This window comes from Dendrobates tinctorius, unplaced genomic scaffold, assembly GCF_039654945.1.
Source record: "Dendrobates tinctorius isolate UK_male_01 unplaced genomic scaffold, ASM3965494v1 ptg000309l, whole genome shotgun sequence".
Classification (NCBI taxonomy): Eukaryota; Metazoa; Chordata; class Amphibia; order Anura; family Dendrobatidae; genus Dendrobates; species Dendrobates tinctorius.
Genome location: NW_027361976.1, coordinates 1,950,062 through 2,082,020, shown reverse-complemented (window position 1 = coordinate 2,082,020; position 131,959 = coordinate 1,950,062). Strand labels below are relative to the sequence as shown.

At 46.6% G+C, this 131,959-nt stretch overlaps 2 protein-coding genes and 1 long non-coding RNA gene across 3 annotated transcripts; 2 read left to right on the top strand and 1 right to left on the bottom strand.

Moving 5' to 3' along the window:
• The first annotated feature begins 23,549 nt into the window (after positions 1-23,549).
• Positions 23,550-45,059, top strand: AKAP14 (A-kinase anchoring protein 14). The gene is made up of 6 exons (XM_073560945.1): positions 23,550-23,745; positions 25,849-25,987; positions 26,066-26,157; positions 30,696-30,875; positions 34,512-34,564; positions 35,715-45,059. The coding sequence occupies exons 2-6, from the start codon at positions 25,858-25,860 to the stop codon at positions 35,797-35,799; spliced, it is 540 nt and encodes a 179-aa protein (XP_073417046.1). The 5' UTR covers positions 23,550-23,745; positions 25,849-25,857; the 3' UTR covers positions 35,800-45,059.
• On the bottom strand, positions 44,721-98,384 carry NKAP (NFKB activating protein). Its single transcript, XM_073560943.1, has 9 exons — positions 98,016-98,384; positions 91,926-92,006; positions 90,128-90,201; positions 89,940-90,050; positions 80,121-80,169; positions 77,956-78,071; positions 55,408-55,486; positions 53,529-53,678; positions 44,721-45,961 (listed from the first exon to the last, which is right to left on the bottom strand). The coding sequence occupies exons 1-9, from the start codon at positions 98,276-98,278 to the stop codon at positions 45,787-45,789; spliced, it is 1,098 nt and encodes a 365-aa protein (XP_073417044.1). The 5' UTR covers positions 98,279-98,384; the 3' UTR covers positions 44,721-45,786.
• A 68-nt stretch (positions 98,385-98,452) lies between these two features.
• LOC141073632 (uncharacterized) lies at positions 98,453-105,052 on the top strand. Its single transcript, XR_012227024.1, has 2 exons — positions 98,453-98,624; positions 103,920-105,052. It is a non-coding gene; the product is annotated as an uncharacterized lncRNA (long non-coding RNA).
• The last annotated feature ends 26,907 nt before the right edge of the window (positions 105,053-131,959 follow it).

The window sequence follows — 131,959 nt, the reverse complement described above, 5'->3', positions numbered from 1 at the left end:
CAAAGGCACTCAAATCACCTTTCTTCCCCATACTGATGCTCGGTTTGAACTGCAGGAGATTGTCTTGACCATGTCTACATGCCTAAATGCACTGAGTTGCCGCCATGTGATTGGCTGATTAGAAATTAAGTCTTAACACACAGTTGGACAGGTGTACCTAATAAAGTGGCCAGTGAGTGTATATCTACCTATTCTATATGCATTTACTGTATGTAATCCATCTCTCCTATCCTGTCGGCTCCTGCAGTGATTTTATAGAAGCCGGCAAATGAATTACCAGCTTTTCTTCTAACTATCTCTCTATGCAATATACCGTATATATATATGTGTGTGTGTGTGGCGCTGCTATCTATATATATTGTAAGGTAGCGCTGTCATTCAAGGTTGAGGACACTCGCTTGGCAGCCAAATAATCACGTCCGGCACGGGTTTTCCATAAAACAATAACAATCCATGCGGTTTATTCAGGCCTCATAAACCCACAGCCGCAACATAAAGTTCATATAATCAGCATAGCGTTCATGACAGAGCTTCCCTCTGTTAAGCCTGTGGTCACACAGGTTGCGCAATGTCCAGTACTCAGGCTCTTCAGCCTCACAGATATCTCACCCCGTCAGGGTTACCTCATGGCTGCTTCAGCTCACTGCAGACGTTCATTCCCTCTCCCTGGGAACTGTCAGACGCTTGCAGGCATTACTCACAGCATTCACGTGCTGTCAGGCAGGAAGCCCCATCTCCCAGCGGGACCTTCCACAATGGACCAAACGGGTCCAAGCATTCACTCATGTGACCTACCCTGGCCACCTTATATGGTTCGTAGCCATGCCCACCGGGTCACATGGCTATAACCTCATCACAGTTCCTTCACACTCACATAGTCTTTTACTATCAGCGTTTTCAGACACACCCCTGGGTGGATTTGTAGGTAGCTGGTTCTGCCCGTCTCACCATTCCCTAAGACATTGACAAGGAACCTTAACAGTATCACTGCTGATCAACACATACACAAGTCTTCATCTCAAGGCCACCCACCTAGAGATACATTACAACCATTCAGCATCCTACTCCTATCAGGACACTGGAAATGCTTATACGCCTGTCCTGGACCACCCACACAGCGACCCCTAGCGGACACAGTGGTCACTGCACCAATATATATATATGTGTGTGTGTGTGTGAATGTATCTATTCTTTTCCTGTCAGACTAATCTGATAAGCTTTTATGAAGAGTTAAGTTCCGGACTGAACCAAGGGAATACAGTGGACGTGGTGTACATGGACTTTTTAAAAGCTTTTGATACAGTGCCACACAAAAGGTTGATACATAAAATGAGAACAATGGGAATAGGGGAAAATATGTGTAAGTGGGTTAAGAGCTGGCTCAGGGATAGGAAACAAAGGGTGGTTATTAATGGAGCACACTCGGACTGGGTCACGGTTAGCAGTGGGGTACCACAGGGGTCAGTTTTGGGCCCGCTTCCTTTTAACATATTTATTAATGACCTTGTAGGGGGCATAGACAGTAGAATTTCAATATTTGCAGATGACACTAAACTCTGCAGGGTAATCAATACAGAGGAGGACAATTTTATATTACAGGAGGATTTATGTAAACTAGAAGCTTGGGCTGATAAATGGCAAATGAACTTTAATGGGGATAGATGTAAGGTCATGCACTTGGGTAGAACGAACAAGATGTATAATTATGTGCTTAATTGTAAAACACTGGGCAAAACTGTCACTAAAAAAGACCTCGGTGTATGGGTGGGCGACAGACTCACATTTAGTGGCCAGTGTCAGGCAGTTGCTGCAAAGGCAAATAAAATAATGGGATGCATTAAAAGAGGCATAGATGCTCATGAGGAGAACATAATTTTACCTCTATATAAGTCACTAGTGCGACCACACTTAGAATACTGTGTACAGTTCTGGTCTCCGGTGTATAAGAAAGACATAGCTGAACTGGAGCGGGTGCAGAGAAGAGCGACCAAGGTTATTAGGGAACTAGGGGGTCTGCAATACCAAGACAGGTTATTACACTTGGGGTTATTTAGTTTGGAAAATCGAAGGCTTAGGGGTGATCTTATTACAATGTATAAATATATGCGGGGACAGTACAAAGACCTTTCTAATTATCTTTTTACTCTAATGTGCACACGCTGCGGATTCTGCTGCGGATCCGCAGCAGTTTCAGCTGCATTGTACAGTACCTTTATTTTCTATGGAAAATGAAAACCGCAGTGCACATGCTGTGGATTTTTCCGCGTGGATTTGCTGCAGTTTCCAATCCGCAGCATGTCACTTCTTTTTGCAGAAACCGCAGTAGTGTTACACCTGCTCCATTGTCCAGGTGTCAAACCGCAGGCTAATCCGCAGATAAAATGCAGGTCTTTTGACCTGAGGATTTACCTGCAGATTTTGCCAAATCCGGGCGGAAAAATCAGCAGCACTATCCGCAACGTGTACACATACCCTTAGACCTGTGACGGGGACAAGGGGGCATCCTCTACGTCTGGAGGAAAGAAGGTTTACGCATACTCACAGACGCGGATTCTTTACTGTAAGAGCAGTGAGACTATGGAACTCTCTGCCATATGATGTGGTAATGAGTGATTCCCTACTAAAATTTAAGAAGGGATTGGATGCCTTTCTTGAAAAGTATAATATTACAGGGTATATACACTAGTTTCCTTAATATTGCGTTGATCCAGGGAGCTAGTCTGATTGCCGTATGTGGAGTCTGGAAGGAATTTTTTTCCCCAATGTGCAGGGCCGGTTTTAGGCAAAGTGGGGCCCTAGGCAAAGTTTAAAATGGGGCCCCAAATGCTAACATACTGCACATCACACAGAAGCATTTCGATTGTATTTACATGCACTGAGTTCGGGCCGCTAAATGATCGTCAAAATTGAAGTTGTTCAATGCTTGTTTCCCGGCCTCTTTCCACCATCTGAGAAAGAATGATGGGAACAGAACGATCACTAAGGGTGTGTGCACACGTTGCGGTTTTTGCTGCGGTTACGCCGCAGTTTCCATGCAGTTTACAGTACAATGTAAACCTATGGAAAACCAAATCTGCCGTGCACATGCTGCGGAAAATTCCACGCCGATTTGCTGCGGTTTATTTTCCGCAGCATGTTACGTCTTTTTTGCGGGACCGCAGCTGCAGTGTATGTTCCGGGACATACAAATCAATCTCTCTCTCTCTCATTCACACTGCCAAACCGCACTAGAACCTGCATCAAATCCGCTGTACACATGCTAGGAATCCGAAGAAAAAATGCATGTGTTTAACCCTGCAGTTTCTGCCAAGAGATATGGATTCTCTGCAGAAAAAGCCGCAGACTAATCCGCAACGTGTGCACACACCCTAAGGGTGGTTTCACATTAGCGTTTCAGGCCGCAGCATCGGCCTGCACACGGCCGCCGCTAAGCCCCGCCACCTGCCGCGCCTCCTCCGGTAGCTCCGCCTACGGGGGCATGACGCTGCATGCGTCCTGCGTCCCCTATCTTTAGCACTGGGGACGCAGGCCGTGCGCAGATATGCGTTTGGCGGCGCATGCGTCCTTTTGACGGTGCGCCGACCAGCGCCAAACGCAACCTGTTGCAATTTGGTGCGCTCGGCGCACCGTCAAAAGGACGCATGCACCGCCAAACACATACCTGCGCACAGCCTGCGTCCCCAGTGCTAAAGATAGGGGATGCAGGACGCATGCAGCGTCATGCGCACATAGGCGGAGCTACCAGAGGAGGCGCGGCAGGTGGCGGGGCTTAGCGGCGGCCGTGTGCGTCCCCAGTGCTAAAGCGTCATGCGCCCGTAGGCGGAGCTACCGAAGGAGGTGCGGCAGAGAGCGGGGGGCTTAGCGGCCTGCAACGTTAATGTGAAACCACCCTAACAGATCACCATACAGTATCATGTTATCAGCAGGACATCTACAGTTTACACCCCATAGTCCTCCATATAATATAATCTGCCCCAAAGTCCTCCATATAGTATAATACACTCCTTATAGCTCTCCATATATTAAAATACACTGCTCAGTCCTCCATATAGTATACTACACTCCTCATAGCCCTCCATATATTAAAATACACTGCTCAGTCCTCCGTATAATACACTCCATATAGTATAATGCACCGCCATAGTCACCTATGTAGTACAAATCACTTCCCATAGCATAATGCACCCCATAGTTCTTCATATAATGTATTCCCCATAGTCCTCGATACAGCATAATGCAGCCCACATATACAGTGGGGAAAAAAAGTATTTAGTCAGTCAGCAATAGTGCAAGTTCCACCACTTAAAAAGATGAGAGGCGTCTGTAATTTACATCATAGGTAGACCGCAACTATGGGAGACAAACTGAGAAAAAAAAATCCAGAAAATCACATTGTCTGGTTTTTTTTCATTTTATTTGCATATTATGGTGGAAAATAAGTATTTGGTCAGAAACAAAATTTCATCTCAATACTTTGTGATATATCCTTTGTTGGCAATGACAGAGGTCAAACGTTTTCTGTAAGTCTTCACAAGGTTGCCACACACTGTTGTTGGTATGTTGGCCCATTCCTCCATGCAGATCTCCTCTAGAGCAGTGATGTTTTGGGCTTTTCGCTTGGCAACACGGACTTTCAACTCCCTCCAAAGGTTTTCTATAGGGTTGAGATCTGGAGACTGGCTAGGCCACTCCAGGACCTTGAAATGCTTCTTACGAAGCCACTCCTTCGTTGCCCTGGCGGTGTGCTTTGGATCATTGTCATGTTGAAAGACCCAGCCACGTTTCATCTTCAATGCCCTTGCTGATGGAAGGAGGTTTGCACTCAAAATCTCACGATACATGGCCCCATTCATTCTTTCATGTACCCGGATCAGTCGTCCTGGCCTTTTTGCAGAGAAACAGCCCCAAAGCATGATGTTTCCACCACCATGCTTTACAGTAGGTATGGTGTTTGATGGATGCAACTCAGTATTCTTTTTCCTCCAAACACGACAGTAGTAAGGGGGCTGTATTACTCGTCAAAAAGAAATCTGACAGGTACCACGCCCCTATCAAAGTGTATCAAACACGCCCCTTTTATACAATTTGATATCAAATTGTTATAAAAGGGCTGTGTTTGATACACTTTTATACAATTTGATATCAAATTGTATATAAAAAGGTATTATAGGACAAAATATTTATATGTCGAATTATTTTCTCTTTTATTCTACTTTTAATAAAGTAGAATAAAAGTAGAATAAAAGGATCGTGATTGAATCACTTTTATATCAATCGCTATTGTTTGATATAAAAGGATGTGTTTGATACGCTTTTATATGACCAATAAAGGACCCTTTTATATCCTTTTTAAACTTTAATTAGTATCGGTTCATTGGGCATATTATGTATATGGCCAATATTTTAATAAAGGAATCAAATGTTTGCCTTTTATAGACATTTTATACTTTAATTAGTATCGATTCAATGGGTGTATTATTTATATGGTGAATATTTTAATAAAGGAAACATTTTATTCGAATTGTAAATAAAAATGAGAGACGCCATTTTTATGAAAAATATAATAGTGTTTATTGAACAACAATCAAATACATTTTATAAAGCAATACATTTGACATTTACACTGTCATTTTAGAAGTACATTCAATTACATTTTATTTATCACACTGCACTGCAGTTAATCAAATCAAAATATATATAATACAGGACAGTATAAAGTGTTACAAAAAGCGTTACATTCGTATATAACAATTTGTATATTTAATATTATAAATATATACATCACATTTCTTATATAATAATTTAATGCATTACAATTGAACAGAACCAATGTTACATAGTGAGCCACATGGACTGTAGTAATGGAACAGTACTTTTTTTAGGCATCAGTGGCCCTTGTGTGATACCTAATGGTGAGAAGTGTAAAGGACGGATCGCCCGACTGGGGGTGGATAGGGCTCGAGGATTATACACGCCATCAGTTTCATTCATGGGCATTTTTAATTTATCTAAATGGACTCTAGTTGCGGAATTGCCCACAACTGTGGATGGCATATTTAACTCGGCCATAGCGTGCATAAATGTATTCCAGCCCCTTGGTAAATTCCTGCCAGTTAGGGCATGGCTCTGAGTTGTGTTACGCACCAAATCCAGCATATTAGAGCCGGGTATTACAGTTCCTTTGAAAATAAACTCACTTTTATCATTCCACGATGTAATATTTGTGTTTTGCAACATCTTGTTTAGTAGAAGTTCTGCATTCTTTTTATATCGTTGATTTACATGACTTACAATTTCATTGACAGCGGGGCTTTTATCAACGGGTGAATTTGACAATTGTTGGTGATCAGATTCTGGAGTGTTAATGATCTTTAAAGTTGATAGCTCCTTAGCATCTTGTTTAGCATGAACCAAGTATCTTTGCAGTACATCACTATATTTTTTAATTTTCACGTCATCCGGCATGTCACGACGCTGTAAAATCTCACTAATTTCACCATCAAGACGTTGGATAACGCTTTGGCGAATGTCTGTGATAGGGGGCCGAAGTTTGATTAGCTCCTGCTTGGGAACAAGATACATTTTCTCGGTATGTTCCATTATTTGCCGGCAAGCAGGCTTGTTATTATTGGGATTGCAAAGCCTAAAAGAGGACCTATAAAGCCACCAGTCTGCTTCAGTAGCTGCTTCTTTTTCTTTATGCTGTGAGATTTATTACTCATGGATTTTATAGCTTTTCGCCACTTTTTTAGTATATTTTTTTGTCGCTCTTTCAGAGGGATTCGACCTTTTAAGATGTTTAATGCAATCTCCCCTATAGCTGTAATTAAATCATGACTCGCATTGCACAAAATAGATTTTCTGATAGAAGGCGGGGCCTTCACCAGTGTTTTTAAGAGCTTCCAGTTACGCCGTATTCTCTCCGACATCTTTACAACACTATGGTCGCAGTGTAGAATGTCTGATTTTGTTTAAAATTCACTTTTTTGAAGTATTTTTCTTTTGAACATACACAGCTGGTAACGCTGGAGGAAACAGGCCAGTCCTCAAGCGAAGTTCCTCAGGGGTATTGGCTCTTAAGTCTAGCAACAAATACCCATAAGACACCAGCGTGGCATCCTCAAAAGCTTCTAAGAAATAGCGTGTGTTTCCTGGATACATTTGTTGCGCTAGTGTTACAATTTGCAATTTATCCCGTGGGTTATTAAAAAGGACCATGTACTTTGTGTTTAAATTTATCGTGCGGCTTTTCTTTCCTTGACAAAATATGTTTTGTACCAGGTAGAAAATGCTGAGATTTCTGTGGTGGACATACTTGGTAAATGCTTTTTCTATTTCGCAGTTATCACTAGCACTCTCCATGAGATCGTCAACAATAGTCAAATTTACCTTTTCAGGAGGGAATAATTCATCATCTACGAATGTATGCGGCAGACCCTCCACAAATCTGATGAAGGGAAAAGAAAGAGAGATTTCATCATATAGTTTCTGCCAGCAGGAATAAAACCAAACAATATTATCAGGCTTATGAGAAAAATGAGTGTCAATATTATGTAACAATTGTTTTACAAAGTAACTTTTTCCAGAATTAGACGGGCCTGCTAGAATACACGAGAATGGATGCTGCAAACGTGGGTCCATCATGAGTCACAATTAATATCCAAATGGCACGGTGGTAAAATCGTCTAATAGGCTGCGCTTTGTGTAAACACACTTTTGGGTTTTTCGAAGAAGTCTTGTTTCAACGGACCAGAACTTTTTATTTTTCACAATGCCGGGCTGCTCTACGACAATACGTTTTTGCGTTTCAGAATCAGAATTACGCGGGTAGTCCAGAACAAGATCTTTTAGACTGCTGAAATTAATAGATTGAGCATTACCAACATTTAATGTTATTCCCTTCACTTTTAAGACAGTTTTACCGGTGTTGAGTTTGTATCCGTAGGTCTTTGGTCCAGCAGATACAAACTCAGTGATGTAAGTGTCATCAGGTATCTCACTGGTCAATTCCCCCAGGTAATCACCTAAAGGAGGACTCCACTCACCTTCTCTCTGCACAAAGATAACAGAATCAGTATCGTGATAAAGGCACCTTTCCTGCAGCCTGTCCAGCAGAGAGTAAAGCTCTAGTCTAGCATACGCTGTTGTAAAACAGGCTATAAAAATGTTTGTGTTCTTGTTGATGGTGTGGTGCCCTTCTGTATATTTCCAATCTATTGTTGCGGTTTCATCATCAATAAAATGCAACATCGAAACATCGTAATACGGTAAAAAAACATGTTGAAACAGTTCATCAGGATCGCTAATAATGCTGGTGCATGGTAAATTAGATTTCTGGGCAAACTTTCCCCATAAAGAATTTAAGAAAAGTTTGGAGATCTGTCTCTTAGCAGGGTTCTCTCCTATATTTTCAGAGCGTAATTGAACCCCTTCTTTTTCAAGAAAGGAATCAATGTACTGTTGTTTCTTACTGTCATCAGTGCACCAGCTAGGATAGCCTGAGGCCTCCTGCTTATCCCTAAGATGTAATTTAATGTACCGAGAAAACAGGCGGTCACTGGTTTTAGGAAAATCCCAAATTTCATAGATGTGGGCTATCCTATAGCCTTTCTCTATGGCCATCTCAAGCTCTATAGTGCACCATGTACCTGTCAGAGCCCGCTCTTCATCACTATGTGTACATTCCTCTGTCTGCGAATTTACAGAGCATGTGTAGCATAGAGGAAACAATAATTTTTTGTTGAGTTTTACCGGTAGAACAGGAAAAAATAAATCCCTCGGAGGGTAGACCTTGACTTTGGCAATTCCAAAGTATTTTTTAATGAACCCAAAATCCTCATAGATAATGTGTGGATGACCAATGGGATATGTTTTAGTTTTGTTTACAAAAGGATACAGGCTGGTGAAATCATAGTAATGTAGCGTCTCCCCAGGCTTCAGTTGGTGATAAAGTTTAATGGCATTAGTACGGCCCCCATAAAGAGCATCGCGGGGGTCTAAAGGGACTGGGAATTCCATTTGGAGAAGAAATGATTGAAGATTAGAATCTTTTTGAATCATTTCATTCCATTCATGTTCCCACAGGACTCTCACTGTGTAGCCACACCACTGCAGAAAACGTTTTTTAGCTAAAAAGGCATAATATAATTGACCATAGGAGGTGTTTGTGACCTTATTTGAATCGTATTCATTATAGCAGATTGGACACCCATGATAAAAACACCCCTGAAATTCGAATGCGATATGTCTGTCATTAACATAGGCATAACCGTCTAAAAAATATTTCCCAACTCGTTTTTCACCACCTCTTAAAGCATGTTGGATTGCTATGTTCTCTGTGTGGGATACATACATGAGCCACTGTATAGCGGGTGATGAAAACCGTTTTTGTGTCTTGTGATAATTATCACCCGGTAAAATGGCAATGGTCTTTTTTGGAAGAAATTTAAACCTGTACATTGACATACATACAGATGCAAGGGTTACGAGTTGAAAAGGATCAACACATCTGGACACTTCAATTTTTTTCTTTTCTTGCTTACAGTATATTTTAACATTTTTCTGCGTCATTTCCATGACACGCTCCCTGTAAAGTTCACATGAGTGTCTCAGAATCTCAACATCTTGTTTACAGTAAGACTTTAGTTCAGAATTAAAGTCAAAAGTTGTATTTTCCTGCGTCTCATACCACTCCATGAATTCCCCTTTCTCACTAGGTGACATGTACTCTACCCCATAATATTTTACAGCTGGTAGGGGGCCCACATAGTTTTGATTTTCTTCGGTGTTAAAAAAGTGGGGGAAATGTCCTTTTGAGCCTGAGAACCCCATAGCCTGTGGCATCTTACTAAGTTTCATCGGTATGAAATTTAGGGAGTCAATAAACCTCAGTTCCAAATCAGGCAGTGTTACACACAAGAGACGGCCACCTCGGGATATTAATTTCACACAGAGTTTTTCAGAAATCAGTTCCTTAACAATAAAGTATGCGTCGTATCTTCCAGCATTGTGGGCTATAAACGTATATCCAGAAAATTTACCGGATGTAAAGAATTGCACAAAATCATGAGTTGCTGATTTACCTTCAAACTCCCAGGAGGGGCTACCATACAGCGTCGTAGCATAAATATAATTTGGGATGTGAGTACCTGTCTCCTGCATACATTCAAAGTCATAAAATATATATTGATCTGTCGCCTCCTTTGGTACATACCGGCGCATGTAACAAAGGTGCTCATCAAATTTATTTAAACGTCTGTGACAGACAGGACAGCGCAACCCTTTACATTTATGTTCAGAATCACTTTCTCTGGGGACAAAATGATGACATTTATCACAAAATATTTTAAGTCTGCAGAATGTTGAATTATCTGCAGATAAATGAGTGTGGAGGTCTAAGCACTCACTGGACCGACAATACACACGACAAATTGGACAGCGAGGTGGCTGATCCGTGTCGGTTCTCTCCACACAACTCTCTCTTTGACAAGCCTTGCAAAAATATTGACACGAATGATTAAATTTGTGATGAAACAACGAATTGCATCTTTCACAAAAGTAATCCGCGCCGATAAAACCCTTCATATTTTTGATACCGTAGTAGTGATTATCATGATGCAATATGAAAATAGTTCTAGCACTAGGGGTATTACCTGTTTGAAAATATCGCCAGTCGCCCTGACTGTAGTATAATACTTTAATGTTGACACCCAGATGTTTCTCAAAAGCTTCAATATCACTAAAACTTATAAGCTGGTCCTCAGGGATGGCCAGGGCCGCGTGTATGGATTTAGCACAATTCAGTAAAACTGTATCACCAACATCGGTGTTGGTGATCAGGGCGCACACGCTAGCGGCAAAGCACAAATTTGTGCTGTAATTATTATAGTCGTAAAGCCATCGTTTCTTTTGCTTAATGATTTGACTACTCGCTATAGATTTCAGACGTCTTTTTATGCCGCCGCGTCTGTTTTTAATAATTGTTATGACTAATTTCAGGGAGCTGTTTGCTAAGCATTCAGCATTGCTTTGCAATGTGCGAGCTACGGCATTTAAGAATGCTTCAGAACTAAAATCCTCCCTTGTCTGTTTTGTAGTGAAAATGGGATCTAACGTGTCACCGCCTTCAAGCCTTAACTGAACAAAGTCTCCAGGGTCAATGTCTCTGATAACTCTGTCCAGTAAAGACTGAATGGCTCCATGCACAATGTTTAGGGCCTCTACGAATGATTGAATGCGGTCTAAATTTACAAATCTGAAATGATCAATATACATGCGAGCATTGAAATTGCGGACATCTCTTTGATGGTGATAAAAATGTTGTAAAAATACTGAATGATCTACGTCCTGTACATTATCATCAACATAACCATCAGATGCATCATCATGTCCATTTTCATCTATGTCCCGTACATTTTCATCAACATGACCGTCAGCTGCAACATCATGTACATTTTCAGCCTGTGTTTCAAGAGGCTCAAAGCTTTGAGCGATTGGAGACACATCGGGGCTAACACCCCTAGGGGGATCATGGCTGTGAAACGAGGGACTCTGTGCATGTATCAACAGCTGAGGGTTTTGTGTAGTTATCGGTCTGTGAGTTGGCTCTCGCAGGCTTCTAGCTGCTAGTGATCGTCTTGCGCTAATCAACAACCTTTGAGCGCGTTTAATTGTTCTCGATCTATAACCCCTTTGTGGAGATATTTTAGACAGTTTCTGCAGACCATAACCAACCAAGCCTAGTCACATTGAATTATGTTTATTTGATTTCACAAAGACTGATGGACCATCTGCACAGTCTCTTTGGAATGCATATAGCTCATCAACAATGTCAGGTGTTGGGGCTGCAGTTTGTAACCTTTCATAAGTGTCACAGAAATATTTAAGATGAGTAATAACGTTTTTGTAATTTAGGTACTGAGGCGCCATATCATGAAACACCTTATACTGTTCTTCAGGCCACCCAGGGGTAATTGGGGTATTATGTACTTTTTGTTTTTTACTTGCCCCCTGGGTGGCCTGAAGAACAGTATAAGGTGTTTCATGATATGGCGCCTCAGTACCTAAATTACAAAAACGTTATTACTCATCTTAAATATTTCTGTGACACTTATGAAAGGTTACAAACTGCAGCCCCAACACCTGACATTGTTGATGAGCTATATGCATTCCAAAGAGACTGTGCAGATGGTCCATCAGTCTTTGTGAAATCAAATAAACATAATTCAATGTGACTAGGCTTGGTTGGTTATGGTCTGCAGAAACTGTCTAAAATATCTCCACAAAGGGGTTATAGATCGAGAACAATTAAACGCGCTCAAAGGTTGTTGATTAGCGCAAGACGGTCACTAGCAGCTAGAAGCCTGCGAGAGCCAACTCACAGACCGATAACTACACAAAACCCTCAGCTGTTGATACATGCACAGAGTCCCTCGTTTCACAGCCATGATCCCCCTAGGGGTGTTAGCCCCGATGTGTCTCCAATCGCTCAAAGCTTTGAGCCTCTTGAAACACAGGCTGAAAATGTACATGATGTTGCAGCTGACGGTCATGTTGATGAAAATGTACGGGACATAGATGAAAATGGACATGATGATGCATCTGATGGTTATGTTGATGATAATGTACAGGACGTAGATCATTCAGTATTTTTACAACATTTTTATCACCATCAAAGAGATGTCCGCAATTTCAATGCTCGCATGTATATTGATCATTTCAGATTTGTAAATTTAGACCGCATTCAATCATTCGTAGAGGCCCTAAACATTGTGCATGGAGCCATTCAGTCTTTACTGGACAGAGTTATCAGAGACATTGACCCTGGAGACTTTGTTCAGTTAAGGCTTGAAGGCGGTGACACGTTAGATCCCATTTTCACTACAAAACAGACAAGGGAGGATTTTAGTTCTGAAGCATTCTTAAATGCCGTAGCTCGCACATTGCAAAGCAATGCTGAATGCTTAGCAAACAGCTCCCTGAAATTAGTCATAACAATTATTAAAAACAGACGCGGCGGCATAAAAAGACGTCTGAAATCTATAGCGAGTAGTCAAATCATTAAGCAAAAGAAACGATGGCTTTACGACTATAATAATTACAGCACAAATTTGTGCTTTGCCGCTAGCGTGTGCGCCCTGATCACCAACACCGATGTTGGTGATACAGTTTTACTGAATTGTGCTAAATCCATACACGCGGCCCTGGCCATCCCTGAGGACCAGCTTATAAGTTTTAGTGATATTGAAGCTTTTGAGAAACATCTGGGTGTCAACATTAAAGTATTATACTACAGTCAGGGCGACTGGCGATATTTTCAAACAGGTAATACCCCTAGTGCTAGAACTATTTTCATATTGCATCATGATAATCACTACTACGGTATCAAAAATATGAAGGGTTTTATCGGCGCGGATTACTTTTGTGAAAGATGCAATTCGTTGTTTCATCACAAATTTAATCATTCGTGTCAATATTTTTGCAAGGCTTGTCAAAGAGAGAGTTGTGTGGAGAGAACCGACACGGATCAGCCACCTCGCTGTCCAATTTGTCGTGTGTATTGTCGGTCCAGTGAGTGCTTAGACCTTATTTATCTGCAGATAATTCAACATTCTGCAGACTTAAAATATTTTGTGATAAATGTCATCATTTTGTCCCCAGAGAAAGTGATTCTGAACATAAATGTAAAGGATTGCGTTGTCCTGTCTGTCACAGACGTTTAAATAAATTTGATGAGCACCTTTGTTACATGCGCCGGTATGTACCAAAGGAGGCGACAGATCAATATATATTTTATGACTTTGAATGTATGCAGGAGACAGGTACTCACATCCCAAATTATATTTATGCTACGACGCTGTATGGTAGCCCCTCCTGGGAGTTTGAAGGTAAATCAGCAACTCATGATTTTGTGCAATTCTTTACATCCGGTAAATTTTCTGGATATACGTTTATAGCCCACAATGCTGGAAGATACGATGCATACTTTATTGTTAAGGAACTGATTTCTGAAAAACTCTGTGTGAAATTAATATCCCGAGGTGGCCGTCTCTTGTGTGTAACACTGCCTGATTTGGAACTGAGGTTTATTGACTCCCTAAATTTCATACCGATGAAACTTAGTAAGATGCCACAGGCTATGGGGTTCTCAGGCTCAAAAGGACATTTCCCCCACTTTTTTAACACCGAAGAAAATCAAAACTATGTGGGCCCCCTACCAGCTGTAAAATATTATGGGGTAGAGTACATGTCACCTAGTGAGAAAGGGGAATTCATGGAGTGGTATGAGACGCAGGAAAATACAACTTTTGACTTTAATTCTGAACTAAAGTCTTACTGTAAACAAGATGTTGAGATTCTGAGACACTCATGTGAACTTTACAGGGAGCGTGTCATGGAAATGACGCAGAAAAATGTTAAAATATACTGTAAGCAAGAAAAGAAAAAAATTGAAGTGTCCAGATGTGTTGATCCTTTTCAACTCGTAACCCTTGCATCTGTATGTATGTCAATGTACAGGTTTAAATTTCTTCCAAAAAAGACCATTGCCATTTTACCGGGTGATAATTATCACAAGACACAAAAACGGTTTTCATCACCCGCTATACAGTGGCTCGTGTATGTATCCCACACAGAGAACATAGCAATCCAACATGCTTTAAGAGGTGGTGAAAAACGAGTTGGGAAATATTTTTTAGACGGTTATGCCTATGTTAACGACAGACATATTGCATTCGAATTTCAGGGGTGTTTTTATCATGGGTGTCCAATCTGCTATAATGAATACGATTCAAATAAGGTCACAAACACCTCCTATGGTCAATTATATTATGCCTTTTTAGCTAAAAAACGTTTTCTGCAGTGGTGTGGCTACACAGTGAGAGTCCTGTGGGAACATGAATGGAATGAAATGATTCAAAAAGATTCTAATCTTCAATCATTTCTTCTCCAAATGGAATTCCCAGTCCCTTTAGACCCCCGCGATGCTCTTTATGGGGGCCGTACTAATGCCATTAAACTTTATCACCAACTGAAGCCTGGGGAGACGCTACATTACTATGATTTCACCAGCCTGTATCCTTTTGTAAACAAAACTAAAACATATCCCATTGGTCATCCACACATTATCTATGAGGATTTTGGGTTCATTAAAAAATACTTTGGAATTGCCAAAGTCAAGGTCTACCCTCCGAGGGATTTATTTTTTCCTGTTCTACCGGTAAAACTCAACAAAAAATTATTGTTTCCTCTATGCTACACATGCTCTGTAAATTCGCAGACAGAGGAATGTACACATAGTGATGAAGAGCGGGCTCTGACAGGTACATGGTGCACTATAGAGCTTGAGATGGCCATAGAGAAAGGCTATAGGATAGCCCACATCTATGAAATTTGGGATTTTCCTAAAACCAGTGATCGCCTGTTTTCTCGGTACATTAAATTACATCTTAGGGATAAGCAGGAGGCCTCAGGCTATCCTAGCTGGTGCACTGATGACAGTAAGAAACAACAGTACATTGATTCCTTTATTGAAAAAGAAGGGGTTCAATTACGCTCTGAAAATATAGGAGAGAACCCTGCTAAGAGACAGATCTCCAAACTTTTCTTAAATTCTTTATGGGGAAAGTTTGCCCAGAAATCTAATTTACCATGCACCAGCATTATTAGCGATCCTGATGAACTGTTTCAACATGTTTTTTTACCGTATTACGATGTTTCGATGTTGCATTTTATTGATGATGAAACCGCAACAATAGATTGGAAATATACAGAAGGGCACCACACCATCAACAAGAACACAAACATTTTTATAGCCTGTTTTACAACAGCGTATGCTAGACTAGAGCTTTACTCTCTGCTGGACAGGCTGCAGGAAAGGTGCCTTTATCACGATACTGATTCTGTTATCTTTGTGCAGAGAGAAGGTGAGTGGAGTCCTCCTTTAGGTGCTTACCTGGGGGAATTGACCAGTGAGATACCTGATGACACTTACATCACTGAGTTTGTATCTGCTGGACCAAAGACCTACGGATACAAACTCAACACCGGTAAAACTGTCTTAAAAGTGAAGGGAATAACATTAAATGTTGGTAATGCTCAATCTATTAATTTCAGCAGTCTAAAAGATCTTGTTCTGGACTACCCGCGTAATTCTGATTCTGAAACGCAAAAACGTATTGTCGTAGAGCAGCCCGGCATTGTGAAAAATAAAAAGTTCTGGTCCGTTGAAACAAGACTTCTTCGAAAAACCCAAAAGTGTGTTTACACAAAGCGCAGCCTATTAGACGATTTTACCACCGTGCCATTTGGATATTAATTGTGACTCATGATGGACCCACGTTTGCAGCATCCATTCTCGTGTATTCTAGCAGGCCCGTCTAATTCTGGAAAAAGTTACTTTGTAAAACAATTGTTACATAATATTGACACTCATTTTTCTCATAAGCCTGATAATATTGTTTGGTTTTATTCCTGCTGGCAGAAACTATATGATGAAATCTCTCTTTCTTTTCCCTTCATCAGATTTGTGGAGGGTCTGCCGCATACATTCGTAGATGATGAATTATTCCCTCCTGAAAAGGTAAATTTGACTATTGTTGACGATCTCATGGAGAGTGCTAGTGATAACTGCGAAATAGAAAAAGCATTTACCAAGTATGTCCACCACAGAAATCTCAGCATTTTCTACCTGGTACAAAACATATTTTGTCAAGGAAAGAAAAGCCGCACGATAAATTTAAACACAAAGTACATGGTCCTTTTTAATAACCCTCGGGATAAATTGCAAATTGTAACACTAGCGCGACAAATGTATCCAGGAAAAACACGCTATTTCTTAGAAGCTTTTGAGGATGCCACGCGGGTGCCTTATGGGTATTTGTTGCTAGACTTAAGAGCGGATACCCCTGAGGATCTTCGCTTGAGGACGGGCCTGTTTCCTCCAGCGTTACCAGCTGTGTATGTTCAAAAGAAAAATACTTCTAAAAAGTGAATTTTAAACAAAATCAGACATTCTACACTGCGACCATAGTGTTGTAAAGATGTCGGAGAGAATACGGCGTAACTGGAAGCTCTTAAAAACACTGGTGAAAGCCCCACCTTCTATCAGAAAATCTATTTTGTGCAATGCGAGTCATGATTTAATTACAGCTATAGGGGAGATTGCATTAAACATCTTAAAAGGTCGAATCCCTCTGAAAGAGCGACAAAAAAATATACTAAAAAAGTGGCGAAAAGCTATAAAATCCATGAGTAATAAATCTCACAGCATAAAGAAAAAGAAGCAGCTACTGAAGCAGACTGGTGGCTTTATAGGTCCTCTTTTAGGCTTTGCAATCCCAATAATAACAAGCCTGCTTGCCGGCAAATAATGGAACATACCGAGAAAATGTATCTTGTTCCCAAGCAGGAGCTAATCAAACTTCGGCCCCCTATCACAGACATTCGCCAAAGCGTTATCCAACGTCTTGATGGTGAAATTAGTGAGATTTTACAGCGTCGTGACATGCCGGATGACGTGAAAATTAAAAAATATAGTGATGTACTGCAAAGATACTTGGTTCATGCTAAACAAGATGCTAAGGAGCTATCAACTTTAAAGATCATTAACACTCCAGAATCTGATCACCAACAATTGTCAAATTCACCCGTTGATAAAAGCCCCGCTGTCAATGAAATTGTAAGTCATGTAAATCAACGATATAAAAAGAATGCAGAACTTCTACTAAACAAGATGTTGCAAAACACAAATATTACATCGTGGAATGATAAAAGTGAGTTTATTTTCAAAGGAACTGTAATACCCGGCTCTAATATGCTGGATTTGGTGCGTAACACAACTCAGAGCCATGCCCTAACTGGCAGGAATTTACCAAGGGGCTGGAATACATTTATGCACGCTATGGCCGAGTTAAATATGCCATCCACAGTTGTGGGCAATTCCGCAACTAGAGTCCATTTAGATAAATTAAAAATGCCCATGAATGAAACTGATGGCGTGTATAATCCTCGAGCCCTATCCACCCCCAGTCGGGCGATCCGTCCTTTACACTTCTCACCATTAGGTATCACACAAGGGCCACTGATGCCTAAAAAAAGTACTGTTCCATTACTACAGTCCATGTGGCTCACTATGTAACATTGGTTCTGTTCAATTGTAATGCATTAAATTATTATATAAGAAATGTGATGTATATATTTATAATATTAAATATACAAATTGTTATATACGAATGTAACGCTTTTTGTAACACTTTATACTGTCCTGTATTATATATATTTTGATTTGATTAACTGCAGTGCAGTGTGATAAATAAAATGTAATTGAATGTACTTCTAAAATGACAGTGTAAATGTCAAATGTATTGCTTTATAAAATGTATTTGATTGTTGTTCAATAAACACTATTATATTTTTCATAAAAATGGCGTCTCTCATTTTTATTTACAATTCGAATAAAATGTTTCCTTTATTAAAATATTCACCATATAAATAATACACCCATTGAATCGATACTAATTAAAGTATAAAATGTCTATAAAAGGCAAACATTTGATTCCTTTATTAAAATATTGGCCATATACATAATATGCCCAATGAACCGATACTAATTAAAGTTTAAAAAGGATATAAAAGGGTCCTTTATTGGTCATATAAAAGCGTATCAAACACATCCTTTTATATCAAACAATAGCGATTGATATAAAAGTGATTCAATCACGATCCTTTTATTCTACTTTTATTCTACTTTATTAAAAGTAGAATAAAAGAGAAAATAATTCGACATATAAATATTTTGTCCTATAATACCTTTTTATATACAATTTGATATCAAATTGTATAAAAGTGTATCAAACACAGCCCTTTTATAACAATTTGATATCAAATTGTATAAAAGGGGCGTGTTTGATACACTTTGATAGGGGCGTGGTACCTGTCAGATTTCTTTTTGACGAGTAATACAGCCCCCTTACTACTCACGACAAGTTGTGTTTCTACCAAACAGTTCCAGTTTGGTTTCATCAGACCATAGGACATTCTCCCAAAACTCCTCTGGATCATCCAAATGCTCTCTAGCAAACTTCAGACGGGCCCGGACATGTACAGGCTTAAGCAGTGGGACACGTCTGGCACTGCAGGATCTGAGTCCATGGTGGCGTAGTGTGTTACTTATGGTAGGCCTTGTTACATTGGTCCCAGCTCTCTGCAGTTCATTCACTAGGTCCCCCCGCGTGGTTCTGGGATTTTTGCTCACCGTTCTTGTGATCATTCTGACCCTACGGGGTGGGATTTTGCGTGGAGCACCAGATCGAGGGAGATTATCAGTGGTCTTGTATGTCTTCCATTTTCTAATTATTGCTCCCACAGTTGATTTCTTCACTCCAAGCTGGTTGGCTATTGCAGATTCAGTCTTCCCAGCCTGGTGCAGGGCTACAATTTTGTTTCTGGTGTCCTTTGACAGCTCTTTGGTCTTCACCATAGTGGAGTTTGGAGTCACACTGTTTGAGGGTGTGCACAGGTGTCTTTTTATACTGATGACAAGTTTAAACAGGTGCCATTACTACAGGTAATGAGTGGAGGAAAGAGGAGACTCTTAAAGAAGAAGTTACAGGTCTGTGAGAGCCAGAAATCTTGATTGCTTGTTTCTGACCAAATACTTATTTTCCACCATAATATGCAAATAAAATGAAAAAAAAACAGACAATGTGATTTTCTGGATTTTTTTTTCTCAGTTTGTCTCCCATAGTTGAGGTCTACCTATGATGTAAATTACAGACGCCTCTCATCTCTTTAAGTGGTGGAACTTGCACTATTGCTGACTGACTACTTTTTTTCCCCACTGTAGTATAATGCAGCCACCTCACAGAGTATAATGCAGCCCCGCCATACAATATAATGTAACCCCCATAGAATATAATGCAGCCACTCCACAGAATATAATGTAACTCCCCATAGTATATAATGCAGTCCCACCCCCCATATAGTATAATGCAGCCCCTCCATAGAATATATGGCAACCCCCTCATGGGATATAATGAAGCCCCTTATATAGTATAATGTAGCCCCTCCATAGAATACAATGTAGCCCTCCTCATATAATAACTATAATACAGCGTCCCCCATAGAATATAATACAGCCCACCTCCCCATAGAATATAATGTAGCCCTTCATATTATTTAACACAGCCTCCCCCTATAGAATATAGTGTAAAATGTACCCTACATGGTATATAACACACCGCATAGTATACAGCCCAGCCCACCATGGTATACAGCCCACCATGGTATACAGGCTGTATACCATGCTGGGCTGTATAATACAGCCCAGCATTGTATAATATAGCCCGCCCAGCATGGTATAATACAGCCCAGCATGGTATAATACAGCCCAGCATGGTATATAGCACCCCAGAATGGAATAATACAGCCCAGTATGGTATAATACAGCCCAGCATGGTATATATCCCCCCAGCATGGTATAATACAGCCCAGCATGATATATAGCACCCCAGAATGGAATAATACAGCCCAGTATGGTATAATATAGCCCAGCATGGTACTGTATATAGCCCCCCCCCCAGAATGGTGTAATACAGGCCAGCATGGTATAATACAGCCCAGCATGGTATATAGCCCCCCCAAAATGGTATAATACAGCCCAGCATGGTATATAGCCCCCCCAGAATGGTATTATACAGCCCAGCATGGTATAATACAGCCCAGCAAGGTATATAGCCCCCCCAAAATGGTATAATACAGCCCAGCATGGTATATAGCCCCTCAGCACGGTATGATACAGCCCAGCACGGTATAATACAGCCCGGCATGGCATATAGCCCCCCAGCACGGTATGATACAGCCCAGCACGGTATAATACAGCCCAGCATGACATATAGCCCCTCAGCATGGTATGATACAGCCCAGCACGGTATATAGCACCCCCCAGAATGGTGTAATACAGGCCAGCATGGTATAATACAGCCTAGCATGGTATATATCCCCCCACAGAATGGTATAATACAGCCCAGCATGGTATATAGCCCCCCCAAAATGGTATAATACAGCCCAGGACGGTATAATACCGCCTAGCATGGTATATAGCCCCCCCAGCATAGTATAATACAGCCCTGCATGGTATATAGCCCCCCAGAATGGTATAATACAGCCCTGCATGGTATATAGCCCCCAGAATGGTATAATACAGCCCAGGACGGTATAATACAGCCCAGCATGGTATATAGCCCCCCAGCATAGTATAATACAGCCCTGCATGGTATATAGCCCCCCCAGAATGGTATAATACAGCCCTGCATGGTATATAGCCCCCCAGAATGGTATAATACAGCCCAGCATGGTATAATATAGCCCAGCATTGTATATAGCCCCCCCAACCTGGTATAATACAGCCCAGTATGGTATATAGCCCCCCCAGCATGGTATAATACAGCCGAGCATGGTATGATACAGCCGAGCATGGTATATAGCCCCCCCAGAATGGTGTAATACAGCCCAGCATGGTATATAGCCCCCCCCCAAAATGGTATAATACAGCCCAGCATGGTATATAGCCCCCCCAAAATGGTATAATACAGCCCAGCATGGTATATAGCCCCCCAGAATGGTATAATACAGCCCAGCATGGTATATAGCCCCCCCCAAAATGGTATAATACAGCCCAGCATGGTATATAGCCCCCCAGAATGGTATAATACAGCCCAGCACGGTATAATGCAGCCCAGCATGGTATATAGCCCCCCAGAATGGTATAATACAGCCCAGCACGGTATAATACAGCCCAGCATGGTATATAGCCCCCCCCAGAATGGTATAATACAGCCCAGCATGGTATATAGCCCCCAGCACGGTATAATACAGCCCAGCATTGTATATAGCCCCCCCAGCCTGGTATAATACAGCCCATCATGGTATATAGCCCCCCCAGCATGGTATAATACAGCCCAGCATGGTATATAGCCCCCCCAGCATGGTATAATACAGCCGAGCATGGTATATAGCCCCCCAGCATGGTATGATACAGCCGAGCATGGTATACATATAGTCCCCCCAGCAAGGTATAATACAGCCCAGCATGGTATATGGCCCTCCCAGCATGGTATATAGCCCCCCAGCATGGTATATAGCTCCCCCCCAGCATGGTATATAGTCCCCCCAAAGTGGCCCCACAGTCTAGTACTCGCACTGATTTAAAAAAAAAACAAAAAACAAAAAAAAACAAAACACAACACTCCTCACCTTCTCCTCATGCCCGCGCTGCTGGCTGCTCCTGTCTCCTCCTGCACACAGTGAGAGCGCGATGACGTCATTGCGCCCCCGCTGTGTCAGAGGCAGAGCGGGGAATGATGGGAGAGGGAGCGTCAGCTGACGCTCTCTCCCCCATCACTGCCTCCTTCAGACAGTGCGGCGGCGGGAGTCGGCGCTGGGGGCAGGCGGTCCCTCCTGCCTCACAGGGGCCCCATAGTGGCTGTGTGATGTGCCGCTGGCTGGGGGCCCCTGGAGGAGCGGGGGCCCTAGGCAGCTGCCTGGTCTGCCTGCCCATAACGCCGGCCCTGCCAATGTGAAACTTACTGATTGCCACATGGGTTTTTTGCCTTCCTCTGGATCAACATGTTAGGACAGGATATGGGTTGAACTAGATAGACTTAAAGTCTTCCTTCAACCTTAATAATAACTATGTAACCCGTCAGTGTGATTTTACTGTACACAGCATATGAATTACCGGCTTTTCATCTATCTACCTATCTATGTAATATAAATACATATATATGTGTGTGTGTCCCTGACATGTATGTATATAAGCATTCTATGTGTATATATTTATTCTATCTTTTCTATTCTAAGCTGTCAGTGTGATTTTACCGTATACTGCACATGAATAACCGGCTTTTTAAAGGACACCAGTGCGTAGAAACCGGACAGCACTCGCACGGTGCGTGTGCTGTGCAATTTTTTTCTCGCACCCATTGACTTGCATTGACGAGTCTCGTCCGAGATAAGCAGCATGCTGCGATTATTTTTCTCAGTCCGATTTCAGCTGAGAAAAAAAAATCGCAAATGAGATGTCACCTATTCAATGGGAATGCACTCGTCCGTTTTTCTCGCAAATGGGTATGAGCCCTTAGAAATAATTCCAGCGTGCAGAGACATTTCCTTCTCTTGTCTGCATATGAGACAGCTGGGAATGGAGACCTGTCAGATCCTGGGTCCTACCTACATCACTGGAGGGATTACAGTCAGGCTCTTTTATGACCTCACCCATTGAGGGCCATTATACCTTATGATAATTCCACTTTCCCTCCAGACCAAATAAAGGGAAAGATAAAATCCAGCACTTCGACCATCTAAGGCCCTCACAGGTTAGTTGCCCAAGTCACACAGTTGTTTTCTTTAGGACGTATTACTACTTTGTGATGCAGCAATCCAACATTCTTTTCTGCCCTACTCGTGTGGCATGGCACTGACATGTGTTCCCCAGCTCTGCCAGGAATGGTAGATATGACAGGTGCTAGATGTATGTGTGTCGTCTTCTGGAGGAGGACGCTGGGTGATGTCAGCATGCAGCAGGCCAAACCCTGTGAGTGACCGCTCCAGGCATTGGAGACTGCAGTCCGCCTGCCATTGGTTTCTGCACACATCTCCATAGCTACATCTGTATTCAAACACTTCTCTGTGCTCAGCACAAGCTGTGCCATATGCCACACGGCTCCCAGCAAGCAGGAGGCTAATCAGGTAGGTAGTCCTTTTATTGTAAGTGCTTGTTCGCTCCCTGTGTAACACGATGTAGCAGAGCTGATGTCATCACGGTACACCCCTCTGTGTGATATGCCAATGTGTCATCCGTGCTTTTATCATTCACAATCACAAAGATGAAGAATTCAGCTCTGCTACATCTGTATCTGGACAGTAGTCTTAAATGACAGCGGTCTGCGGAGACAAAAGGAAATAGAAATGATGGTGGTAGAAATATAAGACTGCACTCGGATGACAGCGCAGTCCAATTTTTACGAACTGGCAGAATGGAGATGGAGGAATATTTTGTTATTCATCTCCTCATCCGAGAAAATCGGATCACACTCTGATCAAACAGTGATTAGCGTAATCAGACCAATTTGCTCAGATGAGAACAAATACGGTCTGGCGAGCCTAGCCTTAGGCTGGGGCTACACAGCGACTTGGAGACGCAGGTCGTGGGGTCAAAAAATCGCTGTAAGCTGCTGCTACATCGCAGTGTAGCGCAGGCGAATGGAATTGCATTGCCACACGCAAGGTCCTGCCCCAAACAAGTAGCAAAGAGTCCTATTTTTTCTTACTTGTCACGTTAGGTTGCTGGTTGTAATGTGATCCCATGCACCCGCACTATGCTGCGATGTAGCAGTGGCATACTACGATGTTTGGTAGCCCAGCCGGTGTTCCTGCCCATGTAGCTGCGTGCAAATTGCCTCTTCAGAAAGAGGACTTGAACGCTATAGCGCCACCTGTTGGTAGTAGCGATCCTACAAATCACAATCAACCCTTTAACGAGTCTTGTATATGACGTAGGATAAAAGCAACGGTGTTTCGGACTATTGGCTCTCGTCAGTGCAAAGTACGAGACCTGATTTGGCTAGGTGAGAGGCTCTGGACTGGGGTCTAAGGCTGTGTGCACACGCTGCGGATTTTGCCGCTGTTCCGCAGCGGTTTTGGTGTACAGTACCATGATTCCCTATGGGAATCAAAAACCGCAATGCAGACGGTGCGGAATTTTCCGCGCGGATTATCTGCGGTTTTCAATCCGCAGAAAGAATTGACATGTCAATTCTTTCTGCGGATTCCCCTGCGGTTTGCCATCTCCTCCATTGAGGAGATGAAAAACCGCAGGGCAAAACCGCAGAGCAATCCGCAGGTAAAACCGCAGGTCTTTTGACCTGCGGTTTCACCTGCGGATTTTACAAAATCCGCGCGGATGAATCCGCACCTAATCCGCAGCGTGTGCACACACCCTAAGGGGTAATGTTTCTCCTTGTGGAGAGTGACATGCCAGCTCTGGCTTGCCAAGGCGAGGAGGCTTACTTGCCCTGCAATGCAATGTAGCAATGTAACACCAAATTGGGAAGAACAGTGGACGAGACAGATGCTGAAATCATGGTAAATGTACAATGATAAAATAACTCGCAAAATTGTTTTATTATGCTGATAAACAGATATTAATATTTTGGGAAATTTCTCACATTTCTATTACTTTAGTCCTAGTATCCTGAAACTGAGGGAATGCTTCAAAGGTGTTTTCCAGCCAGCACTAGGAGAGGGGATTCTCTCACTGTGGCACCCTATTTTCCATCTCTGCCCTGCTACCTACAATACACAGACTAATAGAAATGAGATCATGTTTCATATGTAACAGATGGGTCTCTGACTTGGCTCACATGAGTTACTTTGCACATTTTTTCCCTCCTGAAGTCTCAATACATTGTTGGGCAGCATGGAGGCTCAATGGTTAGTACAGTGGCTCAGTGATTAGCATTGTAGCACTGGGGTTCTGGGTTCAAATCCCACCAAGGACAGCATCTGCAAGGAGTTTGTATGTTCTCCCCATGTTTTCGTGGGTTTCCTCCCACACTCCAAAGACATACTGATAGGGAATATAGATTGTGAGCCCCATCGGGGACAGTGATGTCTATAAAGTGCGGTGGAATCTGTAAAAAAAACAAAAATACCTGGATCTCTGTAATGAGAGCTGATGGTCTCACTAAGATAAGTAATAGGTGAAACAGCAGTAATACATGATAACCAAGTCAAGAAAGGAATAAGTGAGAAAAGGAGATTTCATAATATAAAAATGTCTATTTTTTATAGCAGGGTAAAATGGACTCTGAGGAACTGTACATTGCAGCACTCAAAGCAAAAGCTTGTGAGCTGGTAGAAGCTGCCATGAGAAATGCCCAGGAGAGCCTGAGAAGCCTACAAATCCCGCAAGGAGAGGAGTCAGTTACAGGTACAATGGACCTGCTTATTTCACCTGCCGGACAGGCGTCTACAGCTCAGTACAGTAATATATAATGTCTTGTTCTAGAGCAGGAGCATGAAGTGAAGAACATACCATGGATCTCCTGTCAGGATTTCACTGTGGAGCTGGGAAAGAAACAAATTGAAGAATACGTCTCAGTAAGATTGAAGCACATATTAAAGAAGCACCCCTCCTCCCATCAAAGGATTATCCTCTTAATATATTGCAATCATCATATTATATAGCACTGTGTACATACAATTGCTCATTTTGCCTTTCTACCCACCTAATTCTTCTCTTTCCTCTGTCCTGTGTAGAAATAGGAAGTCTCTTGTCCCTGCATTTATCATCCCCCTCTTCAACTCCTGACCCTGCTCTTCCTCCTCCCTGCAAGGGACTTTTGCAGCCACTTATGATTCATGCATGGAAAATTGACCTCCTGTTCCTACCTAGAGCTTAGAAGGATTCAGCTAGTCAGTCTTAAATCACGTGATATCATGAGGCCTAATGGAAATGAAGATGATGATTGCAATATATTAAAAGGATAACAATTTTGATGGGAGCAGTGCTTCTTTGAGCATGATGCATGGAAGGTTTATTTAAAGGGAATCTGTCACCCCATTTTCGGCCTATAAGCTGCGGCCACCGCCATCAGGGGCTTATCTACAGTATTCTATAATGCTGTAGATAAGCCCCCCCCCCCCCCCCCCCCCCGATGTAACTTGAAAGATAAGAAAAACAAGTTAGATTATACTCACCGGGGAGCGGGGCCAGGAAAGGTCAGAGAGGTCTGATGCCTGCGCACTGCAGTACTTTACTGTGCCCTCAACAGGGCAGAGAAAGTACGCCTGCGCAGGAGCCGCAGCAGAAGTAAGAAGGAGGACGTCATCTCTAGAAGATGGGAGGCGCCGGACCGGACCGAGACACCCATCGGACTGGACTTGATCCCCGGGTGAGTAATCTAACTCATTTTTCTTATCTTTCAGGTTACATCGGGGGCTTATCTACAGCATTAGGGTACCGTTACACCTAGCGACTCACCAGCGATCCCGACCAGCGATATGACGCTGTCAGGATCGCTGGTGAATCGCTGGGTGGTCGCTAGTGAGCTGCCACACAGGCAGATCTCACCAGCGACATCGCTGGGGACGGGGGGTCGCTACATACCTGTCAGACGCGGCGATCCTGCGTCCTCCCGCCCGGCTCCACGCGTCGCTCGTCGTCACAGCAGGAAGCGCCGCAGGAAGCTGACGACGAGAAATGGTCCAGCAGCTTCTCGCGCGATCAGCGATAATCAGCGGGGGAGCCGGTTGGAGGTAAGTATCACATGCAGCGATATCGCTAGTAATATCGCTGCAACATCACAAAATCGGTGACTTTACAGCGATATTGCTAGCGATATCACAGTGTGTAACGGGGGCTTTACAGAATGCTGTAGATAAGCCCCTGATGGCGGTGGCTGCAGCTTATAGGCCAAAAATGGGGTGACAGATTCCCTTTAAGTCGTGGCTGTTTTTTTATTTTGCAAAATTGATGGAAATGTGTAAAGTATAGTTTATAACACAAAGGCAGGCAGGCATGTATGACATCCTTGCCCCCACCAGGAAGCTGGAGTCACAGTTGGAACTTTTGACACCAACATATTGGAATAAGATGGTTCACCAGTGCTTGCCATAATCCATTCCGAGTCCTTATAGCTGTGTGACCCTTGTATTGTCACATTTCTGTGCAGGCTAAAACTTCAGGGCTTTTTACATTACACATCTTGCTCTCACTCTGCAGTTTGTGATTGCATGACCAAAATTTCATAAGTTAATTTAATTCATGTGGAACATTGGTGGTAATGACCCTGCTAAACAACCCCCAATCAGAAAACATTCTTTGAAAGCATAATGGTTTATGTTAACCGCAAGTTGGCTTTGGTAATGTTTTGACTGCATCAAAACCAAATGATCTGCCCTTAAAGGGGTTGTCCACTAGTTGGACAACCTTTCTGAATCCCTATGTTTCCACCTTGTAAAATGATAGCACCTATACTCACCTGTGGTGCAGATGCTGTTCCAGCGGTGTTGGTATTGGCTCTCCCGTGACATTGGGGGCAAGTGAGATAGCAGCAGCAGCTCTCACTTTCTCCGGACGTATGTGATTTGTCGGAAAATGAGGAGAGTGATGCCAGTGCTGATTGGCAGCAGGGTTCGCGTGACATAACAATGTCATGTTAGATCCGAGAGAGCCAGTGCCAATACCGCTTGAACGGCAGGTGAGTATTGGTGTTTCTATTTTACAAGGGTGTAACATAGTAATTGAGAGGGGGCTCTTCGAGTATTGGACAACCCCTTTAAGGTCAACATACTCATTAGGCTGACTTTTATTTATTACTAGCTGAAGAGCCGGTCGCTGCCCGGGCATAGTAACTAACTGTGGTTAGTTATAGCAAATTATAATTATCCTCCATCCCATAGTCCCGTGCCCATATACCCATCTTACATATCCTCCATCCCATAGTCCCGTGCCCATATACCCATCATACATATCCTCCATCCCATAGTCGAGTGCCCATATACCCATCGCACATCCTCCATCCCATAGTCCCATGCCCATATACCCATCACACATCCTCCATCCCATAGTCCCATGCCCATATACCCATCATACATATTCGCCATCCCATAGTCGAGTGCCCATATACCCATCACACATCCTTCATCTCATAGTCCCATGCCCATATACCCATCATACATATCCTCCATCCCATAGTCCCTTGCCCATATACCCATCATACATATCCTCAATCCCATAGTCCCGTGCCCATATACCCATCATACATATTCGCCATCCCACAGTCGAGTGCCCATATACCCATCACACATCCTTCATCTCATAGTCCCATGCCCATATACCCATCATACATATCCTCCATCCCATAGTCCCTTGCCCATATACCCATCATACATATCCTCAATCCCATAGTCCCGTGCCCATATACCCATCATACATATTCGCCATCCCATAGTCGAGTGCCCATATACCCATCACACATCCTTCATCTCATAGTCCCATGCCCATATACCCATCATACATATCCGCCATCCCATAGTCCCGTGCCCATATACCCGTCATACATATCCTCCATCCCATAGTCCAGTGCCCATATACCCATCTTACATATCCTCCATCCCATAGTCCCGTGCCCATATACCCATCATACATATCCTCCATCCCATAGTCGAGTGCCCATATACCCATCGCACATCCTCCATCCCATAGTCCCATGCCCATATACCCATCACACATCCTCCATCCCATAGTCCCATGCCCATATACCCATCATACATATTCGCCATCCCATAGTCGAGTGCCCATATACCCATCACACATCCTTCATCTCATAGTCCCATGCCCATATACCCATCATACATATCCTCCATCCCATAGTCCCTTGCCCATATACCCATCATACATATCCTCAATCCCATAGTCCCGTGCCCATATACCCATCATACATATTCGCCATCCCATAGTCGAGTGGCCATATACCCATCACACATCCTTCATCTCATAGTCCCATGCCCATATACCCATCATACATATCCGCCATCCCATAGTCCCGTGCCCATATACCCGTCATACATATCCTCCATCCCATAGTCCAGTGCCCATATACCCATCACACATCCTCCATCCCATAGTCCAGTGCCCATATACCCATCATACATATCCTCCATCCCATAGTCCAGTGCCCATATACCCATCACACATCCTCCATCCCATAGTCCAGTGCCCATATACCCATCATACACATCCTCCATCCCATAGTCCCGTGCCCATATACCCATCATACATATCCGCCATCCCATAGTCCCGTGCCCATATACCCATCACACATATCCTCCAAACCATAGTCCAGTGCCCATATACCCATCACACATCCTCCATCCCATAGTCAACCATTATGACATCATAGTGGGCGACGGGGCTTGCAACTTATGATGACATCAGCGTCGCCATGGCAACCATTATGATATCATAATGAGGAGCGGGGCTTGATACGCACACACTTTTTTCCCCATTATATAGATAGGGGCAAAATTGTTTGGCGAATTGGAACGCGCAGGGTTAAAATTTCGCCTCACAACATAGCCTAGGACACTCTCAGGGTCCAGACGTGTGACTGTGCCAAATTTTGTGGCTGTAGCTGCGACGGTGCGGATGCCAATCCCGGACATACATACACACACATACATACATACATACACACACACACACACACTTGAGCTTTATATATTAGATATATGTTGGCCTTTACCCTTTCAGCTTACATTTACCCCATCCATTGGATAGTATAGCATAAACCCAAGAAACTAAATTCATAGGTCCAAGCAGAGGTCTATCGTGCACAACTCCGCTCCATTCATTCTGTATGGGAAATTGCCGAGCCCAATACTCGGCCATCTCTGGTGTTCCGATAGAGATGCTTGACATCAGCGCCATTCAGACATGGGTTTGGAGAGCCCCATTCTGGAGATTGGTGGGGATCCCAGTAGTAAGTGCACCAGCAATTAGTAGGTTTTCCCCTATCCTATGCTATTAATAGGTGATAACTTATATATTTCGTACGAACCCCTTATTCAACAGTTACAATTTTTATCTTACATGCAAAAATAGACAATAAAATAATCTTATTTGTTGTGAACAGACATGGGAATTCCATGAGAGTTGGCTGTACTGTACAGATTTCCTGAGAGAAGAAGAGACCGAGTTCAATAAACTCTTCCATTATAGGATGAGATGGAGTATCCCAACCTGTAGGAAGCCAATTCCCAGGGCGACTGCCTGTGTCTACTTTACCGTAAAAATCTCCAAAATTAAACCTTCAGTAAGTATGATTCTACAACTGATCCACATATAGTTGTAGTAAAAGCTGAAAAATGTCAAAAGAACATATACATGATGAACTATAGAAATGGAGGCATCCAGGGGCAAGGCTACAAAAGCCAAAGAATTTTACACAGGTCACAGTAAATCAAGGGGGACGACATTGACTGAAAAGTGAATTACAGCGCCAACTACAAGGCGCTATTCATACAGTGCAGCATTGATGCCCTAGACTCAGCCCGGAGCTGATTTTTGCTTGTTGTCATTGTTAGTAGATTATATATCTTTGTTTATCTGGAAATTGCATTAAACTCATATAGTTTGTGTGTGTAAGGCTGGCTTCAGACGTGCACATTTTACATGCAGCGCACGGCCCCGCCCCCTGCCCGCCCCGTCCGGTCATTTCCTCCTACTATCGCACACGGCTGCATGCGATCTGCGCACCCTATCTTTAGCATAGGGTGCGCAGACCGCGCACTGGCCGTGCGCTAGTAGGATTTTTGCGCCTTTTGAAGTTGCACCGGTGTGGGCCGAACGCACCATGTTGCATTTTGGTGCGCTCGGCGCACCTTCAAAAGTGCGCAGCGCACGCAAAAATCCTACTAGCGCACGGCCAGCGCAAGGTCTGTGCACCCTATGCTAAAGATAGGGTGCGCAGATCACATGCAGCCGTGTCCGATAGTAGGATGAAATGACCGGACGGGGTGGGCAGGGGGCAGGGCTTAGCGGCGCCGTGCGCTGCATGTAAAATGCGCTAGTCTGAAGCTAGCCTTAGAGTAAGGTGTTATGCAAACGTCTGTAGCTCTCGGTCCGATCACAGAACGCAATGCACTGGACTGCCTGTGGATTTCCTGACACCAACATGACAGCCTACTAGAAACATAATTAAGTTTTCATGCTCTATATAAGTACACTTATATTCATAAAGGCTATAAATAAACTGACACCCCAGATTTTCTTTGGAGAGTCTTGGAAAATCATATTCCCGTGTATTTCTTGGTTCTCGTGGGCTGTAAACTGCGTTCCATAAACTTTTAAGCTTGAATTAGACCTGTTAAAATGTGTGCACGAGAATATAGTATATTTTACTAAATCTGAAAAAAAATTTCAAGAGGGAAGAAAAGGCAAAAATGCAATTCTGGCATTGTTTTTTTTTCTACTTTACAACATTCATTGTGCAGGAAAAATTACCTTGAAACATAATTGATCTGGTCAGTCCGATTATGACAATACTAAACATGCAGCATTTTTTTTTATTTGTGTGATAAAAAAGAATTCAGAATATTGTAAAAAAAAATTAGGGGGGAGGTGGATGTTTCGCCATTTTCTGAGACCTGTTATATTTTATCTTTCTGTTGATGGGGCTGAGTGAAGGCTTGTTTTTTTTGCTAGGTGAATATTTTTTACAATAAAAAACAAACCAACTTTTTTTTTACATTATTTTGTAGTCATATTAATGGACTTGAACCTTTGGTCATATAAAATATATACTGATATATATACACTGCTCAAAAAAATAAAGGGAACACAGCAGAATATAACTCCAAGTAAATAAAACTTCTCTGAAATCAAACAGTCCACTTAGGAAGCAAAACTGAGTGACAATCAATTTCACATGCTGTTGTGCAAATGGAATAGACAACAGATGGAAATTATTGGCCATTATCAAGACACCCTCAATAAAGGAGTGGTTCTGCAGGTGGGGACCACAGAACACATCTCAGTACCAATGCTTTCTGGCTGATGTTTTGGTCACTTTTGAATGTTGGTTGTGCTTTCAAACTCGTGGTACCATGAGATGGACTCTACTGCCCACACAAGTGGCTCAGGTAGTGCAGCTCATCCAGGATGGCACATCAATGTGAGCTGTGGCAAGAAGGTTTGCTGTGTCTGCCAGCGTAGTGTCCAGAGGCTGGAGGCGCTACCAGGAGACAGGCCAGTACACCAGGAGATGTGGAGGGGGCCATAGGGGGGCAACAACCTAGCAGCAGGACCCCTACCTTCGCCTTTATGCAAGGAGGATCAGGAGAAGCACTGCCAGAGCCCTGCAAAATAACCTCCAGCAGGTCACAAATGTGCATGTGTCTGCACAAACGGTTAGAAAATGACTCCATGAGGATGGTCTGAGTACCTCACGTCCACAGATGGGGGTTCTGCTCACAGCCCAACACCGTACAGCCCTCCAAAGAAATGCCACCCCACACCATTACTGACCCACTACCACACCAGTCATGCTGAAGGATGTTGCAGGCAGCAGATCGCTCTCCACAGCGTTTCCAGACTCTGTCACTTGTGCTCAGTGTGAACCTGCTTTCATCTGTGAAGAGCACAGGGCACCAGTGGCGAATTTGCCAATTCTGGTGTTCTGTGGCAAATGCCAAGCGTCCTGCACGGTGTTGGGCTGTGAACACAACCACCATTTGTGGACGTCGGGCCCTCAGACCATCCTCATGGAGTCGGTTTCTAACCATTTGTGCAGACACATGCACATTTGTGGCCTGCTGGAGATCATTTTGCAGGGCTCTGGCAGTGCTCCTCCTGTTCCTCCTTGCACAAAGGCGGAGGTAGTGGTCCTGCTGCTGGGTTGTTGCCCTCCTACGGCCCCCTCCACGTCTCCTGGTAGCGCGTCCAGCCTCTGGATACTACGCTGACAGACACAGCAAACCTTCTTGCCACAGCTCGCATTGAAATGCCATCGTGGATGTGCTGCACTACCTGAGCCACTTGTGTGGGTTGTAGAGTACATCTCATGCTACCACGAGTGTGAAAGCACAACCAACATTCAAAAGTCACCAAAACATCAGCCTGAAAGCATTGGTACTGAGATGTGGTCTGTGGTCCCCACCTGCAGAACCACTCCTTTGTTGAGGGTGTCTTGATAATTGCCAATAATTTCCATCTGCTGTCTATTCCATTTGCACAACAGCATGTGAAATTGATTGTCAATCAGTGTTGCTTCCTACGGGGACTGTTTGATTTCACAGAAGTTTAATTTACTTGGAGCTATATTCTGTTGTTTAAGTGTTCCCTTTATTTTTTTGAGCAGTGTAGTAAAAATCTCTGTCTCCTATGGAGCTCAGCCTATGTCCGAGCTTCAGAGGAGGACCGAGAGGATTACGGCAGGTGTCTTCAGCAAGTCCCCGGTTTTCATAGTAACGCATAATCACCGAGTATAGAGAGGCTGTAACCGTGCTCCCTGCATTGACTGACAGCAGCTCAGCATTAGTGCTGGCTATCAGTCAGGGCCAGGGGCGCAGTTTACGCCACTGCTCTCTATACACAGAGCAGTGACTGAACCCATGCCAGTGCTGCCCCATGACTGAATGTCGAACACTTCCAGGGGGGATAAAGTTCATTTCCTCCCGGCAGCGACCCTCTAAGTGCAGGCGCATGGCAGGTTCAGAACGCTATTAATCTGCAGGTAATAGCCTGTGACTATGAATGCAGCTATGGGGTCAGAACACACTGAGTTCATACAAGTACACACGTGGAGATTTACTAAAATCTTGTATTTCGGCAGCACCCAGTTCTGGTGTAGGAAACAGAACACTAGGCAGAGCTTACTGATAAGTATCTTTCTCAGGTGGATGGAGATTTCTTTCTTCCTTTAATATCTGAATTTGTTTTTATTTTTCAGACTTTACCTGTTGAAGTTTTCTTTGTCTTCGAATCCAACAAACTAATTCACAGGTAATGTAGAAGCCGAAAAATTGTACCTTTCTGGCTCCTCTACGCATGTGTAATTTGTCCCTCCATCACATAACCATTCTGGAGCATTTTCTCTTATAGCTGCACTATGCCGTTACTAGGTTATTCCTTCTCGAAATTAATGAATACATTGACAAATGGGTGTTACCATTCCCTCTAGTGAAAGGGGTGTGTCCCCACCGAGTCTGGCATTGTTAGTACTGATTGATCAGTTGTCAGACTGTGTGGGGACATCACTTTCTACCGTTGTCAAGTTACCTATGTAGGAGGGATAAGGGCTTGTTCACATGTTGCGTTTTTGCCATGAAAAATGCATTTTACAATACCAGCAAAAGTGAATTAGATTCATGAAGTCTCAAACAGACTGTTTATTTTCTCATTGCAGATTTCAAGCAGTTCAGATCTGCAGCAGGTTATTCTATCAGCGGTTTTCACCCATGCAAATGAGGGGGGGGGGGGGGGGACACAAGCAAAAACGTGCCAATTTTGCGCAATGTTTTGCCAAGAGACGCTTTTGGTGCAGATATAATTGCCTCAAATCCTTAAAAGAGTTATCAGGGACTTTGGTAGTTGCTAACTACCGGCCTGTATTACACAACGACCGTCTTAGGCGTTGACTCTTCTGCTTCGTTGGATCTCACGTCAACAGAGCAGCTCTTCTTCATGTCTCCTCTGTTACCGGGAAGTTACTGCGGGCATCATGCTGATTGACAGCCGGCTCCCTGCAGTTAGGCAGCTGGGACCCTGCTGTCAATCAGCTTGACAGGCAATGACTTCCTGATGGCAGGGCAGAGCGAAAGCAAAAAAAAAAAAAAGCTATGTTGACGTGATGTTTGCGGAAGCAGGAAAATCGCCAGCAGAAGCTGTCTGTGATTGCACATTGCACGTAGGTTGCTATAGTTGTCGGCAGCGCGAGTCTCGTTTTGCTCGTTCGAGTGATCGCCAAGATAATAATGAAATGAGAATTTTTTTTTTTTTAACACCCGTTCTCGATCTTGTAGTGTCAATGCCCTTCAGGCCAACCTCCAGCATTATCAGATATACGTCCAATTTATTTCTCCGTGCCAATCTGATTGAACTTTCTAATTATTATTATTATTTTTTTTTTCTTTAACTTTTGTACTTTCTACAGGCCTGGACAGACACGATTCAGAGAAAAATGGCTGAAGGACATAATTGAAAGCAAGTTGATTATGATGAGCAGCATTACATTTTAATATTGCACCGTTCCCTTTAAAGACATTCATGCCAAAGCATACGACTTGTAGAAAACATATTTGAAGAAAGGATGCAGCTGCGGAACAATGTGTCAGGCAGTCACTGTAATAACGTCTATGCTGGCTGACGGATTGTAAGTTCCTTGTGTGGACTTTAAACTCGCTTGAAACAGTAAAACTAAGTTCCCACAATGAGATTTTGAAAATGCGTATTTCCACTGCGCTAAAACCAAATCAAGTGTCCTACAGTTCTAGAAAAGTGGATGGGATTTATAGAAATATCTTGCTTTTTTATATACTGCATATATAGTTTTGTTTTTATTAACACTGCATAAACTGACCAGTGGTGCGTTTTTTTAAGTCTATAACATGTCAATTTCTCTAGTGGGCACACTGAGTTTTATGTGCAGAGTTTCCCCATAGACTTGCAATAGATGGGAAAAATCCGCAGGTAACTTACCCATATGCTATGGAAGTTCACCAAAAATGCATGCAAGTCACACAGTGTATCAATAAAGTTATGTCAAAGCCACATGCCAGGGAGTATTGAAAACACATCAGCTTTATTTAACCCCTTAAGCCCCCAGTTATTTTTGTTTTTTGCTCCCCTTCTTTCAATTTTTTTTGGTAAATATGGCCATGTGAGGGCTTGTTTATTGTGTGACGAGTTGTACTTTTGAACAACACCATTAACATCTCGTGTACTGGAAAATAAATTCCAAGTGCGGTGAAATTGCAAAAAAAAAAAGAAAAGTGCAGTCCCACATTTGTGTTGTTTACCCTGTTCACTAAATCAGGGTTCCCCAACTCCAGTCCTCAAGGCCCACCAACAGATCATATTTTCAGGATTTCCTTAAGCCCCCGTTACACATAGCGATATCGCAAGCAATATCGCTGCAACGTCACCGATTTTGTGACGTAGCAGCAATATTGCTAGCGATATCACTATGTTTGATACTTACCTCCGACTGGCTCCCCCACTGCTCATCGCTGGTCGCGCGAGAACGTCCTGGACCATTTCTCGTCGGGCGCTTCCTGCGGCGCCGATGAGCGACGCGTGGACGTCAGGATCACCGCGTCTGACAGGTAAGTAGTGACCCCCGCTATGTCGCTGTTGAGATCTGCCTGTGTGGCAGTTCACTAGCGACCACTTAGCGATGCACCAGCGATCCATATCATTTGTCGGGATCGCTGGTGCATCGCTAAGTGTAACGGTACCCTTCGTATTGCCCAGGTGGTAATTGCATCACCTGTACAACACAAAGGAAATCCTGAAAACATGATCTGTTGGTGGGCCTTGAGGACTGGAGTTGGGGAACCCTGCACTAAATGCAAAAACTGCCCTGCCGTTATGATTGTCTAGGTCATTATGAGTTCATAGACACCAAACATGTCTAGGTTCTTTTTTATCTAAGTGGTGGAAAAAAAAAGTTTTGTTAAAAAAAAAAAAAAAAAAAAAAAAAAAAGGTGCCATTTTCCGAGACCTGTAGCGTCTCCATTTTTCGTGATTTCGGGTTGGGCGAGGGCTTATTTTTTGCACACCGAGCTGACTTTTTTAATACCATTTCCGTGCAGATACGATCTTTTGATCGCCATTATTGCATTTTAATGCACTGTTGCGGCGACCAAAAAAGATGGATTTTTGGTTCTTACCGTAAAATCTCTTTCTTGGAGCCTTCATTGGGGGACACAGATTACCATGGTGTATGCTGCTGCTGCTAGGAGGCTGATACTATGCAAAAAACAAGAAAATTGACTCCTCCCCGTCAGTATACACCCACCGACAGATACCAAGTACCTCAGTTGGTGAGAAAGCAGTAGGAGAAGCCACGGAACTATAAACATATGTACCAACTCAACAAGGGACTCAAGGACCCAACACTGTACAACTTAAACAGGGAGGGTGCTGTGTCCCCCAATGAAGGCTCCAAGAAAGAGATTTTACGGTAAGAACCAAAAATCCATCTTTCTTTATCGCCTTATTGGGGGACACAGATTACCATGGGACGTTCCAAAGCAGTCCCAAGGGCGGGAACAGCAACAAGGAACGAAAGAACAGGAAGGGCTTAGGTCGGCCGATGCGCCACCGCAGCCTGCAGGACCTTCCTACCAACGACTGCATCAGACAAAGCCCGGGTATGAACCCTGTAGAACCTCGCAAACGTATGCAAGAACGACCAGGTCGCGGCCCTGCAAATTTGCAGAGCCGAAGCCTGGTGTCGAACGACCCACGAAGCTGCCACCGCCCGGGTGGAGTGAGTTCTCACTCCCGGAGGCGGCCGTTTTTCCTGACGACGGTATGCTTCCAGAATAGTAGAAAGAATCCAGCGAGCGATTGTGGATTTGGATGCCGGAAGCCCTTTCCGGTGACCAGAGATGACCAGCAATGAATCGGATTGACGAAGTGAAGCAGTCCTAGCGAGATAAACACGCAAGGCTCTAACAACGTCCAGTTTGTGGAGTGACTTCTCAAAAGGGTGAGAAGGAGCAGGACAAAATGATGGAAGAACGATATCCTCGTTGATGTGGAAGGAGGATACCACCTTTGGGAGAAAAGAAGGAACGGGCCTGAGGACGACTTTATCCTGATGGAGTACCAGCTAAGGAGAACGACATGACAGGGCCGCTAATTCAGAAACTCTTCTGATGGATGTTATGGCAATCAGAAAGGTTACCTTCCATGAAAGAAAAAACAAAGGAATGTCCTGGAAGGGCTCAAACGGCGCTTTTTTTGGAGAGCGCTAAGAACGAGATTGAGATCCCACGGTTCTATCGGTGAATGATGAGGAGGGGCCACATGAGCGACTCCTTGGAGAAATGTCTTAACCTGCGGTAAAGAAGCGAGCTTCCTTTGAAAAAGGATAAACAAAGCGGAAACCTGGCCCTTGAGGGTACTGAGAGACAGACTCGAATCTAAGCCAGGCTGGAGAATGGAAAAGCACATTGGAAAGACTCTTATCGTCGCACCAACGGAAAAAGGCCTTCCAATGCCTATGGTAGATGCGGGAAGAGGCTGGTTTCCTGGCTTTGACCATCGTCTGAAACATCTGGTTGGAAAAAAACCTGATTCTCTTAAGGTTGCGGCCTCAACGGCCATGCCGTTAAATTCAGAAACCGAGAAGTCTCGTGGTAAAGGGGGCCTTGCGAGAGAAGATCCGGACGGTCTGGAAGCCTCCAGGGGATGTTCGCGAGCATGTTCACCAGTTCCGCATACCAAGGCCTTCTTGGCCAGTCTGGAGCCACAAGAAACACTGGCACGCCTTCCGATTTTATCTTCTTGACCACTCTTGGGATCAAGGCAAGAGGTGGAAACAGATAAGGGAGTTGGAACTGGGACCACGGAATTACTAGGGCGTCGCAAGCGACGGCTAGAGGGTCCCTGGACCTGGCTACGAAACGCGGAACCTTGTGGTTCATCCGAGATGCCATGAGGTCGACATCTGGATAACCCCAGCGCTCGCATATCTGATCGAAGACTGTGGAATGGAGAGACCATTCGCCTGACGCTAGGCTTTGGCGACTCAGAAAGCCGGCTGCCCAGTTTTCCACCCCTGGAATGTGAACAGCGGAGATTGCTATTGCTGGAACGTACTGTTCTGCCCAGCGCAGTATCTTGGCCACTTCTGACATCACTTGGTTGCTGCGCGTGCCGCCATGATGGTTTATGTACTCCACAGCCATGGCGTTGTCCGACTGAATGCGGACCGGCTTGCCGATGAGAAGAGGTTGCCAGCGAAGAAGGGCCAGGAAGATTGCTCTGATTTCGAGAAGATTGATAGGGAGCAGAGCTTCCTGTGGAATCCAGCGTCCTTGGGCCGTTCTCTGATGGAAAACCGCTCCCCAACCTAGAAGGCTGGCATCGGTGGTAATGACTTGCCACTGGAGCGGGAGGAAGGACCTCCCCTGGAGGACTGACGTAGGCATTGCCCACCAAGTCAGGGAATGCCTCACTCTGAGAGGGAGGAGAATGGGGCGGTCTAAGGACAACGTCGTCTTGTCCCAAGCTGAGAGAAGGGACAGCTGAAGGGGGCGAAGATGAAACTGTGCAAAAGGCACTGCCTCCATGAAAGCCACCATCTTCCCCAGAACTTTCATGCAGAGCCGAAGGGGAATGGGCTTCGGCCGTTTGAGAGCTCGAATTTCTTTGGACAGAGATGCAAATCTTTCCCTCGGAAGAAACACCCGGGCCAGATTCGTGTTGAATTCCATGCCTAGGAAGGTCAGACGCTGAGTGGGTCTGAGAATGGACTTTTCTTTGTTGACTAACCATCCGAGACGGCCGAGGGTATCCAGGGTTATGTGAAGACTCAGGAGACAGTCTTGACGGGACGAGCCTTTGAACAAGAGATCGTCCAGATAAGGGATGATGAGAATCCCCCTGGATCGAAGGATGGCCATGACAGTCACCATCACCTTTGTGAAAACACGGGGAGCAGAGGCTAGGCCAAAGGGAAGAGCCGTGAATTGATAGATTTTCCTGAATCGCAAACCGAAGATATTTCTGATGTGAAGATAAGCGTCCCGTATGTCCACAGAGCAGAGGAATTCTCCGGGTTCCATTGAGGCGATCACTGATCGAAGAGACTCCATTTTGAAGTGGAGAATCTTCACATGGCGATTGAGCAACTTGAGGTCCAGGACTGGTCGAAGGGTCCCGTTTTTTTTCAGGACTACGAAAAAATTTGAGTAGAACCCTGAAAACCGTTCATCTGAGGGAACGGGGACAATCACTCCAGCGGAAAGAAGGGAGGAGACGGCTTGAAAGAATCCCGGAACGTGGGACCGCTGTCTTGGGGGTCGAGACAGGAAAAAAACGTCTGTTTGGCTGGGAAGCAAATTCGATCTTGTATCCGGATGCGATGATTTCCCTGACCCAAACATCGTCGACAACAGACAGCCAAGCGTCCGCGAAAAAGGAAAGTCTGCCTCCCACCCTGGAAAAACTTCCAGGTGGGGGTGACCCGTCACTTGGAGGAGAACCTTGCTGGGTAGATTTTTCTGTGGACGAGAAGGCAGGAAAGGGCCTAAACTGCCGGAAACCCTTTCTGTTAAAAAAGCGTTTTGGCCGAGACTGAAGAAGAGAAGTGCTCTTACCACCAGTGGCATCCAAAATTATTTGATCTAGCTTGGCTCCAAAGAGCCGAGAACCAAGGAAAGGCAGATTGGTAAGCGACTTTTTAGAGGTGGTATCTGCATTCCATGACTTTAGCCAAATGACTCGGCGTACGGCTACTATGTTGCTGTTAGCCCTTGCTACGCACCCAGCCGCATCCAAGGAGGCGGCTGAGAGGTATTTACCCGCATGATTAATTTGATCTGCTAGATCTGCCAGCTCGTCCTGGAGAGCTGCCGCTAAGATGCCTCTGCGAAGAGTTTTTGCCCAAGCTGCAATGACTTTTGCCACCCAGGAGGAAGCGAAAATAGGGCAGAGAGAGGCCCCGGATGCCTCAAAAATAGACTTAGCCAGAGATTCTATCTTCCTGTCTGTTGGATCCTTAAGCGATGCCCTGTCCAGAAGGGATAGAACCGTCTTAGAGGCTATACGAGAGACGGGAGGATCCACCTCGGGGGCTTTGGTCCATTTTGTGAGCAGATCGACATCAAAGGGATACAGGACATCTAAGTACCTGCGGCCTGAAAAGCGTTGTTCAGGGTGCTCCCAATGTTTGGTTAGAGTAGTATCGAACTCCTTGTGGTTTGGAAGGGTTCGGGATGGAGGCCTCGCTCGTTTAAATGGAACAGAACATTCCTGAGGAGGTTCGTCCTGCTTAATTTCCAAGGTTTGGAAGATGGCAGAAAGAAGACTATCGACCATATTCCGCGTTTTAGATATATTATCTGCTTCTGAACTAGATCCCGATTGGGGATCGTCGTCAGACCTAGGGTCGTCCTCTGAAGACGGAGAAGGACACCTGGGAGAAGCCGACGGGCCTATCGAACTGGAAGACGAGCCAGACAGAACATGCTTCCTAGAAATCCTACTCGGCCTGTCCCTCTGAAGGTCGCGGTCAGGTGCGGATGACTCACCTTGAGAGGCGGTCGGTGCACAGGTGGCTGTAGATAGCTGAGGCTAACATTCTAGGACCTGGACCAGGGACTGAGAGACTTTAGTCAGATCGGAGACCGACTAGAACATTGCAACGGCCCACTCTGGGAGAGGGGAAGTGCCCTCATCCCGGGAATCGGTGTGCTCCTGAGAGGCCGACATAGCAGAAGGGCTGCAGGACAGGCAGAGGGGAGACGACTGACCTGACGCCCACTTCCTTTTACAGCGTGCACAAGCGTAGTGGATAACGGTGGGCTTGAAAGATAGCGCCTTTGAAGGGTTAAACATAGGTATGTTGAGCACTATGGCTGCACTAAATAGTAGGGCTGCAGAGGAGAGACAATTTTTCCATTAAGCGCCGAGCCTACCGAAGTTCTGACGAGCTGGACCCTGACGTGTCCCCCAAGCAGCGCAGGAAGCCAGTGAAATTGCAGGAGGAAGCTGGCTGTGATCTCGGTGGGCGGCACTTGGCGTCGTGACGAGACTAGGCAATGGCAGAGGAGGGGCGCGGTAAAAATGGAGATTGACGTCCTTAAAAAGAAAGTAGCGCTGTGATTGTGTGAAATGGGCGCGAGAAAAAAGCGCGCCCAGAGTGGAAATTCACGCCCAGAGAAAAGGGAGCGCGCTCAGAACAGGGAGGAGGGAGCGCGCTGAAAGCGAAACCATGTCTCCCTCCCCGCCAAGCTCTTATACAGATGCCCGCGGCATAATAAAAGGTGAGGCTGCGTTGATCCGCTGCTTACAAGGACCCCCCTGTGTCCTAGTAGACCTTGTGTGCCTCTTTCCCTGATCCTAGTATAACCGGAGCACGGCTGCGAAGTGAGGCGCGCGGCTGCAGTGGGGGAGTAGAGGCGGGAAATTCAAAGTTTGAAACCACTGCTTGTGAAAACATACGGGGCTAAAGGGATCGTTAGGATCTTACCTGACGTCCCTGAAGAGGATGACCGCAGGGGCATGCATAGCAGACAGGCCGCTGGGAGAGGTCCTCTTACCCGTGTCACGTAGAAGACGGCGTCCTTTTGTTGGGAGCGATGGCGACTACCGTCTTCCTCTCAGCCCTGTCCTGGGATAGGGATGAGGCGTTGTTTTGGCAAGGACCGGCCACCTGTCGTCCGCCCATAGCACCGAATGGTGATATGGAAAAAGTCCTGCCTGCGGTACTGAGAGTTGCGATGTGGGCGACACCACACTGCTCGCTCAGCCGCATGATATGGGAAAGCAGGGTGAACATTTACCCCGTTTCCCGATGTAGAATCTGGAAAATAAATGGGAAAAGATTAATACACACACACAAAAACCTAAAAGAAAATGGTTAGATGCGGATCTGGGGAGATCCCAGTCCGCCTCCTACAGACACTAAGCACAAACTCAGGTACTTGGTATCTGTCGGTGGGTGTATACTGCCGGGGAGGAGTCAATTTTCTTGTTTTTTTGCATAGTGTCAGCCTCCTAGCAGCAGCAGCATACACCATGGTAATCTGTGTCCCCCAATAAGGCGATAAAGAAAACGTAATTCTGGTGTTTTGACTTTTTCTTGTTACGCCGTTTAGCAATCGGGTTAATTATTTTCTTATATTGATAGATCGGGCAATTCTGAACGTGCCGATACCAATTATGGGTATGTTTGATTTTTTTTTTATTGTTTATATTGAATTGGGCAAAAAGGGGGGCGATTTGAACTTTTATATATTTAATATTTTTTTTTTATTTTGCAAGCTTCAATAGTCTCCATGGCTTGAAGCTGCCATAATCCGATGGGCTCTTCTACATACAGGCGATGATCAGATCGCCTGTATGTAGCAGAATTGCTCACTTGCTACGATCGCTGACCACTGGGTGGCGCTCATAGCAATCCATCAGTGACAACCATAGAGGTCTGCTGGAGACCTCTGGTTGTCATGCCAACCCATCGGTGACCCACAATCATGTGGCAGAGGTCACTGATGGGTGGGATTTCTGTGCGCTTGCTGGAAGCGCATGTGAAATGCTGCTGTCAGAGATTGACAGCAGCATTTAACTAGTTAACAGCTGCGGGTGGATCACGATTCCACCCACGGCTGTTAGAGGTACATGTCAGCTGTTCAAAACTGCTGACATGTGCCGGGAAAAGATGTGGACTCACCGCCGGAGCCCACATCAAAAGGAGGGAGTCCAAAATGACATCCCAAAAAGAGACAAACCACAGTTTTAAAAAAATGCAAAAAAAATGCAGGTCAAAAATAAAGTACTCAAAAAAACAATGTAAAAAATAAAAGTAACCCACTTTACATAATAGATGGCTTTGGCCTTGAAATCCACTACATGTCAATTTATTCTGTGGATGTTGGAGCATATTTTACCCTTTGCAATGCATACATGAAATGTGCATAAAATACACACTTTCTGTAGCAGTATTGTCATGCCTTCTGTGGTGTCCCATCATTATTATTAAAGTATTTATAATATATTGGCCGGGTGATATTGAAACTGTTCTGCAATACGGTATATTCTGTAGTATGTTGGCTATTTGGAACATCACTTTAAAAATATGAATGATAACGCAGAACTATAAAATATTCATAAAACTATTTATTTTACCTAAGTTCTGCTTTAATTACGGTAGATTATATAAAACACATTTGCCATAAATGCTAAGAAAGTTTTTTTTTTTTTTTTTTAAATCCCTTCCTGACGTGACATGATTACGATTGTATGAAGGGGGTTTAGTAGCCAAGCACTCTGGATACAGGATGGGGTGCTGGCTGTGGCATACAGCCGACACCTACCTCTAACAGCAGCGATCCCACTTCCCCCAAAATTGCAAAGAGTGATCAAAACATTATATGTAATAAGAAAAATAACTACAGCGATGGAAAAATAAGTTAGAAAATGTGGATTTCAGAAAATGGAGACAAACTATTTATTTTTTTTACAATATTTTGAAACCAAAAAAATATATACATTTATACATTAAAATAAAGGCAAAGCTATACAAGATGCATGGGTAAAAAGTGACACATATTGGAGCTTTACATTAGAAGTATACTCCCCCAGGTATGCCTTCAACGTATACCTGAGGTGTAGTGTGTACAGAGACTTGACTTTAAAACCAGTTAATCAGAAAGAAATTTTTAATTTTAAGGGTTTGTCATTTTATCAGATTTATAAGATGTGTTGGGAAATGATTTTGTGGCACTTACTAATGTATAAGTATTAAAGGCTCTCGTTTCACTTATTAGTGCACCTTTCTTCTCAGCTTTCCAGTCTATTAAATGGCCTTTGGTGGAAAAAAGTGCGACCAGACCTGTCCATCATCCTCCAACAGAAAAACACCTCAAGCTGGATCCAATAGGGAAGGCTGATGGACAGGACTGTATTCAGCCCTCATGTTCTCTAGGGGAAAGGGTTGTATTCCATCAGTTCCTGGAGACTGGACCAGTTCAGTAATTTTTCTCCTTCATTTGAGTCCCAGGTGTTCCTGCAGCTATAAAACATGCACACATTAGTGTACGGACAGAAAGAAAGTCTGTCTTCAAGATAGCTGCCTCCAAGGAACATTTTAGTAATAAGACATCAAAAGCTATATACAGAGAGTGGGAATGAGCTGTGATCCTACACTCAACTTGTGAAATCTTCTAGAAATCCAAAATAATCAATAATCATAAAGTTAAACCCAAATATCGGATCACAAAATATTTTGCAGTTTTTTAATAAGTTATTTAAAAACATAACAGACCATGGGTTCCCATATTAAATCTGAACAAAAGGTTTGCTAGAAGACAGAAGATTGTAATTATTCTGCCATGTGTGAATCTAGGTATATACAAAGAATTTAAGACGTTCTTATTGGAAAAAAGACAAAACTACCCCACCCCTCAAAAAAAAAAAAGAAAAAAAAAATAGATCTTCTGGATATGCTCAGAAATTGACTCCAGGTACAACAAAATACTGTAAAAGTCGTCTTATTTGTCCTCCTTTCCCTTGGTTTTTCTGTACACCATCTCCCTGAAACTTGACAAGATCTTGTTTTCTCTCTTGCGTCTCTCTTCTTGGTTGAAGGAAGCCAGGGCCCTTTTCTCATCGGCACTGTAAATCTGGTTCTCCTTACGCAGACGAACAGCCTCCATACGGCGATGTCTTAAAAACAAAAACAATGACATGTCAACTCAGAACAAATCAAAATGCTACAAGATTTTCTTAAAAGGAACCTTTCACTGGATTTTTTAACTTGAAACTGAGTAACGCAACAGAGAGGAGCCAGAAAACCACAGCATCTGATTGCTCCTACACCTGCACTGAAGCACTTTTCCTTCTTTTTAACCCAGCAGTATTTTTGGTTTTGCGTTTTTTTGCTACCCTTCTTCCCAGAGCCATAACTTTTTTAATTTTTCCATCACTATGGCCATGTGAGGGCTTGTTTTTTTTCGGGTTGTACTTTTGAATGGCACCATTGGTTTTAACATATCGGGTACTGGAAAATGAGAAAAAATTCCAAGTGCGGTGAAATTGCAAAAAAAATGCAATCCCACAGTTGTTTTTTGTTTTCCTTTTTTACTAGGTTCACTAAGTGCTCGAACTGACTTGCCATTATGATTCTCCATGTCATTACGAGTTCATAGACACCAAACATGTCTAAGTTCTTTTTTATCTAAGTAGTGAAAAAAATCCCAACGTTTGTAAAAAAAAAAAAAAAAAAAAAAAAAAAAAAAAATATTGCGCCATTTTCCGATACCCGTAGCATCTCCATTTTTCGCAATCTCGGGCTGGGTGACGGCTTATTTTTTGTGTGCTGAGCTGACGTTTTTATCGATACTATTTTGGTGCAGATACGATCTTTTGATCGCCCGCTAATGCATTATAATGCAATGTCACGGCGACCAAAAAGAAACGTAATTCTTGTGTTTTGACTTTTTTTCCTCTCTACACCGTTTAGCGATCAGGTTAATCCTTTGTTTTTTAATTGACAGATTGTTATTTATTTATATAGCACCATTGATTCGATAGTGGTGAGGAGGTAGCGGGGTCATTGCAGGCTGTAAGCTTTCTTGAAGAGGTGGGTTTTCAGGTTCCGTCTGAAGGATCCGAATATGGTTGATAGTCGGACATGTTGGGGTAAAGAATTCCAGAGGATAGGGGATATTCGGGAGAAGTCTTGGAGGCGGTTGGGTGACGAGCGAATAAGTGTGGAGGAGAGAAGGAGGTTTGGGAGGACCAGAGATTACGTGACGGAAGGTATCGGAAGATTAGTTCAGAGACACATGGAGGAGACAGGTTATAGATGGCCTTGTAGGTCAGTATTGTCATGATCCAGGTTGGATGATGACAGTTAAAAGCACATGTAACCTATTTTTTTCCTTAAGCTGTGTGCTTAAGTTTGGTTTTGCCCCCAATGGCCATTAGGGTTATTACACAGTGGTGTCTTTTGTTCTAGTTTGCCCCCCGGTGGTGGTGAGCGTTATTGCACATGATTATAAAGTAGGTGTGATTGCTGGCTCTTAGCTATAAAAGAGTGTCAGGTGTTGCAATCACTGTTGGTGATATTGCTCATTCCAACCAAGTCTGGTGGAGGAAGAAACAACTGAGAGGAGTTCCTTGAAGCTCAGGCAGAGCTCTGGTGTAGTAGCTTCAGGTGGAAACTGAATTCTGGTGGTGGACTCTGTTGCTTGGAGAATAGCAACAGAGCAAAGCTAAGTGGTGTTACCCCTGTTTTGTGACTTTCCTTTTGTGTGATTCAGTGCAGTGGTGGGATTAGTTTCTGCACCATCCATTTCACTAGTGAGGGATAGGTGCAGGACGAGCTAGGGTTCTTAGGTTCCAGCTCGGCGACAGGTGCGGAGCCTGTATAGGGACTGTTAGGAGTGTAGAGACTGGCTCAGGGGAGTGCAGGAGGTCTCCACGTCACCGTTCCCTATCGCAGGGCCCACCATTGTAATTGTTTCCCTGGCGTTTCCCCTTATTATTTAAATTCGCTCTGCTGGAGACGGTGTATCCAGTTTCACGTGTAATTTTGAAATTCGCCTGCTGGAGGCGGTGTATCCGCCTGCACGTTTTATTATTTAAATTCGCCCTACTGGAGGCGGTATATCCGGCTGCACGTTTTATTATTTAAATTCGCCCTACTGGAGGCGGTGTATCCAGGATCGCGTGTGTCATAAAAATTTGCCCTGCTGGAGGCGGTGTGTCCAGTCACACGTGACCATTACAAGTATTAGTAATTTGAACTGGATTCGCTGAGGAAATGTGAGCCAGTGAAGAGATTTGTAGAGGTGAGAAGCGGAGGAGTAGTGAGGAGAGAGATGAATTAGTCGGGCAGCAGAGTTAAGGATGGAATGGAGAGGTGCGAGGGTGTTAGCAGGGAGGCCACAGAAAAGGGAGTTGCAGTAGTCAAGTCGGGACATGATGAGGGCATGCACAAGCATTTTAGTAGATTGAGGGTTGAGGAAAGGACGGATTTTGGAAATATTTTTGAGCTGGAGGCGACAGGAGGAAGAGAGACCTTGGATGTGCGGTTTGAAGGGCAGTGCAGAGTCAAAGGTTACTCCAAGGCAGCGGACTTCCGGTACGAGGGAAAGCGTGATGTAATTACTTGTGATAGATAGGTCAGGTAAGGAAGATCTGTGAGATGGAGGAAAGATGATGAGTTCAGATTTGTCCACATTGAGCTTGAGGAAGCTAGAGGAGAAGAAGGCGTATATGGCTGTTAGACACTTCGGAATTCTGGACAGCAGAGAGGTGACCTCTGGGCCAGAGAGGTAGATCTGAGTGTCATCAGCATAAAGGTGGTACTGGAATCCATGGGACTTTGAGTTGCCCCAGGCCAAGTGTATAGATTGAGAAGAGTAGGGGTCCTAGAACAGAGCCTTGGGGGACTCCAACAGAGAGGGTGGGATGAGGAGGTATTGTGGGAGATGCTGAATGTGCAGTTTGAAAGGTATGAGGAGATCCATGATAGGGCGAGGTCTTTAATGCCAAAGGAGGAGAGGATCTGTAGTAGGAGGCAGTGGTCAACTGCGTCGAATGCAGAGGACAGGTCTAGAAGCAGGAGTATAGAGTATTGTCCGTTTGCTTTGGCTGTAAGAAGGTCGTTAGTAATTTTGGTCAGGGCTGTCTCAGTGGAGTGATGAGGGCAGAAATCAGATTGTAGATTGTCAAAGAGCAAGTTATAGGACAGGTGGGAGGAAAGTTCAGCGTGGAGTTTGGAAGCGAATGGGAGCAGCGATATTGGGCGATAGCTGGACATAGCGGTTGGGTCGAGGGTTGGTTTTTTAAGGATAGGCGTGATTGTGGCATGTTTGAAAGCAGAAGGGAAAGTACTGGAAGTTAGTGATAGCTTGAATAGGTGGGTTAGGATGGGATAAGTGTGGTGGTGAGGCTGGGGAAGAGGTGGGATGGGGTCGAGTGCACAGGTTGTGAGGTGCGATTTGGAGAGGGAGGTTGGATAGGGAGGTTATGGGGTTTGGGCATTGGTCTGGTATACAAAGGGGTTGCGGTGGTTGAACAATGAAGACTTGCCTTGGGAGATTCTGAAAGCAGCGATACCAAATATGTGTTTGATTTTTTTTTTACTTTTAATGGGGTGAAAGGCGGGTGATTTTAACTTTTATATTTATTAAATATTTTTACAAACATTTTTTTTCACTTTTGGCATGCTTCAATAGTCTCCATGGGAGACTAGAAGCTACCATAACCCGATCGGCTCTGCTACATACAAGCGACGATCAGTTTGCCTGTATGTACCTGAATTACTCACTTGCTATGAGCGCCGACCACTGGGTGGCGCTCTCACAGCAAGCTGGCAGTGGCAACCATAGAGGTCTCCAGGAGACCTCTGGTTGTCATGCCAACCCATTGGTGACCCACGATCACGTGACGGAGGTCACTGATGGGTGGATTTCTGGCACGATTGCCGAAAAGTGCTTGTTAAATGTCGCCGTCAGCGTTTGACAGGGGCATTTAATGGGTTAATAGCCGCAGGTGGATCGCGATTCCACCCGCGGCTGTTCTGGGTACATGTCAGCTGTTTTGAACAGCTGACACGTGCCAGGAAAGATGTGGGCTCACCGCCAGAGCCCACATCAAAGGGAGGGTGTCCGACATTGGCGTACTATTACGCCCAATGTTAGAAAGGGGTTAATGGTGTTTATTTCTTTTGGCAGAACAGGGGTTAATCAGCCATGTTGGAAACTCTGGGAGTCTGAGCTCTCAGATGAGCACGGTTAGCTACTCTTATCGCCTATATACTCTAGGTCCTGATTAAAACCCACGTCAGATTTAGCTTTTGCTGCATGGCTTAGGAGGAGAGATGTTTATATGAGAAGTAGTTTTGGAGGAGTTATCTGTGACTGTTGCGTGGGTTTGTAAGTGCGTTAAGTGTCCCTTCCCTCCTCTTACTTTGTTTTCTCCCCACCCTCGACTCCCCGATGCATTCCTCTGTTATATGTGAGTGAATATTTGTGTGCCCGGTATTTTCAGTTACCCCCTTGTTTATGTAGCTTTGCTTGTCGGGTTGGTGTACTGCGGAGCACAGTATTGCCCCTCTAACCTGGGTGGGGGAAGAGAACAGAAGGAGGGCTAACTCAGGAGATAAGGCAAAGGTGGCGGTCCCGGCATCTTCACCTTCAGAAGTATCCCGGGGAATAGGGCGAGCTAGGGCGCTCACTAGTGGTAGGAACAGGGAAGGAGCCCCTGGTCCTGGGTCGCCCGACAGCTGAGCCGTGACAGTATCTGCTCCAGTTGGTGGTACTCCCCCCGATTCTTCTGTGCCCCTTTGTTCAAGGTTATGCCCCTAGTAATAAAGTTCTCCCTTCAACCAAATGGGTGTATGCCTCATAACCTCTCTGTGGGAGCAGCAGTGTTTTGATAGCTTTTTTAAAATTCTGATGTGGGCCAAACGCCCCCGAGCACTGTAAAGTACACCCAGTTGGATGAAAGGGAAATTTGCCTCATTATTACATGGGGGCCATAACTTCAGAACGGAGGGTCACATAAGAAAAAGAAAACCTGTTCTAGAATCAGTGGAGCAGCACCATCTTGGAGGAGGTACTCCATTTAAATTAAAACATCCAGTGAAAGGTCCTCTTTATATAAAGGCATTTTGAGAACACACACAAATATAGATCAGTATATTTTGAAAATGTGTGCATTCACATAAATTTTAGACAAAATATTTTTAAAGTGTTTCCTATCATGTAAATTTCTCTAACACAGCAGGTATCTAATATGGCAAACTCTGACGTGTCATACAGGTGCTCCATCCATAGAAAACAAAAAGTCTGTGACAGTGGCGATCTATATCAACACAGGGGCAGATTCATCAAGACTGGCATAGCACACGCTCATGCTACGCCAGTCTTGATGGAGTATAAGAGGCACATGCCACGTAAAGAATTTGGCTCCTCTTCTGAGGGAGGTGCATCTTTGCGCACCAAACCAGAAATGCTACCCATTTGGGGACTGAAGTAACATCTCTGCCATGTAAAACACCAGAAGTTTTGATCAATTGCACGAAGAGGATGTGGTGATGCCCTTTTTTCAGCTCTGCTCAGTTTGGTGAAACTGATTCAAACTGGTGTGAAACTACCAAAAGTTGCAAAACTTTTAAACAAGTTTGTGTTGCGCAAATAATTTAGCGACTTTTCAAAGCTTTTATGCCACTTTGTGTCTTGGGTATCATTAGCTGTATTGAAGCACGTGTCTGGATAAAAGATAGGTCACAGTATATGCCTCTTAAAAACAAAAGGCAACAATGAGTGGAGCTACTTTTTGAAGCCAAATGTACACTGCCTCTGGTTCATCTGTGCATACCCTGGATCCCATGAGACATCGCATATTGTTTTTCATATAGTGTTTTAATTAGTTGATTTACTGCATAAGCTGAAAATATTATGAGAATATCCACAAGCCCTATAGCATCCTAGAAGCAGTTTAATCACACTAATATATCGCTATATTTCATGGCACATAGAAATGGAGTGGGGCTAGCATTTGCCATAAAATCAACACCTACATACAGTGCCTGCAAGTAGTATTGAACCCCCTGCAGATTTAGCAGGTTTGATAAGATGCAAATAAGTTAGAGCCTTCAAACTTCAAACAAGAGCAGGATTTATTAACAGATGCATAAATCTTACAAACCAAAAAGTTACGTTGCTCAGTTAAATTTTAATAAATTTTAAACATACAAGTGTGGGTCAATTATTATTCAACCCCTAGGTTTAATATTTTGTGGAATAACCCTTGTTTACAATTACAGCTAATAATCGTCTTTTATAAGACCTGATCAGGCCGGCACAGGTCTCTGGAGTTATCTTGGTCCACTCCTCCATGCAGATCTTCTCCAAGTTATCTAGGTTCTTTGGGTCTCTCATGTGGACTTTAATCTTGAGCTCCTTCCACAAGTTTTCAATTGGGATAAGGTCAGGAGACTGACTAGGCCACGGCAACACCTTGATTTTTTCCCTCTCGAACCAGGCCTTGGTTTTCTTGGCTGTGTGCTTTGGGTCGTTGTCTTGTTGGAAGATGAAATGACGACCCATCTTAAGATTCTTGATGGAGGAGCGGAGGTTCTTGGCCAAAATCTCCAGGTAGGCCGTGCTATCCATCTTCCCATGGATGCGGACCAGATGGTCAGGCCCCTTGGCTGAGAAACAGCCCCACAGCATGATGCTGCCACCACCATGCTTGACTGTAGGGATGGTATTCTTGGGGTCGTATGCAGTGCCATCCAGTCTCCAAACGTCACGTGTGTGGTTGGCACCAAAGATCTCGATCTTGGTCTCATCAGACCAGAGAACCTTGAACCAGTCTGTCTCAGAGTCCTCCAAGTGATCATGAGCAAACTGTAGACGAGCCTTGACATGATGCTTTGAAAGTAAAGGTACCTTACGGGCTCGTCTGGAACGGAGACCATTGCGGTGGAGTACGTTACTTATGGTATTGACTGAAACCAATGTCCCCACTGCCATGAGATCTTCCCGGAGCTCCTTCCTTGTTGTCCTTGGGTTAGCCTTGACTCTTCGGACAAGCCTGGCCTCGGCACGGGAGGAAACTTTCAAAGGCTGTCCAGGCCGTGGAAGGCTAACAGTAGTTCCATAAGCCTTCCACTTCCGGATGATGCTCCCAACAGTGGAGACAGGTAGGCCCAACTTATTGGAAAGGGTTTTGTACCCCTTGCCAGCCTTGTGACCCTCCACGATCTTGTCTCTGATGGCCTTGGAATGCTCCTTTGTCTTTCCCATGTTGACCATGTATGAGTGCTGTTCACAAGTTTGGGGAGGGTCTTAAATAGTCAGAAAAGGCTGGAAAAAAGATATAATTAATCCAAACATGTGAAGCTCATTGTTCTTTGTGCCTGAAATACTTCCTAATACTTTAGGGGAACCAAACAGAATTCTGGTGGTTTGAGGGGTTGAATAATAAATGACCCTCTGAATAAACTTTTCACAATTTAAAAAAAAATTAAACAAAGAAATAACATTCTTTTTGCTGCAGTGCATTTCACACTTCCAGGCTGATCTACAGTCCAAATCTCACAATGCCAAGTTAATTCCGAATGTGTAAACCTGCTAAATCTGCAGGGGGTTGAATACTACTTGTAGGCACTGTAGTTGGCTTCAATCTACATCCCAGGTGCCCATAGTGTTGCAATGAGATCATCAATATTACTGTGTCTCCCAAGCTTTAGAGGACTAATATAGATACATACCTGCTACCACTCATTACATAGCCAGACTTCTCAAAAGAAGCAATTTCATCACTTGTCAGTCCAATTTCACCTCTCCTGGGTATACGTTTACCGGCCTTCACATATTCTGCCATGGCTGCACCTTCACCGGGTAGTAAGGCGTGACCATAACTATTTAAAAAAGAAATGCAATAGAGAAGATCAAGTATGACCATTCACATTAATAGCTTTTTTTGTATATGTAGAATGAAAAGATCCATTGATATTGGGAAACATAGAACCTTGGCATCAGAGGCACACAGACTTCTATACGGACAGAATCGCCTCAACCTTTGGGCTAACACCTTGTGATAATTCTGCAGGGTGTCCGACAGTTCCAGAAAGTGGGAGGAAAACAAACATTTAGGCATGAGGAGAAGAAATATGAATCATTATTAATATTCTTTCATGTAAAAACCATAACAAAGAAAAAGTTATTCAAACTTTAACTTAGAGTATGTGCACACAACGGCTTTTTCAATGGGGAGGGGGGGGTGAACCCACCAGGTGATTCAAGAGGAAGACTCATCAGGAAATGTATGGTGCGTCTTCATAGCGAAAAACGTCGGAGCAACGGTCATCTCATTTCCTTTAGCTGCTGGGCATTACTGAAAACCTTAAGTGGTTAAAAGACTGATCATATAAAGAGTTAGTTGTTTCTACTTAGAGATGCATATGTTCAATCATTTGAGTGTTTAGCTAGTACTTTTACAGGTGGGTTCTGGAGTGGAAATGGCCAGAAAAAGACGTCGTACACACACATATCCTTAAACTATTATTCTGAAAATCATAATGCGGTGTCCGTTTTCTGTACATACAGAATTAATCATGACTGCTAAATTCACCCTATTTTAAATCTGCACTGACTTGAAGCGATACACTCTAATATGACCCCCTCTAAGGCTCTCGCCAAAGGATCCGTCTTCCATTAGTTCTATTTGCAGCCAATGACCCTTTGCAGTAGCATGCGACAACTGGGTTGGTGCCCACTTCAGCAATGCTAAAGATCCAACTGATTGCAGCTGCATTTGCACCTAATGGCCCTGTCTAATTCATGAAAACAGATACCCCTAAGACCCTGTCTAAGAAAACATTTCCCAGCCCAATTCGGCTCATAATTTAGATTCCCTATCAGTACGTCTTTGGAGTGCGAGACTAAACCCGAGAACCCGGAGGAAATTAGCGCAAACATGGGGACAACATACAAACTCCTTGCAGATGTTGCCCTTGGTGGGATTTGAACCCAAGACCCTAAACACTAGGCCACCATGCTGCCGAAAATCAGTCAAATAATGGGTCACAGTTACATGTACAGCCTGATAAAGACACATGACAGGTCAAAAGATAGCTGTGATGTAATTGGCATAATACACAAGTCTTTTTACTGCTATCATTTGTTTAGAAGCTGTCTACCGCGTTGCGACTATGGATCTGATACCAAGTGGGATTCCTTGATTTTGGACATTGTATCCTGGGGATGGAGGAGTGCTGTTGATCACTTCAATTTACATTCACAACTATCAATGGTCACCCTCATCCATATAAATAAAAGTTGGCCACGTTGAGATCCATCTCCATCAAGAAGCACATTAGAGCAGAGAGAGGGGCCTGCAGCACTGAAGAGCAGTGTAATGAGGGGAAATGTAGTTTTAGCAGAAAGGTGAATGGGTGGTCCAATTCTATCTGAAGCTGGATGCACAGTGAAGTAGGAGATGAACATGACAAAAAAGGTAGAAGGCAAAAAAAATCCCCAACAACCTTTATTTTGGGATACTACTGTATAATAGTAATCATGCAAATACTTCACAAAAAATACTGCAATTGTGGGAATAAACCTTTAAAAAATAAAGTATAGACTTACTTTAATGGTTTATCATCTTGAGATAAGTGTGTTATTGGAGCTTCAGGCCCAACAAAATCCACATCATCGATATTAACCTCTGTAGAAAAATAAATATATTCACATATTTTAACATCTGCCTTATATGACACTTAAAGACAAAAGTTTCCTCGCGCATCTGTCAAAACGCAACATAAACTATACACATTTACAAACAAGTTCTCAAGTGCACGTCTAATGCTATTCAAATACCAGATAGACATCTCAGGCCTATTAAACCTTTCACTGAAAAGTTTTCACACTTTGGACAAACATGAGTAAAACAAACTACAAATTTACTTTCTGACAAATAGATGTTATACTTTGTAATGAATAAAGTAGTGTTTTTTTACATCACTGGAGCTTTGATAAAATCAAATCATAATATAGCTCCATATCCATTTATTTTCTGAAAACAGACTGCTGACACATCATAAAAATGACACCCAGACACATGAAAGTAGGAATCAAAACATAAAATTTTGAAAAAAAAAAAAAAAAAAAAAAAGGAAGAAATTATATTGGTAGCTTAACCCCTTAACGGCCAAGCCATTTTGTAGGTTAGAGACCAGGCCTTAATTTTGAAATCGGACCTCTGCCTTAATTTTGAAATCGGACAACTGTCACTTTATGTGGTTATAACTCTGGAACACTTCAACGTATCCCGCTGATTCTGAGATTGTTTTTTTGTGACATATTGTACTTCATGTTAGTGGTAAAACATGGATTTTTGTGAGTACTCACCGTAAAATCCTTTTCTCCGAGACGCTCATTGGGGGACACAGGTACTGTGGGTGTATGCTACTGCCGTCTGGAGGCTGACACTAAGTATACAAAAAAAAAAGTTAGCTCCTCCTCCGCCGCATACACCCTCGCCCCGATTGCGGGCGGAAACCAGTTTAGTGCAATAGCAGTAGGAGAACACAAAACAAATTAGCCTTAACGCAGAATACATATGTCTGAAAAAAGACCACCCTTCCTTTTTAAAAAAGGAATTATACTAATTAAATAAACAAGAGCCAACTGGCTATCAGGGTGGGTGCTGTGTCCCCCAAAGAGCGTCTCGGAGAAAAGGATTTTACGGTGAGTACTCACAAAAATCCATGTTTCTCCTTCGTCTCATTGGGGGACACAGGTACTGTGGGACATCCTAAAGCAGTCCCTGGGTGGGAAGTTAACTCACCGATCCAAGCCGCATGCCCTCCTGTTTAAAGGTGCGCCACTGCCGCTTGGAGAATTTTTCTACCCAGGCTCGCATCTGACGAAGCCTGAGTATGCACATTGTAATGCTTAGAAAAAGTATGCAGGCTGGACCAGGTTGCCGCCTTGCACACCTGCTCTGCCAAAGCCTGGTGCCGAAGCGCCCACTGCCCAAGTAGAGTGCGCCCCTATCCCTGTTGGAATCGGTGTGCCTCTAACACAGTAAGCCTCTTGAATAGTTAGACGAATCCATCTGGCTATGGTCGACCTTGAGGCTGCAAGCCCCTTCCTGCGCCCTTCGGGGATCACAAACAGCGAGTCTGGCGAAAAGGTGCTGTCCTCGACACGTACCTCCTGAGCGCTCTCACTAGGTCCAACGTGTGGAGCGCCCTTTCCACCCTATGTACTGGCGCTGGACAAAATGAAGGCAGAACAATGTCCTCATTAATGTGGAACGAGGACACGACCTTTGGCAGAAAGGGGGGAGCTGGTCTAAGGACTACCTTATCCTTCTAAAAAGTCAGAAACGGTGCTTTACAAGATAGGGCTGCCAACTCCGAAACCCGCATAATGGAAGTTATGGCTACCAAGAATACGACCTTCCTGGAAAGATATGATAATGAAACTTCTTGCAACGGCTCAAAAGGAGCTTCCTGCAGGACACCCAGGACCAGGTTAAGATCCCAGGAGTCTATGGGCGCTCTATAGGGGGCACCAAATGGGAGACCCCTTGGATGAACGTCTTGACCTGCATATTAGTAGCGATCCTTCGCTGGAAGAGGACAGACAAGGCTGATATCTGTCTCCTAAGGGAGCTCGGGGCCAATCCTGCATCTAGGCCTGACTGAAGAAAAGCCAGGATGTTGGGAACCGAAAAAGACAGTGGAGCAACCCCGTGCTCTCGACACCAACGAAAGAAAACCTTCCAAGTGTGACGGTAAATTCTCGCCGAGGAAGGTTTTCGGGCGCTAACCATTGTAGCAACCACTTCACGCCCAAACCCTGCCTGGGTCAGAATCCAAGATTCAATGACCATGCAGTCAAACACAGGGCCCCCGAGTTCGGGTGGCAGATCGGCCCCTGAGACAGTAAGTCTGGCCGTTCCGGCAGACGCCAAGGAACGTCTGCGAGGAGCTGCACCAGATCCACGTACCATGACCTCCGGGGCCAGTCTGGGGCCAGCAGAATTGCCGGAACCCCCTCTGCCATGATTTTTCTGATGACCCTCGGAAGCAGTGGCAGCGGGGGAAACAGGTATGGGAGCCGAAACTGGCTCCACGGTAGGACCAACACATCCACTGCGATTGCTCGCGGGTCTTGAGACCGAGCGACAAACACGGCTACTTTGGAGTTTTCCCTGGAGGCCATCAGATCCACGTCTGGAGTCCCCCACCGTTGGCAAATCTGCTGGAACACCTCGGGGTGCAGGGACCATTCCCCGGCCGCGACACCCTCCCGGCTTAGGAAATTTGCTGCCCAATTTTCCACGCCTGGTATGTGGACTGCTGAGATTACCGAGTGGTTCCCCTCGGCCCAGCGTAGTACATGCTCTATCTCGCGCATGGTTGCCCGGTGATTCACGTACGCCACCGCTATGGCATTGGTTGATTGAATCCGGAACGGACGCCCTGCTAGAAAGTGCTGGAAATGCTGCAGTGCCAACCGTACCGCTCGAATCTCCAACAAGTTGATCGGGAGGCGCCTCTCCTGATGCGACCATTGCCCCTGAGCCGTGTGATGACGGAAAACTGCTCCCCAACCGAGAAGACTCGCATCGGTTGTGATCACCAACCACTGATCTGGGGGAAAGGGCTTCCCCTGAAGAAGAGAGGAGTCGCATGTCCACCACTGAAGAGACCGTCTGACTCGAGAGGACAACCTGCACTGATGATCGAGCGTGAATGGACTCTTGTCCCAAGATGTCAAGAGAGCGTGCTGCAGGGGACGAAGATGAAATTGGGCAAACGGAATCGCTTCCATTGCCACCACCATCCTCCCTAGAACCCTCATCCCGAATCGAATGGTGTGAGGGCCTGGTCGTGGAAGATTCCGAACTCCCTGATGGAGCGCTCGAGCCTTGTCCCGAGGGAGAATTACCAACCCTCGGGAGGTGTCGAAAATCATCCCTAGGAATGAGATCCTGTGAGCTGGGACAAGGGACGACTTTTTCCCGTTGACCAGCCATCCTAGGCGAGACAGGGTATCCAGCGTGATGCTGACATTTTCCTTGCATGCCCGAAAGGATGGACCCTTCACTAAGAGGTCGCCTAAGTACGGTAAAACCACTATGCCCCGAGAATGTAGAATGGCCATGACGACCGCCATTACCTTCGTGAACACTCTGGGGGCGGTGGCCAACCCGAAAGGCAGAGCCACAAATTGGAAATGCCGACCATCGATTGCAAAACGTAGGAATCTTTGATGCGGGGGAAAAATAGGGACGTGCAGGTAAGCATCCTGGACATTGATCGAGGCCAAGTATTCTCCCTGCTCCATGGACGATACGACTGAACGGAGAGATTCCATTTGAAAGTGCCTGATTCTCATGAACCTGTTCAGGAGTTTTACGTCCAGAACCGGCCTTACTGTCCCATCCTTCTTGGGCACTGCGAACAGGTTGGAATAAAAACCTTGAATCTTTCTGCACTCTGGTACAGGAACAACGACCCCGTTGCGCTGCAGCACCCCGATAGCCCCTAGCAATGCCTCTGCCCGGGATTCTGCTTTGGGCAGCCGGGAAAGAAAAAATAGTCTTGGAGGATCTCTGACAAATTCTATTTTGTACCCCGACGACACTAGTTCCGCCACCCATGCGTCGCGTGCCACCGTGACCCAAACATGGCAGAACCTGAGTAGACGTCCGCCCACTGCCATCTTCGGGTACCGGATGCCCCCGAGTCATTTCGCTGAGGGCCTCTGGGATCTGGCTCCCTTTGACCTGGGCGGGCGGCCTCGCATCCTGCCCAGCGGGTTGGCTCTATACGTGACCTGACGCTCCTTGTCCTGGTTGTAGCGGGCTGGGGCGGAAGAACTGGCTGCTGCCATCCACCCGGGGCTGCGAAATGCCCGAAAGCGCACCTGAGGCTGACGAAATGGCAGTTTAATCTTCTGTTGTGGGAGAAAGCTGCTTTTTCCCCCGGTTGCATCTGAGATGAGCTTGTCTAATTTTTCCCCAAATAGGCGGCTACCCTGATAAGGCAGGGAAGTCAAGGATTTCTTGGAGATCGAATCAGCCCGCCATAGCCTTAACCACAAGGCTCTCCTAATGGTGATTGCATTCACCGCCGCTAGTGCTGCGCAATTCGCCGCATCCAAGGACGCATTGATTAAATAGTCACCTGCCATCGCGATCTGACCTGCTATCTCAGACACTTCCGTCGGCAGGTCTCTATCCTGTAGGACCTTATTTAAAGAATCTGACCATGACATCATGGCCTTGGCTACCCATGTTGCCGCAAATGAAGGAGAGAGTGCTGATCCAAATGCCTCATACACCGAGCGGGCTAAACTTTCTATGAGCCGATCCATGGGGTCTTTAATAGAAGAACCACTAGGCACCAACAACAAAGATCTCGAGGCCAGGCGTGACACTGGGGGATCCACAACCGGAGATTCCGCCCATCTCTTACAGAGCTCTGGCGCAAACGGATTTCTCGTTTTTAGCGTTTTCTGGCCCGAAAAACGCTTGTCTGGACGTTCCCTGTGTCGCTGGACTATGTCCTCGAACTCTGGATGAGTGCTAAATACTCTATGCGGTCTCCTGGCCTTCTTAAAGGATACCTTATGACCTGCTGTTAAAGAGACGTCCTCCTCAATACCCAAAGTCTGATTGACCGCTTCAATGAGACTGTCTACCGTCTCCCGACACCCCGGGGTATCCAGGTCCAAGGATTCCTCCCCGTCATAACCTGAACTCTGCTCGCTCCCGGAAAATGGTGATGGTGAGCGAGACGCCGCACTCACGGATGCCGAAGCACCGGAGGGGCCTGGAGACGCAGTGTGGGTTCTCTTCCTATGCGTCTGCCTAGAGAGAGTGCGGCCCCTGCAGGCCGGAGGCTCTTGTGAGGTGGATGAACCCTCCCCAACAGGCGAGCTGTCGTCTCTACCCCTATCCGGGGCCTGAAGGGTCTCAATCGCCTTTGTAAGCGAAACCATGGACCGAGAAAGTGATAACGCCCATTCCGGGGGATCCAGACCCCTGGGCTCCGTCGCAGGGGAGGGCTCCTGGGCGCGTTCGGAGTCACAGGCTTCACATAATTTAATAGTCTGCGTTCGTGGGAACATAACCCCACAGGAAACGCATGCGGCATAAAGGAACGTGTGCGTTTTTCCTTTCCCAGACATAATGCTGCTTAGGCCCACTCTTAAAGTTCGAGGGGAAAGGAGGAGGAGGAGAGTACCCTTAAATGCACGTAGCGTAGCTCCGGGACGGGGTCGCACTTACCCTGCTCCTGTGTGTCCCCCCCGCGCTCCTGGGTCTGCCTCCGATGCGCTCCTTCACCTCTGGGTAGGCTGCGAGTGTCTCTTCTGATCGCGGCCTACCCTGCTCTGAAGCCGGGGCCTCAATTTTATCCAGCGCCCGCCCTAGTCACGGGGAGGCGGCGCCGGATATGACGTCGCGCCGGGGGCCGGGACCCTCCACCCGCGGCCTAGGCCGAAGCTGCGGGCTAAATTAGACCCGTCCGCCCGCTCGAGCGCAGGCGCCCCCACTAGCCCGGCAATCCGGATCCCCCAAGCTGCTCTCCTCCATCCGCTGGCAGCGCAGGTCCGCGGGAGAGCCTCCCAGACCCCGCCGTGCGCAGGTACCCGGAGGGAGGTGGGGAGACGAGGAGGAGAGGAGAACAGGAGGAAGAGAGGACGGAGAGAGAGGAGGAAGGGAGACAGGGGGAGGGTGGGGAACGGTGCTGCAGATCGCAACCTGGCCCACTATGTCCGAGCTGCCCTGATTATTATTGGACTCCACAGGGGGGTCCATCCTACAAAAACACTGCCCAGAGCCCTCCCCAGCTCCATACCTGCATCACCTTGTCTACCCATCACTCGGTAGCAACACCTGGGGTATTTGATTTTAGGACAGTGCAGGCACCCCAGCTCTGTCTGCCCTGCAGGGGCGAGGAGAGGGACCGTCCGCCGCCATGCAGCACCGTCGTCTTGCGTTGGTGGAGCAGTGGGGGCCGCACAGACTAGTCTTGTGCCTCTGTGCAAGCCCATGGTTTCAATACCTAGGGGTGGACAGGGCTAAGTCTGGCATAATGTCCCACGTCGCGGGAAAGGATACGTGGAGGGATACTCGCACGTGCTCGCCCGTTGATGGCTTGGGGAAATCGAATCCTTTCAATAGGATGCGTTTCCCCTGTCTCATTTCCATAAAATAAAAAAGAAAAATAGAAGTCTGGGGAAAAGTCCCAGATATGTCCCTCGAGCCGGGAAAAGATACGCGGAGGCGATACTCAACGCGTGCTCGCCTGTTGATGGTTTGGGGAGATCGGACCCTTTCAATAGGATCCGTCGCCCCTGTCTCCTCTTCATAGCAAGAAAACCACAAAAAAAAAAAAAATAAATTGTCTGGAGAGATCCAGACTGCGTGTGCCTCCATAGGACACTAAGCAAAAAAACTGGTTTCCGCCCGCAATCGGGGCGAGGGTGTATGCGGCGGAAGAGGAGCTAACTTATGAGACGAAGGAGAAATTTCTTCGATATGACTTGCGTTTAATTATGAAAAAAAATGGAAATATGGCGAAAATTTTTAAAATTTTGCAATTTTCAAACTTTTAATTTTTATGCCCTTAAATCAGAGAGATATGTCACAAAAAATAGTTAATAAATAACATTTCCCACATGTCTACTTTACATCAGCACAATTTTGGAACCAAAATTTTTTTTTCTTTGGAAGTTATAAGGGTTAGAAGTTGACCAGCGATTTCTCATTTTTCCAACAAAATTTACAAAACCATTTTTTTTAGGGACCACCTCACATTTGAAGTGAGTTTGGGGAGTCAATATAACAGAAAATACCCAAAAGAGACACCATTCTAAAAACTGCACCCCTCAAGGTGTTCAAAATCACATTCAAGAAGTTTATTAACCGTTTAGGTACTTCAAAAGAATTGAAGCAATGTGGAAGTAAAAAATGAACATTTAACTTTTTTTCCCCAAAATTTTTATTTGGACACAATTTTTTTTATTTTGTCAAGGGTATCAGGAGAAAATGAACCACAATTTTTGTTGTGCAATTTCTCCTGAGTACACAGCTACCCCACATGTGGAGGAAGACCACTCTTTAGGCGCACGGCAGTGCTCAGAAGGGAAGGAGCATCATTTGAGATTTTGAATGTCAAATTGGCTGGAATCGAGAGCGGACGCCATGTCGCGTTTGGAGAGCCCCTGATGTACCTAAACATCGGAAACCCCCACAAGTGACCCCATTTTGGAAACTAGACCCCCCAAGGAACTTATCTAAATGTGTGTTGAGCACTTTGAACCCCCAAGGCCTACACAGAAGGTTATAACGTAGAGCCGTAAAATTAAAAAAATCCTATTTTTTCCACAAAAATGATCTTCAATGAGCTATAATTTTTCCATATTTCGGCCGACAGTCATGTGCGGGCTTGATTTTTGCGGGAAGAGCTGACGTTTTTATTGGTACCATTTTCGGGCACATAACGTTTTTTGATCGCTTTCTATTCTGATTTATCTGTTCATTTTTTGAATGAACAAAACCCAGCAATTTAGGAATGCTTTTTTTTTTCCCCCCTCCGTTCCGCATGTGGTAAAATTAGTATGGCAGCTTTATTCTTGGTCACTACGATTACAGCGATACCACATTTATATCGTTTTTTTATGCTTTGGTGTTTTTTTTACACAAAAATTTTTATAGAAAAAATATTTTTGCATCACTTTATTCTGCGAGTTATAACTTTATTTTTTTGCTGATGGAACTGTATAGCGGCTCGTTTTTTGCAGGACAAGATGACGTTTTCAGCGATACCACGTCTATTTATATTCGTCTTTTTGATTGCGTGTTATTGCACTTTTTCCAAGCAGTATGATGATACTGCTTGGAAAAAGCATTATTTGCTACTTTTTTGTGTTTTTTTTTTTTACGGCGTTCACTGAACGGGTTAACTGGGGTGATACTTTTATAGATAGGATTTTTACGGACGTGGCGATACCAAACATGTGTATTTTTTTGTTTATTTTAATTTTTTTTACATAAAAATGTGTAATTTTTAGGGAATTTTTTTACATTTTTTTTTTTTTTTTTACCTTGTCCCTTTATGGGACTTTCACTTTCACTTTAGGTATAATACATTACAATGCTCCAGCATTGTAATGCATTATACCAATGCTGAGAGCTGCTGACACCATGCTGTGAGCATGATCTCACCAGCTCTCCGTAGGTAAATGACCCGGAGGTTATCATGACACCTCCGGGTCATCATGGCACAGGTCGGGCCCCGCGATTACATCGCAGGGACGCCAACCTGAGGCAGAGGGAGCCCCTACCCTCTGAACACTGCAATCACGCTCGATCGCAGCAGTGAGGGGGTTAACAGCCAGGGGCGGTGGGGGCTCTGCTCCTAGCTGTCAGTGCAGGACGCTCAGCCACTGCAGCGCTGGGCTCCTACACTGATCAGGCAAGGAGAAGCTCAAATTTCAGCTTCTCCTGCTGATCACTGCTGTGTTTGGTCTGTCAGATTGACCGACCAATCACAGCGCTGTGGGTGCAGGGACGGAGTGCAAGGGTGCCTGCCCCCCTTCCTGTGCTTCTCAGCTGTCATAGACAGCTGTCGGCACTGAACTGAAACTTCGTGTTTACACGCAGAAAGTGCTGTGCAGTGCTGAAAGTTACCTCCGGCCATGACGGACTGTGCACGTCCATACACATTAAGGGGTTAAAGGGAAATTGGTCAGTAGGTTTGTTATGTAATCTGAGAGCATCCTGATGTAGAGGCAGAGAACATGATTCCAATGATGTGTCACTTATTGAGCTTTGTTTTGCTGTTTCAATAAAAATAGAGTTTTAAAAGCAAGAGATTATCACTGCATGACTAGGTATGTCATGCCTCCTAGTCCAACCAGCACCTCACCACTGATTAGCAGCTGTCAATATACATAGAAAGCTGCCAATTAGTGGTGGGTGGAGGAGCACTCTGAGCTCTGCTAGATCTACACCAGAGAAAACTGTGATTCTATCACAAGTGCTGCACCAGTAAGCAAAGTGATACATAGCTGGAATCAGGGTCTCTGTCTCTACATCATGCTGCTGTCAGATTATATAGCAAAACCAACCTGCTGCCAGATTCCCTTTAAGGCTTGATAAAAGCAAAGAGTGAGACACACATCTCCTAAAAATAAAAGCTCACCATCTGCTTTAGTCCTACCACTTCTGCCTCTGTCTACATAACATCTTCACCACAACTGAAGACACTAAATTGTGAACAGGTGTAATAAGGCATGAGGGTTATTACATCAGCAACAACTCTTCTTTTCACCCATTTAGTTCACAACAATATTTCCCCCCTTTTACTGTCAGTCAGGCGGCACACATACTTTCAGATTGGTAAGGAGTCCTAACAAGACGCTTCTGTATTTTTCACACTGTTCCATTTGAGCAATTTCCATAGTAAAATAAGAGTTTGTTATATTTATCCACTTTGAAATAATAATACAAGAAAATCAAGAATTAAAAAAAAAAACAATACACATTACCACCTCCCCAAATAGGCAGATTTACATTTTTTTTTTTTTTTTAGTATTTTTGCTGACAACATAGCGGGAAGAGCTGCAATTGTTGACAAAACCATTCATTTTACCATGAAATGCACTGGAAAATGAGGAAAACACTAAATTACTTAGTGGTAATGTGAATTTCTTGAGCCCATGAGAGCACCACCTGAGAGAGGGGATCTGCCCTTCAAGGACAGGAAACCTACAAATTAAAAGTGCAGCGCCACTCCACCACCTACAGAGCATGAGAGGACACTATTTAATAGCTATATACACCATGAAAATAGGGATTTTTGTGTGTACTCACCGTAAAATCCTTTTCTCCGGGCCAATCATTGGGGGACACAGGACCATGGGGTGTTATGCTGCTTGCCACTAGGAGGTCACTAAGTGAACACAGAAAAAAGTTAACTCCTCCTCTGCAGTATACAACCTCTTGCTGGCTGAGATTTCCCCAGTGCGGTGAAAAAGCAGTAGGAGTAGTAAAGAAAGAACAATAAACTATGTCAAAACCTAAGAACGAGACAAGAAGCCACAGGCTAACATGGTGGGTGCTGTGTCCACCAATGATTGGCTTGGAGAAAAGGGTTTTATGGTGAGTACACACAAAAATCCCTATTTCTCCTACGCCTCATTGGGGGACACAGGACAATGGGACGTCCTAAAGCAGTCCCTGGGTGGGGAGCAATACAACTGCTAATACCCCATGTACCACTGACTTAACGCTGTGGTACTGCCGACTGCAGGATGCGCCTGCCAAGAGCTGCATCCGCAGAGGCCTGAGAGTGAAGTTGGTAATGTTTTGTAAAAGTATGCAAGCTGGACCAAGTCGCAGCCTTGCAGACCTGTTCTGCTGGTGCCGAATGGCACAAGAGGCGCCCACTGATCGGGTAGAATGCGCCTTAATCCCTGCTGGGATAGGTGTGCCCCTGACACGGTAGGATTCCTGAACAGTCAAGCGAATCCACTTGGCTAGTGTGGCTTTTGAGGAGGCTAGACCCTTCCTATGCCCCTCTGGAAGCACGAACACGGCATCTGACCTGCGGAAGAAAGCCGTCCACGAGATGTACCGTCTAAGAGCCCTAACCACATCCAGGGTATGGAGGGCCTTATCAATACGCTGGACTAGTGCCGGACAGAAGGAAGGCAAAACAATCTCCTCATTGAGATGAAAGGAAGACACGTCCTTAGGCAGAAAAGACGGGGACGTCCTCAAAACTGCCTTGTCTTGATGAAAATTCAGGAACGGAGGACGGCAGGACAGGGCCGCCAATTCCAAAACTCGTCTGATTGAAGTAATTGCCACTAGGAAAACCCCCTTCCAAGAAAGAAAGGTTAGGGGTACGTCCTGCAGTGGTTCGAAAGGGGCTTCCTGTAAGGCTCCAAGGACCAAATTAAGGTCCCATGATTCCAATAGCCTTTTATAGGGAGGAGCCACGTGGGAAACTCCCTGAATGAACGTCTTCACCTGCAATTTGGTGGCAATTTTGCGTTGGAAAAGAACTGACAAAGCTGAAATTTGACCTTTGAGCGAGCTAAGCGCGAGACCTGACTAATCCGGATTGTAAGAATTCCAATATGGAAGGGATGGAGAACACCAGAGGGGAACGACCATGGTCCTTGCACCATGAGAAAGATATCTTCCAGGTGCGGTGATAAATGCGCATGGACACGGGCTTCCTAGCACTAATAATGGTGGAGATCAACACGTGAGAGAAACCGGCTTGTGCTAAAATCTAGGATTCAACGTCCAAGCCGTCAAAGACAGGGCCCCGGAGTTCTGGTGGTAAATAGGGCCCTGTGAGAGTAGATCCATGCGATCTGGAAGTCGCCAGGGAATGTCAGCGACAAGTTGGACTAGTTCTGCGTACCATGCCCGGCGCGGCCAATCCGGCGTGACTAGGATCACTGGTACCCCCTCTGCTCTGATTTTCTTGATGACCCTTGGAAGCAAGGGAAGAGGGGGAAAAATGTACAGTAGTCGAAACCAGTGCCACGGCAGAACTAGGGCGTATGCTCTGATGGCGCATGGATCGCGTGATCGGGCAATGAATCGAGGAACTTTGTTGTTTAGTCTTGACGCCATGAGATCCACATCCGGAGTTCCCCAGCGATGGCAGATCTGCTGAAAAACTTCCAAATGAAGAGACCACTCTCCTGAGGCGAGGCCCTGGCGACTGAGAAAATCCGCTGCCCAATTCTCTACCCCCGGGATGTGGATCACCGAGATAGGCGAATGGTTGGTCTCGGCCCAACGGAGAATGTGACTCACTTCGTGCATGGCCATCCTGCTCCGGGTACCCCCCTGACGGTTGATATACGCCACAGCCATGGCGTTGTCGGATTGGATCCTGATGGGGTGACCTGCGAGGAGATGGTGGAAACCGAGAAGGGCTAGTCTGATCGCTCGTATCTCCAAGATGTCGATGGGGAGACATGACTCTCGAATGGACCAACGACCCTGTGCCGTGTGGTGACGAAAAACTGCACCCCAGCCAAGAAGACGTGCGTCGGTGGTCACCACCAACCATCGTACTGGGAGAAAGGACTTCCCTTGATTCAGGAAGGATTTCAGTGTCCACCACCTGAGGGTTTGTCTGACCCGCAAGGACAGAAGGAACCGACGGTCTAGGGAGAACGGGTTCTCCTATGAGACCTGGGAACCTCTGTCTTCACGCGGGGACCAACCTGATCCAGAAGATAAGGTTGTGGAGGACCAACTGGAATTGATGCGAAAAGGCCGAAAACGAGTCGGCTGTTGATTCCAAAATGGCCGGACGGGCCTTTGTTGGGGAAGAAATTTACTCTCCCCCCCCCCGGTAGTGTCAGAAATGATTTGATCCAGTCTCTCTCCACATAGACGACCGGTTTGATACGGACGGCAGAGAAATCAACGATCTTTTGGAAGTTGAATCCACCCGACAATCGCGGAGCCATAGGGCCCTTCTAATGAAGACTGCATTTGCTTGTGCGGCGCAATTGGCAGCATCTAAAGACGCATCTACTACAAAGTTTCCTGCGTGACCTGACTGGCGACGCTGGCTGCTTCCGGAGGAAGATTGCTATCCTGGATGGCAGTAACTAACACCTCTGCCCAAGTGGCCATAGCCTTAGCCACCCAAGTCGCCGAGAAAGATGGAAAGACTGCTGCTCCTGAAGCTTCAAAAACTGAGCGAGCAAGGTAGTCAATCTGACGATCAGAGGGGTTTCTGACTGAAGAACCTTCAGAAACGGATAGGAGCGTTTTGGAAGGAAGACAGAAGGAGGATCCACAGAAGGGGACTCTAACCAATCCTTCATCAGTTCTGGAGCAAAATGGTATTTAGTCTCAATAGGCTTTTGACCTTAGAAACGATTATGTGGCCGGTCTCTATGTCTCTGGACAGTGCCTTTAAACTCTGGGTGGCTGGCAAATACCCTGCGCACACGTTTAGTCTTTTTAAAATATACGTCTTCCGGAGCGGGAATATTCTCCTCATCCAACTTCAAAATCCTGTTGACTGATTCTATAAGACAATCAAGCGACTCTTGGTCATTTGGGGGATTTTGGGGTACTGACATGTCAGACTCGTATTCAGAGTCATGTTCGCCGCGAACATGCGTCCTTTTGACGGTGCGCCGACAGCGCCAAAAGCAAAATGTTGCAATTTGGTTGCGCTCGGCGCACCGTCAAAGGGACGCATGCGCCGCCAAACGCATACTGCGCACGGCCTGCGTCCCCAGTGATAAAGACAGGGGACGCAGGACACATGCAGCGTCATGCGCCCATAGGCGGAGCTACCGGAGGAGGCGCGGTGCTTAGCGGCGGCCGTCGCTGAGCCCTGAAACGCTAATGTGAAACCACCCTAAGACCTTGCAGCTCACAGTGCATGTCAGACCAAATGAGAATCATGAGGTCAAAGGAACTAACCAAGGAGTTCAGAGACAGAATTGTGGCAAGGCACACATCTGGCCAAGGTTACAAAAGAATTTCTGTAGTACTCTAGGTTCCTAAGAGCACAGCGGCCTCCATAATCCTTAAGTGGAAGAAGTTTGGGACCACCAGAAGTCTTCCTAGACCTGGCCGTCCAGCCAAACTGAGTAATTGTGGGAGAAGAGCCTTGGTGAGAGAGATGAAGAACCCCAAGATCACTGTGGCTGAGCTCCACAGATGCAGTAGGGGGATAGGTGAAAGCTCCACAAAGTCAAATATCACTGCAGCCCACCACCAGTTGGGCCTTTATGGCAGAGTGGCCCGACGGAAGCCTCTCCTCAGTGCGAGACATATGAAAGACTGCATAGAGTTTGCTAAAAAAAACACATGAAGGACTCCCAGACTAAGAGAAATAAGATTCTCTGGTCTGATGAGACGAAGATAGAATTATCACCAAAAAGTTCTAAGTGGTATGTGTGGAGGAAACCAGGCACTGCTCATCACTTGCCCAATACAATCCCAACAGTGAAACATGGTGGTGGCAGCATCATGCTATGGGGGTGTTTTTCAGCTGCAGGGACAGGACGACTGGTTGCAATTGAAGGAAACATGAATGCGGCCAAGTAGAGAGAGATCCTGGATAAAAACCTCTTCCAGAGTGCTCTGGACCTCAGACTTGGCCGAAGGTTCACCTTCCAACAAGACAATGACCCTAAGCACACAGCTAAAATAACAAAGGAGTGGCTTCAGAACAGCTCTGTGGCCATTCTTAACTGGCCCAGCCAGAGCCCTGGCATAAACCCAATTGAGCATCTCTGGAGAGAATTGAAAACAGCTGTCCAACAATGTTCACCATCCAACCTGATGGAACTGGAGAGGAACTGCAAGGAAGAGTGGCAGAGGATCTCCAAATCCATGTGTGAAAAACTTGTTGCATCATTCCCAAGACGACTCATGGCTGTATTAGCTTAAACGGGTGCTTCTACTCAATACTGAGCAAAGAGACTGAATACTTATGACTGTGATATTTCAGTTTTTCTTTTTTAATAAATTTGCAAAAATTTCTACATTTCTGTTTTTTTTTCCAGTCAAAATGGGGTGCAGAGAGTACATTAATGAGAAACATGGATTTTTGTGAGTACTCACCGTAAAATCCTTTTCTCCGAGACGCTCATTGGGGGACACAGAGACTGTGGGTGTGTGCTACTGCCGTCTGGAGGCCGACACTAAGTATACAAAAAACAAGTTAGCTCCTCCTCCGCCGCATACACCCTCTCCCCGTCAGCGGGCGGAAACCAGTTTAGTGCAAAAGCAGTAGGAGAACATAGCAATCAATTAGCCTTAACGCAGAAAACAATATGTCTGAAAAAGGACCACCCTACAATAAATAAGGAATTAACTAAACAAGAGCCAACTGGCTAACAGGGTGGGTGCTGTGTCCCCCAATGAGCGTCTCGGAGAAAAGGATTTTACGGTGAGTACTCACAAAAATCCATGTTTCTCCTTCGTCTCATTGGGGGACACAGAGACTGTGGGACGTCCTAAAGCAGTCCCTGGGTGGGAGCAACTCACCAATCCACACCGCATGCCCACCTGTTTAAAGGTGTGCCACCGCTGCCTGGAGAATTTTCCTACCCAGGCTCGCATCCGACGAAGCCTGAGTATGTACGTTGTAATGTTTAGAGAACGTGTGCAGGCTTGACCACGTTGCCGCCTTGCATACCTGTTCTGCCGAAGCCTGATGCCGAAGCGCCCAAGAGGCGCCCACTGCCCGAGTCGAGTGCGCCCTTACTCCCGGTGGAACCGGCGTGCCTCTAATACGGTAAGCCTCTTGAATAGTAAGGCGAACCCATCTGGCTATGGTCGACCGTGAGTGTGCGAGTCTCTTCCTGCGCCCTTCAAGGATCACAAACAAAGAATCGGTCTGGCGAAAAGGTGCTGTCCTCGACACATACCTCCTGAGGGCTCTCACCAGGTCCAGCGTGTGGAGCGCCTTCTCAACTCTGTGTACTGGAGCTGGACAAAATGAAGGCAAAACGATGTCCTCATTAATATGGAATGAGGACACCACCTTCGGCAGGAACGGCGGAGGTGGTCTCAAGACTACCTTATCCTTAAAAAAGGTCAGAAACGGTGCTCTACAAGATAGGGCTGCCAGCTCCGAGACCCGCCTAATGGAGGTTATCGCTACCAAAAACACGACCTTCCTGGTAAGGTATGGCAATCCGACCTCCTGCAATGGTTCAAAAGGAGCTTCCTGCAGGACCCCCAGCACCAGATTAAGGTCCCAGGCGTCTAAGGGAGCTCTAAAGGGGGGCACTAGATGCGAGACTCCCTGAATGAAAGTTTTGACCTGAATAACGTTAGCGATCTTTCGCTGGAACAGAACTGACAAAGCCGAGATCTGTCTCCTCAGGGAACTCGGAGCCAACCCTGCGTCCAGGCCTGACTGCAGAAAGGCCAGAATGCTGGGAACCGAGAAGGACAAGGGCGCAACCCCGTGCTCTCGACACCAGAGAAAGAAAACCTTCCAAGTACCATGATAGATCCTCGCCGAGGCCGGCTTCCTGGCGTTAATCATCGTGGCTACCACCTCACGCCCAAACCCCGCCTGGGTCAGGACCCAGGACTCAACGGCCATGCCGTCAAACACAGGGCCCCTAAGTTCTGGTGGTAGATCGGCCCCTGGGACAGTAAGTCTGGCCGTTCCGGTAGACGCCAGGGCACGTCTGCGAGGAGCTGTACTAGATCCGCGTACCAGGCTCGACGGGGCCAGTCTGGGGCCAGCAGAATTGCCGGAACCCTCTCCCTCTTGATCTTCCTGATTACCCTCGGGAGAAGAGGCAGAGGGGGAAAAAGGTACGGGAGCCGAAACTGGCTCCATGGAAGAACCAATGCATCCGCTGCAATCGCTCGCGGGTCCTGAGACCGGGCGACAAACCTGTCCAACTTGGCGTTCTCTCTGGAAGCCATCAGATCCACGTCCGGAGTTCCCCACCGCTGGCAAATCTGCCGGAAAACCTCGGGGTGCAGGGACCATTCTCCGGCCGCGACCCCCTGCCGACTCAGGAAATCTGCTGCCCAATTTTCCACGCCTGGTATATGGACCGCTGAAATTACTGAGTGGTGCCTCTCGGCCCAACGAAGTACGTGTTCTATCTCGCGCATGGCTGCCCTGCTGCGTGTGCCTCCCTGGTGATTCACATACGCCACTGCCGTGGCGTTGTCTGACTGGACCCGGACTGGGCGACCCACTAGCCAGTGCTGAAAATGCTGCAACGCCAACCGCACTGCTCGAATCTCCAACAAGTTGATCGGCAGAAGGGCCTCCTGGGGAGACCACTGCCCCTGAGCTGTGTGATGACGAAACACTGCTCCCCAACAGAGAAGACTCGCGTCGGTTGTGACCACCAACCACTGATCTGGAGGAAAGGGTTTCCCCTGAAGGAGAGAGGAGTCGCGCGTCCACCATTGCAGTGCCCGCCGGACCTGAACAGACAACCTGCACTGGTGATCCAGGGAAAAAGGACTCCTGTCCCATGCTGCCAAAAGAGCATGCTGCAGGGGACGAAGATGAAACTGCGCAAACGGGATTGCTTCTATTGCTGCTACCATCCTTCCTAGCACTCTCATCCCAAATCGAATCGTGTGAGGGCCTGGCCGCTGAAGACTCCGAACCCCTCGCCGGAGCGCCTGGGCCTTGTCTCGAGGGAGAATTACCAACCCTTGGGAAGTGTCGAAAATCATCCCCAGGAATGGAATCCTGTGAGCCGGGGTAAGACATGACTTCTTCCCATTGACTAACCATCCCAGGCGGGATAGGGTATCCAGCGTAATGCCGACATTCTCCTTGCACGCCTGAAAAGACGATCCTTTCACTAACAGGTCGTCCAAGTATGGCAGCACTACTATGCCCCGAGAATGAAGAATGGCCATAACGACCGCCATCACTTTCGTGAAAACCCTGGGTGCCGTGGCCAACCCGAACGGCAGAGCCACAAACTGGAAATGCCGCCCATTTATCGCAAAACGAAGGAACTTCTGATGCGGAGGAAAAATAGGGATGTGCAGGTAGGCATCCTGGACATCGATTGAAGCCAAATACTCTCCCTGCTCCATGGCCGATATCACTGACCGGAGGGATTCCATCCGAAAGTGCCTGACCTTGATGAACCTGTTTAGGAGTTTTAGGTCCAAAACCGGTCTTACTGTTCCGTCCTTCTTGGGGACTGCGAACAGGTTGGAATAAAATCCCTGGGCCTCTTCGCCCTCTGGTACCGGGATAATGACCCTGTTGTGCAGAAGAATCCTGATGGCCCCTAGCAATGCCTCTGCCTGGGATTGCAACTTGGGAAGACGGGATTGAAAAAATCTCCTTGGAGGGTGTCCGATGAATTCTATTTTGTACCCGAATGACACCAATTCCGCCACCCATGCGTCGTGTGCCACTTTGGCCCAGACGTGGCGGAACCTGAGCAGACGACCGCCTACTTTGGTGTCCTCGGGTACCTGATGCCTCAAGTCATTTTGTAGAGGGCCTCTGAGACCTAGCTCCCCTTGACCTGGGTGGACGGCCCCGCATCCTCCCCAGCGGGTTGGCTCTATACGTGACCTGGCGCTCTCTGTCTTGGTTGCGACGAGCCGGGGCAGTAGAACCGGCCGCTGACGCCCATCCTGGGGCGCGAAATGCCCGAAAGCGCGCCTGTGGTTGGCGAAAGGGCGGTCTGCTCTTCTGCTGTGGGAGAAAGCTACTCTTTCCCCCCGTGGCATCTGAAATAAGCTTGTCTAGCTTCTCCCCAAAAAGCCGATTACCCTGATAAGGCAGAGATGTTAACGACTTTTTGGAAATCGAATCGGCCCGCCATAGCCTTAGCCACAAGGCTCTCCTAATGGCGATAGCGTTTGCTGCGGCTAGCGCCGCGCAATTAGCCGCGTCCAAGGATGCATTAATTAGATAGTTTCCTGCCATCGAGATCTGATTTGCTATCTCAGACACTTCTACCGGCAAGTCTCTGTCCTGCAGGACCTTGTTCAAAGACTCCGACCACGACATCATGGCCTTGGCCAAACATGTAGCTGCGAAAGAAAGGCAAAAGGGCTGACCCCGATGCCTCATACACCGAGCGGGCCAGACCCTCTATGAGCCGATCCGTGGGGTCCTTAATGGAAGACCCACTAGGCACCGACAACAATGATCTTGAAGCCAGGCGAGACACAGGGGATCCACAATCGGAGATTCCGCCCACTCTTTACAGAACTCTGGTGCAAACGGGTACCTTGTCTCTAGCGTTTTCTGCCCCGAAAAAACGCTTGTCTGGACGTTCCCTGTGCCACTGTACCGTGTCCTCGAATTCAGGATGGGTGCTAAACACCCTATGTGGGCGCCTGGCCTTTTTAAAAGATACCTTATGCCCGGCGGCCAGGGAGACGTCCTCCTCAATACCAAGAGTCTGATTGACGGCCTCAATGAGACTGTCCACTGTCTCCCGACACCCGGGAGTATCCAGATCCAAGGCTTCCTGCCTATCCTCATCCGAACTCTGCTCGCTCTCAGACAATGGTGATGGAGAGCGAGATGCCGCACTCACAGATGCCGAAGCACCGGAGGGGCCCGGAGACGCCCTATGGGTTCTTTCCCTGTACGTCTCTTTAGAGAGGGTACGGCCCCTGCAGGCCGGCGGCTCAAGTGAGGTGGATGAACCTTCCCAAACCGGAGAGCCGTTGTCTCTACCCCTATCCGGGGCCTGAAGGGTCTCGATCGCCTTCGTAAGTGAAGCCATAGACCGCGATAGCGACAACGCCCATTCCGGGGGCTCCGACCCCCTGGGCTCCGTTGGCGGGGAGGGCTCCTGGGCGCGTTCGGAACTACAGGCCTCACATATCTTAATGGTCTGCGCTCGCGTGAACACAGCCCCACAGGAAATGCATGCGGTATAAAGGAAGGTGTGCTTCTTCCCTTTTCCAGACATACTGCGGAAAAAAAAAAACAAAAAAAAAAACCTTTTCCTATATGTTATGTCCCTTTTTTTTTTTTTTTTTAAGGCATCCAGGGGTATGAGGAGAAGGAGGACAACCTGCCCTAGTGTGGCCAAGACGGGATCGCACTTACCCGAGCTCCGGCTGCCTCCCCGTGCTCCTGCTGGCGCTCGACTGCTGTCTGGAGGCTCCCAGCTGCTGATTCCCTGGGTAGGCTGCGATGCTTCTTGACCGCGGCCTACCCCATTCTAAAGCCGGGGCCTCCATTTAATCCAGCGCCCGCCCAGTATCCAGGGGCGGCGCTGGATCTGACGTCGTTGGGGGGCAGGCGCCGGACCAGACGTCACGCTGGGGGGCGGACCTTCCCCCTGCGTCCTAGGCCAACGCCGCGGCCCGAATCTCGGCCCTGCCCCCCGCCGCACCGAGGGGCGGGCCTTCCCCGTGGCCTAGGCCGCAAGCCGCGGGCTAAATTTCGGCCCTGCCCGACCGCCGCACCGGGGGGCGGGCCTTCCCCGCGGCCCAGGCCGCAAGCCGCGGGCTAAATTTCGGCCCTGTCCGCCCGCCGCACCGGGCGGCGGGCCTTCCCGCGGCCCAGGCCGAAGCCGGGGGCTAAATTTGAGCCCCTCGCCCTGGAACTGGCGCCTACGCAGCCCCTCCCGCTGCCCAGGAGCCCTGCTTACCCTGAGGTAAACTACATCTTTGGACGGTGCAGGCACCCTAGCTCCGTCCGCCTTGGCTGGGCGAGGAGAGGGACCGTCCGCCACCACGCAGTACCTGATTGGCGTAGCCGTGGGGCCGCATAGACTAGTCTTGTGCCTCTGTGCAAGCCCATGGTTTTGCTACCTAGGGGTGGACAGGGCTAAGTCTGGCATACTGTCCCACGTCGCGGGAGAGGGAACGTGGAGGGACACTCGCACGTGGTCGCCCGTTGATGGTTTGGGGAAATCGGATCCTTTCAATAGGATGCGTTGCCCCTGTCATATCTTCTTCAAAATAAAAATAGATATCTGGGGAAAAGTCCCAGAGATGTCCCTCGGTGCGGGAAAGGATACGCGGAGGAATACTCGCGCATGCTCGCCCGTTGATGTTTGGGGGGAGATCGGACCCTTTCAATAGGGTCCGTCGCCCCAGTCTCCTCTTCATAGCAAGAAAATGTTTAAAAAAAAAATAGTCTGGAGAGACCCAGACTGCGTGTGCCTCCATCAGACACTAAGCAAAAACTGGTTTCCGCCCGCTGTCGGGGCGAGGGTGTATGCGGCAGAGGAGGAGCTAACTTGTATTTTGTATACTTAGTGTCGGCCTCCAGACGGCAGTAGCACACACCCACAGTCTCTGTGTCCCCCAATGAGACGAAGGAGAGAAAAAAGATCTTTTTTGAATTTACCAAAAGGCTGGAATGAAACAGTGAAAAACGTAAATGGGTCTGAATACTTTCCATTCCCACTCTATGAAACTCTTGAAGCCCATTCAGGAGGTGCTGTGCTGCCCCGACATACGGCTAACTAAAGACTAGAGGTCCGAGGTCCAGCCTCCATACCTGAAGCCAAACTTCAGCATGAACTCTTGGCCCAGACGGGGTCTTGCAAAGTTCACACTCCCTATTTTTGAGTGTTGCGCTAACTTCCTCAAGCCTTTCCTAGTAAATAACAAGGAAAGGGCCCCATTAACAAGGGGAATATTCACGAAGATATCTCGCTACCAACTCTCAATTCTGGAGACTGTGGACTCACGAGTCACCCTGCTCAATTGGCCAACCTTACTGTCGCTCCTTCTGAAATTTGTGCGACTACCCGCTATTGTTCCTCCATCATACTCGGGAAGTAGAGCACTTTTAATGATGTCAGACCCCATTAAAAATGGAGAACGAGCTACAGCTCAAGGATGCCTCCTCCAGATCCCCCCAGTCTGAGTCACCCTGCGCATTATCAAATGTCACTGGCGCGAGTCATCAGAGAGTGACTTCCTGGATTGCGCCCTGCGGCTACGTAACGCAAAACAGGGGTGCATGGCTGCCAAGCAACCATAGATTAATGGTGCCGTAACTGCTCACACTCGTCCAACAGAAGAGACCCCCTTGGGTCCATGGCAACGCTACCAGGTCCCGGGCCGCAGCAGAGATGGTGCCCTGCTAGGAAACAGACCGGCCCAGGACTGGGAATAAACCTTCTCTTCTATCTTCTGTCCTTGGACAACTCAAGGGAATAGGTTCATTCTCCAAGGACAGGAAACCAAACTGAAATGGTGGAGAGGCACCGCCCTTTTTGTTCTGTAGGTTTCCGGACCTTGAATGGCAGATCCCTGCTCTTACTAAAAATATGCAGTTATGGGTGATTTGAAAAAAAAAATTCAATGGTGGTGTGAAACTGGAAAAAAAAAAAAAAATGCAATTTTGCATTTTTCTTTTTCTGGCGTTCAGCACATGGAAAACTACCTGGCAATATGATTTTCCAGGTCGGTATGATTGAGGCGATACCAAACATGCAAAAATTTGGTTTGTGATGTCATTTTTTGAGACCCATAACATTTCTATTTTTTTTTTTTTTGTTAATGGTGGTATGTGATTAGCTGTTGTATCTATTGATATCAGTACATATGACTTTTGACTGCATATTTTTAGTGGTGTGGCAGAAAATTAAGTTTTTTGTTTTTTACCCCTACTGACCTCAACTTTGCAAGATGTCAGGGTGCAATATGTGATCTAGTAAACCTACTTGTTCTCTCCACCCATGCATCTTCTTCCTGTATCTGGTCATCATCTGAATCTTCACTGCTTGAATCGCTAAATTCCTTTCTGGCTTTCTTGCTTCTTTTTTTTTTAGATTTCTTTCTAGAAAAATATTGATGCAAGTAAAACGTTACATTTTTGACAGAAAAAAAACCAAAAAAAAAAACCAAACACAACGTGCAAACGTGCATTTTGAGTTAAAAGAAAGGATGAATCAAGAAAGTCAAGTAAACCCCTTTTTAAGATCCTAAGGCTGTGTGCACACTCTGCGGATTCTGCTGCGGATTCATCCGCGCGGATTTTGTAAAATCCGCAGGTCAAAATACCTGCGGTTTTACCTGCGGATTGCACTGCGGTTTTGCCCTGCGGTTTTTCATCTCCTCAATGGAGGAGATGGCAAACCGCAGGGGAATCCGCAGAAAGAATTGACATGTCAATTCTTTCTGCGGATTGAAAACCGCAGATAATCCGCGCGGAAAATTCCGCACCATCTGCATTGCGGAACCGCAGCAAAATCCACAGCGTGTGCACACAGCCTTAGGGTCTTAACTGTGAAAAAAAACACTATAGATCAGGGGTCCTCAAACTACGGCCCGCGGCCCTCCAAAGACTTTTACCCGGCCCCCCGCCAGGCCGACTTTGAGCTCTTGAACTGCACTGCAGTTCAGTGCCGGCGGGCCGTGTAATTGCGGGCGGGACGAGGCGCCGAGGAAAGGCGTTGCGCAGCCCTCCCGCAGCACAGTGCACAGAGACGACGTGATTGTCATCACACCGCCTGCGCCGCCTGATGATGTCACGCCGCCAGGGCCTGTGCCGGAAGAAGACGGAGATGAGCGGGCGCCTCTTCAGAGCAGCGCGGGGACATAGGTGAGTACTTTATTTTTTTAATGACGGGTCCTATTGGGGTCATTTTCCTGCCTAGTGGGGATCTGTGCTACCTATTGGGGACATTTTTCTGCCTAGTGGGGATCTGTGCTACCTATTGGGGATATTTCCCTGCCTAGTGGGGACATTTCCCTGCCTATTGAGGACATTTACCTTCCTATTGGGGACCTGTGCTGCCTATTGGGGACATTTACCTGCCTATTGGGGACCTGTGCTGCATATTGGGGACATGTGCTGCCTAATGGGGACCTGTGCTGCCTATTGGGGACATTTACCTGCCTTTTGGGGACCTGTGCTGCCTATTGGGGACATTTACCTGCCTTTTGGGGACCTGTGCTGCCTATTGGGGACATTTACCTGCCTTTTGGGGACCTGTGCTGCCTATTGGGGACATTTACCTGCCTTTTGGGGACCTGTGCTGCCTATTGGGGACGTATGCTGCCTATTGGGTACATTTACCTGCCTTTTAGGGACCAATGCTGCCTATTGGGGATTCTTGCACCACACCAGTCTGAGCCTGAGGTAAAAGTGGAGTTCCACCAATATGGGCACTGGTGAGGCTGCATTGATGGGCACTGATCAGGCTGCATTGATGGGCACTGATCAGGCTGCATTGATGGGTACTGATCAGGCTGCATTGATGGGCACTGATCAGGCTGCATTGATGGGCACTGATCAGGCTGCATTGATGGGCAGTGCAGTCTGTATGTCTCTGTGTGGACAGTTTTATTGCTGGTATATTGTTTTTGTAGCGCTGTATATATGTTGGTATTTTACTAATAGCAATTTTGAATCCCTAGGAAACAATGATATCAAGAAAGAGAAAAAATTGACTCGAAGTGTAGGATATTCGAAGAACCCAAAAAAATCGGTAAGTTTGATGATTTAACTTCATTTTTAATATTGTATTTGTTCCTATTTTTGTTTTACTACTTCTAAATAAGATATGTGCAGTGTGCACAGGAATTTATTCATAATTTTTTTTAAACTATATTCCGGCCCTCCAACGGTCCGAGGGACCGTAATCTGGCCCCCTGTTTAAAAAGTTTGAGGACCCCTGCTATAGATTAAGCAAAACACTATGTGCTATTTTAGTTTTAGCATCTCCATAATATACCACTGGGGTTCAGTTGCAGCTTTCTATAAACTGATATTTTAACCAAGTATGGCCTTTTCCAGTGATGTGTTGTGACTTTGATGTCCTTTTCAACTAATTGCTATTTGTCACGTCTCACTCCTGAAACTTACATTAACTTTTAAACTTACTTCTTGGGTTTCTTCTTCTTTTTCTTCGATTTCTTTTTTTCATCTTCATCTATAAAAGGGGGAAAAAATATATAAAGATACTGCTTAAATCTGTTATGAAAACTTATCTTAGAAACAAAATGGGTCCTAGATGAGGAGTGTAAGAAGTAACGTTTTTCCTTGTGGAGAGTGACAAGCCAAGTCTGGCACGCCAGTATGAGGAAACTTATAAGCCATGCATGCTCCTCTGGAAAATAGGGATTTTTGTGTACGCACCGTAAAATCGTTTTCTCCGAGCCAATCATTGGGGGACACCGAGACAGTGGGTGTTATGCTGCTGACCACTAGGAGGACACTAAGTAAACCAGAAAAAAAAGTTAACTACTCCCCTGCAGTATACACCCTCTCGCTGGCTGAGATTTCTCCAATTCGATGAAAAAAGCAGTTGGAGCATTAACAGTCAATAATAACCAAGTCAAAGCCTAAGAGTGCTACAGTGAGCCCATAGGCTAAACAGGGTGGGTGCTGTGTCCCCCAATGATTGGCTCGGAGAAAAGGATTTTACAGTGAGTACACAAAAATCCCTATTTCTGCTACGCCTCATTGGGGGACACAGAGACAGTGGGACGTCCTAAAGCAGTGCCTGGGTGGGGAGCATACATCTGCTAATACCCCATGTATCACTGAGTCAACACTGAGGTACTGCCGATTGCAGGCTGCGTCTGACGAGAGCTGCATCCGCAGAGGCCTGAGAACGAATTAGGCAATATTTGTAAAGGTATGCAGGCTGGATCAAGTCGCAGCCTTGCGGACAGGCTTGAGAATGAATTTGGTAATGTTTTGTAAAAAGTATGCAGACTGGACCAAGTCGCAGCCTTGCAGACCTGTTCTGCCGAGGCCTGGTGCCGAATGGCCGAAGAGGCGCCCACTGACCGGGTAGAGTGCGCCTTAATCCCCGCGTTCCTGACACGGTAGGATTCTTGAATTGCCAAGCGAATCCACCTGGCTAGCGTTGCTTTTGACGCGGCTAGACCCTTCCTGTGCCCCTCTGGAAACATGAACAGGGCATCTGACTTGTGGAAGGGAGCCGTCCGAGAGATGTACAGTCTCAGTGCCTTAACCACATCCAGGGTGTGGAGGGCCTTCTCAATGCGATGGACTGGCGCTGGACAAAAGGAAGGCAAAACAATTTCCTCGTTGAGATGGAAAGAGGAGACGACCTTGGGCAGGAAGGACGGGGACGTCCTGAGAACTACCTTTTCCTGATGAAAATTCAGGAACGGAGAACGGCAGAACAGGGCTGCCAATTCCGAAACTTGTCTGATTGATGTAATTGCCACTAGAAAGACCACCTTCCAAGAGAGGACGGACAGTGACACGTCCTGCAGCGGTTCGAAAGGAGCCTCCTGTAAATAATAATAATAATCTTTATTTTTATATAGCGCTAACATATTCCGCAGCGCTTTACATTTTGCACACATCATCATCACTGTCCCCGATGGGGCTCACAATCTAAATTCCCTATTAAAGCCCCGAGAACCAGGTTAAGGTCCCATGATTCCAATGGCCTTCTATAAGGAGGCGTCACATGGGAAACTCCCTGAATGAACGTCTTGACCTGAAGTTTGGTGGCAATTTTGCATTGGAAAAGCACTGACAAGGCCGAAATTTGGCCCTTGAGCGAGCTAAGCACGAGGCCTGATTTTAAACCAGATTGATGGAATTCCAATATGGCCGGAATGAAAAAACACCAGATGTGATCGACCATAATCCTTGCACCACGAAAAGAAGGTTTTCCAGGTGCGGTGATAGATGCACATGGACACAGGCTTCCTAGCACTAATCATGGTGGAAATCACGTCGTGAGAGAACCCAGCCTGTGCTAAAATCCAGGATTCAATGGCCACACCGTCAAAGACAGGGCCCCGGAGTTCTGGTGGTAAATCGGGCCCTGCGAGTGTAAATCCATGCGATCTGGAAGTCACCAGGGGACTTTGGCGACTAGTTGTATTAGTTCTGCATACCATGCTGGGCGCAGCAAATCTGGCATGACTAGGATCACTGGTACTCCCTCCGCTCCGATCTTCTTGATGACCCTCGGAAGCAAGGGAAGAGGAGGGAAGATGTACGGGAGCCGGAACCGGTGCCATGGCAGAACTAGGGAGTCCGCTCCGATGCCGGCTGTCCAGAGCAGGCATAGCGCTCCTGAAAGGGATAACGGCCGCTGAAGACCTGGCCCCCCGAGATTAGAATTGCGCGTCTCGTAAGTAATGAGAGGGGGCGGCGCTATTCAAATTGCAGCCTAGTAGGCCGGAAAAGCTGGGGACTAAATTTTGGCCTACCAGAGCGCCGAGAGCGGGGAGGGGGGGTCGCCGCTGACGTTAAGTCAGTGCTTCTCCCGGGGGGCAGGACCCGACCCCATGCCTCCACTCCTATGCTCAGGCAGGTCGTCGCTGTCCGGGGTCTTCCAGCTGCAGGTGTCTCATCCTCCGGGCGATGTAGCAGAGCTGGAGGAGGTCTTAAAGGAGTATTGCTCAATCGATCCACCCTGTGGTAGGGGGATGGAGAGCTCTGGGGCTGATTCAGGGCATCCGAAAAAGCACTGCTGAAGTCCTTCTCCATACACTCCTGTGCTACGTCCTGTTGCACTTGCCCTTGTATCCGTGGAGTATCGACCGTAAGGGAACCATCATCAGAGGAATCAGCCCCATTCGTCCCAGGAAAGTGTACAGGGAGGTATACTCCGCGTGCTTGTCTGTTGTTGGTTCGGGGGAGAGCGGGCCGTAGAAAGAAAACGTCGCCCCCTTCAATCCGTTAATTGAAAAATAAAAATTTACAGAAAATTCAAAAATAAAATAGAACGGTGGGGTCTGAAACCAGACCCAAGTGCCTCCTACAGACACTAAGCAAAGAACTGGAGAAATCTCAGCCAGCGAGAGGGTGTATATACTGCAGGGGAGGAGCTAACTTTTTTTCTGGTTTACTTAGTGTCCTCCTAGTAGCCAGCAGCATAACACCCACTGTCTGTGTCCCCCAATGAGGCGTAGGTGAAATTAAATATGCAAATTGTCTCTTTAGAGAGGATGAGAAATAGAACTCTAGCGCCACCTATTGGAAGCAGCAATTCAATTCCAATAGATGGCACTAGAGTTCTAGACCTCTTCCTCTCTGAAGAGACAATTTTCATACTCCTAGATTTTTTTTTTATAAAACTGTTCAAAAATCTTGAAAAAGCGAACATTAATAAGTGTTTTCTCTTCCTAAAAGGGTTAAAAGTGCAAAATTATTGTAAAAACAAGCAACTCTGCAATTTACCCCTTGTTAAAATTCCTCTCTGCTCCCAAGGAGAGGATTTTTAAATTCTAACGTGTACAGCTAGTTGCCTGGGCGATCGGCTACCACTGCAGTATATCAGAGGTGGCCGGATCCTTGACAAGAAGCACAGCAGTTACAACTTCATTAGTTAAGAGCTTGTAACTGTAGCTCTGAAGCTGGCAGGTTGTCTGAAACTGGCAAGCTCCTTCATTGATGCAGAGACAAAGCTGCTTCTGCTTTCATAATTGGAGAGCGCACAGTTCGGACCAGCCGCACAGCCTTGGCACTGGTCCGATCTGTCAATCATCAAGAGTACACCAGCCTCGGCAATTAGGGAGCCAGGAGGCTGGCGAGAGATTCACCCCTGAAGATAAGATCATGAGAACAACCCTTTAAAAGTTCAACATTTATCTATCCCCAAACCCGTACCAATAAAAACAGGATTTTTAGTTGCTTACCGTAAAATCTGTTTCTCTGAGCCTTCATTGGGGGACCCAGGAAACCATGGGTGTATGCTGCTGCCAATAGGACGCTGACACTATGCAGAAAGAAAAGTTAGCTCCTCCTCCGCAGTGTACACCCTACCGACAGGAAGTAGGATGTTCAATTAGTGAGAAAGTAGTAGGAGAAGTAATCTGTAGACGAGATAAAAACACAGAAGACACAAATCCACACTAACAATATTATGCAGTAACCGAGCTGTTCAACTTGGGAGGGTGCTGTGTCCCCCAATGAAGGCTCAGAGAAACAGATTTTACAGTAAGCAACTAAAAATCCTGTTTTCTTTATCGCTTCATTGGGGGACACAGGAAACCATGGGACGTCCCAAAGCAGTCCCCAAGGGGAGGGAACAGCAAACAACTGCAATCAGGACGAGGAAGTCACCCTTGTCACCTGCAAGGTCACCTGCGAGGTCTTTTACCCCGACCGGCACTTGCCAAAGCTAGGCATGGGCTCTGAAGAAAACCTCATGGACCTGTGGAGGACATATCGCACTGCAGAGGTGCCAGACGAAGGCCCAAAGAGTACCGCCAGGAGGACACACACTGCCCGGGCAGAGTGCATCATACTCAAAGGAATGCAGTCCTTTCTGAGCCGGTAACCCTACGAATGCCGACCAGATTCCGCGAGCAGACACTGACCTGGAGGCAAAAGGACCTGTACACTTCAAGCCGGAGCTTGATAAGTACCGTTGTGGTGGCAAGGTAGCCTGATGCGAGAGCGTCACGAAGTAAAAGTTCGAGGCGGACGAAAGAAAGGGAATTCAGAATGATGGAGAGTGGACCCTTGATCCACAGGAAGTGCACCACGGCTGCTACAGGCTCTGTGAGACCCCAAGGGTGGTTGAAAGTCTGAAAGGACAGGCTACCAACTGAAAGGAAAAGGAACCCGTCCGTTGCAAACGCAGATATAGCTTCATGGAACAAGGGAAAATCATGCGATTCACAGGAGGCAAATGCTGAACGAAGAAAATTTCTTCCTGAGAAAAACAAGTATGGAATCAAACCTAGATCCCCAAAGTCACGCTGAGGAAAAAAGCGCTGAAGAATGACGAGGTTTAGCCTGAGGAAGGAGAGCGCTTGTCCTTCCGGTGACCTCATCAATGATTTGGCCTATTGGAGCCACATGGAAAGTTGGTGAGGGACTTCTTTGGAGATAATTTCGCTCGTGAAACTGAAAACCAAATGGAACCTTAGATAGGAACGATAGGCGAAAACCCATGTCTCCATGCAAGAAAAATTTTTGGACAGTGAGGACGGTCAAATCTCCCGACTGGTGTCCAGAAAGAATGCTCTGATGAGTAAGCTAGGCCACGCAGCTATAGAATTTTGCCAACTACTGTGTGAATCCCTGAGGGATGCACTTCTGGGAGAGGAAGGTCCATAGTGGTGGAAAACTTGGAACCGGAGGGTTCGCAGCCGCAGAAGTAGTCCAATTTTGTGAAGCACTCGGGAGAAAAGAGATACCGAGGTGCCCCCTTGTTTGGAAACGGCTGAAGTCCGTTCTGTGAGAAAATGACAGGACCTGAGAGCAGGCCACTGGGAACCTGCTAAAGAGTCGATCACTGGAAACGTACTGAATGGCACCTGGGAATAACCTGGATCTCATCGTCGCGATGTAGGCTCAGGATGGCTAAGAAGAGACAACAGATTGCTCGACTAGGCAGGTAGAATGAAGGCTACTGGATTACTTTGAGATCAAAGGGAAGATAAACCCATCATTCAGGGATGAGGGTGGATATGGAAGAAATAGTCCAGCCGGACTTAGAAAAGAGATTAGTCGAGCAAGGAAAGTTATGTCAACTGTAAGGAAAGTTTGCTCTAGGTAGATAAAATAGACCCCAGAGGACAACTAGGCTGACGAAAGGCAGGTCAATCCGTATGACGATGTAAACGACCAAATCCATCCTGGACCCTCTGGAGCAGGGAGGGGATTGCGGTGAGTAGACCCGCTTACCTAAGTCTAAGACAACACGCCCGAGGATAACAGGGAAAACATACAATTCTAGCTGAAGGAAGAAACGCGTTATCACCAGACTCATCCTTGGATCCCAAACTGGAGCAGCTTTCTACCCTGGTCGATGTTTGCGCAGAGTCAGATTCCACTCTTGTCTGAGGTGGGATACATTTTCCAGTCACTGTCAGAAGTTACCTGTCTGTGCTGCTGGAGGCTTTACCCGGCGTCTGTAAGAAAGAATAAGCATGTTCCGACAGATAAGGAGCTTAGGCATTGTGGTAGCTCGAAGGCCCTTAAGACAGACTAGAACTTAAACTACTATTGGCCAAACATTAAAGATAGATGTAACACCTGCAGTAAAGATAGCCTGCGGACTGTAAACTGATCAGAAGGTGTGGCAAAAACTCCTGTGGGGCAACTCGCACATAGGGTCCAGAGCATGCCGCAGTAAAACCTCGACCATCCGTACCTGACACGAGAGTGTCTGACCCACCTGAGGGTGGAGAATAAGTTATGTTGCTACCGAGATCCGCTCTGTGGTACAGAGATCCGCTCCGTTTGGACAAGGTAGTTTACGTTTAACTGTTAACAAACCACAGATGTTATTAACAATGAAATATGCATCTGAAAGGTGTGTTTGACTCACCTGGACGCGTCTTGTAACCGCAGCTGCAGCCCGTCAGGAGCAATAAATGCCGGCACCTCACCACGAGTGGTGATTAGACGGGAGTTTAGGCAAAAGCTGCAAAAGACCCAGATGAACGCGAAAGAGGACGCTCCTGACTCACCTAAAATGGGACTAGTAGAGCCGGACCGGTGTAGTAGATGGACCTCGGGTACGTTTGAATCACCAGAAAGACGGCATGTATTGACTAAACATGTCTGGTAGAGGCCTATCCAAGTGCTCGATAAGAGATATAATACTGCTGAAATAGAGCGCGAGGAACCTGAAGGCGAGAGCGTCTAACTCACCTGAATACGGTACAGAACACCAGTACCACTGAAGCAGTCAACCCCAGACACGTCTCCACAGTAATACGGCCGTTTGAACTACTGTACCTGGAAGGTGGTGCTTCTGAAGCCTGTATAACGGATATAGCACAGCTGCCATCGGCTCTAAGTATCCTGTGAACAAATCAACGTGGCGAGAACCTGGAGAAGGGAATAGGAGACAGCCATTTCTGTGTTGCGGTGCAGTCTAGGTCTGGATACCTGATGACATTAGGTAGAATAACGGCTTCTGTGTTGTGGTCAAGGACTGGGTACCTGATGGCATTAGGCAGAATAACGGCTACTGTGTAGCGGTCTAGGTCTAAATACCTGACGGCATTAGGCAGAATAACGGCTACTGTGTAGCGGTCTAGGTCTAAATACCTGACGGCATTAGGCAGAATAACGGCTTCTGTGTTGCAGTCAAGGACTGGGTTCCTGACGGCATTAGGCCGAATAACGGCTTCTGTGTTGCGGTCTTGGTTTGGGTACCTGACAGCATTAGGCCGAATAACGGCTTCTGTGTAGCGGTCTAGGTCTGAATACCTGACGGCATTAGGCAGAATAATGGCTTCACGTGTAGTAAGCCGTACTACGAAGACTGTAGTAAAGTAGATTCTGACCAGTCAATTCTTCTTACGGTAGAACATTAGGCCTGGGATCAGAAAGAGACTAACTGCACTCTCTGTTGTGTGCTATGGTTCCAACCTCTGGACCAGCGAGTTGTGGTCAGCTTCTTTATCCACTGAACCACAGTTAACAATTGCCAGGTAGCCCGAACTTCTATCCAGCTGGAAGGCTGGCCCAAACACTGCAGACGTGAAGAGATAGAAGCCGCACATTATTCTGCTTAGAGCAGTATGAAGCCAGTATCCGGAGGGGGCTGCAGAAAAAAGGAAGGGCGAGTGCCTGTGAGCAGTAGATATGGGAGCAGATGCTATGCCAGAGCTCCAGCACCGTTATATGTGAAGCAATGGTTGAGTGTTGCTCTGCTGAAATCAAGGCACATATCTGCAATGGACGAAAACACAACAGCTGTGTTTCAAAATCAGATCTCCGATGAAAAAAACGTGCGAGTGAAACCCCCTACCCGGCCAACGCCATGTGGCAAATACAGAAGACAGTAGTGTGGCTCTCCAAGCCTCTGTGTGCTATGCCAGACATACTGATGCACTAGAGACTGTGCGGCAGATTACAATTACGCCAGGAAAACACACGATTCTAGAGTACTATTACATAAGTGACTGTACAGTTCAAGAGTACAATTATTTCAGAGACTGTACGGCTCCAGAAAACCATTACGTTAGTGACTGTACTGCTCCAGGGACTGTACGACTATAGCGCATTTCACATGAGATGCAATAGCTAAGATGGATCCTCTGCTCCATCACTGGACCTGTTTAATTTTACTATGAGGGGCTTATACTCCGCATTGTATCTGATTCGGCTGGAAACAGCTGGTCCTGTCCGGTGAAAGCACTAACCGTGTCCCACGCTGGGAGAATACGACCGCTGTGGTGGATGCCGACGCAGGAAGGATGCCGAGGTCCAGGAAGACATATCTCATTTTGGAAGTGAGAGAAGAGGAGCAAAACTGAGCGGTGACGAGGACCGCGCTGCCCGCAGGCAGGACAGAGTCATTACCGGTGTGCTCACACCAATATGACCGCTCAGGGCCCCCACCTACCCGCCTTAGACAAGGGTGCGCTGTGCACAACTCCACTCTGCACAGCCCGAATGGGGGCGGAGCCAACCGTCAGCTCTGGGGACAGAAAGATGGCGGCGAAGGATATTCTCTCTGCGCCGCAAGGGAGGCCGGACGGAGCTTGCGCTGGGTGTAGGGAGCGGCTGAGGGAAGACGGGCGGGAAATAAACCCGCCCGAAACGAGAGGACGGGGCGGGGCTACTGAAGACTAGGCCGCAATTAAAGCCGGGGCCTAGATTAGACCCAGGAGACCACCGACGAAGGGGGGCGGGGCGGCGCGGAGGCCCGAAAAATTCTGGAGTTATCACCTGGATCCTACCAGAAAGGTAGTCGGGTGCGGGGGGAAGCGGTGGGGCGTGAGACCCGCGCCGAGGAGAGCAGGCTGCTGCCCACCTTCGCCTATTCTGCTGAATAGGGTACCAGCTGGGGGAAGCCTGAAACACACAGCACTCGATAAGCGGTGGTGAGGGCTTTGCCGACCTCGGCAGAGATTGAGCTCCCCACATGTGCGCAGGAGAGCGGCCAGGGAGAGGGGAGGACTGGAAGCTAGGGGATTTCCTCTTCTTTACCTATCTTCTTATGCAGTGTTTACCTCTTCTCCCTGTGGTGTCAGACGTCCGGAAACATGTTGCAGGATGTCACATCTCATCCAACTAACAGGTTCTGGTGGGCGAGTAGTTGGGAGACGAAGGGCCAGGACCAGGTCTGGAGCACCTAAGCACGCTTCTGTGCTAGGGGTTTGGGTCCTGCCGGCTAGACGTATGAGGATATGGGGTGGCAGTACACGCCGTACTCATAGTCTCTTTGTGGGAGTACAGTTGTGACCTTTCACACTGTATCCCTCCTGGTACCTGAAAAGGAACGACGCACATTGAGGTAGATCAGGGTCTAATGAAAGACCTGTGTCCACCTCCTACTGACACTAAGCTAAATTGGACATCCTACTTCCTGTTGGTAGGGTGTACACTGCGAAGGAAGAGCTAACTTTTTTTCTGCATAGTGTCAGCAGCATACACCCATGGTTTCCTGTGTCCCCCAATGAAGCGATAGAGAAAACGACAACTCTTGGAAAATATGTATGAAAAGAAATTTTAAAAAAGTTACCACCAAATGGGAAAAGGTTAGGCTTTTAAGTTCCTGATCATAAAGTTTCTTACATTTATATATTAAGGAAGACATCTAAACAGATTTTTCAAACTGTCAAAATTATATTTATATGCACATCCAACTTTCCATCCATACTTTATATTGTATTTTTTAAAAAGGTGCCGTACCTTAAAATAAATTAAAAAAAAAAAAATGCAATTCTGGCGTTTTATATATATTTCTTACATCACTATGTGGTCCCGAACTAAATGAAAACAATTAATTACCACTGCTTCCTGACTCTTCTGAGCCACTATCACTGTCTTCGGAGTGTTTTCTATGCTTTTTCCTGGATGACTTTTTCTTTCGTTTCTTTTTCTTTTTTTTCTTCTTTTCTTCTGCAAAGTTGTTACACAATTGAGAAAACAATTCAAACGTTACCTAATTAAATACAAAAAGCTCAGGGCTCACCCACCTTCTGAAGTAGTATCTGTACCACTGAATTTTTTAGATTTTTCCTCCTCTTCAACAGGAGTGTGCTCATCTGAGCTGCAGGGAAATACAAAACAGACGTACTGAAAAACTATTTTTTGTCACTCTAGAATAATTACTTCTATCTTATAGAGGTTGTCCAGGCTTGGGACAAAAGCCCGTATGACAGCTGACTGCCGAATTGTGACGGTGCGCTGTATGCACATTGTCAAGATTCCCCGCTGGGAACAGGCGGTCACGTTTTCACATGTAGACAAGTGCATACTTGCAGTGACCGCTCTCACAGCAGAATATGTTGGAATCAAGACCGTGTACGCACTGCAGACTTTCGTCCTAAGCCTAGACATCCCCATTAAACAGGGACAACCCATCTTCAACATTAGTGAAATAGCTACAAGTATATGTTATGAATGCTTGATATGTGCGGATTCACCTCTCCATTCATTTGGGAACAATATTCAAACAAGAATGGATACAATGTGGTAGGTATGCCATAATGGTTGAAGATGGAAATATCCCTTTAAAAGGATTTTCTCGTCATATTAAATGAGTAGATTGCAATTAACCTGTTATTAAAAATCTCAGTTCTCAATAAAGGAGGGATTTTTAATGCTATAGTTTACTTCTTGTGCAACAGTAAACACACACCTCTGAAGTCTATCAGAAATGGCTGGTTTTCTAGGCAGCATTCTCTTACATGCTATTTTCTGTACAGCTTGAAAAGCGCTAAGGCCTGTTTCACACTTCAGTTTTTTTGTGTCAGTTAAAATCCGCCAAAATAGCGGAAAGCGGATCCGTTGCTAACTGATGTGAACGGATGCCACCGGACCGTTTTTTTTTGACGGATCCGATGAATGAAGAATTTGAAAGGAACAGAGAGAGAGAGAATTTTTTTTTTCAAGGCGCCAGAACAGACTTTAGGGTTAAATTTCAGGCTGAGTGAAGTCTTTCGGGCATGCGCAGTGTGAAGTGCGGATCCTGCCGCCCGAAAAAACGTTAAGTGAAGCTGGCCGAATTACTGAATCCAGCGAGCATCTGTGCCCCTTTGCTCCTCTGTAATAGCACTGGGGCAGCCATATGGGTGAGCAGAACTGTCAATCATTATGAGCGCAACCCACTCAGCAAGCAGGAAGCCAGAAGGCAAGGAAAAAGGAGTGCCTTCTGAAGATCAATAATGAGAACATCACTGCAAGGGTCTGTGCATACGTTTGTTGCAGGTTTTTGTCTGCAGTTTTGTCACAAAACTTGAAGGATTTCTTAGCACCAGCAAAAAGAATGAGATCCCTGAAGTCTCATGCACACATTGCTTATTTTTTTCCTTGCAGATTTGCAGCAGATTTACGTCTGCAGCATGTTAATTTTTCAGCAGACTTCACCTAAACTAAAGAGAGGAGAAAAATCTGCAACAAAAACTCACGAAAAAACCCCCACAGCAAAAAAGCACACTTTAAGCAGCGTCTTTCCTGCCAAGAGATGCAGAAATTTCTTCTGCAAATACTTAACATGTGCACACACCCTAAGGGAGCTATCCCACAACATGGTTGAGAGGGCTCAGCTTATGCTGTACACATGCCTCACCATGCTGGTGAAGAGAAAGGGTTACTCTAATCTGGGAGTAGTACATACTAGTGACGATGATCCCAAAGGTGGGGCACCAATGAACTAGTATCCTATACTGTTATGTGAGGAATGAAGCATAGCTTTTTTATTATTCATATACTCATTACTTAATACTATATGTAGGAAAACCTCATTTAACAGACACCGGTATAATAACTTACTCTGGATCGGCAACTTTTGGTGAAAAACCCCAAACTTCAGGAGCTCCCAATTCTCCAATCCGTTCTCTTTCATTTAGGCGTCTGCACAAAACAAACACAGTAATGTGAAACTTAGAACAGAAGCATGCCTACCTCTCACAGATGTCAATATGTTATGATGCGTCTACAATGAGGTGACATTTATATGTACGAAATACGATCGAGTGTCTGTGAGATGTACCACCCATGGAGGTCGCACACATTTAAAGGGATTCTCCGGGTATGTGATATTAAAGACCTATTGCTGGGGTAGGTGATCAGTATCAGATTGGTGAAGGTTTCACTCCCAGCCACCCCATGATCAACCGTTAGGCCGGGTTCACATTTCGTTTTAGCAGTCCGTTAACGCTGCCATTGCCCTCCATTGTTGGGCGCATCGCTACGCATGCCGTAAAGCGGCACGCGTTCGCAATATGCCGTCATTCAGTGACGGAGCCTCTGACGCAGGCTACAGCGTCTGAGGCTCCGTCACCGCTAGCACAGATGACACATCTGCACTAGCGGATATAGCATAAAGCTATCGCGTTATGCTATACATGTGAACCTAGCCTTATCAGCTCCAGCGATGGACAGATGTAGACATTAAATGGAGCTGCAGTGCGCTAATGGGCAGATCTTGGCGGTGGAGGCTACACATCCAGCAAAGGTACTCCTTGCTATTCAGTTTATTACCTCCTGCCTGAGCTAATAATGGATACTGATAATTTGATCTCATACTGATCACCGGTTCTAGGATACTTCATTAATATCACAGGCCTGGAGACTCTTCTAAGCAAATGTTGGTGCCATAAACCGACATCTTGTGACATCCATGTTTCTTAAGGTTACGCAGGTCTGGCAGCACAATGGTGAGATGCAGAAGATCAGGCAGGTGGTTTGATCTGTGTACACATCACAGGAGCAGACTAATCCTTACAAGTAGTGATGGGCGAGTAGCATTGTTGCTCGGGTGATCTCCGAGTATTTTGGTGTGCTCGGCAGGGCTGTGGAGTCGGAGTCGTGGAGTCGGTGCTCATTTTGGTGGAGTGGGAGTCGGTATAAAATGGACCGACTCCTAAAATATATAATAAATTGGGTACAGTAGTTCAATGCAGAATATGCTGAATATTTTTTCATAGGAATTTGGGAAAGTTATGAAATGTCCTAAATGACAGTTCTATTCCTGATCTAAGGCTACATTCACACACAGCGTTTTTCCTGCGTTTTTTGAGGATGCGCTTTTCAGTTGCAAAAGCAGATCAGCTTTTTAAAAACCGCATCACCTGAAAGGTTTTTGAACTCATAGATAATGAAATCTGCTCTATATATCCATTTATCCATATCTGTCTATCCATATCATATCTGTACCAAAAAGAATGAAAGCCGGATAGCACACAGACTAACACTCCTTTTTTTTTAGCACCAGTCAGGTACACCTCATAGCTGCCCAAAAGGACGCCCAGGACAGGCATTGCTCGTCTTCAGTAACATCAACTGATAGTTGGAATAAATAGACTGCATTCATCACCACATCTTCTTAAGGTGCAGGCTTTATTTTCAAGTGTAGGGGTGTGAAGTATGAGGTTCTGCAGCAGCTGAGGTGTGCAGTATGAAATTCTGCGGAACAGTATGAGATTCTGCCCCCCCCCCCCCCCCCCTCTAGGTTTGATCCTGGCTACGCCCATAGTGTGAATGTAGCCTGAGGATCTAGGCTTTATCTTAGTCGAGATAAGTCAGTGTGTGTGTGTGTGTGTATATATACAGTGCCTACAAGTAGTATTCAACCCCCTGCAGATTTAGCAGGTTTACACATTCGGAATTAACTTGGCATTGTGACATTTGGACTGTAGATCAGCCTGGAAGTGTGAAATGCACTGCAGCAAAAAAGAATGTTATTTCTTGGTTTAATTTTTTTTTAAATTGTGAAAAGTTTATTCAGAGGGTCATTTATTATTCAACCCCTCAAACCTCCAGAATTCTGTTTGGTTCCCCTAAAGTATTAAGAAGTATTTCAGGCACAAAGAACAATGAGCTTCACATGTTTGGATTAATTATCTCTTTTTCCAGCCTTTTCTGACTATTTAGGACCCTCCCCAAACTTGTGAACAGCACTCATACATGGTCAACATGGGAAAGACAAAGGAGCATTCCAAGGCCATCAGAGACAAGATCGTGGAGGGTCACAAGGCTGGCAAAGGGTACATAACCCTTTCCAAGGAGTTGGGCCTACCTGTCTCCACTGTTGGGAGCATCATCCGGAAGTGGAAGGCTTATGGAACTACTGTTAGCCTTCCACGGCCTGGACAGCCTTTGAAAGTTTCCTCCCGTGCCGAGGCCAGGCTTGTCCGAAGAGTCAAGGCTAACCCAAGGACAACAAGGAAGGAGCTCTGGGAAGATCTCATGGCAGTGGGGACATTGGTTTCAGTCAATACCATAAGTAACGTACTCCACCGCAATGGTCTCCGTTCCAGAAGTGCCCGTAAGGTACCTTTACTTTCAAAGCGTCATGTCAAGGCTCATCTACAGTTTGCTCATGATCACTTGGAGGACTCTGAGACAGACTGGTTCAAGGTTCTCTGGTCTGATGAGACCAAGATCGAGATCTTTGGTGCCAACCACACACGTGACGTTTGGAGACTGGATGGCACTGCATACGACCCCAAGAATACCATCCCTACAGTCAAGCATGGTGGTGGCAGCATCATGCTGTGGGGCTGTTTCTCAGCCAAGGGGCCTGACCATCTGGTCCGCATCCATGGGAAGATGGATAGCACGGCCTACCTGGAGATTTTGGCCAAGAACCTCCGCTCCTCCATCAAGAATCTTAAGATGGGTCGTCATTTCATCTTCCAACAAGACAACGACCCAAAGCACACAGCCAAGAAAACCAAGGCCTGGTTCAAGAGGCAAAAAATCAAGGTGTTGGAGTGGCCTAGTCAGTCTCCTGACCTTAACCCAATTGAAAACTTGTGGAAGGAGCTCAAGATTAAAGTCCACATGAGACACCCAAAGAACCTAGATAACTTGGAGAAGATCTGCATGGAGGAGTGGGCCAAGATAACTCCAGAGACCTGTGCCGGCCTGATCAGGTCTTATAAAAGACGATTATTAGCTGTAATTGCAGACAAGGGTTATTCCACAAAATATTAAACCTAGGGGTTGAATAATAATTGACCCACACTTTTATGTTTAAAATGTATTAAAATTTAACTGAGCAACATAACTTTTTGGTTTGTAAGATTTATGCATCTGTTAATAAATCCTGCTCTTGTGTGAAGTTTGAAGGCTCTAACTTATTTGCATCTTATCAAACCTGCTAAATCTGCAGGGGGTTGAATACTACTTGTAGGCACTGTATATATATACACACACACAGTACAGATCAAAAGTTTGGACACACCCTCTCAATCAAAGCGTTTTCTTTATTTTCATGACTATGAAAATTGTAGATTCATTCTGAAGGCATCAAAACTATGAATTAACACATGTGGAATTATATAATTAACAAAAAAGTGTGAAACAACTGAAAATACTGTATGTCTTATATTCTAGGTTCTTCAAAGTAGCCACCTTTTGCTTTGATTTCTGCTTTGCACACTCTTGTCATTCTCTTGATGAGCTTCAAGAGGTAGTCACCGGAAATGGTTTTCACTTCACAGGTGTGCCCTGTCAGGTTTAATAAGTGGGATTTCTTGCCTTATAAATGAGGTTGGGACCATCAGTTGTGTTGTGCAGAAGTCTGGTGGATACACAGCTGACAGTCCTACTGAATAGACTGTAAGAATTTGTATTACGGCAAGAAAAAAGCAGCTGAGTAAAGAAAAACGAGTGGCCATCATTACTTTAAGAAATGAAGGTTAGTCAGTCCGAAAAATTGGGAAAACTTTGAAAGTGTCCCCAAGTGCATTGCCAAAAACCATCAAGTGCTACAAAGAAACTGGCTCACATGAGGACCGCCCCAGGAAGGGAAGACCAAGAGTCACCTCTGCTGCGGAGGATAAGTTCATCCTAGTCACCAGCCTCAGAAATCGCAGGTTAACAGCAGCTCAGAATAGAGACCAGGTCAATGCCACACAGAGTTCTAGCAGCAAACACATCTCTACAACTGTTAAGAGGAGACTTTGTGCAGCAGGCCTTCATGGTAAAATAGCTGCTAGGAAACCACTGCTAAGGACAGGCCACAAGCAGAAGAGACTTGTTTGGGCTAGAGAACACAAGGAATGGACATTAGACCAGTGGAAATCTGTGCTTTGGTCTGATGAGTCCAAATTTGAGATCTTTGGTTCCAACCACCGTGTCTTTGTGCGACGCAGAAAAGGTGAACGGATGGACTCTACATGCCTGGTTCCCACCGTGAAGCATGGAGGAGGAGGTGTGATGGTGCTTTGCTGGTGACACTGTTGAGGATTTATTCAAAATTGAAGGCATAATGAACCTGCATGGCTACCACAGCATCTTGCAGCGGCATGCTATTCCATCCGGTTTGCGTTTAGTTGCACCATCACATATTTTTCAACAGGACAATGACCCCAAACACACCTCCAGGCTGTGTAAGGGCTATTTGACCAAGAAGGAGAGTGATGGGGTGCTACGCCAGATGACCTGGCCTCCACAGTCACCAGACCTGAACCCAATCGAGATGGTTTGGGGTGAGCTGGACCGCAGAGTGAAGGCAAAAGGGCCAACAAGTGCTAAGCATCTCTGGGAACTCCTTCAAGACTGTTGGAAGACCATTTCTGGTGACTACCACTTGAAGCTCATCAAGAGAATGCCAAGAATGTGCAAAGCAGTAATCAAGGCAAAAGGTGGCTACTTTGAAGAATCTAGAATATAAGACATATTTTCAGTTGTTTCACACTTTAATTATTTAATTCCACATGTGTTAATTCATTGTTTTGATGCCTTCAGAATGAATCTACAATTTTCATAGTCATGAAAATAAAGAAAACGCTTTGAATGAGGTGTGTCCAAACTTTGGTCTGTACGTATACATGTATACAGTGTATTACATATTTACAATTTATTACAGTTTTTTGTGTTCTAAAGTTGTATTGCAATAAATAGATATTATGTTCTATCTAAATATCTTGATTATTGGATCATAGAAATGATTCAATGTCTGATGTTCACATTGTACTACAATAAATTTTTCACTTAAATATAAGCAATATGTGTGGGAGTCGGAGTCGTGGAGTAGGAGTTGGAGTCGGTGTAAGGGAAATTGAGGAGTTGGAGTCGCAGGTTTGGCTTATCGACTCCACAGCCCTGGTGCTCGGAGACTTAGTTTTCGTCATCTCAGCTGCATGATTCGCGACTTGTAGACTGGCTGAATACATGTGGGGATTCCCTAACAAACAGGCAATCCTCCCATGTATTCAGGCTGTCTAGCAGCCACAAATCATGCAGCTGAGGTGACAGAAACTAAATCTCTGAGCACGCCAAAATACTCGGAGATCACCTGAGCATCGGGTATACTCGCTCATCACTATTTACAAGCTAATGGTTCTTTTGCTTACCACAAACAGTTAAGTCCCAATTCATTCTTGCCTTTGTGCCTCCCCGAACCGACTGTTCCCATTTGTGCCTTATCCTTCTTTTAACGTTTATTTTATTTACCTGTTTGATTTGTCTTCCTTTTTCATGTTCATGGTGGTGTGCAGGGTCTGGAGTTTCCAGATAGGTTTAGTTCATTCAACAATTGACTTTCTAAAAAAATTGCAAGCTTGTGTGCAGATGTACTCCTGTCTCCCACCCGAGTGAATTCATGTACACCTAGAATTTGAACCAATGCTTGTGGCATTTTTAGAGGAACATGAAACTTTTTTTTTTATAATCTAAAAAGTGGCAAAAATGGTTACAGACAAAAATAAAATTTTTGACATTGTGCCACAATTCATTACATGGGTGCCCAATTTTGAAGAATTTGGTGCAAAAAAAAATCAAATACCACAAGACAAAAAACACCCTGCAAATGCTGAAAGGGGCCCGAAATGTTCCCGCCACCGTGGCTGTTTGTATGGTGGACACGGCGCTGTCTGTCTGAGGGGCAGCCCTGGGGAGACGCGTCCTCACCTGGCTATGAAGGCTTCCTGCCGCTGCCTCATCATCTCCTCCTTCCCCTTCTCGTAGTAGTCCCCCCACTGTTTGCCGTGGTACGGCCGGCTGGAGGGGGCGCGCTCTCTGGAGCGGCTGCGGCGGTGACCATTGCTGACCCGTTCTCGGGACCGAGACTTTTTCGTCCTCTTCTCGGGGGAGCGGTCGCTGCTACTGCTGCTATGGCGCCGTTTCCGTGGAGAGAGCGGACTGCGGCTCCGGGAGCGGTGTACGGGTGGCATAGCGGCCGCCAACCTACTCACAAGTCACTCACAATGTTTACAAGGAACCGGAAATGGTTTCTACGGAAGCCGCCGTGTGCCTGTCCGAAGCAAAACGGTAAATGCTAGACTGTATGGGCTCCTTCCAGGTGTGATGTCAGCTCTGGGGGCGTGCCATACCGGGAGGGGGCGTGTTCTGACAGCAAAGGCAGGAAGAGAAGACGCCATTACACGTGTCTCTGCCGTCTGGTGCAGGGAGAGAAGCCTCCATTACACTCTGTCTTAGCTGTCTCTATGGTGCCGGCGTCTGTGAGCAGTGTGGAGTTAGGTCAGCTGCGTCGGTGACCGGCAGGAGGTTTAGTAACAGGTCGGTGTCTTCTTAGATGTTTGGTGATGGGGCTGATACTTGGGGCTAACTAGTGGGATTTGGGGGCTTATCTGGGAGCTGTTGGGCTCCCGGAGGGGAGGGGGAATTAATTCACGCTGGTTGGGTCGGGGGGTTAATGCATGCTTACGGGCTCTATTTGGGTTCGGGGGGTGTTAATGCACGCTTTTGGGTAGGGGTTAATGCACGCTTACGGGGTCTGTTTAGGGTCTGGAGGGGTTAATGCTTGTGGGGTCTGCTTGGGCTCCCAGAGGGGTTAATGCATACTTGCAAGGTCTATTTGGGGTCCGGGGGGTTAATGCATGCTTGTGGGGTCTGTTTGGGGCAGGGGGCTTGGGATATATAATGCACACTTGTGGGGTCTGGTTGTACTTTGGGGGGTTCTAATGCATGGGTGGGGGCTTAATGCATGCTTGTGCGGTCTGGTTGTACTTTGGGGGGGTTCTAATATATGCTTGTGGGGTCTGTTTGGGGCAGGGGAGTGGGGGTTAATGCACGCTTACGGGTCTGGTTGTGCTTCGGGGGGTACTAATGCATGCTTGTGGGGTCTGGTTGGGTAAGGGGGGTGGGGGGTTAATGCATGCTTACGGGTCTGGTGGGGTCCGGGGAGGGTTAATGCATGCTTGTGGGGTCTGGCTGTACTTTTGGGGGGGGTTCTAATGCATGCTTGTGGAGTATGTTTGGGGCAGGGGGTTAATCCACGCTTACGGGTCTGGTGGGGTTCCGGGGGGGTTAATGCATGCTTCTGGGGTCTGGTTGGGGGTGGTGGGGTTAATGCACGCTTGTGGGGTCTGGTTGTACTTCGGGGGGTACTAATGCATGCTTCTGGGGTCTGTTTGGGGCAGGGGGTGGGGGTACTAATGCATGCTTGTGGGGTCTGTTTGGGCCAGGGGGGTGGGGGTTAATGCACGCTTGTGGGGGCCTGGTTGTACATGGGGGGGTTCTAATGCATGCTTGGGGGGTGGGGGGTTAATGCATGCTTGTGGGGTCTGGTTGTACTTTGGGGGGGTTCTAATATATGCTTGTGGGGTCTGTTTGGGGCAGGGGGGTGGGAGTTAATGCACGCTTATGGGTCTGGTGTGGTCCGGGGGGGTTAATGCATGCTTGTGGGGTCTGGTTGTGCTTTGGGGGGTACTAATGCATGCTTGTGGGGTCTGGTTGGGGAAGGGGGGTGAGGGTTAATGCATGCTTACGGGTCTGGTGGGGTCCGGGGAGGGTTACTGCATGCTTGTGGGGTCTGACTGTACTTTTGGGGGGGGTTCTAATGCATGCTTGTGGAGTATGTTTGGGGCAGGGGGTTAATCCACGCTTACGGGTCTGGTGGGGTCCGGGGGGGGTTAATGCATGCTTCTGGGGTCTGGTTGGGGGTGGTGGGGTTAATGCACGCTTGTGGGGTCTGGTTGTACTTCGGGGGGTACTAATGCATGCTTCTGGGGTCTGTTTGGGGTGGGGGTTAATGCACGCTTGTGGGGTCTGTTTGGGCCAGGGGGGTGGGGGTTAATGCACGCTTGTGGGGTGTGGTTGGGTCCTGGGGGGGTTAATGCACGTCTGAGGGGTCTGGTTGGGTCTCCGGGGGGGTGTTAATGCACGCTCCTGGGGTCTGGCTGGGTACAGGGTGTTAGTGCACGTTTGTGGTGTCTGGTAGTCCCGGGAGAGGGGGGTTGATGATGCACGCTTGTGGTGTCTGGTAGTCCCGGGAGAGGGGGGTTGATGATGCACGCTTGTGGTGTCTGGTAGTCCCGGGAGAGGGGGGTTGATGATGCACGCTTGTGGTGTCTGGTAGTCCCGGGAGAGGGGGGTTGATGATGCACGCTTGTGGTGTCTGGTAGTACCGGGAGAGGGGGGTTGATGATGCACGCTTGTGGTGTCTGGCAGTCCCGGGAGAGGGGGGTTGATGATGCACGCTTGTGGTGTCTGGCAGTCCCGGGAGAGGGGGGTTGATGATGCACGCTTGTGGTGTCTGGCAGTCCCGGGAGAGGGGGGTTGATGATGCACGCTTGTGGTGTCTGGCAGTCCCGGGAGAGGGGGGTTGATGATGCACGCTTGTGGTGTCTGGCAGTCCCGGGAGAGGGGGGTTGATGATGCACGCTTGTGGTGTCTGGCAGTCCCGGGAGAGGGGGGTTGATGATGCACGCTTGTGGTGTCTGGCAGTCCCGGGAGAGGGGGGTTGATGATGCACGCTTGTGGTGTCTGGCAGTCCCGGGAGAGGGGGGTTGATGATGCACGCTTGTGGTGTCTGGCAGGCCCGGGAGAGGGGGGTTGATGATGCACGCTTGTGGTGTCTGGCAGGCCCGGGAGAGGGGGGTTGATGATGCACGCCTGTGGTGTCTGGCAGTCCCGGGAGAGGGGGGTTGATGATGCACGCTTGTGGTGTCTGGCAGTCCCGGGAGAGGGGGGTTGATGATGCACGCTTGTGGTGTCTGGCAGTCCCGGGAGAGGGGGGTTGATGATGCACGCTTGTGGTGTCTGGCAGTCCCGGGAGAGGGGGGTTGATGATGCACGCTTGTGGTGTCTGGCAGTCCCGGGAGAGGGGGGTTGATGATGCACGCTTGTGGTGTCTGGCAGTCCCGGGAGAGGGGGGTTGATGATGCATGCTTGTGGGGTCTGGATGGGGGTTAATGCACGCTTGTGGGCTCTGGTTGTACTTCGGGGGGGTACTAATGCATGCTTGTGGGGTCTGCTTGGGCTCCCAGGAGGGTTAATGCACGCTTGCCGTGTTTGGTTGGGTCCCGGGGGGGGTTAATGCACGCTTGCCGTGTTTGGTTGGGTCCCGGGGGGAGGTTAATGCACACGCAGGGTTGGGTAGTCCTGGGGGGGGGTTAATGCACGATTGTGTGTTCTGTTTGGGTCCCGGGGGGGTTAATGCACGTTTGTGAGGTCTGGTTGGGCTCCCGGGGGATTAATGCAAGCTTATGGGTTCTGGTTGGATCTCAGGGGTGGTTAATGTACGCTTGTGGGTTCTGGTAGAGGTTTCCGGCGGGATTAATGCATGCTTGTGGGGTCTGGGTGTGCTCCTTACTGTGGGGGGGATTAGTGCACGTTTTTGTGGTTTGGTTGGGCTCCAGGGGGGGTTAATGCATGCTTTTGGGGTCTAGTTGGGCCCTGGGGGGGTTAATGCACGTTTGCGGGGTCTGAGTGGACCCTGCATTAACCCACCCCAGAAGCCCACCAGATCCCACAAACGCAGAGGGTTTAATTCACACTTGTGTGTCTGGTTGGGCTCACGGGGAGGGGGTTAATGCATGCGTTTGTGGTCTGATGGGCTCCTTGGGGGTCTAATGCAGGGCCCAACCAGACCTCTCAAGCGTGCATTAACCCTTCCCCGGGGCCCTACCAGACCCCACAAGCATGCGTTAATCGACCCCCAGAAGCCCAACCAGACCCCACGAGCGTGCATTATCCCCAGTAGGGCCCCCCGGGGACAAACAGACCCCACAAGCGTGCATTAACTCCTCCTGGTCTGGTTGGGATCTTGGGACGGGGGGATTTAATGCGCAATTGTGGTGTCTTGGGGACGTGATGCTAGGGCAACGGGGCCTGTCTGCATCTGGTGTGACTTGAAAGGGGTGGATTGATTTTGGGGTAGGCGCTCGACTGGTAGGGCTTTTTGTTTGGGGAAGAGGTGCCATCTGGTGGGGGTTTATACTTTCGGGGGATGGACATCCGACGGCGGTTTATGATGGGGAAGCTGTACAACCGATGGGATTTATGCTGGGAGGGGGTGGACGTCCGATGAGGTTTATGCTGGGGAGGGGTCAGGGGTGGACGTCCGATGAGGTTTTATGCGGGGGGTGAATGTCCAATGATGGTTTTATGCTGGGAATGGCATCCAATAGGGGCTTAAGGGGGGTGGACGTCCGATAGGGGCTTAGGCTTAAGGGGGGTGGACGTCCGATGGGGGTTTATGCCGGGGTGGACGTCCGATGGGGGTTCATTCTGGGGGGTGGACGTCTGATAGGGTTTTATGCTTGGGGGCGTGTGGACGTCGGATGGGGGCTTATGCTTGGGGGCGTGTGGACGTCGGATGGGGGCTTATGCTTGGGGGCGTGTGGACGTCGGATGGGGGCTTATGCTTGGGGGCGTGTGGATGTCGGATGGGGGCTTATGCTTGGGGGCGTGTGGACGTCGGATGGGGGCTTATGCTTGGGGGCGTGTGGACGTCGGATGGGGGCTTATGTATGGGGGCGTGTGGACGTCCGATGGAGGCTTGTGCGCTTGAGGGCGTGTGGACGTCCGATGGAGGCTTGTGCGCTTGAGGGCGTGTGGACGTCCGATGGGGGCTTGAGCGCTTGGGGGCGTGTGGACGTCCGATGGGGGCTTGAGCGCTTGGGGGCGTGTGGACGTCCGATGGGGGCTTGTGCGCTTGGGGGCGTGTGGACGTCCGATGGGGGCTTGTGCGCTTGGGGGCGTGTGGACGTCCGATGGGGGCTTGTGCGCTTGGGGGCGTGTGGACGTCCGATGGGGGCTTGTGCGCTTGGGGGCGTGTGGACGTCCGATGGGGGCGTGTGCGCTTGGGGGCGTGTGGACGTCCGATGGGGGCGTGTGGACGTCCGATGGGGGCTTGTGCGCTTGGGGGCGTGTGGACGTCCGATGGGGGCTTGTGCGCTTGGGGGCGTGTGGGCGTCCGATGGGGGCTTGTGCGCTTGGGGGCGTGTGGGCGTCCGATGGGGGCTTGTGCGCTTGGGGGCGTGTGGGCGTCCGATGGGGGCTTGGGGGCGTGTGGACGGGGGCGTGGGGGCGTGTGGACGGGGGCGTGGGGGCGTGTGGACGGGGGCGTGTGGACGGGGGCACGGGGGCGTGTGGGCGTGTGGACGTCCGATGGGGGCGTGTGGACGTCCGATGGGGGCGTGTGGACGTCCGATGGGGGCGTGTGGACGTCCGATGGGGGCGTGTGGACGTCCGATGGGGGCGTGTGGACGTCCGATGGGGGCGTGTGGACGTCCGATGGGGTCTTGGGGGCGTGTGGACGGGGGCATTTGGGCTTTGATGGGTTTATCCTGTGGGGTCCACTGATTAGTGTGAGGTGGAGGTTTATGAATGGACAGGAGGGGTTATCCTGTGTGGCCCTCTGGTTGGTGTGCGGGGTGGTCATTGGGGCACACAAAAAGCTATGTTTGTATGCTGCTTATGCTAGGAGGGAACACTACTAACTGGCATGAAGCTAATCCGTTTTCGCTTAGTGTCAGTAGGAGGCAGACATGGGTCCGGACTGCCGAGGCTGGTTTCTGCCTTAGGTCTTGATATTTTTTTTATTAATGATTTCCTTTTTTCTTTCAGATATGGCTTTTAAGGGCGACAGAGTGGAGTTATCACTCTGATCTCCCACCTAGAATTGTCACTACCATATCATCTGTGGTCTACGAGGCAGGGCCCTAACACATCAAGAGTGTTTGCGGTTTTCCGGCGGACAGTCCTTGCCACTAATCCCCTACCCTCTCGCCCCCCAGAGCCAGATAGAGTAGGGAGGGAAGACAAATCCGTTTCCTGCCAGCTGCCAGAAAGTCTGTGTAAAGGTTAGGATTTGAAATCTTCAGGACAGGTATATCCTACCAGGCAGTGAGGGGGCTCCATTAAAAAAATGAAGGTACAAGACAAATATGTCCTAGTTTTCCCCTGAGCAATATGGACATCTCCTGGGGAAACCTTCCTATTCATGCGGCCTTCACGTTTGGCAGAGGCTCCTGCGACCCTACTCTTAAAAATCCAGGCTCTCGTCTAGCCTCTGGTGGCCGGACCACACCACCTGCGCCCTGAACAATCATGCACGCCAACTTTCTAGTGCTTCCTGCCCTCTACCTATCCGGGTAAGAGTACTTTTCTTCTGCAACAGAAGACTAAACTCCTGCTTCCCAAGAGGTGCACAGTCCAATTGTGGTTTTGGAAATGTTCAGTCCAAAAAAGCAACCAACAGGACAACTCTCCTACCCGCCAGGAAAAGAAACCTTCCTTCAGGCCCAACCCCCTCCTGGCGTCCATAAACCCATCAGCGCTGGTCTACTACACCTGGATCTAGCAGACTCCCTTCGGCATGACGGGGAGTTCCCACCTTGGATGTCTCTCAGGGTTGGCTGCCGTCTCCTTCACTATTCAAGGCTGGTATTATGATATCTGGTCCTAGACACCGGGAGTAGGCCATGGGGGGGGCCGAGCCACAGACCCTACCATCAGTCCTGCCTGCATGCACCAACAGCATATTACAGTTGTACAATACATAGAAATGCATTGCATGAAACAAGCAAAATTTTTCAATGCAAAAAAATGCACTTTTATAAAATTAAAGGTTTCTATATATGTAAGAATGTTATTTAGCCAATATTTCTGTAAGTAAAAGTCTGAGATTTCTGTGGGAAATCTTAATTTGTTCCTCTTAAACTGGTTCTGAATGTAAATAAAACATTGCTTTAAGTCTCCATTTTGTAATTTAGCCTTTTATTTCATGCATGGACAAGCCCATGATCCCATGATGCATCTGTGTAACACATGGAGAAGGTACTGTAATAACTGGGTTAGGCTAGTCTCACACCAACATATCTACACGCAGTGCACGGCGCCCCCTCCGGTCATCTACTATCGCACATCGCTGCATGCCATCTGCGCACCCTATCTTGAGCATAGGGTGCGCAGACTGCGCTAGTAGGATTTTGCGTGCGCTGCGCTCTTTTGACGGTGCGCCGAGCGCCCCAAAATGCGACATGGTGCGTTCGGCGCACCATCAAAAGGGCGCAGTCTGCGCACCCTATGCTAAAGGTAGGGTGCGCAGATCGCATGCAGTGATGTGCGATAGGAGATGACCGGAGGAGGCGGGGCTTAGTGGCGCCGTGCACTGCATGTAGATACGCTAGTGTGAAACTAGCCTTAGGCTGGTTTCACATTAGCGCTTTTTAAGCGCAGGCACGGCCGGGGGTAGCTCCGCCCCTGAGCCGGCTCTCTGCCCGGCGTGCCCGCCCCTTGCTTGTAGCGCCGCCTCCTAGCGCACAGCGGCGCCTGTGATCGGAGCACCCTATCTTTAGCATAGGGTGCGCAGGCCGTGCGCTAGTTGTGCTTTGACCTGCGCTGCGCACTTTTGACGGTGCGCCGTGCTCGGCGCACCGTCAAAAGTGCGCAGCGCAGGTCAAAGCGCAACTAGCGCACGGCCTGCGCACGATCTGCGCACCCTATGCTAAAGATAGGGTGCGCCGATCGCAGGCGCCGCTGTGCGCTAGGAGGCGGCGCTACAAGCAAGGGGCGGGCACGCCGGGCAGAGAGCCGGCTCGGGGGCGGAGCTACCCCCGGCCGTGAGTGCGCTTAAAAAGCGCTAATGTGAAACCAGCCTTAGACAGGTAAACCACTTTTGAGACAGTAAAGATCACTTGTACAAGCTGCATAGATGTAAGCCTGCCTAAAGGGAACATGTCACCAGGATTCCCCATAAAAAACGATACAATCTGGTGTGCATGGAGCGTGTAAGCGCACGTTCACACTGGCCACTGAACGGAAAAAAAACAAACATGACTGAATACCCTGCAGTAAATGGCATAGTGCATGAAAATAATATAGGGGATTTAGTTAACGTTCTTTATTAAAAAAAAAAAAAAAGCCAAAGCCATCCCACCACTTCACGGTGACGTAATTGGGACAGTCCTAACTAATATTAAAAACCTTACCGCTTTGTCCTGTGACTTGCTTGTGGATAAGGACTGAGAAGGATTAGCCCCAAATAGTGGACACACAGGAATGGGAAACCACATCAATATATAAAGGGTTTTAATATTAGTTATCACTGTCCCAATTAGGGTCACTGTGAAGTGGTAGATGGCTTATGGCTTCTGCATTTTTTTTTTTTTTTTAAATCGAGCGTGTTAACCAAGTACCTTATATTTTCATGCATTATTGCTGTTTACTACAGGGTATTCAAGCATTGTTTATGCCCCCCCCCCCCGTATAAAGTACTATCACTACCTGTATGTCGCCATATACAGCATTCTAGAATGCTGTGTATATAGTACGACCACTACCTGTATACCCTCTATATACAGCATTTTATAAAGCACGTCCACTATCTGAATGCCCTTATATATACACAACATTCTAGAATGCCAATCTGCATAACTTTGTTTTTTTTTTTTCTTATTAGATTTGCCCTTGGGGCAGCCCCTTCCAATGGGCTTCGCTAGTCTTAATCCGGTGCCTCCTCCTATCCTTCTTTGAGTCGACGACGCATCCTAAGTCCATCCACACAGTGTCTTCCATCACGCTCCGGTGCAGACTTCTCTTTGTACTTTGCTTTGTGATCGGCAGGGCAGAGACGTGTTCCTGCATCGAAGCGTCATGGGGGAGGTTGTGTGGATGATGTAGGATGCATCATCCATGGGAAGGAGGACTACTGGAAGAACAGTGGCAAACATAATACCAGACTGCCCCGTAGGTGAGTATAAGATGTTATTCACATTTGCCTCAGACCACACGTGAGGACGTTTCAAGACCGTTTCTCAGACCTCACGTGAGGACGTTTCGAGACCGTGCCTCAGACCTCACGTGAGGGCGTTTCGAGACCGTGCCTCAGACCTCACGTGAGGGCGTTTCGAGACCGTGCCTCAGACCACACGTGAGGGCGTTTCGAGACCGTGCCTCAGACCACACGTGAGGACGTTTCGAGACCGTGCCTCAGACCACACGTGAGGACGTTTCGAGACCGTGCCTCAGACCACACGTGAGGACGTTTCGAGACCGTGCCTCAGACCACACGTGAGGACGTTTCGAGACCGTGCCTCAGACCACACGTGAGGACGTTTCGAGACCGTGCCTCAGACCACACGTGAGGACGTTTCGAGACCGTGCCTCAGACCACACGTGAGGACGTTTCGAGACCGTGCCTCAGACCACACGTGAGGACGTTTCGAGACCGTGCCTCAGACCACACGTGAGGACGTTTCGAGACTGTACACGCCAGACATCAGACCACATGGGAGAACATTCCTTCGTTGTGCCTGCCATGCCTCAAAATGGCACAGAAAGCAGAGTAGAAAGTTGGTCATTGTATTTTAACCCCTTCATGACCAAGCCTATTTTGACCTTAATGACCAGGCCATTTTTTGCAATTATGACCAGTGTCCCTTTATGAGGTAATAACTCTGGAACACTTCCAACAGATCCTAGCGATTCTGAGATTATTTTTTCGTGACATATTGGGCTTCATGTTAGTGGTAAATTTAGGTCGATAATTCTTGCGTTTATTTGTGATAAAATCAGAAATTTGGCGAAAATTTTGCAAATTTTGAATTTTTATTCTGTTAAACTAGAGACTTATGTGACACAAAATAGTTACAAAATAACATTTCCCACATGTCTACTTTACATCAGCACAATTTTGGAAACAAAGTTTTTTTTTTTGTTAGGAAGTTAAAAGGGTTAAAAGTTGAACAGTGATTTCTCATTTTTATAACAAAATTAAAAAATTTTTTTAGGGACCACCTCACATTTGAAGTCACTTTGAGGGGTCTATATGGCAGAAAACACCCAAAAGTGACACCATTCTAAAAACTGCACCCCTCAAGCTACTCAAAACTACATTCAGGAAGATTAGTAACCCTTCAGGTGCTTCACAGGAACTAAACCAACGTGGAAGGAAAAAATGGACATTTTAATTTTTCGAACAAAAATTTTCTTTCAGCATCAATTTTTTTTTTCATTTTCACATGGGCAACAGGATAAAATGGATCCTAAAATTTGTTGGGCAATATCTCTTGAGTACATGGATACCTTTTTGAGTGCACAGCAGGGCTCAGAAGGGAAGGAGTGCCATTTGACTTTTTGAATGGAAAATATGCTGGAATATTTAGCGGTTGCCATGTCGTGTTTGGAGAGCCCCTGTGTGCCTAAACATTGGAGCTCCCCCACAACTGACCCCATTTTGGAAACTAGACCCCCCAAGGAACTTATCTAGATTCATAGTGACCACTTTGAACCCCCAGGTGCTTCCAAAATTGATCCTTAAAAAAAAAAAATACTTTTTTAAACAAAAATTTTCCTTTAACCTCAGTTTTTTCATTTTCACATGGGCAACAGGATAAAATGGATCCTAAAATTTGTTGGGCAATTTCTCCTGAGTGCACGGATACCTCATATGTGGTCATAAACCACTGTTTCGGTGCATAGAAGGGAAGGAGCGCCATTTGACTTTTTGAATGGAAAATTAGCTCCAATTGTTATTGGACGCCATGTCACGTTTGGAGAGCCCCTGTGTGCCTAAACAGTGAAAACCCCCTACAAGTAACACCATTTTGGAAACTAGACCCCTTAAAGAACGTATCTAGATGTCTAGTGAGCACTTTGAAACCCCAAGTGCTTTACAAAAGTTTATAACAGCAGTGAAAATAAAAAATCTTTTTTTCCTCAAAAATGATTTTTTAGCACGCTATTTTTTATTTTCCTAAGGGTAATAGGAGAAATTAGCCCCCCAAAGTTGTTGTGCAATTTGTCCTGAGTACGCTGATACCTCATGTTGGGGTAAACCACTGTTTGGGCACACGTCGGGGCCTGGAAGGGGGTGAGCACCGTTTGACTTTTGGAACGCAAAATTGGCTGGAATCAATGGTGGCACCATGACGTGTTTGGAGACCCCCTGTGATGTGCCTAAACAGTGGAAACCACTCAATTCTAACTCCAACCCTAATCCCAATACACCCCTAACCACAACCCTAACCCCAACACACCCCTAATCCCAACCCTAACCACAAGCCTAACCCCAACACACCCCTAACCCTAATTCCAACCCTAATTCTAACACTAATTCCATCCGAAACTCTAGTTGCACCCTAACCCTAATTCCAACCCTATTTCCAACCCTAACGGAAAAATAAAAATATGTTCTTTATTTCATTATATGTGGCTACCTATTGGGGTGATAAAGGGGGGGATTATTTAATTTTTATTTTACTTTGATCGCTGTTAAAGTTTATCACAGTGATCAAAATGAATGAATGAAATCTGCAGCCGCAGATTCAGGTGGGCGCACTGCGCATGCGCCCGCCATTTTCTAAGATGGCGGTGCCCATGATCTGGGACCGCGGGACACCGGGAGCAGCACTCGGAAAGGTACCAGGGGGTGGGAGGGGAGGTGATCGGAAGGCGGGGGGGGGAGGTGATCGGAAGGCGGGGGGAGCAGATGATGACAGCGGCAGCCGATCGCCGCTGTCATTCAGCGGCGGGGGGCAGATCAACCCCGTTAACCGTGTGGGGGGGGTCAGATTGGTGTCTTCAGCCATGTTCGATGCTATTGCAGCATCGGCCATGGCTGGTTTGTAATATTTCATCAAATTTCATTGATGAAATATTACTATCGCTCTGATTGGCTGTTTCACTTTTAACAGCCAATCAGAGCGATCGTAGCCACGTGGGGGCGAAGCCACCCCCTCCCCCCCCCGGTACAAAGCCCCCTGTATCTGCGGGTCAGGTGACCTTTCATTGACCCCGGGCACCCGACCCGCAGGGGGACTTTAAATCCATGACAGCATATGCGTCATTGGTCGGATTGGCACCGACTTTCATGACGCATACGCTGCCACTGGTCGGGAAGGGGTTAAGTCATTACTTGTAGGTGGTCATTACTGTATATACAGGAGATCTTCATATAAAGATCTGTGTGGCCCGGTAGTGTACAGTGATGTGAAATACTTTTTGCCCACAACTCCTGGTTTTTTACTCTCTTGCATGTTTGTCACACTTAAATGTTTCAGAGTAACAAACAAATTAAAATATTTGACAGCACAAGTAAACAAAATTCAATTTGTAAATGAAGGTCTTTATTATTTATTGGGAAGAAAATACAGGGCCCTGTGTGAAAGTTATTGCCCCCTACTTTTTTTTTTAACTGTGGTTTGTCACATCTTCGAAAAGAAAAGTTCAGTTTCCGTAGCCCTACCCAGGACTGATTACTGCCACACCTATCCTCAATCAAAAAATCACTTAAATAGGACCTGCCTGACAAAGTGAAGTAGACAAAAAGATCCTCAAAAAGTAGACATCATGCTGCGATCCGAAGAAATGCATGAACAAATGAGATGGAAAGTAATTCAGATCTATCAGTCTGGAGGTTATAAAGCCATTTCTAAAGCTTTGATATTCCAGCGAACCACCGTGAGACCCATTATCCACAAATGGAGAAAACATGGTACAGTGGTGAAACTTCCCAGGAGTGGTCTGGTCATTAAAGTTAAAAAATACTGGGGGGATGAAAAGGTTATTGAAATTGGCATTTTTTAAAGTTTATTTTATATGAAAAAAATATTTTCTTCAACTGTACAATATAGGAACATAGAGATACATAGTACATAGCAATGCATCTCTGTACTTATATCCTCTGCTTCTGAACTCACAACCTGCAGTACAGCTCACTATTAACAAATGTTCCAATATTTTTTCAGTGTGGGCGGGAGATCACTGACAGAGCTGTTACCTGTGGGCATTATTTTTCATGATTTTAATGTTTTGAATAAAGTTTTTAGTTTATTTCTATTTTTAATGGTGATGCAGAGTTTTTTTTCTCTCTTTATTTATACTCCATTCCGATGTCATCACTGATACAATTGTGCTCAAAAGTTTACATACCGCCGTAGAACTTTTGCTTTCTTGGCCTTTTTTCAGAGAATATGAATGATAACATCAAAACTTTTTGGTGGTCAGAGTGGTCAGCTTTACCATCTGAGAAAATAAAGAACCTTATCCATAACTACCACAAATGACTTCAAGTAGTCAATTGATATTAGAGGGAGCTATACATGGTATTACAAAAAATGTGGTATGTAAACTATGATCAGGGTGATTTGGATGTTTTGGGTTGTCATAATTAAAAAAAGAGAAAACACAGTAGTATGACAATAAATGGCTTCACCCAAACACTAACCATGAGTGGAGAAAACATCAAGACTTTATCATTCATATTCTCTGAAAAAAGGCCAAGAAAGCAATAATTCTGCCAGGCTATGTAAACTTTTGAGCACAACTATACACCTGACAGGCCCATACATTCTGATATCATCACTAAAATATACCTGTCAGGAGCCCGTACAGTCTGTATCTACAATAATATATACCTGACAGGAGCCCGCACAGTCTGTATCTACAATAATATAGACCTAACAGGAGCCTGTAAAGTCTATATCTACAATAATACATACCTGACAGAAGCCCATACAGTCTATATCTACAATAATATATACCTGACAGGAGCCATACAGTCTATATCTACAGTAATATATACCTGACAGGAGCCCATACAGTCTATCTACAATAATATATACCTGACAGGAGCCCGTACAGTCTGTATCTACAGTAATATATACCTGACAGGAGCCCGTACAGTCCATATCTACAGTATTATATACCTGACAGGAGCCCGTACAGTCCATATCTACAATAATATATACCTGACAGGATCCCATACAGTCTATATCTACAATAATATATACCTGACAGGATCCCATTCTATATCTACAATAATATATACCTGACAGGAGCCCATACAGTCTGTATCTGCAATAATATATACCTGACAGGAGCCCGTACAGTCTGTATCTACAATAATATATACCTGACAGGAGCCCGTACAGTCTGTATCTACAATAATATATACCTGACAGGAGCCCGTACAGTCTATATCTACAATAATATATACCTGACAGGAGCCCGTACAGTCTGTATCTACAATATACCTGACAGGAGCCCGTACTGTCTGTATCTACAATAATATATACCTGACAGGAGCCCGTACTGTCTATATCTACAATAATATATACCTGACAGGAGCCCGTACACTCTATCTACAATAATATATACCTGACAGGAGCCCGTACAGTCTGTATCTACAATAATATATACCAGACAGGAGCCCGTACAGTCTGTACCTACAATAATATATACCTGACAGGAGCCCGTACAGTCTATATCTACAATAATATATACCTGACAGGAGCCCGTACAGTCTGTATCTACAATAATATATACCTGACAGGAGCCCGTACAGTCTGTACCTACAATAATATATACCTGACAGGAGCCCGTACAGTCTGTATCTACTATAATATATACCTGACAGGAGCCCGTACAGTCTGTATCTACAATAATATATACCTGACAGGAGCCCGTACAGTCTGTATCTACAATAATATATACCTGACAGGAGCCCATACAGTCTATATCTACAATAATATATACCTGACAGGAGCCCGTACAGTCTGTATCTACAATAATATATACCTGACAGGAGCCCGTACAGTCTGTACCTACAATAATATATACCTGACAGGAGCCCGTACAGTCTGTATCTACAATAATATATACCTGACAGGAGCCCGTACTGTCTGTATCTACAATAATATATACCTGACAGGAGCCCGTACTGTCTATATCTACAATAATATATACCTGACAGGAGCCCGTACACTCTATCTACAATAATATATACCTGACAGGAGCCCGTACAGTCTGTATCTACAATAATATATACCAGACAGGAGCCCGTACAGTCTGTACCTACAATAATATATACCTGACAGGAGCCCGTACAGTCTATATCTACAATAATATATACCTGACAGGAGCCCGTACAGTCTGTATCTACAATAATATATACCTGACAGGAGCCCGTACAGTCTGTACCTACAATAATATATACCTGACAGGAGCCCGTACAGTCTGTATCTACAATAATATATACCTGACAGGAGCCCGTACAGTCTGTATCTACAATAATATATACCTGACAGGAGCCCGTACAGTCTGTATCTACAATAATATATACCTGACAGGAGCCCATACAGTCTATATCTACAATAATATATACCTGACAGGAGCCCGTACAGTCTGTATCTACAATAATATATACCTGACAGGAGCCCGTACAGTCTGTACCTACAATAATATATACCTGACAGGAGCCCGTACAGTCTGTATCTACAATAATATATACCTGACAGGAGCGCGTACAGTCTGTATCTACAATAATATATACCTGACAGGAGCCCATACAGTCTATATCTACAATAATATATACCTGACAGGAGCCCGTACAGTCTGTATCAACAATAATATATACCTGACAGGAGCCCGTACACTCTGTATCTACAATAATATATACCTGACAGGAGCCCGTACAGTCTGTATCTACAATAATATATACCTGACAGGAGCCCGTACAGTCTATATCTACAATAATATATACCTGACAGGAGCCCGTACAGTCTGTATCTACAATAATATATACCTGACAGGAGCCCGTACAGTCTGTATCTACAATAATATATACCTGACAGGAGCCCGTACTGTCTGTATCTACAATAATATATACCTGACAGGAGCCCGTACAGTCTGTATCTACAATAATATATACCTGACAGGAGCCCGTACAGTCTGTATCTACAATAATATATACCTGACAGGAGCCCGTACAGTCTGTACCTACAATAATATATACCTGACAGGAGCCCGTACAGTCTGTATCTACAATAATATATACCTGACAGGAGCCCGTACAGTCTGTATCTACAATAATATATACCTGACAGGAGCCCGTACAGTCTATATCTACAATAATATATACCTGACAGGAGCCCGTACAGTCTGTATCAACAATAATATATACCTGACAGGAGCCCGTACACTCTGTATCTACAATAATATATACCTGACAGGAGCCCGTACAGTCTGTATCTACAATAATATATACCTGACAGGAGCCCGTACAGTCTATATCTACAATAATATATACCTGACAGGAGCCCGTACAGTCTGTATCTACAATAATATATACCTGACAGGAGCCCGTACAGTCTGTATCTACAATAATATATACCTGACAGGAGCCCGTACTGTCTGTATCTACAATAATATATACCTGACAGGAGCCCGTACAGTCTGTATCTACAATAATATATACCTGACAGGAGCCCGTACAGTCTGTATCTACAATAATATATACCTGACAGGAGCCCGTACAGTCTATATCTACAATAATATATACCTGACAGGAGCCCGTACTGTCTATATCTACAATAATATATACCTGACAGGAGCCCATACAGTCTGTATCTACAATAATATATACCTGACAGGAGCCCGTACAGTCTGTATCTACAATAATATATACCTGACAGGAGCCCGTACAGTCTGTATCTACAATAATATATACCTGACAGGAGCCCATACAGTCTATATCTACAATAATATATACCTGACAGGAGCCCGTACAGTCTATATCTACAATAATATATACCTGACAGGAGCCCGTACAGTCTGTATCTACAATAATATATACCTGACAGGAGCCCGCACAGTCTGTATCTACAATAATATAGACCTAACAGGAGCCTGTAAAGTCTATATCTACAATAATACATACCTGACAGAAGCCCATACAGTCTATATCTACAATAATATATACCTGACAGGAGCCATACAGTCTATATCTACAGTAATATATACCTGACAGGAGCCCATATAGTCTATCTACAATAATATATACCTGACAGGAGCCCGTACAGTTTGTATCTACAGTAATATATACCTGACAGGAGCCCGTACAGTCCATATCTACAGTAATATATACCTGACAGGAGCACGTACAGTCTATATCTACAATAATATATACCTGACAGGAGCCCTTACAGTCTGTATCTACAATAATATATACCTGACAGGAGCACGTACAGTCCGTATCTACAATAATATATACCTGACAGGAGCCCGTACAGTCTATATCTATAATATATACCTGACAGGATCCCATACAGTCTATATCTACAATAATATATACCTGACAGGATCCCATACAGTCTATATCTACAATAATATATACCTGACAGGAGCCCATACAGTCTGTATCTACAATAATATATACCTGACAGGAGCCCGTACAGTCTGTATCTACAATAATATATACCTGACAGGAGCCCGTACAGTCTGTATCTACAATAATATATACCTGACAGGAGCCCGTACAGTCTATATCTACAATAATATATACCTGACAGGAGCCCGTACAGTCTGTATCTACAATAATATATACCTGACAGGAGCCCGTACTGTCTATATCTACAATAATATATACCTGACAGGAGCCCGTACACTCTATCTACAATAATATATACCTGACAGGATCCCGTACAGTCTGTATCTACAATAATATATACCTGACAGGAGCCCGTACAGTCTGTACCTACAATAATATATACCTGACAGGAGCCCGTACAGTCTATATCTACAATAATATATACCTGACAGGAGCCCGTACAGTCTCTATCTACAATAATATATACCTGACAGGAGCCCGTACAGTCTGTACCTACAATAATATATACCTGACAGGAGCCCGTACAGTCTATATCTACAATAATATATACCTGACAGGAGCCCGTACAGTCTGTATCTACAATAATATATACCTGACAGGAGCCCGTACAGTCTGTATCTACAATAATATATGCCTGACAGGAGCCCATACAGTCTATATATACAATAATATATACCTGACAGGAGCCCGTACAGTCTATATCAACAATAATATATACCTGACAGGAGCCCGTACACTCTGTATCTACAATAATATATACCTGACAGGAGCCCATACAGTCTGTATCTACAATAATATATACCTGACAGGAGCCCGTACATTCTATATCTACAATAATATACACCTGACAGGAGCCCGTACAGTCTGTATCTACAATAATATATACCTGACAGGAGCCCGTACAGTCTGTATCTACAATAATATATACCTGACAGGAGCCCGTACTGTCTGTATCTACAATAATATAGACCTAACAGGAGCCTGTAAAGTCTATATCTACAATAATACATACCTGACAGAAGCCCATACAGTATATATCTACAATAATATATACCTGACAGGAGCCACACAGTCTATATCTACAGTAATATATACCTGACAGGAGCCCATATAGTCTATCTACAATAATATATACCTGACAGGAGCCCGTACAGTCTGTATCTACAGTAATATATACCTGACAGGAGCCCGTACAGTCCATATCTACAGTAATATATACCTGACAGGAGCACGTACAGTCTATATCTACAATAATATATACCTGACAGGAGCCCGTACAGTCTGTATCTACAATAATATATACCTGACAGGAGCACGTACAGTCCGTATCTACAATAATATATACCTGACAGGAGCCCGTACAGTCTATATCTACAATAATATATACCTGACAGGATCCCATACAGTCTATATCTACAATAATATATACCTGACAGGATCCCATACAGTCTATATCTACAATATTATATACCTGACAGGAGCCCATACAGTCTGTATCTACAATAATATATACCTGACAGGAGCCCGTACAGTCTGTATCTACAATAATATATACCTGACAGGAGCCCGTACAGTCTGTATCTACAATAATATATACCTGACAGGAGCCCGTACAGTCTATATCTACAATAATATATACCTGACAGGAGCCCGTACAGTCTGTATCTACAATAATATATACCTGACAGGAGCCCGTACTGTCTGTATCTACAATAATATATACCTGACAGGAGCCCGTACTGTCTATATCTACAATAATATATACCTGACAGGAGCCCGTACACTCTATCTACAATAATATATACCTGACAGGATCCCGTACAGTCTGTATCTACAATAATATATACCTGACAGGAGCCCGTACAGTCTGTACCTACAATAATATATACCTGACAGGAGCCCGTACAGTCTATATCTACAATAATATATACCTGACAGGAGCCCGTACAGTCTCTATCTACAATAATATATACCTGACAGGAGCCCGTACAGTCTGTACCTACAATAATATATACCTGACAGGAGCCCGTACAGTCTATATCTACAATAATATATACCTGACAGGAGCCCGTACAGTCTGTATCTACAATAATATATACCTGACAGGAGCCCGTACAGTCTGTATCTACAATAATATATACCTGACAGGAGCCCATACAGTCTATATCTACAATAATATATACCTGACAGGAGCCCGTACAGTCTGTATCAACAATAATATATACCTGACAGGAGCCCGTACACTCTGTATCTACAATAATATATACCTGACAGGAGCCCATACAGTCTGTATCTACAATAATATATACCTGACAGGAGCCCGTACAGTCTATATCTACAATAATATATACCTGACAGGAGCCCGTACAGTCTGTATCTACAATAATATATACCTGACAGGAGCCCGTACAGTCTGTATCTACAATAATATATACCTGACAGGAGCCCGTACTGTCTGTATCTACAATAATATATACCTGACAGGAGCCCGTACAGTCTGTATCTACAATAATATATACCTGACAGGAGCCCGTACAGTCTGTATCTACAATAATATATACCTGACAGGAGCCCGTACAGTCTATATCTACAATAATATATACCTGACAGGAGCCCGTACTGTCTATATCTACAATAATATATACCTGACAGGAGCCCGTACAGTCTGTATCTACAATAATATATACCTGACAGGAGCCCGTACTGTCTGTATCTACAATAATATATACCTGACAGGAGCCCGTACAGTCCATATCTACAATAATATATACCTGACAGGAGCCCATACAGTCTATATCTACAATAATATATACCTGACAGGAGCCCGTACAGTCTATATCTACAGTAATATATACCTGACAGGAGCCCGTACAGTCTGTATCTACAATAATATATACATGACAGGAGCCCGTACAGTCTATATCTACAATAATATATACCTGACAGGAGCCCGTACAGTCTGTATCTACAATAATATATACCTGACAGGAGCCCGTACAGTCTATATCTACAATAATATATACCTGACAGGAGCCCGTACAGTCTATATCTACAATAATATATACCTGACAGGAGCCCGTACAGTCTATATCTACAATAATATATACCTGACAGGAGCCCGTACAGTCTCTATCTACAATAATATATACCTGACAGGAGCCCGTACAGTCTGTACCTACAATAATATATACCTGACAGGAGCCCGTACAGTCTATATCTACAATAATATATACCTGACAGGAGCCCGTACAGTCTGTATCTACAATAATATATACCTGACAGGAGCCCGTACAGTCTGTATCTACAATAATATATACCTGACAGGAGCCCATACAGTCTATATCTACAATAATATATACCTGACAGGAGCCCGTACAGTCTGTATCAACAATAATATATACCTGACAGGAGCCCGTACACTCTGTATCTACAATAATATATACCTGACAGGAGCCCATACAGTCTGTATCTACAATAATATATACCTGACAGGAGCCCGTACAGTCTGTATCTACAATAATATATACCTGACAGGAGCCCGTACAGTCTGTATCTACAATAATATATACCTGACAGGAGCCCGTACTGTCTGTGTCTACAATAATATATACCTGACAGGAGCCCGTACAGTCTGTATCTACAATAATATATACCTGACAGGAGCCCGTACAGTCTGTATCTACAATAATATATACCTGACAGGAGCCCGTACAGTCTATATCTACAATAATATATACCTGACAGGAGCCCGTACTGTCTATATCTACAATAATATATACCTGACAGGAGCCCGTACAGTCTGTATCTACAATAATATATACCTGACAGGAGCCCGTACTGTCTGTATCTACAATAATATATACCTGACAGGAGCCCGTACAGTCCATATCTACAATAATATATACCTGACAGGAGCCCATACAGTCTATATCTACAATAATATATACCTGACAGGAGCCCGTACAGTCTATATCTACAGTAATATATACCTGACAGGAGCCCGTACAGTCTGTATCTACAATAATATATACATGACAGGAGCCCGTACAGTCTATATCTACAATAATATATACCTGACAGGAGCCCGTACAGTCTGTATCTACAATAATATATACCTGACAGGAGCCCGTACTGTCTGTATCTACAATAATATATACCTGACAGGAGCCCGTACTGTCTATATCTACAATAATATATACCTGACAGGAGCCCGTACACTCTATCTACAATAATATATACCTGACAGGATCCCGTACAGTCTGTATCTACAATAATATATACCTGACAGGAGCCCGTACAGTCTGTACCTACAATAATATATACCTGACAGGAGCCCGTACAGTCTATATCTACAATAATATATACCTGACAGGAGCCCGTACAGTCTCTATCTACAATAATATATACCTGACAGGAGCCCGTACAGTCTGTACCTACAATAATATATACCTGACAGGAGCCCGTACAGTCTATATCTACAATAATATATACCTGACAGGAGCCCGTACAGTCTGTATCTACAATAATATATACCTGACAGGAGCCCGTACAGTCTGTATCTACAATAATATATACCTGACAGGAGCCCATACAGTCTATATCTACAATAATATATACCTGACAGGAGCCCGTACAGTCTGTATCAACAATAATATATACCTGACAGGAGCCCGTACACTCTGTATCTACAATAATATATACCTGACAGGAGCCCATACAGTCTGTATCTACAATAATATATACCTGACAGGAGCCCGTACAGTCTATATCTACAATAATATATACCTGACAGGAGCCCGTACAGTCTGTATCTACAATAATATATACCTGACAGGAGCCCGTACAGTCTGTATCTACAATAATATATACCTGACAGGAGCCCGTACTGTCTGTATCTACAATAATATATACCTGACAGGAGCCCGTACAGTCTGTATCTACAATAATATATACCTGACAGGAGCCCGTACAGTCTGTATCTACAATAATATATACCTGACAGGAGCCCGTACAGTCTATATCTACAATAATATATACCTGACAGGAGCCCGTACTGTCTATATCTACAATAATATATACCTGACAGGAGCCCGTACAGTCTGTATCTACAATAATATATACCTGACAGGAGCCCGTACTGTCTGTATCTACAATAATATATACCTGACAGGAGCCCGTACAGTCCATATCTACAATAATATATACCTGACAGGAGCCCATACAGTCTATATCTACAATAATATATACCTGACAGGAGCCCGTACAGTCTATATCTACAGTAATATATACCTGACAGGAGCCCGTACAGTCTGTATCTACAATAATATATACATGACAGGAGCCCGTACAGTCTATATCTACAATAATATATACCTGACAGGAGCCCGTACAGTCTGTATCTACAATAATATATACCTGACAGGAGCCCGTACAGTCTATATCTACAATAATATATACCTGACAGGAGCCCGTACAGTCTATATCTACAATAATATATACCTGACAGGAGCCCGTACAGTCTATATCTACAATAATATATACCTGACAGGAGCCCGTACAGTCTCTATCTACAATAATATATACCTGACAGGAGCCCGTACAGTCTGTACCTACAATAATATATACCTGACAGGAGCCCGTACAGTCTATATCTACAATAATATATACCTGACAGGAGCCCGTACAGTCTGTATCTACAATAATATATACCTGACAGGAGCCCGTACAGTCTGTATCTACAATAATATATACCTGACAGGAGCCCATACAGTCTATATCTACAATAATATATACAGTGGGGAAAAAAAGTATTTAGTCAGTCAGCAATAGTGCAAGTTCCACCACTTAAAAAGATGAGAGACGTCTGTAATTTACATCGTAGGTAGACCTCAACTATGGGAGACAAACTGAGAAAAAAAAATCCAGAAAATCACATTGTCTGTTTTTTTTTTCATTTTATTTGCATATTATGGTGGAAAATAAGTATTTGGTCAGAAACAAAATTTCATCTCAATACTTTGTGATATATCCTTTGTTGGCAATGACAGAGGTCAAACGTTTTCTGTAAGTCTTCACAAGGTTGCCACACACTGTTGTTGGTATGTTGGCCCATTCCTCCATGCAGATCTCCTCTAGAGCAGTGATGTTTTTGGCTTTTCGCTTGGCAACACGGACTTTCAACTCCCTCCAAAGGTTTTCTATAGGGTTGAGATCTGGAGATTGGCTAGGCCACTCCAGGACCTTGAAATGCTTCTTACGAAGCCACTCCTTCATTGCTCTGGCGGTGTGCTTTGGATCATTGTCATGTTGAAAGACCCAGCCAAGTTTCATCTTCAATGCCCTTGCTGATGGAAGATTTGCACTCAAAATCTCACGATACATGGCCCCATTCATTCTTTCATGTACCCGGATCAGTCGTCCTGGCCCCTTTGCAGAGAAACAGCCCCAAAGCATGATGTTTCCACCACCATGCTTTACAGTAGGTATGGTGTTTGATGGATGCAACTCAGTATTCTTTTTCCTCCAAACACGACAAGTTGTGTTTCTACCAAACAGTTCCAGTTTGGTTTCATCAGACCATAGGACATTCTCCCAAAACTCCTCTGGATCATCCAAATGCTCTCTAGCAAACTTCAGACGGGCCCGGACATGTACAGGCTTAAGCAGTGGGACACGTCTGGCACTGCAGGATCTGAGTCCATGGTGGCGTAGTGTGTTACTTATGGTAGGCCTTGTTACATTGGTCCCAGCTCTCTGCAGTTCATTCACTAGGTCCCCCCGCGTGGTTCTGGGATTTTTGCTCACCGTTCTTGTGATCATTCTGACCCCACGGGGTGGGATTTTGCGTGGAGCACCAGATCGAGGGAGATTATCAGTGGTCTTGTATGTCTTCCATTTTCTAATTATTGCTCCCACAGTTGATTTCTTCACTCCAAGCTGGTTGGCTATTGCAGATTCAGTCTTCCCAGCCTGGTGCAGGGCTACAATTTTGTTTCTGGTGTCCTTTGACAGCTCTTTGGTCTTCACCATAGTGGAGTTTGGAGTCAGACTGTTTGAGGGTGTGCACAGGTGTCTTTTTATACTGATAACAAGTTTAAACAGGTGCCATTACTACAGGTAATGAGTGGAGGAAAGAGGAGACTCTTAAAGAAGAAGTTACAGGTCTGTGAGAGCCAGAAATCTTGATTGCTTGTTTCTGACCAAATACTTATTTTCCACCATAATATGCAAATAAAATGAAAAAAAAACAGACAATGTGATTTTCTGGATTTTTTTTTCTCAGTTTGTCTCCCATAGTTAAGGTCTACCTATGATGTAAATTACAGACGCCTCTCATCTTTTTAAGTGGTGGAACTTGCACTATTGCTGACTGACTAAATACTTTTTTTCCCCACTGTACCTGACAGGAGCCCGTACAGTCTGTATCAACAATAATATATACCTGACAGGAGCCCGTACACTCTGTATCTACAATAATATATACCTGACAGGAGCCCATACAGTCTGTATCTACAATAATATATACCTGACAGGAGCCCGTACAGTCTGTATCTACAATAATATATACCTGACAGGAGCCCGTACAGTCTGTATCTACAATAATATATACCTGACAGGAGCCCGTACTGTCTGTATCTACAATAATATATACCTGACAGGAGCCCGTACAGTCTGTATCTACAATAATATATACCTGACAGGAGCCCGTACAGTCTGTATCTACAATAATATATACCTGACAGGAGCCCGTACAGTCTATATCTACAATAATATATACCTGACAGGAGCCCGTACTGTCTATATCTACAATAATATATACCTGACAGGAGCCCGTACAGTCTGTATCTACAATAATATATACCTGACAGGAGCCCGTACTGTCTGTATCTACAATAATATATACCTGACAGGAGCCCGTACAGTCCATATCTACAATAATATATACCTGACAGGAGCCCATACAGTCTATATCTACAATAATATATACCTGACAGGAGCCCGTACAGTCTATATCTACAGTAATATATACCTGACAGGAGCCCGTACAGTCTGTATCTACAATAATATATACATGACAGGAGCCCGTACAGTCTATATCTACAATAATATATACCTGACAGGAGCCCGTACAGTCTGTATCTACAATAATATATACCTGACAGGAGCCCGTACAGTCTATATCTACAATAATATATACCTGACAGGAGCCCGTACAGTCTATATCTACAATAATATATACCTGACAGGAGCCCGTACAGTCTGTATCTACAATAATATATACCTGACAGGAGCCCGTACAGTCTATATCTACAATAATATATACCTGACAGGAGCCCGTACAGTCTGTATCTACAATAATATATACATGACAGGAGCATGTACAGTCTGTATCTACAATAATATATACCTGACAGGAGCCCATACAGTCTATATCTACAATAATATATACCTGACAGGAGCCCGTACAGTCTGTATCTACAATAATATATACCTGACAGGAGCCCATACAGTCTGTATCTACAATAATATATACCTGACAGGAGCCCGTACAGTCTATATCTACAATAATATATACCTGACAGGAGCCCGTACAGTCTATATCTACAATAATATATACCTGACAGGAGCCCGTACAGTCTATATCTACAATAATATATACCTGACAGGAGCCCGTACAGTCTGTATCTACAAGAAAATATACCTGACAGGAGCCAGTACAGTCTAGCTTCTTCACCAGTGAGCCGGCTAGACTGTATGGGCTGCAGTTAGGACCTGGAAGGAGCCCATACAGTCTAGCATCTTTAGTAGTGAGCCAGCTAGACTGTATGGGCTGCAGTTAGGACCTGGAAGGAGCCCACACAGTCTAGCATCTTCAGTAGTGAGCCGGCTAGACTGTATGGGCTGAAGTTAGGACCTGTAAAGAGCTTATATATTCGGCTGGCTTTAATAATTTATACCTTGAAGGAGCACATGCATTCTAGTGTCATGTATGGGCTGCAGTCAGGGCCAGGCAGCAGCCCATAATGTCCGCTATCTTCAAGAAAATATACCTGGAAGGAGCCCATACAGTCTAGCATCTTCACCAGTGAGACGGCTAGACTGTATGGGCTGCAGGATGGCACCTGGAAGGAGTCCATACAGTCTAGCATCTTTAGTAGTGAGCCAGCTAGACTGTATGGGCTGCAGTTAGGACCTGGAAGGAGCCCATACAGTCTAGCATCTTCAGTAGTGAGCCGGCTAGACTGTATGGGCTGCAGTTAGGACCTGGAAGGAGCCCATACAGTCTAGGCTCAACCGAAGCAAAACGCGATCTTCTCATCACAGCAGAACCGTAACTGGAGGAAAGCATTTTGGGGGGCTGCCTCTGTGGGGGGCGCCCTGGGTTACAGGGGTGTTAGAAGATGACAGCCTGCACTACACTCTGTGCCAAGGAGGGGCACGAACTGACATCTGGCTAGAAGCAGCTTGCTGTCTGCCATACTCATGTTTAGTTCACCCTTCTTGACAGTGGCTTTGTATTTTCTACATGAGATATAGGAGAGCGCTTGGCAACAGTTGAGAACTGCTTTCAAGGAGATATTTTATTTTTGTGAAAATCCATACCCCTTCACGTCCATCTTTCAGCCATAAATTAACAGAACTGTCTACCAAAATGACTACCACTCAAATGGACGTTGCTCCTATGATGTCAGTGCTGCGACTCTCAGCAGTCACGTGAGTTCATGTCCTGTGACCGCTGCATCCAATCAGTGGTCCTTGATCGGTTGCAGCACTCAAAGTTACGTCAGATGGGAGAAATAAAGACTGCAGCCAATCATTAACTGCTGATTAGCTGCAGTGGTCAGGACATCACTGCTGGAAATTGCAGTGCCGAGATTGGAGGGAAGAAGATCTGGGAGTTAAGGGTACCGTTACGCCTAGCGATGTACCAGCGATCCCGACTAGCGATATGACGTGGTCAGGATCGCTGGTACATCGCTAGGTGGTCGCTAGTGAGCTGCCACACAGGCAGATCTCACCAGCGACATCGCAGGGGTCGGGGGTCGCTACTGACCTGTCAGACGCGGCGATCCTGACGTCCTCCCGCCCGGCTCCACGCGTCGCTCGGCGCCACAGGAATCCCCAGCAGGAAGTGGCCGACGAGGAATGGTCCAGGAGCTTCTCGCGCGATCAGCGATAACCAGCGGGGGAGCGGTCGGAGGTAAGTATCACATGCAGCGATAACGCTAGCAATATCGCTGCAACGTCACAAAATCGGTGACTTTACAGCGATATTGCTCGCGATATCGCAGTGTGTAACGGGGGCTTTAGTATATATTATTTTAATGTTATGTGGTGCACTTAAGCATCTAAGAATAGGGGGTTCCTTAGTTGACAATCCCTTTAAATTATAGTGGTTTGAAAAAACCACTATATTGTAATCCGAACGCTGCTAACTTATTCTTCTTCTTCTTCTTTATTATTATTAAGTTGATTTCCGCAATTAATGCGGCCCGAACCGCTACACGCACAGACTCCGTTGAGGTGTCATTTCGAAGCCAGCGTCCATGAGAGGTGTGCTAAGTATTTTTCGTGTCGATCGGATTTGTAGTTTTTGCGCAATTTGCGTTTGAAAATTTTTTTTCCCGTCATTGGAATGCACTGTCTCCAATGCTTTTCAATAGGAAATGGCAAAAGGTGCCCTGAGGCGATTGAAATGACAGTTGAGCTCATTGATATGCGCAGGCAGACCCAGTTACTATGCCAACGCCTACGAACTTCACTTGAACCCCAGCACAGAGCCTCTGCCACATAATATCAGCTCTTAAAGCGAAACTCACAGCACAAATGCAAATCTAGCTTCATCACATGACACATGCCCCTGAGAGAGAATGTGAAAGTGGATTTAAAAGAAGCCCAGTGAGCCAAACTAGCTCTTAAAGGGCCAACTCTGGGTCTGATTTGGTGGGCGGGGCCACTCTGGGTCCGATTTGGTGGGCGGGGCCACTATGGGTCCAATTTGGATGCCAGGGTTGCTCAGCCTCCTTTTTGTAGGCCAGGGTCTATCAGCCTCCGATTTGGAGCCTTGGGTCACTCAGCTTTCGATTTGGCGCGCCGGCCCTTTAAGACTCATTTTGGTGCGCCGGCTCTTTAAGAATCACTTTGGCGCGTTGGCCCTTTAAGAGCCAGGGTGGCTCACTGGGCTTCTAATTCCACTTTGGCGCACACATTCTCTCTCAGGGGCATGCGTCATGTGATGAAGCTAGATTTGCATTTGTGCTGTGGGTTTTGCTTTAAGAGCTGATATTATGTTGCAGAAGCTCTCTCCTCGGGGCGTCATGTGACGTTCGTAGGCGTTGGCATAGTAACTGGGTCTGCCTGCGCATATCAATGAGCTCAACTGCCATTTCAATCGCCTCAGGGCATGTTTTAAGCTTCCCATTGAAAAGCATTGGAGACAGTGCATTCCAATGACGGGAAAAAAAATTTTCAAACGCAAATTGCGCAAAAACTACAAATCCGATCGACACGAAAAATACTTAGCACACCTCTCATGGATGCTGGCTTCGAAACGACACCTCAACGGAGTCTGTGCGTGTAGCGGTTCGGGCCACATTAATTGCGGAAATCAACTGAATAATAATAACTAGATATGTATTTCCTGAAGGAAGTACAGATAGTGGTTTGAAATGGTGCCCGGGCTGCCCCTTTAAGAGAGACTTGCCTGCTGCCCCTGCAAGACTTTCAAGTCAGGATCCGTTTTAACTGTGGGTGCCTCTCAGGGGCCACTTTGGCCTCAGGGTCTGATTTGGTGGGTGGGGCCCCTCAGGATCCAATTCGGTGGCCTGGGCTCCTCAGGGCTTGAATTGGTGGCGGGGATCCCTCAGGGTTTGATTTTGTGGGTGTGGCCCCTCAGGGTCTGATTTTGTGGGTGTGGCCCCTCAGGGTCCGATTTTGTGGGTGGGGCCCCTCAGGGTCCGATTTTGTGGGTGGGGCCCCTCAGGGTCCGATTTTGTGGCCGGGGCCACTCAGGGTCCGATTTGGTGGCCGGGGCCCCTCAGGGTCCGATTTGGTGGCCGGGGCCCCTCAGGGTCTGATTTGGTGGGTGGGGCCTCTCAAGGTCCGATTTTGTGGCTGGGGCCCCTCAGGGTCCGATTTTGTGGCCGGGGCCACTCAGGATCCGATTTTTGTGGCCGGAACCCCTCAGGGTCCAATTTTGTGGGTGGGGCCCCTCAGGGTCCGATTTTGTGGCCGGGGCCACTCAGGGTCCGATTTGGTGGCCGGGGCCCCTCAGGGTCCGATTTGGTGGCCGGGGCCCCTCAGGGTCTGATTTGGAGGGTGGGGCCCCTCAAGGTCCGATTTTGTGGCTGGGGCCCCTCAGGGTCCGATTTTGTGGCCGGGGCCACTCAGGATCTGATTTTTGTGGCCGGAACCCCTCAGGGTCCAATTTTGTGGGTGGGGCCCCTCAGGGTCCGATTTTGTGGCCGGGGCCCGTCAGGGTCCGATTTTGTGGGTGGGGCCTCTCAGGGTCCGATTTGGTGGGCGGGGCCCCTCAGGGTCCAATTTGGTGGGCAGGGCCCCTCAGGGTCCGATTTTCTGGCCGGGGCCCCTCAGGGTCCGATTTTGTGTCAGGGGCCCCTCAGGGTCCGATTTTGTGGTTGGGTCCTCTCAGGGTCCGATTTTGTGGTTGGGGCCCCTCAGGGTCCGATTTTGTGGCCGCGGCCCCTCAGGGTCTGATTTTGTGGCCGCGGCCCCTCAAGGTCCGATTTTGTGGCAGGGGCCCCTCTGGGTCCGATTTTGTGGGTGGGGCCCCTCTGGGTCCGATTTTGTGGGCGGGACCACTCTGGGTCCAATTTGGTGGGCGGGGCCTCTCGGTCCGATTTTGTGGTTGGGTCCCCTCAGGGTCCGATTTTGTGGTTGGGGCCCCTCAGGGTCCGATTTTGTGGCCGGGGCCTATCAGGGTCCAATTTTGTGACTGGGGCCCATCAGGGTCCGATTTTGTGGCCGCGGCCCCTCAGGGTCTGATTTTGTGGCAGGGGCCCCTCTGGGTCTGATTTTGTGGGCGGTGCCCCACTGGGTCCAATTTGGTGGGCGGGACCACTCTGGGTCCAATTTGGTGGGCGGGGCCTCTCAGGGTCCGATTTGGTGGGCGGGGCCCCACAGGGTCCGATTTGGTGGGCGGGGCCCCTCAGGGTCCGATTTGGTGGGCAGGGCCTCTCTGGGTCTGATTTGGTGGGTGGGGCCACTCTGGGTAAGATTTGGAGGCTGGGGTCGCTCAGCCTCCGATTTGGAGGCCGGGGTGGCTCAGCGTCCGATTTGGAGGTCGGGGTGGCTCAGCCTCCGATTTGGAGGTCGGGGTTGATCAGCCTCCGATTTGGAGGCCGGGTGGCTCAGCCTCCGATTTGGAGGCCGGGGTGGCTCAGCCTCCGATTTGGAGGCCGGGGTGGCTCAGCCTCCGATTTGGTGTGTCGGCCCTTTAAGACTCATTTGGGTGCGCTGGCCCTTTAACAATCACTTTGGCGCGTTGGCCCTTTAAGAGCTAGTTTGGCTCACTGGGCTTCTTTTAAAGAGTGGTCTTAAAGGGCCGACACACCAAATCGGAGGCTGAGCCACCCCGGCCTCCAAATCGGAGGCTGAGCCACCCCGGCCTCCAAATTGGAGGCTGAGCCACCCCGGCCTCCAAATCGGAGGCTGATCAACCCCGACCTCCAAATCGGAGGCTGAGCCACCCCGACCTCCAAATCGGACGCTGAGCCACCCCGGCCTCCAAATCGGAGGCTGATCGACCCCGGCCTCCAAATCGGAGGCTGAGCCACCCCGGCCTCCAAATCGGAGGCTGATCGACCCCCGCCTCCAAATCGGAGGCTGAGCCACCCCGGCCTCCAAATCGGAGGCTGAGCCACCCCGGCCTCCAAATCGGAGGCTGAGCCACCCCGGCCTCCAAATCGGAGGCTGAGCCACCCCGGCCTCCAAATCGGAGGCTGAGCCACCCCGGACTCCAAATCGGAGGCTGAGCCACCCCGGCCTCCAAATCGGAGGCTGAGCCACCCCGGCCTCCAAATCGGAGACTCATCGACCCCGGCCTCCAAATCGGAAGCTCATCGACCCCTGCCTCCAAATCGGAGGCTCTTTGACCTCGGCCTCCAAATCGGAAGCTCAACGACCCCGGCCTCCAAATTGGAGGCTGAGCGACCCCAGCCTCCAAATCTTACCCAGAGTGGCCCCACCCACCAAATCAGACCCAGAGAGGCCCTGCCCACCAAATCGGACCCTGAGGGGCCCCGCCCACCAAATCGGACCCTGTGGGGCCCCACCCACCAAATCGGACCCTGAGAGGCCCCGCCCACCAAATTGGACCCAGAGTGGTCCCGCCCACCAAATTGGACCCAGTGGGGCACCGCCCACAAAATCAGACCCAGAGGGGCCCCTGCCACAAAATCAGACCCTGAGGGGCCGCGGCCACAAAATCGGACCCTGATGGGCCCCAGTCACAAAATTGGACCCTGATAGGCCCCGGCCACAAAATCGGACCCTGAGGGGCCCCAACCACAAAATCGGACCCTGAGGGGACCCAACCACAAAATCGGACCGAGAGGCCCCGCCCACCAAATTGGACCCAGAGTGGTCCCGCCCACAAAATCGGACCCAGAGGGGCCCCACCCACAAAATCGGACCCAGAGGGGCCCCTGCCACAAAATCGGACCTTGAGGGGCCGCGGCCACAAAATCAGACCCTGAGGGGCCGCGGCCACAAAATCGGACCCTGAGGGGCCCCAACCACAAAATCGGACCCTGAGAGGACCCAACCACAAAATCGGACCCTGAGGGGCCCCTGACACAAAATCGGACCCTGAGGGGCCCCGGCCAGAAAATCGGACCCTGAGGGGCCCTGCCCACCAAATTGGACCCTGAGGGGCCCCGCCCACCAAATCGGACCCTGAGAGGCCCCACCCACAAAATCGGACCCTGACGGGCCCCGGCCACAAAATCGGACCCTGAGGGGCCCCACCCACAAAATTGGACCCTGAGGGGTTCCGGCCACAAAAATCGGATCCTGAGTGGCCCCGGCCACAAAATCGGACCCTGAGGGGCCCCAGCCACAAAATCGGACTTTGAGGGGCCCCACCCACCAAATCAGACCCTGAGGGGCCCCGGCCACCAAATCGGACCCTGAGGGGCCCCGGCCACCAAATCGGACCCTGAGTGGCCCCGGCCACAAAATCGGACCCTGAGGGGCCCCACCCACAAAATTGGACCCTGAGGGGTTCCGGCCACAAAAATCGGATCCTGAGTGGCCCCGGCCACAAAATCGGACCCTGAGGGGCCCCAGCCACAAAATCGGACCTTGAGAGGCCCCACCCACCAAATCAGACCCTGAGGGGCCCCGGCCACCAAATCGGACCCTGAGGGGCCCCGGCCACCAAATCGGACCCTGAGTGGCCCCGGCCACAAAATCGGACCCTGAGGGGCCCCACCCACAAAATCGGACCCTGAGGGGCCCCACCCACAAAATCGGACCCTGAGGGGCCACACCCACAAAATCAGACCCTGAGGGGCCACACCCACAAAATCAAACCCTGAGGGATCCCGGCCACCAATTCAAGCCCTGAGGAGCCCAGGCCACCGAATTGGATCCTGAGGGGCCCCACCCACCAAATCAGACCCTGAGGCCAAAGTGGCCCCTGAGAGGCACCCACAGTTAAAACGGATCCTGACTTGAAAGTCTTGCAGGGGCAGCAGGCAAGTCTCTCTTAAAGGGGCAGCCCGGGCACCATTTCAAACCACTATCTGTACTTCCTTCAGGAAATACATATCTAGTTATTATTATTCAGTTGATTTCCGCAATTAATGTGGCCCGAACCGCTACACGCACAGACTCCGTTGAGGTGTCGTTTCGAAGCCAGCATCCATGAGAGGTGTGCTAAGTATTTTTCGTGTCGATCGGATTTGTAGTTTTTGCGCAATTTGCGTTTGAAAATTTTTTTTCCCGTCATTGGAATGCACTGTCTCCAATGCTTTTCAATGGGAAGCTTAAAACATGCCCTGAGGCGATTGAAATGGCAGTTGAGCTCATTGATATGCGCAGGCAGACCCAGTTACTATGCCAACGCCTACGAACGTCACATGACGCCCCGAGGAGAGAGCTTCTGCAACATAATATCAGCTCTTAAAGCAAAACCCACAGCACAAATGCAAATCTAGCTTCATCACATGACGCATGCCCCTGAGAGAGAATGTGTGCGCCAAAGTGGAATTAGAAGCCCAGTGAGCCACCCTGGCTCTTAAAGGGCCAACGCGCCAAAGTGATTCTTAAAGAGCCGGCGCACCAAAATGAGTCTTAAAGGGCCGGCGCGCCAAATCGAAAGCTGAGTGACCCAAGGCTCCAAATCGGAGGCTGATAGACCCTGGCCTACAAAAAGGAGGCTGAGCAACCCTGGCATCCAAATTGGACCCATAGTGGCCCCGCCCACCAAATCGGACCCAGAGTGGCCCCGCCCACCAAATCAGACCCAGAG

Coding starts and splice junctions, on each gene's coding strand:
- AKAP14 (XM_073560945.1), top strand. CDS start 25,858: ATGGACTCTGAGGAACTGTACATTGCAGCACTCAAAGCAAAAGCTTGT. Junction 26,158..30,695: donor AAATTGAAGAATACGTCTCA/GTAAGATTGAAG, acceptor TGTTGTGAACAG/ACATGGGAATTCCATGAGAG. Junction 34,565..35,714: donor TCCAACAAACTAATTCACAG/GTAATGTAGAAG, acceptor TACTTTCTACAG/GCCTGGACAGACACGATTCA.
- NKAP (XM_073560943.1), bottom strand. CDS start 98,278: ATGCCACCCGTACACCGCTCCCGGAGCCGCAGTCCGCTCTCTCCACGG. Junction 90,051..90,127: donor TACAGATACTACTTCAGAAG/GTGGGTGAGCCC, acceptor ACAACTTTGCAG/AAGAAAAGAAGAAAAAAAAG. Junction 80,170..89,939: donor AGAAGAGTCAGGAAGCAGTG/GTAATTAATTGT, acceptor CCCCTTTTATAG/ATGAAGATGAAAAAAAGAAA.